The sequence below is a fragment of the Macaca fascicularis genome, chromosome 5, assembly GCF_037993035.2.
Source record: "Macaca fascicularis isolate 582-1 chromosome 5, T2T-MFA8v1.1".
Classification (NCBI taxonomy): domain Eukaryota; kingdom Metazoa; phylum Chordata; class Mammalia; order Primates; family Cercopithecidae; genus Macaca; species Macaca fascicularis.
Genome location: NC_088379.1, coordinates 188385507 through 188529685, shown reverse-complemented (window position 1 = coordinate 188529685; position 144179 = coordinate 188385507). Strand labels below are relative to the sequence as shown.

The window sequence follows — 144179 nt, the reverse complement described above, 5'->3', positions numbered from 1 at the left end:
TGACAGTTGCTTTTGAAAACAGTAGATTTTGTTTGTTGAGTGGTTACCATTCTAAGCACTTTCCATGGGTCCACTCACTTAATCCTTACAATAGCCCTCTGAGCTGGATATCACTATTATCAGATGAGAATATTTTCATCTATTTTTGAAACTCTGTTGTGACAGATGAGAACACAAGGCAGAAGGAAGTTGAGGAACTTGCTCAAGTCCACTCAACTAGTGCATTTTGGAAAAAGAAATTGACTCAGGCAGGCTGACTGCAGATGACGCTGCACTGCCCTTGTGACACACTTTGCAGCCTAAGTCATCCAGATTTGTGGTTTTCACAGAGCAAATGATCCAGATAATTCTCTTAGCATCCTTGTGGATAATTCAGGTCACAGGTTAGCACAACAAAATATAGTGGATTTGACGTCTCATTGGTGATTCTCTCCCGCTGTCTTCACATGGTGCTTGTCATTCATTCCCTGACCATACCAGGCCCTCTAATTCACTGGTGCCTTTAAAATAGTTATGCCTGTTTCCTGGAATGTTATTCCTGGCTTTGGCATTTTAAAATTGCATCTTATCTTTCAGGTCACATCTCACATGCAATGGTGTGGTTAAAGACATATGCATCTAACAACAGAGCTTCAAAATACATAAAGCAAAACTCACAGAGCTTAAAGGAAACTTGAGCAAATCCACAATTGTAGTTGGAGATGTTAACATGCCTCTCTTAGTAATGCAACCAGCAGACAGAAAATCAGCAAGGATTTAGAACAATTGACCAATACTATCAATCAACTGGATCTAGTTGACATTTATAGAACACTCCACCCAACAACAAAATACACATTATTTTCAACTGCATAGGAAATATTTACCAAGATAGACTATATCCTGAGTCATTAAACAAACATTTACAATTCAAAAGAATTTGTGTGTTAATTGTATAGATCAAAGGGAATAAAGAAAAATAAGAAAAAATAAAATAAAATAACCTGTGGCTAGGTGCAGTGTCTTATACCTGTAATCTTAGGGCTTTGGGAGGTCAAGGTGAGAGGCTCACTTGAGACCAGGAGTTCGAGATCAAGCTGGGCAACAAAGTGAGACCTCATCTCCATAAAATTTTTAAAAATTAGTTGGGAATGGTGGTGTGTGCTTGTAATTCCAGCTACTTAGGAGGCTGAGGTGGGAGGATTGCTTGAGCCCAGGAGTTTGAGGTTATAGTGAGCTATGATCACACCAATGCATTCCAGCCTGGGTGACAGAGTGAGACCCTGTAATCCCAACACTTTGGGAAGCCAAGGCAGGTGAATCACCTGAGGTCAGGAGTTTGAGACCAGCCTGACCAACATGGTGAAACCCCATCTCTACTAAAAAATACAAAAACCAGCCAGGCATGGTGGCAGGCACCTATAATCCCAGCTACTTGGGAGCTCGAGGCAGGAGACTCTCTTGAACCTGGGAGGCGGAGGTTGCAGTGAGCCGAGATAGTGCCATTGAACTCCAGCATGGGTGACAGAGCTAGACTCCATCTCAAAAAAAAAAAAAAAAAAAGAAATTTAAAAATGAAGATAAAAGAATAGAAGTCATACAAAATATGTTCTTATGTTCTTGGACCATAATGGGATTAAACTAGAAATCAATAACAGAAAGATACTGGGAAAATCCTCAGACTGTTGGAAATTAAATAATTCACTTAATCCATAAAATACCCATGTGAGGTGGATATTATTGTTATCCTCATGTTAGAGATGAGAAGGTGAGGCAGAAAGAAACTGAGGAACTTGCCCAATTTCATTTGGCTAGTGAGAGCTGGAGTCACAAATTGGACTTAGGCAGGCTGGGTCCTGATCACACTCTGCCATCCCTCTGACACATGTTAGAGCCTAACTTATCCAAACCAGTGCTTCCACAGATCAGATGATCCAGGCAATTCACTTGGCTTCATTTGGGATAATTCAGGACACTTTTACTAGTTACGAAATTCTAGGTTGACAGGTTTTTCTTCCCTCTATAAGCACTTTAAAGATGGTTTTCCATTATCTTCTGCCTTGTTTCTGATCTTGTTCTCCTCTATGCAGTGTGTCTTTTTTCTTTGGCTGCTTTATCTCTGTTTTTGAGCAGTTTGCTGATGATTTGTCTAATGGTAATTTTCTTTAAATGTATCCTGTTTGGGATGTGCCGAGCTTCGTGGGTCTACAAGTTGAACTACTTTTTCTAAATTTTGGAAATTCTGTCATCATTTTCCTCAAATAAATATTCTGCTACATTCTCTCTCTCTGCTTCTTCTAAGATTCTAATTACATGTCAGATATTGTCCCACAATTATTGAGGTTCTGCTCATTAAAAAATATTTATTTTTGCTCTATGTGCTTCAGCTTGAATGATTTCTTTTCATCTGTCTTCAAATTCATGTCCTTTCTCCTGAAGTTAAGCCTGTACAATTTTTAAAATTATTTCAGATATGTATTATTCCATCCTAGAAGATCCATTTGGTTCTTTTAAAGAATCTCTTGGTAGCCATTAGACTATAACCTCCATAAGGGCAAAGATTTTTATCCATTTTGTTCATTGCATTATCCCTGTTCCCTAGAACTGGCATACTATCTGTTCATGGATGAATGTGTGACTCCATCTCCCCAGCTATGACTGATGGACTAAGGAACACGTGGATGTAGTAATGACTTGGGAACAAATGAAAGTGGCCCAGCTCTTTTTCTGTTCACTTCAATGCCTGATGATCTCAAAGTCCACCAATCCTTCTCCTCCTGAAAATCTGTATTTTAGATGATGTTGATTGCCTTAGTTTGGGTTCCAAAGAAGCAGACCTTGGGAACCCCAACACCAATATTCAAGTGCAAGTGGATTAGATTATTTTGGAAAGGATCCCAGGAAATATCTATTGGTAAGCTTGGAACTGAGACAGGGTAAGAAGGGCAGCTGATAAAGGATGTATTATCAAAAGTGTCATTATGTGGACAACTGGAGCCTAATCCCAGTGTAGAATTCTGAGAGTCAGTGCAGGGTTTTCCCTTACAAGAAGCAAGGGAGCTGCAGTTTTTATACAGCCATTCCCATCAGTCATTGATTGATGGCTGCCGGGGTTGGGGTGGGAGAGTTAATTTTCCCATGCTTTTGAAACTGACCCAGTAGTCCCATGGATAGTTTTAACATAAACCTAGAAATTGACCCTTCTGGTCTTAAAAAGCTTGAAACTTACTTTTGTCTTCTGAGTTCCTTCCTCAGGAAATGACCTTCAGACCTCTCAAAAAAATATATCAAAAAATTGAAACTCATCAGTTACCCACATCCAGACAATGAGATGCCAGGCCCCTCAGTCCTCATGATTGCTTCCTTGCCCCTCCCCAGTTACTGTTTTCTCACACATTGTTACATTCCTTCCTTGCTATATAAACCTTTAGATTTAGTCAATCAACGAGATGGATTTGAGACTGAACTCCCATCTCCTCAGCTGTAGCACCCGATTAAAGCCTTCTTCCTTGGTAATACTGTTGTCTCAGTGATTGGCTTTCTGTGCAGCGAACAGCAGGACCTAGACTGAGCCCTCCGGTGTTTCTATAACACTTTTAGTCCGCCATGTTAGCATTGCTGCTTTTTAGTCCGCCATGTTAGCATTGCTGGAAAGAGCAGAAGCCAGAGGATGACCTCAGGCCGTCAGAAATCTTGCGAGTGCACTGCAGTGGTGAGGCATAAATTGACACAGGTAGGGCACTTTCATCAGGTGCTGTGCTGATTTGCCCTGAGAATAAGCATCCAGTAAGACAAATACTTAATGCAGTGGTAGGCCCACATAAATATTAGCCTAGAATAGTAACTAAATCACAGATCTGGGAGTCAACCCAACTTGGGTTCAGTCATATCTTCTATCAACCTGCCTTCTATCAAAATTACTTAACTTCTCTGAGCTTTGGTTCCCTCACTTAGAAAAAGGTGTAATGCAGAAGAATGATGGAGAGTCAATAACAGATGCCTGGCACCCAGTCAACACTAGGAAGGAAGGCATGTGCATGGCTTCCTGGCATCCCTTCTCCTGGCTGTGAGCCAAAGCAATAAATGATGGAATTTCAGGCATCAGTGAGCCATGAGGAATTTGTATGAAGGGCATGAGGAAAAGAGAAGACAATTTTCTGGCATTCCTGAATTACAATGTGGAAGGAATACCTCTTTGCCCTGCTTCCTGGTTTCCAGCTTGAGTACCCAGGAAAGTGGGGTACTATTTACAAAAAGGGAGAGACTGGAGAGAGAAGATGCTTCAGTGCAAGGGTGACTAATTGAGCAATTCAAATATTGGGATATTTAGTCCATTAGAGGTCAAAATTCTAAATATTACCCTAGATTTTGATAACATATTAGCTCAGATTAAGCTTTCTTTGCAAATCTATTTATACTTTAGCATACATCACTAGATTTGAGTTAGAAACTTGAGTTTAAACTCCAGCTCTGCCATTTATTAGCTATAAATGGACAAATTATTTAACTCTTATAGACCCTGGTCCACAAAATGAAATTACGCCTGCCCTGTCTGTCTCATAAAGGGATTAAGTAAACCACGAAGTGCTGCTATAAAAACGTGACAATGTTACTTACTACTGTATCATAAAGACATGAGCACTGTTGTTACCAATCACCTTCCAAAGGATTTCTGGGGGCTTCCAGTCCAGGTAAGACCATCACCAGCTTTTCCAAATACCCACAGCAATAGGATGACAACATTTAGACAACTCTCAGACAGTATTTTAAATAAAATTCGGTGACAAACTTTCCCCAGGAACTCCAGAATAACTGCGAGGAGGATCAAACCACCACTATCAACAAAATCCGCTCGGAACCCTTGCACCATTAACACCTGTGTGAAGAACCTAGGGGAAGAAAGGAAGGGAAATTCTGATGGGGCTAAAAGCCAGTGAAATCAGCTCTCCAAGACAAACAAACGCAGCACAACCAACCTTGACTCATAGCGTTGGCTGGGGTTTGTGGTCTAAATTCTCCCAATACAGCTCGTCACTGGCTGCAGATCTGAAGCGAGCAGCGCATGATCACGTCTTTCGGGCCAGAGTAAGCTGAGAATTTAGTCAGCCTGAGAGCCTCCTAACACAGCCCTTGCCAACAGCAACTCACCCTACATGAGCGGGCTCAGCTCGGAGGAAACTAGGATGACCTAGGTCCTGGAAGACCTCAGATGTACTCAACAAAACCCCTCTGCTAGAAGGAAAAGAACCTACCCTAAACTGAAAAACAAAGAAGACTTCTGGTAGTAGAATCTAAATCCATCAGATCAGGGTACTGGGTATAAAGAGAGAGACAATACAAAGGAGAAAGATCTCGTAGCTGTGGAGGTGAAGACAGAGAATAGCCATTTTGGGGAAAACTTTGAAGTAACAATAGAGAAGGGAGTTTTTAAGCCGGAAAGCTACCTGGGCCTATCTCCTACTCTCTATGTGACAATACTGCCCTCAAATTACAGGAAAAGACTGTCTCATATAAGTGTAAACATTATGGCCAGTCACGGTGGCTCACGCCTGTAATCCCAGCACTTTGGGAGGCCGAGGTGGGCAGATGACCTGAGGTCAGGAGTTTCAGGCCAGCCTGGCCAAAAGGACAAAATCCCGTCTCTACTAAAAAAATAAAAAAATAAAACACACACACACACACACACACACACACAAATTAGCCAGGCGTGGTAGTGCACGCCTGTAATCCCAGCTACGACGGAGGCTGAGGCGGGAGAATTGCTTGAATCCAGGAGGCGGAGGTTGCAGTAAGCTGAGATCCCACCACTGCACTCCAGCCTGGGCAGCAGAGCAAGACTCTGTCTCAAAAAACAAACAAACAAACAAAACAAAACAAAACAAAAACATTAAAAAAGAAATGTAATAAAACCCCAAAGATATTTTAAGAAAAAAGTAAAAGGATACTGATTGTGCTAACAGATAAGAAGGCACGGGAAAGGCAAGAAAAATATGTCCACAAAGCAAATGAAAAATATGTCCTAATATAAAATAAACCCAAAATAATTCTAAAAACTGCAGAAGCTACAGAAACACATCATAAATACATTAAAAATTAGATAGCTGAACAATAGAAATGTGTCAAAAGAGCTCAAAAAAATAGAAAATAATATTTTATAAATTAAGACTAAGCTAGAAGTTACACAAGGCATCACAGAAAGCATAGCAAGGACATTGAGATTAGAAAGGAGGAAACAAAAATCAAATGGGACATTTTTTGGTTGTTGTTTCTTGCTTGTTTGTTTCTGAGACACGGTCTTCCTCTGTCACCCAGGCTGGAGTGCAGTAGCGCAATCACGGCTCACTGCAGCCTCAATCTCCCAGCCTCAAGCAATCCCCCTGCCTCAACCTTCTGAGTAGCTGGGACTACAGGTGCTCGCTACCACACCCAGCTAATCTTTTTATTTTTTTACAGAGATAGGATCTCACCATGTTGCCCAGGCTGATCTCAAACTCCTAAGCCCAAACGATTCTCTCACATCGGCCTCCCAAACTGCTGGGATTACAGGCATGAGCCACCACACCCAACCCAAACAGAAAATTTTAAAAAATATTTTTGAAAAGATAGATATAGAAGATTGGCAAAGGAAGTCTATGACAATATGACATAGGAGTTCCTTAAAAAGGAAATCAAATAAATAGATCTGAACAAATAATAATGCAAGTAATCTTTTGACAAATAAAAAGATACTTGAACTGGGCATAGTGGCTCATGCCTGTAACCCCAGCACTTTGGGATTTTGAGGCATGGAGCACTTGGGCCCAGGAGTTCGAGACCAGCCTGGGCAGCATAATGAGAACCCATCTCTACCAAAAAAAAAAAAATATATATATATATAAAGTAGCCAAGCATAGTGGCACACGTCTATAGTCTCAGCTACTCAGAAGGCTGAGGTAGGAGGATGGCTTCGGCCCAGGAGTTCAAGGCTGCAGTGAGCTGAGATCAAACTACTGCATTCCAGCCTGGGCAACAGAGGGAGACCCTGTCTCAAAAAAAAAAAAAAAAAAGATACTTGAATCTACCTTTAAGAGGATATACTATGTACCTAGGAAAATCACTCAGAGATCTCTTCTGAGATACATCTCACACCGAGATATTCTTGTTAAACTACTGAGAATTAGAGAGAAAGAAAAAATTTTCTGAGTATCTAAACAACAACAAAATGAGAACTACAATGGAAAAAAGATAAAATTTGTATCAGACTTGTTAATAATAACACTTCATAATGGAAGACAAGGGAACACTATATTGACAATACTCAAGGAAAGAAAATGTGAGTGAAGGATTTTATATCCAGTCAAACTCATCAACAATGAAGATCACCATTATAAAGACATAAGACTGACCCAGTGCGGTGGCTCAAGCCTGTAATCCCAGCACCTTGGGAGGCCGAAGCGGGCGGATTACCTGAGATCAGGAGTTCTAGACCAGTCTGGTCAACATGGTGAAACCCGGTCCCTACTAAAAATACAAAAATTAGCCAGGCATGTTGGTGGTAGCCTCCTATAGTCCCAGCTACTCGGGCGGCTAGGGCAGGACAATTGGTTGAACTCCGGAGGCAGAGGTTGCAGTGAGCTGAGATCGCACCATTGCACTCCAGCCTGGGCGACACAGCGAGACTCCGTCTCAAAAAATAAATAAATACAAATAAATAAACAAATAAACAAACGTACAAGACCTCAGATATTGTTCCCACATGCCTTTCCAATAAATCTATGAAAATGAGCTCCAAACAACCATTCAAAATAATCATAAGAAGCTTCAGCACAAAGTCTTTGATGAACCTTAAATATATTTATCTGTAGAACTAAGAAAAAATAATAAGAATAAAAACGGAAGAAGGGTAGGCCCTGCATGGTGGCTCACGCCTATAATCCCGGTACTTTGGGAGGCAGAAGCAGGAGGATTACTTGAGTCCAGGAGTTCAAGATCAGCTGTGCAATATAGTGAAATCTTGTCTCTACCAAAATTTTTCTTTTTTAAATTAGCTGAGTGTGGTGGCACATGCCTGTAATCCAATTAACTCGTGAGGCTGAGGTAGGGCGGTCGCTTGAACCCAGGAGGCAGAAATTGCAGTGAACCATGATCACACCACTGCACTCCAGCCTGGGTGACAAAGCAAGACCCTGTCTCAAAAAAAAAGAGAAAAAAAAGGAAGAAGGTATTTCAGTATTACATACTCTGAAAATATGGATATAATAGAACTAATAAAAATAGAGTTTTGGATGAACGAAGTACTTGGAAAGCAGAATAAGCTCAGTAAGTAACTCGCAGATATTAACTGTGACTGAAAGGCTATCCCTTTAATTTGGAGGCTGGAAGAGAAAGAGTAAAGAGTGGGTATTAGTTAATTTCATTATTACCCATAGCTGGGAGCAAACAGACAGTGCATTAAAAAGAGGGACTCAAGAGTTCTTATACAAAGATATGAATACCAAGATAACAATCAGAACAGAAATACAAAACTTCCTGAATATTAAAACATACCAAAAACTTTAAATCTACATTGTAAAAGAATATATATTGACAGAGATATATGGCATATCTATCCTAAAGCAGTATAATAGAACTGAGACCTTTTGTATAAGAAAAGAGAAATAAATAAAATTAGACATTTGCCTAAATTTGCAAAACAAAAATAAAAACAAAGGACGCAAAAACCAATAAAAATGGTTCCCTGTGGGAGTGGAGAACTGGGAGGCAAGCAAGGCTTCAGTGAAACTTACCTTGTGGTGTCATTTAGAAACTTCAAGAACATTGTACATGGTTCACATGGTTAAAAAAATAAAATTAAATCACCAATTAAAAACAAAGCAAAATCGGCCGGGCGCGGTGGCTCAAGCCTGTAATCCCAGCACTTTGGGAGGCCGAGACGGGTGGACCACGAGGTCAGGAGATCGAGACCATCCTGGCTAACAGGGTGAAACCCCGTCTCTACTAAAAAAATACAAAAACTAGCCGGGCGAGGTGGCGGCGCCTGTGGTCCCAGCTACTCGGGAGGCTGAGGCAGGAGAATGGCGTGAACCCGGGAGGCGGAGCTTGCAGTGAGCTGAGATCCCACCACTGCACTCCAGCCTGGGCGACAGAGTGAGACTCCGTCTCAAAAATAAATAAATAAATAAAATAAATAAATAAATAAATAAATAAAGCAAAACCAAAAATGAAAAACAAACTGAAATACAGCTGCTGTACATATAAAGCTGGTGGTACAAGCAGACAGAGAAAGGAATTATTTAAGTGAAACCATTAAGTGAATTAATAAGGTGAATTAACAAATTAAGTGAAATTATTAAGTGAAACAGAATTTTACTGTATATCCTTAGAGATGTATAATCTAAGGACACAAAGCCCCATAGAAATCTGAAACACAGTTAATAGTATTTTAGTAATAATGGTATTTTTATTTTAAAACTATTTTAGGGGCCGGGCAACGTGGCTCACGCCTGTAATCCCAGCACTTTGGGAGGCCGAGACGGGCGGATCACGAGGTCAGGAGATGGAGACCATCCTGGCTAACACGGTGAAACCCCGTCTCTACCAAAAAATACAAAAAAAACTAGCCGGGCGAGGTGGCGGGCGCCTGTAGTCCCAGCTACTCGGGAGGCTGAGGCAGGAGAATGGCGGGAACCCGGGAGGCGGAGCTTGCAGTGAGCCGAGATCGCGCCACTGCACTCCAGCCTGGGCCACACAGCGAGACTCCGTCTCAAAAACAAACAAGACAAACAAACAAACAAAAACTATTTTAGGTATTTGTAGAACAAAGCCAATAAGTAATTGCGTATTGTCATTAGGAACTAAGATTTTCAATGATATGAGATTAATTTACTCAATTTAATTTTTCTTTTTTTTCTTTTTTTTTTTTTTTTGAGATGAAGTCCTGCTCTGTCTCCCAGGCTGGAATGCAGTGGCGCAATCTCAACTCACTGCAACCTCGCCTCTCCGGTTCAAGTGATTCTCCTGCCTCAGCCTCCCAAGTAGCTGGGATTACAAGCGCAGGACACCACGCCCAGCTAATTTTTGTATTTTTAGCAGAGACGGGGGTTTCACTGTGTTGGTCAGGATGGTGTCGAACTCCTGATCTCAGGTGATCTGCCCACCTTGGCCTCCCAACGTGCTGGGATTATAGGCGTGAGCCACAGTGCCTGGCCGATAAATTTAATTTTTTTTTAAAGTAACAACTCTGTAATCTTAAAGCTGAATTGGAAATCTCGGTATGAACTTTTACAAAAGTAAAAGGCATTTCTCAAAATTCCCTTGGAATTTCACATACAATATATAACAGGTTTAAAAATAAAACAAAAGCTATGAGACCTTTAGGAAAAAAACATAGAAAATCTTTGGGCTTTAGAGTTAGTCGAAAAGTTCTCAGGCTAGACCCTAAAAATAAATCCATAAAAGGAAAAAATGATAAATTGGACCACATCAAAATTAAAATCTTTTGCTCTGTTCTCCTCAAAGAAGATGAAAAGACAGGCTACAGACTGGGAGAAAAAAAGTGTGCAAACAACATGTCAGACAAAGAACTGGTATCTAGAATATATAAAGAACTCTCAAAATACAGCAGTGTCAAAATCTCGGTTAGAAAATGGAACAGGTATGTTTTCACTGAAGAGGAAGTACAGATGGCAAATAAGCACAGGAGAAGATGTTCAACACCACTAGCTGTCAAGGGAATGCAAATTACAACCATAGCGAGCCACAGGTATCATTACACACCTATCCAAATGGCTACAATAAAAACAGTCACAATGCCAAATGGTAGCAAGGACGCAGAGACACTGAATCGCTCATGTATGACGGGTGGAAATGTAAAATGGTACAGCCACTCTGGAAAACAATTTAGCAGTTTATTGTAAACTGAAGCATATCATTACCATAAGACCCAGTAATTGCACTCTTAGAAATTTATTTCAGAGAAACAAAAACTATGTTCACAAAAACCTGTAAACAAATATGTATTGCAGTTCTGTTCATAGTATTTAAAAACTAGAAACAACCTACATGTCCTTCGATTTGTGAATGGTTAGTTAAGTTGTGGTCCATCCATCACGCAATAGTAATCAACAATAAAAAGGAACGGGTTAGGCCGGGCGCGGTGGCTCATGCCTGTAATCTCAGCACTTTGGGAGGCGGAGGTGGGCAGATCACTTGAGGTCCGGAGTTCAAGACCAGCATGGCCAACACGGCGAAACCCCGATCCCACTAAAAAAAAAATAATTACAAAAATTAGCCAGGCAGGGTGGCGCGCACCTGTAATCCCAGCTACTCTGGAGGCTGAGGCGAGAGAATCGCTTGAACCTCAGAGGTGGAAGCTGCGTGAGCCGAGATCGCGCCACTGCACTCCAGCCTGGGCAACAGAGGGACGTTCCTTTCCACCCGCCTCCAAATAAAAAACAAAAAAAGGATCAGGTTAATTTCTGGGGAATTCTGCTGAGTGAAAAATGCTAATCCCAAAAGTTACATATTGTATTATCCCATTTATATACCATTTTTGAAATGATAAAATGAAAGAAATGGAGAGCAGATTAGTTGTTACCAGAGATGAGGAACTGTGTAAGGGGGACGGGGTGGTGGGGGGGGAGGGGCGGGGCGCGGGGCGGGGGGGACGGGGTGAGGGGGGGTGGGGCGCCAGGCGGGGTGGGGGCGGCGCGGGGGCGGCAATAGTTAACAACACATGGAATCCTCCTAGAGATGGATCTTTTCCGTATCTTGTTGTTTTGTTTTGTTTTTATCTTAGAAAAAAAAAAATAGGTCTCACTGTGTTGCAGGCTGCTCTCAAAAACTTCTGGCCTCAAGCAATCTTCCCACTTTGGTCTCCCAAAGTGCTGGGATTATAGGTATGAGCAACTGTGCCTGGCCTATTCTGTATCTTCACTATGGTGGTGGGTATATCAACCTACATAGGCGATAAAATTGCCTAGAACTAAATATACGCACACACACAGAGACACACACACACACACACGCCAAGTGAAAGTGGAGAAATCTGATTAAGACTGGTGGATTATATCAGTGTCAATATTCTCTTGTGATCTTGTACTCTAGTTTTGCAAGGTACAAAAGATCTCCCTGTAATAGTTCTTACAAATGAATGTGAATCCATAATTATCTCAACATAAAAAGTTTAATCTAGTTTTTAAAAAATGCAGTGCTCTGGGCTAACCAATGTTCTTAAATCAATATTCAACGTTAAGGGAAATTTCACTGATGACAACGATGACAATGGTGGAGGTGGCAGTGCTGATGACGCTGTCCTTTGCTGAGCTGTTACTGTGGGCTCCAAGATAGCTAAGACCTTGCCTGTGTCATTCATTACTATATCCCAAACACTACAGCCTCCTCAGCAGTTGTTTGTTAGACAGCACTAAGCAAATAATTGTTGAATAAATAAATGAACAATTCTGCAAGATTTTTATTTTTTATTATTATTACCTATTATCATGTTTCAGATGAGAAAACTGGAACTCAAAAAGTTTAAGTAGGCTGGGCACGGTGGCTTACGCTTGTAATCCCTGCATTTTGGGAGGCCCAGGTGGGTGGATCACCTGAGGTCAGGAGTTTCAGACCAGCTTGGTCAACATGGTAAAATTCTATCTCTACTAAAAATACAAAAATTAACCAGGAATGGTGGTGCATGCCTGTCAACCCAGCTACTCAGGAGGCTGAGGCAGGAGAATCGCTTGAACCCAGGAGGCACAGGTTGCAGTGAGCCAACATTGCACCACTGCACTCCAGCCTGAGCAATAGAACAAGACTCTGTATCAAAAAAAAAAAAAAAAAGTTTAAGTAATACCCCAAGGTCAAACAACTTACAAGCAGAGAAGCCAAGACTGACTCATCACTGTGCTATTAATAACTAATCACAGTCTCCCAAAATGCTAACATAGCTTCCAATAAACCAAAACGAATATTCTTTATTTTAGCAATAATCACTTTAACTGCCTAACATCTCTCAACTGAACCTCCGGATGGTTCTTTAGTTCTTATTTATAGAAAGGCATCACCAGCCCTCCTCCCATGCCCTATTGTTCTCTGAGCGTCATTGTGAGAGGGTATTATTAGTGCTTAATGTGTGTGCAGAAAAACTACCAATGATTAAAGCATTTTTAAAGCATGTTAGCCACTGTGGCAATGTCCATTAATTCCTGAGAATACTCTTAGGAATCTTACCCCATGGGTTTGTATCACTCCAATTTAAGTTGGCCATGTAAACCGCAAATAAGATTGGGCATGGTGGCTCATGCCTGTAATCCAAGCACTTTGGGAGACCATGGTGGGAGGATAGCTTGAGCCCAGGAATTTCAGACCAGCCTGGGCAACAGAGCGAGACAAAAACAAAAGCTAAGAAAAGTAGCCAGGTGTACTGGCACTTGCCTGTAGTCCCAGCTACTCGGGAGGCTGAGGCAGGAGGATCACTTGAGTGCAGGAGTTCGAGGCTGCAGTGAGCTATGATTGCACCACTGCATTCTGGCCTGGGTAACAGCACGAGATCCTGTCTCTAACAAATACAAATTAAAAATCTGCAAATGCGTTTAGTGTCAGGCATGAGAGCTAGTTTAAAAATAATAGGTCTGGCTGTTTTGAGGACAACTACTTAGAAAATAAGCACTCTTGATGCAAAGAATAAAAACTGGAAGAAAATTCTCCAAAAAGTTCAAGGTCTTCATCATTCAGTAATGGCCGGTGAATTATTTTCATTTTCTTATTTATATTTTGCTGCATTTTCCACATTTTCTACTATAAATATATATTCCTTCTATAAATAACATAGTAAAAATAAGAAAATGAATGGCCTAGGTCAAAAATTTTGCAAACACTGTTTTAAACTGCAAAAAGAATTCAAGGCCCGGAGTGGTGGCTCACACTTGTAATCTCAGCACTTTGGGAGGCCTTGGTGGGCAATTCACTTGAGTTCAGGAGTTCAAGACCAGCCTGGCCAACATGGTGAAACCCCATCTCTTCCAAAATACAAAAATTATCTGGGCATGGTGGTGCGTGCCTATAATCCCACCTAATCGGGAGGCTAAGGCAGGAGAATCACTTGAACGTGGGAGGCAGAGGTTGCAGTGAGGCAAGATTGCGCCATGCACTCCAGCCTGGGCGACAGAGTGAGACCCTGTCAAAAGAACAGAGGGAAGGGGAGGGGAGGGGACAGGAGGGGAGGGGACGTGAGGGGAGGGGAGGGAAGGGAGAAGGAAAGAAGGAAGGAGGGAGGGAGGAAGGGAGAGAGGGAGGAGGAAGGAAGGAAGGAAGGAAGGAAGGAAGGAAGGAAGGAAGGAAGGAAGGAAGGAAGGAAGGAAATTCAAGATCAAGATATTCTGGAATAAACTTATCTTAGCCCAGGTTCTCTGGAAACCAGAACCAAGGACAAGGCATTTGTGCTTATGCTTTACCAGGGAGAGCAATCCCAAAAAGTATCAGTGAAGGAAGGAGGGAAGGAGGAAGGAGAAAAGAGGAAAGAAAAAAGAAAGAAGGGGAAAAAGAACAAGGAGAAAAGGAAGAAAGGGGAAGGAGGAAGCAGGGAAGGAAGGAAGGAGCAAGGAGGGAAGGAAGAAGAGCAAATACAAGCGCACTGCTGAGCTCCTCACAAAGCCATGATTTTTCTGCCTTACAGGATGTCTCTGGAGAGGCTGACTAAACTGTAAACAGTATCATGAAACCGTCCATGAAGGAAGGCGGACTTTATCCGCTGACTCTTCTCTGCCATTGACTGAAGTTTGTCTCACGGGACACCGACTCCTCGTCCCCTTATCTGGGTGGTCTCTGCAGGCAGCCACCAGGAGACCGGATCCCAAGCAGAGGTGGCAGCCTCCCCTGCCCACCTGCAGCCTGCAGCTTCCGGGGCCTGGTGAGGTGAGCAGGAGGGCAGATGTGGGCTCCAAGAGGTCACGGGAGCCGAGGAGTGTCCCTCAGGAGGGCAGAGGAGAGGCAGGCAGTGGGGTGCTATCTGATGGTGAACGCCCTGGGCACCCCTGCAGCCAGAGGCCAAGTGTGCAGGTGTAGCTCCACGTGCCACTGCTGGCATCGTGAGGTGTGGACGCAGCTCAACAGGCCTCCCTCCCAAGAAGACAGAAACGCCCTCTCTGGACATGTGGGTTGTTAGGGATCGTGGACAGTCCAGCGGCTCCTGCAGTCCTGCTCAGATGGGCACTCAGTACATGTGGTCAATGAGAGTGGCTTCCTGGGCTTCAAGGGAGAGTCTGAAGCCCAAGGCTCTGTGCGTCTGTGGGTACGCAATCCCTTCCCGGTACCTTGTTTTCAATGAGAAAATAAAGTTCATCCTAGTGTTTGCTGCAGAGAAAATAAGAGCAAATCTCGCAGGCAGATTTCACTGAGAGGCAGAAACCATACGCGGCCTGTTGGGATGCGCCGGGCTGCCCAGGCTCACCGGTACAGCCTCTGATCACCCAGGGCCTCTGCCCAGCCAGCAGCAGGCACAGAGACCTGGGGCGGATGGAGCCCCGCTGCGCGGCAGCCCCGGCCCTGCTGCTTACAATTCCTTGTGTCAGCACAGAAGACTGGGACTCAAGCGCAGGGAATACAATTTTCTCACAAATAGGAGTTCTGGACACACAAACAAAAGAGAAGGCGAGGGAGATTCAGTCACATCTGTCAGGGCCATCGTCCCGCGTCTGCTACAACTGTCCTGGTTACCGGGCTGGGCAGGTGACTCAACTCCCACTTTTGTGATTGATGAAATACCATAAGGGGTTTCTGAGGAAGTGTCCAAAAGGCAAAATCTTGTTATTATCTGCCTCACATTTTATTTGAAGAGCCCTCCAAAGACGCCATCTTCTACTGTCTCCAGAAGAAAAGATGCCAGCTGGGGTTGTCCCTGGTGGGAGGACAAACAAACGTGGCTTGGGAAAAGACAAAAAAACTTTTGCAAAGAGATTTAGGGCTAGAGTGCCCATGGTGAATGAACGACACGGCCATCAGCCTGCAGCGTCTGATAGAATTCTCATTTTTACACTTCGACAGAAATTCTCGGTATCCTTAGGCACATTATGTAGGCCGCGGTACATCTCCAACTTACCTGGAACTAGCCGTGAGAATAAAGGGTGCAGTCAAAATCACTGTGCTTTGGTTTCCGCTTTCTCTTTTTTTTTCTTTTCTTTTCTTTTTTTTTTTTTTGAGACAGAGTCTCACTCTGTCACTGGGCTGGAGTGCAATGGTGCCATCTTGGCTCACTGCAACCTCCGCCTCCAAGGTTCCAGTGATTATCCTGCCTCAGCCTCCCAGGTAGCTGGGACTACAGGCATGCGCCACCATGCTCAGCTAATTTTTGTATTTTTAGTAGAGACGGGGTTTCACCATGTTGGCCAGGATGGCCTCGATCTCTTGACCTCATGATCCGCCCACCTCAGTCTCCCAAAGTGCTGGGATTAAAGGCATGAGCCGATTTCTGCTTTCAAAAGCACCAGGACTTTGCTGTGATGGGACTTGGAAGCTTCCAGGTATTAGGGTATTAGATAAGATTATGGCCAGTGCTTTTACGGGCATTCATATGGGCCCATTATTTATTTATTTATTTATTGAAACAGGATCTCATTCTGTCACCCAGGCTAGAGTGCAGTGGCATGATCTCAGCTCACTGCAACATCCGCCTCCCGGGTTCAAGCAATTCTCCTGCCTCAGCCTCCCCAGTAGCTGGAATTACAGGCATGTGCCATGACGCCCAGCTAATTTTTGTATTTTTAGAAGGCATGGGTTTTCACCATGTTGGCCAGGCTGGTCTCGAATTCCTGACCTCAGGTAATCCACCTGCCTTCGCCTCCCAAAGTGCTGGGATTACAGGCGTGAGCCACCGTGCCTGGCCTGGGCCTCTGTGGTTTGATTCTGAGCAAATGACAAATGGACATGGGGTGGGGTGAGAGGGGAGTTCTCAAATGTAAACGTAAATGTGGAAATTGAAGAAGAAAGGCCGGGTGCAGTGGTTCACACCTGTAATCCCAGCACTTTGGGAGGCTGACGTGAGGGGATTGCCTGAGGCCAGGAGTTTGAGACTAGCCTGCAGAACATAGCAAGTCCCTGAAATAAATAAATTGATAAATAAATAAAAAGAAGACGAGAAAGAAAGAACAAGGAATAGGAAAGAAAAAAAAAAGAGGAATCTGCAACTGGGGAATAAATCATTTCTAAAGAGTAGGCCTAAATTCACTTATATATGCAACAAATATTCTTCTCTTCTAATGCACCATGGATGGTTCTGGGGGAGCTGGAGATGAGGCGGTGAATACAACATGTCTGTTTGGCATGTCTAATGGTTCTGCTGGAAGACCCATTTAGGAAGCTGTGGCAAGACTGAAGCTATGCCCTCAGGTTTAATTAGGGCTCTGAAACGCTTTAGGTCACTTGGCGGCATCCCCTAAGCCAGAGGCCTAAGTCTAGATCTATCTCCCGCAATCTAAAGGCTGAGACACCTCAGAGTGTCTGCTATGAGAACCCCTCCTGGCCACATTAGACTGGAAGTGGGAGTCTTGGTGTGTTTTGTTCACCAATGTACCTGAACTGGCTTGAGAGAGCACCTGACACATTTTTAGTGTTCAATAAACATCTGTTAAGTGGCTGGGCACGGTGGCTCACGCCTGTAATCCAAGCACTTTGGGAGGCCGTGGTGGGTGGATTGCCTGAGCTTAGGAGTTCAAGAAACCCTGTCTCTACTAAAATACAAAAATAAAAATAAAAATAATTAAAAAAAAAAAAAAGCTGGGTGTGGCAGCGTGCACCTGTAGTTCCAGCTAATCAGGAGGCTGAGGCAGGAGAATTGCTTAAACCCGGGAGGCGGAGGTTACAGTGAGCAGAGATCGTGCCACTGCACTCCAGCCTGGCAACAGAGCGAGACTCCATCTCAAAAACAAAACAAACAAACAATATCTGTTAAGTGAAAGAATGAACAGTTCAGAGTACAATAAGAAAAGTCTCCATCCACGTGCAAATAGGACTCCGGATAAGATGGTTACAAATGCCCAGCCAGTTTCCCACTCTGTCTTCCCAGGCAGTGGAAAGGCATATGTGAGCAGATGCAGGACCCGGCCAACTTCCAGGGAAAGCTGCCCCTTTGTAAGTAAGGAACGTTTGTTTCTGGTGCGAGACCCCAGCTTCCTCTACCCAGGTTCCAACAGCCTCGGTGGGATTTGTGCTGGGGTCAGAGACCAATGAATGATGGATGGACCGACACTGGGTTGCTGTCAATCACAAGATGTCTGCCAGCCCCTCCCTCTCCTTACACACACAGTTCGGAGGCGTTCACTCGTGCCATCCCCTTCGACTGAACAGAATCCAGTGGAGAGCTGTGCAGAAGGCAGAACAAGCTACTATTTGGCAAAATGGTATTCTTAGCATTGGCCCAACTGGGGATGTGCCCTTAAACAGTAGATCTTGTTAAGGTCTGGGATCTAGGCCGGGCGTGGTGGCTCACACCTGTAATCCCAGCACTTCGACAGGCCAAGGTGGGTGGATCACTTGAGGTCAGGATTTCAAGACCAACCTGGCCAACACGGTGAAAACGTCTCTGCAAAAACACAAAATTTAGCCAGGCACAATGGCTCAGGCCTGTAATCCCAGCACTTTGGGAGGCTGAGGCAAGTGGATCGCTTGAGGTCAGGAGTTTGAGACCAGCCTGACCAACATGGCGAGACCCCATTCTCTACTGAAAATACAAAAAAAAATTAGGCGTGGCGGTGGGCACCTGTAATCCCAGCTACTGGGGAGATTGAGGTGGGAGAATCACTTGAACCCAGGAGGCTGAGGTTGCAGTGAGCCGAAATCACGCCCCTGCACTCCAGCCTGGGCGACAGAGTGAGGCTCCATTTCAAAAAAAAAAAAAAAAAAAAAAAGATTCTGTTAAGGTCGGGATCTCTCCATATCTCTCTCACAAATAGAGAAAGGGAAGTCAGCAATTCTACAAGAATTGGCTGCTTTTAATTCCATTTTTAGCATCCGGGAAGTACACAGTTTTAAAAATTCTGCTTGATCAGTGAATAAATCCTTATTTAACTGCACCAAGTAATATGATTGACAGAACACCTAGAACCACATCCTGTAGCTATCCATGACGTAGGTCCTGAAGGCAGCCCGCTACACTTCTGGGTACTCTGGTGGCGAGCTTTCTCCCTGCTGACTGACTCAATAACGCAGCTGACCTTGGGCCTCCATGCTATTTGGATTCTCTCTAGTCACTGTATCCAGTTCAGTCACTGAGTTAAACCAGCAAGTGGTTGTTGACTGTGGCATTTCACAGAACTGTTTTCAGTAACAAGACAGCCCAGATTGCACACTTTTGAGCATCTAAGTCATCCCTTGGCCATTGATGGCTGTGTTCAACCCCATCTGAGCCCTGCCTTGGTCACTAGGGAGAAAAGAGGTATAGGACAAAGAGCTAGTGGAGAGACAGAATGCAGCATTTAAAAAATACAAGATGGGCTGGGCACAGTGGCTCATGCCTGTAATCCTAGCACTGTGGGAGGCCGAGGAGGGCAGATCACCTGTGGTCAGGAGTTCGAGACCAGCCTGACCAACATGATGAAACCTCGCCTCTACCAAAAATACAAAACTTAGCAGGGCATGGTGGCGTGTGCCTGTAATCCCAGCTACTTGGGAGGCTGAGGCAGGAGAATTGCTTGAACCTGGGAGGCAGTGAGCTCAGATAGTGCTACTGCACTCCAGCCTGGCAACAGAGCAAGACTCTGTCTCAAATAAATACATCAATATAATTTAAAAATTTAAAACTTAAAAGGTACGAGATGGGCATCCATACAGGAAATGCCAAAAGAGTCCATAGAACCAGAAGGACCCCTGAAGGCTGTGGAGGGAGGTGGAGTTTCAGCTGAGCCTTGCAAGCTCCTGTGGCAGTAATAATGCTATGTTCACCATACAGTCCCCTTCCTGGGCACCCTGCCTTCTCCACAGTCAATTCTGGCCACTAGAATGGGGGTGGACTTTTAGATGGGAAATAATGAAGCCTCAAAAACATATGTTTGTGTCTTCTCCTGGTTGGGCCCCCTCCATCCACACGCTGCCCACTGTGCCTGCCCTTCTGGGCTGGATGCATCTCAGGCAAGTCTGTAGTAACAGCTCACAAGCAAACATGTGTGCTTCAGTGTTGAATAGAACACTCCTTGTCTGAGACACGTAACAATGCTTTCACCCAAAGAGAACGTCAGGGTTACATTTTTAGACATGCAGGGCCCATGACCTTTGCTTAAACCATCTTGGTGGGGAGCCCTATACTATTCCTAAGAGTAGTATTTGTTCAAATGGGAACAGATTTCAGGGCTGGAAACAAACTTGTTAATGGCAACCCTCATCCTGGAACATTGATGTAGCTTTCATATATTTTGCCTCCTGGGTGACTTGTGATCACTGGGGAGTAAGTTTGTGCATAGGACCCATCTGCTGGGCCTCTTCCCTCTGTGCTGTGATCTGTTCCATTTATTTGTTTGTTTATTTAGAGGTGGAGTCTCGTTCTGATGCCCAGGCTGGAGTGCAGTGGCACCATCTCGGCTCACTGCAACCTCCGCCTCCCGGGTTCAAGCAATTCTCCTGCCTCAGCCTCCCAAGTAGTCTCGAACTTCTGACCTCATGATCCGCCCGCCTCCGCCTCCCAAAGTGCTGGGATTACAGGCGTGAGCCACCATGCCCGGCAGATCTATGTTCCTTTCAAAAAATAAGCATTTATTAGCCCTTCTTAGAAAAAAAAAAAACATGCTTACTGTGGTAAACCATTCACAACAGATAAGTAAAATAAAATTATTATCACCTGTACAATCCAACAATCCAAAAACTCTTTCTAGAGAAAGAGAGAGAGAGAGAGATGGGGCCCAGCTCTGTCACCCCACCTAGAGTGCAGTGGCACAATCATAGCTCAGTGCAGCCTTGGCCTCGTGGGTTCCAGCAATCTTCATACCTCAGCCTTTTGAGTAGCTGGGACTACAGGCCCACACCAGAGCCTGGCTAATTTCTTTTTAATTTTTGTAGAGAAGAAGTCGCGCTTTGTTGCCAAGGCTGATCTTGAACTCCTGGGCTCAAATGATCCTCCTGCCTTGGCCTCCCAAAGTGCTGGGATCATAGGCACGGGCGACAGCCCCCAGCCCCAGAACAATATTTTTATGCATGATCATTTTCCTTTGGGTTTGTATTTGTGCAGTGTCTGTTTTGTTTTGCATTACAAAACAGGATCATTACCATAGACACTGTTCTGTCCTTGCTTTTTTTCTTCGACAGGACCTAGTGATCATTTCCCCACGTTATTGTTAAGTACTGAATCTCTCTATGACAGATCTCTATAATCCGAATAAAAGTTATTTCATGAAGGAAGAAGGTCCTTCTTACAAAGAAAGCCATGATTATCAAGGTGTCAGGCTCCACTGAGAGCACTATCATCTGCCAAACGAAACAGAACAGACAGAAGGAGGGGCATGGGGTCAGGAGCACCTAGCACCTGCAGTGTGCACGCACTCACTTCTGGGTAGGAAGCTCCAGGGCACCCGAGTTTGCACAGGCCAGGTGCAGCCAAGAGGCCAGGTGCAGCAGAGAGGCCAGGTGCAGCAGAGAGGCCAGGTGCAGCAGAGGCCAGGTGCAGCAGAGAGGCCAGGTGCAGCAGAGAGGCCAGGCGCAGCAGAGGCCAGGTGCAGCAGAGAGGCCAGGTGGGGCAGAGGCCACGTGCAGCAGAGGCCAGGTGCAGCAGAGAGGCCAAGTGGGGCAGAGGCCACGTGCAGCAGAGGCCAGGTGCAGCAGAGAGGCCAGGTGGGGCAGAGGCCACGTGCAGCAGAGGCCAGGTGCAGCAGAGAGGCCAGGTGGGGCAGAGGCCACGTGCAGCAGAGGCCAGGTGCAGCAGAGAGGCCAGGTGGGGCAGAGGCTACGTGCAGCAGAGGCCAGGTGCAGCAGAGAGGCCAGGCGCGGCAGAGGCCACGTGCAGTAGAGGCCAGGTGCAGCAGAGAGGCCAGGTGGGGCAGAGGCCAGATGCAGCAGAGAGGCCAGGTGTGGCAGAGAGGCCAGATGCAGCAGACAGGCCGGATGCAGCAGAGAGGCCAGGTGCAGCAGACAGGCCAGGTGCGGCAGAGGCCAGGTGTGGCAGAGGCCAGGTGTGGCAGAGGCCAGGTAGGGCGGCTTTGCAAACCCTCACCGGACGTTCTGCACTGTGCTTCCGAAAAGCCACAGGAGCTTCCCGCGAACGGCCGCGGCGCGGTTGCAGGTGGCGACAGCGCAGAAGGCCCCCGCAGCGTGCGCGTCGGACGGGCTTCCCAGGCGGGTGCTGGCGGCGGAGCGCACCGGAGTCCTGGTCCAGCCACGGCCGCTCCCTGGCGGCCCCCGCTGGCCGCGTCCCCTAGCCCCACGGCGCCCACCCCGCTCGGCGCGCACAAGTTCCTGCAGGTCTCTCGTGCCAGGCGCAGGGGAGCCTCTTCGCGGCGTGGCCCCGCTGGGTTCCGGCTTTAAAACAGAAAGGTTCATTGTCCCGAGGTCCCCGGGCCGGTCTAACCGCTGCAGAAACTCCCCGACGCCCCGCCCCACGCCGAACGGCCCGGCGGCCTGGCCGGAGAAGCCGGGACCGGGAGCGGGAGCCGGGCAGGCAGGCCTAGCTAGAGAGGCAAGGCTGGTGTGGGTTTTTTGTTTTACCTTTTTTTTTTTTTTTTTTTTTGAGATGAGGTCTCGCTCTGTCGCTCAGGCTGGAGTGCAGTGGAGCGATCTTGGCTCACTGCAACCTCTGCCTCCCGGGTTCAAGCCATTCTCCTGCCTCAGCCTCCCGACTAGCTGGGATTACAGGCGCACGCCACCACGCCCGGCTAATTTTTGTATTTTTAGTAGAGACGCGGTTTCACCATATTGGCCAGGCTGGTCTCGAACTCCTGACCTCAAGTGATCCACCCGCCTTGTCCTCTCAAAGTGCTGGGATTACAGGCGTGAACCACCGCGCCGGCCTGGGTGAATTTTCTGTGTACGGAAGGGAGGCAGCACCGGAACCCCTCCTGTTCCCTTGCGTTCGCCGTAAGCACCGCGGACACTGCCACCTGACCGCGGGCTGCGGGGAAGCAGCCGGAAAATAAAATGCTGCAGGGCGCAGTTACGCGCATCTGTTAGTGTGTGTGTGGTAAAAGATCATTCAATAAGTACCCGTTTTCAAAGAATGAACATAAAGTGAACATTTATTAAACATAATTTAAACTCTTCTCCATGTCAGGCCCTTTCACTGATTTCCCAAGGTGAGCATTCGGACCATCCTTACATTAATACTGATTTTAAGTTGCTAAAGGTTGTGTTTGAAGCTGCCGTCTTGATTTTATCCTTGCAGCTGAAGATACCTTGTGAATTTCAGAGCAGAGCGTCTGAGCGGTGGGCAAGGCACAAAGCAGGAGGGAAGCCGCTGGAGGGAGCTGCTCTCCTGCACGGAGGGCGCAGGCGCCAGCTGCTGCCAACGCCACCGGAAAGCCCTCACCCTAAGCTGAGATTCCTGACCCCAGGCGCCTAATTTACATCATTATTCCATAAGAACAGGGGAGAAACGGAGAGGGCACCAAGCACAAACACCGAAGCTCTGGGATAAGATAGGAGGGCCACGAACTCATTACACTGAAATTAAAAAGAGGCCTGCCGCTGGGGCTCACTCCTGTAATCTCAGCACTTGGAGGCTGAGGCGGGCAGATCACTGGAGCCCAGGAGTTGGAGACCAGCCTGGCCAACCTGGTGAAACTCCGTGTCTACTAAAAATACAAAGATTAGCGGGGCTTCGTGGTGCGTGCCTGTAATCCCAGCTACTTTTGGGAGGCTGAGGCAGGAGAATCGCTTGAACCCGGGAGGCGGAGGTTGCAGTGAGCCAAAATCATGCCACCGCACTCCCATCTGGGTGACAGAGTTAGGCTCTGAAAAAAAAAAAAAAAAGGAAGAAAATTACAAATAAAGAGAAGGAATTAGATTATTAAAAACTATCTTTTGCTTCCTTGTCTGATGAGCTGAAATAAGAAATAAGAAAAAAAGTTCTCTTTGCTGTGGAAACTATATTGTAGGGTAATTAAATAGACCTAGTGGATGAGGAAAAAAAAATCTCTAAGAATTCCAGTCAATGAATGCAGAATAGCATTCTTTAATTACATTTTGCAACTTCTAATTGAATAACTTCTAATTTTAAAACATATTTAAGTTAAATATACAGTTCAGCTAAACAGCGATCGATGCGTCAATGCAATGAACGTCATTCAATTCAGACAACTGCATCGATGGCTGTTTAGCTGAACCTTATGATAAAGGAATTAGGCTGCCACCTTCTAAACCCATTGATCAATCTTATCATGAAAAGCAAGACAGCTAGACATGAAGTGTGGCAATAGGAAATATCACCTATGAAACAGTCTTATCAAAAAAAAAAAAGGAAAGATGGAAGGAAGGAGTGAGAGAGAAGGAGGGTAGAAGGAAGGAAGTAGAGGAGAGAAGAACTGGAGGGCAGATGAAAGGGAGAAAGAATTTGAGCTCAGGCCATCTTGTAGATCTAACTCCTGGTCCATTGGAAAAACAGTAGATAGAGGAACAAGTTACATAAACACCCTGGGGTTGCAATTAACCAAACCCTGAATGTGGGATATTTTACAAAAGAACTGACCCATTTCTTCATCAAGTCAATAGGGGATATAAAGGGAGAAGGGATGATTCTACATTAAATGAAACTTAATATAATGATGGACCTTGTTTGGATCCATATTCAAACAAGAAAACTGTAAAAAGACTTAGGGAAAATTGAATATGTTATTATACTAGACAATGTAAAGAAATAATTGATTAGATGTAATAATGCATTGTGGTTATGTAATTTTAAAAGTCCTTTTCTTTCTGGTGAAATGAGTTAGGGAGGATGGATGGTAGAGGGCAAGGCATTAATGGCTGAAGCTGAGTATAGCATGGAAGCGTGTTACAGTGTTTGAAAATGGTCACAATAAAAAAGTAAAATGAAATAAAGGATGGCAATCAGAAGGGGAGAGAATATCATAAATGTAGTCTGACCAACTGTGTCACTAACGCCTTTGATTAAAAAAAAATCAGCTATTTGATTTTAAAAATAGCTCCTCGGAGCTCCTCCTATCCTATGACTGAATAATTCCGTATTTCATCTTTTTTTTTTTTTTTTTTTTGAGACAGAGTCTCGCTCTGTCACCCAGGCTGGAGAGCAGTGCCATGATCTCGGCTCACTGCAAGCTCCGCCTCCCAGGTTCAGGCCATTCTCCTGCCTCAGCCTCCTGAGTAGCTGGGACTACAGGCGCCCGCCACCACACCCAGCTCATTTTTTGTATTTTTAGTAGAGATGGGGTTTCACCGTGTTAGCCAGGATGGTCTCTATCTCTTGATCTCGTGATACGCCCACCTCAGCCTCCCAAAGTGCTGGGATTACAGGCGTGAGTCACCGCGCCCAGCCTATTTCATCTTGAATTAAGGGTTTCTGAATTGTTCCTGTTAAATTTGGCATTTGGAATTCAGTCCTTGTTGAGATAGTGATTTTGAATTATTCTCCAAGATCAAATGTTTTCAGACTACAGTTCTTCAATCTGACGAGCATTACCAAAAAGAAGACCAGCTTCCCCCAAAAGCTCCAGGAGAGAAGCCCTACTCCCCAGAGGCGGCAGGGAGACCGCAGCAGGCGCTCTTGCATTCTTAAATGAGTTTCATCCCCCACCCACCATTCTCTTATCACTGAATATCTAAGGTAGAAAAAATAAAGGTTAGGTTTACTCAACAGTGGACAAGTCTGTCTATGTTCAAAGCACTGGCATGCCAGGGTGCCGCAGGGGTGCGTGCCAACAGTCCCTTTCACCTGGAAAGCTCTTCCTTGATCTGTTTATTTTACAAACGTTTCTATGTCCTCCAAAATCCAGTTCACATATTATCTGTTCATGGATGATGGAAATGCATGCCCACACAACAAAAGCACAGAATCATTTTATTATGAACACAAAAACAAAAACAACTCCAATGTCAATGTCAATGTCACTCCTTGAGGAAGCCCTACCTCCCTGCAGCTTCCTCCTCATACTCTATAAGTTAATCCTTCCCTGGGGCTCCTTTCTACCTTGTATCCTTTGTTATGTTTTTATTGTGGAAATTTTCAGACATATGCAAAAGGAGAGTGAATGGTAAAGCCCCCAGGCCCACCCATCTTTAATGTTATCAACCTTTTCCAAATCTTGTTTCATCCATTTCTCTCCAATCTGAGTATTTTGTTTGTTTTCAGGTATGTTAGAGGAAATCCCAGACATCCCATCACTCACCAGTCTTCTCATTTCTACCACACTGACCGCACTGTGTCAGAGCCCGCTGCCGTGGCGGTCTCCTGCTGGACCACTGGTCTTCAGGAATAGGGATTCCTTTATGGCCACAGCAACCAGCCCACAAGCTGGCCCACAGTAGGCCCACAGTAAATACTTGGAATAAATTTGTGTAATTCAGGGCAATAGATTTACTGCCATAGACTGAAGGAAATTTTTTTTTTTTTTTTTTTGAGGCAGGCTCTCTGTCGCCCAGGCTGGAGTGCAGTGGTGCAATCATGACTCACTGCAGCCCCACCTCCCAGGGTCAAGTGATCCTCCTGCCTCAGCCTCCAGAGTAGCAGGTGGGCACCACCACTCCTGGCTAATTTTTCTATTTTATGTGGAGACGGGGGCTTGCTAGCCCAGGCTGGTCTCAAACTCCTGGCCTCAAGCGATCCTTACCTCTCAGACTCCCAAAATGTTGGGATTACAGCTTGAGCCACAGAGACCCAGGCTTGGATAGGTCTTAATTCACAAAATGCATAGGACTTCAGGCAGACATAACTTAGCTGAAGACAGATTTATTTAGGACTAAGCCCTGGCAGCATTAGAATGGTGGCTGTATAGTGTCACGGCCTCTACAGAACAGTGCCTTGATTAGTCCCAGCTCTTCTCCCACTTGCCATGTCACTAGGTACAGCAGATTCTCTTTTCCAAAGATGGATGCAATAACACCTCCTGTCCTGTACCTTCTGGATGAGGCCATTTCCCCCTCAAGAGGTGACATTTATAGTTTGTGTTCCCTCCCCTTGAATCTGGGCGGACTGTGACCCTAGCAGTGACATTATGTGATACCGAAGGCAAGGTCAAAAAGGGTGACGCAGCTTCCCTTGCTGGTTCCATTCTCACCGGAGGTTTGAGCTGCCGGGTAAGCAGTCCAGCCACCGTGAGCCGGCCACGCTGTGAGGAATCCCGGTGAACGCATGGAGCGACCCTAACTAAAGAGAGGTGCCTGGCTAGCTCCAAGCTGCCTCGGTTCCCCTGGTTCTCACAGTTGGCCCTATTCTGACTCCAGCTACTGTTTGACTCCAACTACATGAGTGACCCCAAGCCAGAACTGTCCATCTGAGTTGTTCCCAAATTCCTGCCCCACTGAAACCATAAAGATAATGACAGTTGTTTTAAGCCATTAAACACTGGGCAGATTTGTTTTGTAGCAATGGATAACCAGAACACTGGGCAAGTTACTTGACCTTTCTGCGCCTCAGTTTTCACATCTTTATTTTTTTATTATTTTTTTAAAATTATCACACATATACTAGGGTACATGTGCACAACGTGCAGGTTTGTTACATATGTATACATGTGCCATGCTGGTGTGCTACACCCGTTAACTCATCATTTACATTAGGTATATCTCCTAATGCTAACCCTCCCCCCACCCCACAACAGGCCCCAGTGTGTGATGTTCCCCTTCCTGTGTCCAAGTGATCTCATTGTTCAATTCCCACCTATCAGTGAGAACATGCGGTGTTTGGTTTTCTGTTCTTGTGATAATTTGCTGAGAATGATGGTTTCCAGCTGCATCCATGTCCCTACAAAGGACATGAACTCATCCTTTTTTATGGATGCATAGTATTCCATGGTGTATATGTGCCACATTTTCTTAATCCAGTCTATCACTGATGGACATTTGGGTTGGTTCCAAGTCTTTGCTACTGAGATTTCACATCTTTAAAATGGGAATAATAAGAGTACCTAAAACCACACTGAGCTTTTATGAGTATTATATGAGATAAAAACATACCCATGTGGCACATCACAGTACTCAATAAATGTTAGCAATTATCATTTGGGAAAGACAGTTTAGAAATCATGACCAACCTAACGAGGTAATATTTGTAGGTTTCCATTTACCATGCACGATGATACTATTTTTTTTTCCCTAAGACAGGATCTCGCTCTGTCACCCAGGCTGGAGTGTGGTGATGTGATCATAGGTCACTACAGCCTTGACTTCCCAGGCTCAAGCGATCCTCCCACCTCAGCTCCCTGAGTAGCTGAGACTACAGGACTACAGGCACGAGCCACTACATCCAGCTAATTTTTTTGTATTTTTAGTAGAGATGGGGTTTTGCCATGTTGCCCAGGCTGGTCTTGAACTCCCAGGCTCAAATGACTCGCCTGCCTCGGCCTCCCAAAGTGCTTGGATTGCAGGTGTGAGCCACCGCACTCTGCCTCATGTTGATACATTTTGGAGGGGTGTATTCTGTAAATAAAAAAACCAACTTCAAGGTTACTAAGAGTTTTATGTTCTTTCAATGGAGAGAAAATAGAAGTTAAAAAAAAAACCGTTTGGAGTGAGCATAGTAAAAAAAGAAGAAAAAGTTGCTTGGAGTGTAACTTGGATGATCCAGAGGCCCTGACATGCAGGGGTACTTGGCAGTTTGAGTTTTTTCCTTTTTAATACAGCTCCTTGCAGAGCAGGGCTGAGGCCGTGCACCCTGAGTGGACACGCATGGCAGTTCTGACCTTGGTTCTACTTCCCCCTCAGTAAAACATGCTTCAGAAAGCAGAAACAATAAGGCCTTGTGATCACGTTCTCTTTTGTTTGCAGGCATAAGTAAATTGAGTGGAAGGGAATGTTATTTCACCAATTTGATCTTTAAGCAAAACCTGAATATAACTGAACTATGCATTTTTCTTTTTCATGAAAAACATGGAATTTTATACTCATTTAGTGAATTTTATGGAGCTCTTCAGTAGGTGTGTCTGAGAATAACATCGTTTGCTAAAATAAAGGGTATGGTTATGGTCACCAAAGGATGGCATAAGTATAGCCAGGCACGGTGGCTCACGCCTATAATCCTAGCACTTTGGGAGGCTGAGGAGGGTGGATCACCTGAGGTGAGGAGTTTGAGACCAGCCTGGCCAACATGGCAAAATCCCGTCTCTACTAAAAATACAAAAATTAGCTGGGCGTGGTGCTGCACACCTATAATCCCAGCTACTAGGGAGGCCGAGGCAGGAGAATTGCTTGAAACTGGAAGGCGGATGTTGCAGTGAGCTGATATCGAACCACTGCACTCCAGCCTGGGCAACAGAATGAGCACAGTGAGACTCTGTCTCAAAAAAAAGAATAGCAGGAGTGTCACTCATTAGAAACGTTTCAGAACAAATCTGTAAGTATAAAAAAGGGTATGTAAGAATACTGGGACGATAAAATAATATAAGAATTTGTTTCCTTATATAACTGAATGCTTTTACTTAGCATTCATTCATAATGCTTTAGCTAGAGAAGATTCAGTCCTGTGGGGTGAATCCACATGGCATGAAAAAATGAGGAGACGAGATTTCTATTTGGTTATCACATATTTGTTCGACAATCTCTAATCACTAATGTTGCATGCACACAACCACCCTGAAAATTACCATCACTGCTATTTATCCACTCTACCAAAAATAATGCAACCCACGTCTAACTTTTAAACTGAGTTGGGACACTTTGGGTGCTTTTTCTGAATTTTAAGGCCAAGTGAGGAGGCTTCAGAAGGGTATTTGCTGGGACTGCGTGGACCCTCCCCATTAAAAGGTGAGCTTCACTTGTCTACTTGCTGTACTTTCCTTAAAAGCACTCCCTCTCTCATTACAACACCAACATGGAAATCACAGCTTGGAATTCTTCACAGTTATTATTTCAGAGTATCAACTGGGGGGCTTTTTATATTCTGGGTGGAAATGTAACATGGGCCATGAAAGAAATGACTGAATTTGAACAAAAATAATGAATCTCCAAGTAATGTGAAGACATTCTGAAAAACGTGAAGAGCCATGCTCTGTAAAACCTCTTCATTCATCAAACAAGCTCAAAATAAAAGATACAGACAGACAAGCAGATCTGAAAGAGAACATGTTTATTTACATCACTATTTCCTTTTTACAATTCCTCCACCTTTCAAATAATAAAATTTTCCAGGAAATCAGGTAGTTTTAAATTACTAAGATATTTTAACGAATACAATTTTCACCCTATGATTTTTATTTACATGAGTTTGCAAGAGTTTTAAATAGTTCTTTTGAAACTGCACAATATAACCAAAAGGTCTGACTCAGACCCTGCATCTTTTCCAAAAACTTTTAGTCTATGAAATTATGTTTATAATAAAATCCTTGCAGTTTGGATCTTTTCAGATGAGGATTTTATTAACACCTCTAAAATATGAACCTGCTTCATAAATGATCCATATTTTGGCTGCAAGCTGAACCTATTTGACATTTTTTGATACTAAGCAAAGATATTTTTGATACCTTAATTAAACTGCTTTGATTAAAACTTTCTGGAAGTTTTCCCTATCATACAACTCCCTATGTTGTTGTGTATGTATTCTGCGTACACACTGAATTTATGAGAATAGATTATTTCCAGTCTGGCCAGTTCTGAAAGAGACACATAGGGGATTTGGAAATTTATGGCACAGGCATTGGTGCATCTACTCTCTTTGTCCAGTCATACTTGGGATGCTGAATTTTCCTGATATTATACATGCAAATCACTTACTTTTGATAGAATTTACCATTCATCAAATGACTTTTTTTTTTTTTTTTTGAGACGGAGTCTTGCTCTGCCGCCCAGGCTGGGGTGCAGTGGCCGGATCTCAGCTCACTGCAAGCTCCGCCTCCCAGGTTTACGCCATTCTCCTGCCTCAGCCTCCCGAGTGGCTGGGACTACAGGCGCCCGCCACCTCACCCGGCTACTTTTTTGTATTTTTTAGTAGAGACGGGGTTTCACCGTGTTAGCCAGGATGGTCTCGATCTCCTGACCTCGTGATCCGCCCATCTCGGCCTCCCAAAGTGCTGGGATTACAGGCTTGAGCCACCGCGCCCGGCCAAATGACTTTTGTTTTGTTTTGTTTTGTTTTGTTTTTTGAGACAGAGTCTCGCTCTGTCGCCCAGGCTGGAGTGCAGTGGCGCAATCTCAGCTCACTGCAAGCTCCACCTCCCGGGTTCACGCCATTCTCCTGCCTCAGCCTCCTGAGTAGCTGGGACTACAGGCGCCCGCCACCGCACCCGGCTAATTTTTTGTATTTTTAGTAGAAACGGGGTTTCACCGTGGTCTCGATCTCCTGACCTTGTGATCCGCCCGCCTCGGCCTCCCAAAGTGCTGGGATTACAGGCGTGAGCCACCGCGCCCGGCCATCAAATGACTTTCAACAATAACAATGGTCTGACATCCTTTCATGTCATACTGAGATTTCAAATATTTATTAGAGAAACTGTAAGACAGATTTTCCTAATATTTTCAAAGTATGGTTCCTCTGAATAGTTGGTATAACATCCATTAAAAAATAGAAAAGATTAACTTTTTACCATGATCAAAGCTAGAGTTCACAGTGGAACACCTGTATAGCTCTGCCCCACGTCTCTGTAACAACAGCCAAGGGCCCGTCTTGAACATCATGCAGCAGCAATAGAAGTATCATCCATGAGTCGACCCTGTGGCTTTAAAGTGGGAAAACAAAGTGTGTTTACAAAGTTACGCTCTATTAACTGGAAGGATTTTGAAATTCTTGAAACTGTTTTACAGAAACAGAATAAGCAAGTGTAAGCATCAAAATAAAAATGGTTATGTGGTGATTCTCCTCCTCTCACCCCAACTCTTTCTTTCTTCACTTGCACCTGGGGATGGCCACGGCACAGGCTGGGAGCCGCCCTCTCCCGCAGCCATCACCAGCTGACTCTGCACTTCCACCCGCCCAATCCTCTTCGGTCAGTACTTCTCTCTCAACCCTGCGTTCCAGCAGCTACTGCCAGGCCATCTCCCACTGACGGCATGTGGAATGGAACCTTGTTTATCATTCCTGCTTAACTGATAGTTTTATTCTCTCCCTCTTGCTCAGGGCCCTCCTATGTCTCAAGGTTTAAGCAGGCCCAGAGCCTGAGCTGACAGGTAAGTTCCTTTTGGGGACTCAAGGTTGCCTAATATCCTGTTTGAGAAAAAGTTTCTGCAGTGAACTCCAACGCATGCTGTGAGGATAAAAGCGGCAGATAAAAACAAAAACTGCCCTATCTCTAAGATCACTGATTGAAAGAATTTAAAACATCACATCAGAAAAGTCAAGACTAAGAATGAATAAAAGGTATCATAACTGTTTTTAGCTGTAAAATTTCTGGCAGGTTAACAACATCCCAGAGGGATATCTAGCAGCTGAAAGAATAAAATTCTTACAAATAATTTTATTTTATTTTACAGATATACAATAGCAGACCTTTGTGGGGAAAGCATGAGAAAGATGATCAGGAAATGAAACAGAAGAGTGTTCACAATCAGAAGTGATTTGCTATGCTTTCAGCAGAAAGACTCTGAGGAATTCCTGAGGCAGTGAAGACAGCACTCCTCTTTCAGTGCGTTGCTGCTGTGGTTGTTCAGATGTATATGGGGTGTGTGTGTGTGTGTGTGTGTGTGTGTACATACATACATGAACACAGTTAAGTATAGCTTCCAGACATTCACGGCAGGAATGGAGTGAGTGAAATAGGTTCCCAATCCTTGATTCTTGACTATTTTTTTAGTACGGATGGAAGCTGCTCAATTTTAGAAACAAAATCATGGCTCAAGCTAGTGAAATCCCTGCCAAATGTAGCTTTTACAAGCAGGAGCAAAACATGAGTGCATCATACATTAGAAAACCAAAGTCTTTTATTCAAAGGAAGAAGAGTATGGATTCAACCTTGCCTAGGATGTCACTGTCCGCTATGGCAGCCACTAGACACATTTAGCTATTGAGCACTTGAAGAGCAGCAGTGTAACCAAGTACATTTAATTTAAACTGATCTCAATAGCCACATGTGGCTAGCAGCTATACTGGACAGCACAGCTCTGAAGTTTAATACAGGTGCACTGGGACCTAAAGTTTTAGTCAGTGATTGTCCGATAAGTGGGAAAGGGTAATCCTCAGCCACTGTCCTTAGTGTGACAAGTAAAACAAAATTGTAGACATTTATGGCATACAACATGATGTTCTGAAATATGTACACTATATATACACTGTGGAATGGCAATTTTTTTTTTGAGACAGAGTCTCACTCTGTTGCCCAGGCTGGAGTGCAATGGCACGGTCTCGGCTCACTGCAACCTCTGCCTTCCAGGTTCAAGCAATTCTCCTGCCTTGGCCTCCCAAGTAACTGGGATTGCAGGGGCCCGCCGCCACACCCAGCTAATTTTTGTATTTTTAGTAGAGACAGGGTTTCACCATGTTAACTAGGCTGATCTCGAACTCCTGACCTCAGGTGATCCGCCCGCCTTCGCCTCCCAAAGTGCTGGGATTACAGGCATGAGCCACCGCGCCCGGCCAAAATTTTTTAATTATAAGTTTTCCTAACTGATAAAAGAGCTGGCCCTGCAGAGTCCAGTCAACATTTTTGGCAGCAGTCAAGTTGCTAAAAGGTGGTACTTGTACTGAGAAAAGGATCCCTGCAGTTAAAAAGGGCACGCTAGTTATGTTAAAACTTAAACATGTTTATTTTCTGGAACCTTTCCTTGTGAATTTAAACACAACCCAGAAGAGGTTTACCTTGAGAGAAAATCAAAAGACTGAACTAGCATTAGTTGGGATTAGGTGTGGGTCTCCTGATCAACAGAGAAAGGAATGAAAGCAATTAATTGATGGAATCAAAAATCTCTCCTTTTCAAATCAGAATTCTTTCTGAGCCTCTTTCATTGTCCCTAACATAATCACTTCCAGATAATTGTGTATCTGGAATCAAAGAGATTTCACAGCAAGACTCCAGGTTTTAAAAATATAATCATTTTTTTAAATGCTCGTGTTTGTAAAGCACCTTCAGTTCTTTGGATGAAAGGTGCTGTATTCCCTTGGTGTAAATGAGTAAAAAGATTATAAAAAGAAAAAAAAATTCTCTCCTTTTCAATATTCGTTACTCTAGTATTTCAAACAAGCTATTTCTGTGCAGCTAGAATATGATCAAGTCTACGTCTAAATGATTCAAAGTACTTCTAACTTTAAAAATAGCAAACTTCAAAAAGTCAAACAGCTAAAGGGACATGACAGAGGCCACCTGTTCCCCCGTTCCCCAACCCAGTCATGAGACTCCTCCCCTGCCCTGCAGAGTGACTTCACCATGGGAGTGTGCAGCCAATGGAAGCATCAGACTGAAGGGATCCGGTGAAAATGTTCAAAAAGTCACTGTTTAAACACAAGGAGATCCAAAATTATGAGATTTTTCTTTTACAATTTATTTATTTTGAGACAGAGTCTTGCTCTGTCGCCCAGGCTGGAGTGCAATGGCGCAATCTCCACTCACTGCAAGCTCCACCTCCTGGGTTCAAGCAATTCTCCTGCCTCAGCCTCCCGAGTAGCTGGGACTACAGGCATGTGCCACCACGTCTGGCTAATTTTCTGTATTTTTAGTAGAGACGGGGTTTCACAGTGTTCGCCAGGATGGCCTCGATCTCCTGACCTCGTGATCCTCCCACCTCCCAAAGTGCTGGGATTACAGGTATGAGCCACCGCGCCCAGCCTCTTTTACAATTTAAAAGTATGGTGTGGAATAGGAGCTTGGGAGGGTTGTTTTTATACAGATAGAAAAAACTCTGTATAAAACTCTGGAAATAGAAAAGCTGGCAGAGTACGGAGAATATATTAACAGATAATTTACCAAATCCTGGATTATATAAACAAGGAATGGTTCCCCTGAACTTGCATAAGACAGACACAAAAAAGGAAGTAGTGAGCAATATAAACTGTCATTTCAAATGAGGGTAGAAACTTAAAAGAGGGCACAGAGCAGTGATATATATTCATGTATATGTATATTCATGTATATGTATGTTAGAGGGACACCAGAAGCATGTGAAGGGATGGCTCTTATTTAGGTATCAGGGAGGGACAATCAGAGGTGGACTGCTGAACTAAATGAACCACTCATCCCTCCAATCCACTCTCTTACACACTGCCCATCCTACGTATGCTTTTATTGTAGGAACCTGGAAATTGTGTAATTTAAAAAAAAACAACAACATTAAATCAGTGTATACTTTCTGAGAGATGGTCATTTTCAGAAGAGAGCTAAATCCAGTATTACACAGTTACAGGGAATCAGGAAAGTTTAAGAATATTTAAAGTCAATTCATTTTGATGAAGGACTAGTTACAAACAAATTACAATTTTAAAGCATACTTTACTAAGCCAAAGAGAAAATATGCTTAAGGATATTATAAAGATAAATCATTATTTACCTAAGGAAATACAAATCTTTGAAATTAGATTCTATAAAAAGCAACTTTATAGAAATGAATAGCAATACTGCCAAATACATAGAATAAAAGGCAAAACTATCACTGTTGGTCTCAAAATACTGTTCAGTGAAGTGTACATGAAAAAGAAGTCGGTTTGTTTTTAAGACTTTGAATTTAAAAAGCAGAAAATTTTTAAGCTTTACCTTGACAAAAATACTGGTAGGAATAAAACGCCTGAGCAGCTGATTTGTGAAGTTAGGAAATCTAAGCAAGTTGATGTTGAGAGACGGCAGCTGCTGGTATCCAGCCATCAGAGGATAGAAATTATATAGCATTTCCTGCTCTGTGCCGGGGAGGATACGTAATCGAATCTGCATCATAAAAAGTCACAGAGAAAGATAATCAAATACACATATGTGCAATATCTATATGTTGTTATCCTCAATTATTTACAAAAGATTGGATAACCAAATCCTTCTAGTGAAATATTCACTCTCTTCTAGTCCACCTTCCAAACAGATTCCAAAGTGTAGGGCTGAATTAGTATGAGTTGAGGACACGGCAGACAGGAAATGTGTAAAAAACACATGCATGATTTCTGTTTCTACCAAGACCTGCAACAGTAACTTGTACCTCCTAAAGAATGAGAACACTAGGCACATGAATATTTTCTTTGTCTTAGCCTAGGTAGATTTTATGTTCACAATATGTTAAGGGATAATTTGTAGAAGTGTCTACTTGTAGACATTATGCTAACATAAGACAAATTAGTTCTTTCTAATCTATTTAGTTGTTTCTGTTTTCTTTTAAGGATTTTACCTTTGTGTTAAGTAACTGCAGGAGGAAAAAAAAAGACATTTTGAAAATCTTCAACAATACTTTAAGGAAGTACACAAACTGGTAAGATTTTAGCATCTTTATATTTCCTACTATTTATAAAAGTGAACACCTGGAAAAAATCAAGACACTCAAGAAAAAAGCTTACTCATTTGTAAATATGATAGCTGGTATATTTAATACTGTATATTATAAATATAAAACAGTACCTGAACATACAGCATATTTGCATATTTCATATAAACTTCTATTTTGCGTTTAACAACAAGCACAGCACTCAGAATGCGCAGAGCATCTCATTAGTCAGGGTGGACTCTTCCAGGCGTTAAGACACATCTGTTCTCTAATTGTGCCCTTGTTCGTTACAAAGTATTTCCTGACTTTGGAGGGGCATCTCTGCTATCCCTCTGACAGTGGAGGACTGGACTCTCACTGAAGCATAGTTTTGCCTGGGTGTTTTGTTCGCTCATTTAAAAACCCGATGAACTTTTCCAACTCTGATTTGACTGAATGAATAAAAAAGTCTAGGTAATTTAAAGTATAGAAACAAAATTGTATCTAAACACACCAAAGGTTAAGTATAGTCTATGCAAAATCAAAATTTCTACAAAACTTCACTGACAGAAAAATGGACTGTTAGTACTAGTACAGTGAAGTCTCCAGGCCTCACACTGACACACACACACACACACACACACTCATCAGTAATAAGGGGACATCTTTAAGTTTTTCAGAAATTATAACATATTATAATACAGTCCAAGGATTTGTGGACTTTTGTTTTATAAGAACCCACATGTCTGATCTCAATGATGTCACGAGCGTAACCCACCATTATAGGTAGTTGTACTTAAGGTGCTTAAAAATTCACTATTACCAAAACAATAGGGGCCACAGTCAGCTTTACTCAGTTCATTCATAAGAACCAAAGGTACAGCTCTCCATCTCGTGGCCGCAGTTTTGTGTCAACATAAACACCACAGGATATGGCCTGTACCTGTTTGAGACCTGAGAACATGAAGGCATCACTGGGCTCCACAGAAATCTCCACATCTTGAACGAAGTCGGTCTTATTCTGTAGGTGATACTTGACTGGTAAGGACTCTCTGACACGCCCAAATGACGGCAGATCTACAGACAAAGATGACACATTTCTCTTGGTTTCAAAAATAGCTCACCACTTATGGCTTTGTTTTGTAAATGAATCTCATTCTACGGACATAGTATCATTTAAATTAATGGTGTTACTGTACTCTCGCCAGATAAGACAAATTCTTTGATCGGACAACAGCAATAGGACTATGATAAAACAGACTAAGGAAATAAGTGTCCTTCTAAAAATGACTGGCCCAGACAGGGTCCTGGCTATCAGGAACTGAATTATATTTTAGGGATCATTTTTTAAATCCATAAAAGATTTCCCAAAATACCAATCATGGTTCCTAAACTAGAATAAGCAAAAGCTGTGTTTTAGTGAAGTTGTAAGTAAAACTTCATTCATTCGTTTGTGGATACACTGTTGTTTGGTGTGTGTGTGTGTGTGTGTGTGTGTGTGTGTGTGTGTGTGTGTTCTGGCAGTTCTGCCGTTTCATTTTTCCTAGGATACAAAAATATGGAATGCTTCCTGAATCTGAGTGTCATCCTTGCACAGGGCCATGCTAATCTCTGCACCATTCCCATTCTAACATATATGCTACTGGTGAGCACTACACCCAGGTTTTGTAAATTAGAGACATCAGGATAACCAAACAGTTGATAAAGGGAAGTTTCTCTTGATAAAGTATTCCAGTAAAGAAAGAATGATGGACAGATCCTACCTGCCTCCTAGTGGGAGCATATACCATTAACTATGAAGCATTCTTGCCAAAAACTTGACCCTGAATCTGATCAAGCCTACAGACAGGCTGCCAATTCATAGCGACAGAGAAACATCGAAAAATAACACCATGTAATCTGCAAAATCCAGGCCATGGGAAACTCTATAGGACAAATAACTTAGTTTCTTCAGCAAGGAAGACATAGGGGGAGGGAGAAGGACAAAGTGGTAGAGAAAGTGGTACTGGAAGAGGTGATGGAGGGGTTAATGGTCAAGGAGGAGAGGAGAAAGGGCATGGGGGAGGGAGAGATAGTCAGCTTACCAGCTTATATATAGGTTATAGCTGTATAGTATAAGACTTATCCATCAATTACAGTGTATAGACCTCAAAATAAACTGAAAAACCATCCAGAGTTAACTAGGAAAATTTCAACATTGGAATTTGATGACATTAAGACACTACTGCTAATTTTTAAAGTTGTGATAATGGTACTGTCATTATATATTTTAAAAAAGCTATTATTTTTAAGTCAGGCATATGAAAGTATTTATGGCTTGAAATGGTATCTGGGATTTGTTTCAAAATAACAGGGGTAGGAGGAGTGTATAGAAGTAGAGATGAAACAAGACTGGCCATAACCTACTTTTACAAATGTTGAAAAACTTTCATAATAGAATGTTAAAATAACTAAACTCTTAGAAGTTAAAATAACTATTGTTACTGGGTCCTTCTTATCAAGTAAAATTTGAATTCCGCTACCTGCATTCACATGGAGAGGGATATTTTCCACAATCACATGTGGCAGAGTGATGACAGTTCTGATGACAGGGATGTTCTCCATTGCTGAGGTCCTGTGGCAGAAGAGGTCATCTTTTTAAACTCACATTTTATGAAAGAAGCTCATCAAAAACAGGAAACGTGTATTCAACAACTAGTTTCAAAGGAACTATGTTACTTATCCATTTCCCAAAACATTATTATTATCATTATTACTATTATTATTTTGAGATGGGAGTCTCACTCTGTTGCCCAGGCTGGAGTGCAGTGGCGCGATCTTGGCTCACTGCAAGCTCCACCTCCCAGGTTCCCGCCATTCTCCTGTCTCAGCCTCCCGAGTAGCTGGGACTACACAAGCCGCAACCACACCCGGCTAATTTTCTTTTTTCTTTTGTGTTTATAGTAGAGACGGTGTTTCACCGTGTTAGCCAGGATGGTCTCGATCTCCTGACCTCGTGATCTGCCCACCTCGGCCTCCCAAAGTGCTGGGATTACAGGCATGAACCACCGCTCCTGGCCTTTTTTTTTTTTTTTTTTTTTTTTGAGACAGTCTCGCTCTCTCACCCAGGCTGGAGTGCAATGGTTCAATCTTGGCTCACTGCAACCTCTGCCTCCTGGGCTCAAGTGATTCTCCTGCCTCAGCCTCCTGAGTAACTGGGATTACAGGAGCATGCCACCATGCCCAGCTAATTTGTGTATTTTTAGCAGAGATGAGGTTTTGCCATGTTGGCCAGGCTGGTCTCCAACTCCTGACCACAGGTGATCCACAAGCCTCAGCCTCCCAAAGTGCTGGGATTATAGGCGTGAGCCACTGCACCTGGCCTCCCAAAACATTATTAATGGAAACAGTTTTGTGAAGTTAAGAACTTTTAAAATCACACTTCTGAATATTTCCAATTAACAAACTGTTATAACCCAGGGCTGCTGTGTGTTACCAGCGGGGGTAAGTCAGGAGGTGTGTGAGACTGTCAATCATGATGCTCACCATTTAATACAGTGTTTTGGTAGCAAGGCTTTCTCAATTCAGGAACAATTCAGTGATTTACGTTATGACATAAGTTCCTTAACTCACTGAGGAAGGTTTACAGGCGGGCCCCAGACCACTCTGAAGAGCACTGTTGTAACTCACTACAAGTATATGGTAGAAACTGAAGAACTAAAAGTATTTTACTATCAACAAACATAGTGGTGCTCCAATATTTATGGAGCTGAAGTAATATCATGAAACTGTTAAATATTTTCCCTGTGGAACAGTTAAAGTGGGAACTACAGGGGTGGTGCCAGGGAAATCCCTTGCGAGTCTAAGGGTGGAGCAGCTGACATGACGTGCAAACTATCACAGAGCAAAAGCAACAGGCAAAGCATCTAAGCTTCATCAATAATAAATGAATATATCTCTGCGGTAATACTGTAGTATGATGGAATAATTCAGCAGTGCCTTTAAAATGCTGTTCTGACACCTACAAACAAATAAATAAAACTAAACATCAATATGGTAAATTCAGGAATGGGGAAAAGACAAGTTTATTTACTTCTCAATAAAATTACCTATTTCTCCATTCTTAAAAAGTTTCTGCTTTGGTTTCTAACATGGTAAATATTTATGCATATAACTCACATAAATAAGCTGTTTAGGGTTCTCAATGATTTTTCAAAGTGTAAAGGTGTCTTGAGACCAAAAAGTTTGAGAACTGCTGCCCTACAGTTGTCTTTTTATTTTCTGCCTTTGTCAGGTTTAGGTATGGGTGCTCTTCACGAACAAACCCAGGGAATTTTCCTTCTTGTTCTATGCTTTGCATATAATGTATAACATGAAAACAATAAATCATACCATGTAATTACATATACTAAACATATACTCTATGAAGGTAATTTCATGAATTTCCTCCAGTTACTGGGTTTTTAGGTTAAAAAATTTTCCCTTAGTCAATTTTGATAATTTATAACTTTTCTGTGACAGCCATAACATTCAGATCTTCCACTCATTATTCTGAGTTGTATAAACATTCCCTTAAAACTAATATCTGCCAGGTGCGGTGGCTCACATCTATAATCTCAGCACTTTGGGAGGCTGAGGCAGGTGGATCACGAGGTCAGGAGATCGAGACCATCCTGGCTAACACAGTGAAACCCCATCTCCACTAAAAATACAAAAAATTAGCTAGGTGTGGTAGTGGGCGCTTGTAGTCCCAGCTACTAGGGAGGCTGATGCAGGAGAATGGCATGAACCCGGGAGGCGGAGCTTCCAGTAAGCAGAGATTGTACCCACTGCACTCCAGCCTGGATGACAGAGTGACACTGAAACTAGGCCGCATAAAACTTAGAAACTAGGCCTCATAAAAAAAGAACTTAAAAAAATTAACACCAGGTGGCTCTGGATAGGGTCCCACCCTGCCTCAATAGGGTCCCACCTTGATAGGGTCCCACCCTGCCAATTCCGGGAAACAACCTCATGGGGTCCCACCCTGCCAATTCCGGGGGTCCCACCCTGCCTCGAAGTTCCCGGAATCAACAACTCCAGGAAAAAACCTCATAAGGTCCTGCTCTAACCAATTAGAACAAGACACCTTGCTCAGGCCATAGACAGACCCAATTACCACGCGCCTAAAGCTTTGTTTGAATTTCGCGCCCTAAGCTGTGTTTGAACTTGTGTTTGCCTATATAAACAGCCTGTAACAAGCAGTCAGGGTCCCAGGGCCAACTTAGAACTTGGGACCCTAGCGCGCTAGTAATAAATAACTCTCTGCTGTGAATCTCGTGTCGGTGATCCTTCGCGGCGACCCCTGCCCAGGAAGGAATCGACAGTTCGGTTCCAACAACACTCCGTCTCACAACAAAAACAAAAACAAAAACAAAAAAAAACTACTGGCCAGGCGCGGTGGGTCATGCCTGTAATCCCAGCACTTTGGGAGGACGAGGCAGGTGGATCACAAGGTCAGGAGATTGAGACCATTCTGGCTAACACAGTGAAACCCCGTCTCTACTAAAAATACAAAAAATTAGCCAGGCGTGGTGGCGGCACCTATAGTCCCAGCTACGCAGGAGGCTGAGGCAGGAGAATCCAGGAGGCAGAGCTTGCAGTGAGCCCAGATGGCGCCACTGCACTCCAGCCTGGGCGACAGAGCGAGACTCTGTCTCAAAAAAAAAAAAACAAGAAACAAAAAACTAGTATCTTCTGACTCCTTTCTCATTTTTCTCATTTTATTCTGTTTTAAAATTTCTGAAAATAACTAAGCCACACCAAGAGGATACACATGAATATCATGTATCTACTTCCCAGTCTAAGAAAGAAATTACAATGATACAATTGAATCTTCCTGCAGAGCTGCTTGTATCCCCCTACCCCAAAGGTAACCACTATCCTAAATTGGGTATTTATCATTCCTATGTATTTTATTCTTTTCCAAATTATGTATGTAGTCCTAAGAAATATATAGCATGTTTTTCAATGTCATATAAATGCAATTTATTCATATTTTCATCAGTAGCTTGCATGGTTCACTTTACCTTAAGATGGTGATGGTGTAGCTCTGGTTCATTCATGTCATTGATATATAGTATTCCACTGTACGAATGTGCCACAATTTATTCTCTTTTCTATTGATGGGCATTTTTGTTTTGTTTTTGTTTTTTCCCCCATTTTTTTCCTATTACAATCAATGCTGCTATGAACTTTTTTTTTAAAACAGGGTCTCACTCTGTTGCCCAGGCTATAGAGTGCAGTGGCACAATCTCAGCTCACTGAAACCTCCACTTTTTGGGCTCAAGTCATCGTCCCAACCTCAGCCTCCTGAGAAGCTGGGACTACAGGTGTGCATCAACAAGCCCGGCTAATTTTCGTATTTTTTGTAGAGACAGGGTTTCGCCACGTTGCCCAGGCTGGTCTCGAACTCCTGAGCTCCAGCGATCCTCCCACCTAGGTCTACGAAAGTGCTGGGATTACAGGTGTGAGCCACTGTGCCTAGCCCATGCACATTCTTATACACACACCCTTTGTGTACAGATTTAGTTTGGCTAAAATTTCAATAGCATAGAAGTCACAAATTGTGACAAGCACAAATTCAGGTTTAATTATCTTTTTCAGCTTTGTGTTCATATCCACGTGACTTCTGCTCTTCAGAATGACAGAAACCCTCAAATATTAAGTGACAAAGATGAAAAAGAAAGGTATCAGAATAACAAAGACATTGAAGAAAAGACAGGATTGACATAATTCTTACCTTTTCCAAGAGATAATGTAATGCCCGGTTGCTACTCCACCTTCAACATTTCCAAGAGATGGGCACCGAAGACAAAAGCATTCACTGGCACTCTCTCCAGTCTGTAAGACAACTGCAGGGAAGGCAGAGTCTTTTCACTCTTTATGCAATGGTTTCATCCATGAAAGGAGAGTTTCACATCCAAGCAATAGAACAAAGAACATCTCACCCACTATATGTTATTTGTAGAGACTTAGAAAGTAGGGCTCAGAGATGTTAAATGACTTTTTCAAGGTCACAAAGTCCACTGTTTTTGCTAATGTATCAATATTCCATCACAATAAAATCCAATTAGGCAGCTGTGTATCTGCGAGAAAGTCCTAAGGAAACTAATAAATGCGAAAAGCTTTGAGACAGAATCAATATTTTATGGTGATTGTTTTTCTTTTTCCAGATTATTTCATGCCTCCAAAGTAAACACTTTGGGGTAGAGAAAAAGAAAACAGAAATTTTCAGTTACTCTTAAAGTACTCAAAATATCATTCCAGAAAATCGTGGCTTTCTCTGAGTAAATACATACAGGTTGACCATCCCTAATCTAAAAATCTGAAACCAAAATGCTTCAAAATCTGACATGTTTTGAGTGCCAACATGACACGCAAAGGTTATTCCAAAAGGAAATGCATCCAGGTGTGGTGACTCACTCCTGTAATCTCACTTGGGGGGCCAAGGCAGGAGGACTGCTTGAGCTCCGGGAGTTTGAGACCAGCCTGGGCAACACAGGGAGCCCTCGTCCCTGTAAATAATTTTAAAAGTAGCCAGGTGTGGTGGTGTGCACCTGTGGTCCCAGCTACTTGGGAGGCTGAGGTGGGAGAATAGCTTGAGCCCAGGAGTCCAAGGCTACAATGAGCCATGATCCTGGCACTGCACTCCAGCCCAGGCGACAGAGTGAGACCCTGGCTCCAAAATGAAAATAAAAATTTTTTTTTAAAAGAGGAAATGTTCTTTAAAGCATTTCAGATTTCAGATTTTTAGATTAGGGATGTTCACCCACTAAGTATAATGCAAATATTCCAAAATCTGAAAAATCCAAAATCTGAAACACTTTTGCTACCAAGAATTTCGGGTAAGAGATGCTCAGCCTGTATTACTAATAGCACTCATACCACCTCAATACTGCCTCACATGGCTATTCACCTCTGTGCAAGAATGCTTTCCTCCTGCCAATTTTATAGTAAATTCCCTGATGACAAGATAAGCACACATTCAAACCAAGTCTTCTCCACCTTTCAGCTCTTCAGAACCTGCAATGTCTCACCTTTAAACGCAAGCAGGCAATAGTACTCATTTAACGGCAATTTTAGCAATCTGTGAGTGAAACTCCGAAGTAATAACAACAACAAAGTTTCTAAACATTAGGTTATTTGTATGGTTTTCTAATGAAGAAGGTTGTGACAGATGAATGGAGTTCCGACTGTGGACAGATAACAGCAGTGAAAGGGAAAAAAGCTGTATCAACCTTTGCTTTAATTATTTTTAAACAATGTTAAAGACTTGGAAATGATATTGTAGCCCAGGAAATAAAATACACATCAATTTGAGCCTCTAGAGATCACCTTTTAAAAAACCTGGGCCATTCATATTAAACTCTATCAAAGTTCTCTTTAATTCTAAGAAGTTAAACAAAATGATCACGATGTTTATGAACAATTAACATTAGGGTCAATTTGTGAGAAAGAAGTGCTACACTGCTACTTTTGAAGACAGGGGAAGGAGCCACACGCCGAGGAGTGCAGGTGGCCTCTAGAAGCTGGAGAAGGCAAAGAAACAGATTTTCCCTGAGAGCCTCCAGAAGGAATGCAACCAGGCTGACACCTTGTTTTTTGGACTTCTAACCTGTAGAACATTAATATAGTTGAATTTGTGTCATTTTAAGCCACTAACTTTGTGGTCATTTGTTAGAGCAGCAGTAAGAAACTAATATACTGGAAGTTCAAGCCAGAGATTTAGTAAACACTTATTAGCTAAGTACTACGATGCTGGCAATATGAAGATGAATAAGACACAGCTCAGGTTCTAAGGGAACACACAGTCTAGTAAGGGAGACATATGTACAAATAAGTAATTGCAATATAATGTAAGTGTTACAACGTAGGTATGTACAAAACACCACGGGAGTAAAGAAGGAAGAGTACTTAGCCCTGCTTGGGAGGAATAAGAAGTTCAAGTTTACATGAGCCCTGAAGAGCTCATGAATCTCTCAGATTCAAGCCAGAGTTCAACAGCTTGAAAAAGATGAAGGTTTTAGACAAAAGTTCCAAATATATGTCCAAAAGTAGCTGGGGGCAATGTTTGACGAATGCCCTAAGTTTGTCTTGGTTGAAAACTGGGAGAGAACAAAGGGCAATAGACAGCCTCGGGTAGAGGCAGCTGGGAAGGTCAGCCAGAGCCTGACCAGGTGAGGTCCAGTGTGTCACAAACTCTAGTGGCAATATGAAAGGCAGGCTACAAAAGAGAATGACTGCCAAGGAAGAAAATGGTTAAGGACCTACTTCTATAGACGAGGTGAGAGAAATGGTGAGGATGGCACTGAGAATGGAGATGAAAAGCTGGATTGAAAAAATGTATGGATGTGGGTGTGAAGGATGGATGTGTGTGTGAAGGAGTGTAGTTTTTCCTGCAGTTTCCAGCTTGGATCAAGTGTACGTATAACAACCCCTCCAACCAGACGAGGGAATGCAGGCAGCCTAAGGTCGTGTGGCAGCTGAAGACTTGCAGACAAAGAACAAGAGAACCAACGTCAGGATACTGGAAATGACCAACGCTGAAAGAAAAGGAATCAGCAAGAATGGACAAATAACCAGCTTCTGTTGAGCTGTTAGAAAATGAGCACTGACTTAAGATATTTCATATTTTCTCATATATATTACTTAGTTATTTCACATACATCATCCTCTTTGACTCTAAGAAGTGATGAAAGGAACCATCCAAGTTCCTTTCAAAAGAGCAAGTGGTAGGGCTGAGAACTGAATCCAGTTCAGTCTGACCCTAAAGCTCATTACTCCCAATTAGCACAATAAGGAAAAAGGGAAGGAGACAGAAAAACAAAGTAGGACAGAGACAATGATTTCCAAACACACAAGCGAAAACCAAGTTTCAAGGAGAGATGGAAAAAAACTCATGAAGACATTGTGAAAGCAAAATGTATTATTAGTACTTTTTGAAACCAGAAAGGTGGTGTCCTGGGTTTCAATCAGTCTTACAAATTGTTTTACTTGGGTGACTCAGAACATTTATCTCCTTCTTTTCTATATTTTCCAAAGTTTCTTCAATAAATACCTTTTCTCATTTCAAGTTATGAAAAACAGTAAACATTGAGAGTCAATGAGAAAAAAAATTTTAAAAATTCAAAAATGAAAAAAGAATTCTTTTGGTGAAGTGCATTTTCAAAGTATAACTTCCATAGAGTAGGAAAAAAATCTGACCTTTTAAAATCAGGTATACTCAAGCAAATGGTATTATAAATGACACTAATTCCACCCTAATTTCATATGCATTTGCTTTCACGAGTGCAGGTCTCAAGTTCCCTCACTTAGAAAAAGTTAATTAACTCTTCCATTGCAAGAGTACACACACACACACACACACACACACACGGACACAATTCTCCTGCTCTTTTAAGCGGGAATGAACCAGACTCACCATTGTCCACCTGAGACTCTAGCTGGTCCACTGTGGTCATGGATGGAGCAAGCTGGAGCTCACTGGACACAACAGTGAGGGCCCAGGGTGAGGCACTTAAGAGGTCCGTCATCAACAGAAAGGGGATGTCAGCATAAACCCTTTCCAGGTGCTCAAACTGTCACAAATGAAGATAAAAGGTCTGTCAGGAATTACATTAATCCATTTTATCATTTCAGTCCATTTCTATAACCTAAATGATTTCCAGTTTGCCTCACAGAAACATACCTTGGTAGAAACAAATTTAACCGCAACATCAAATGGAAAGACTGTTTCGATTGTTACAGTTTCATCCTGCAAGAAAATGTAAAGGGCACATTCAATGGATTTTCTAAATCTTTTTGTATAAAGTTTTAAAAAACACAATCTATCACTGATCAATAATAATCCCAAATTATACATACTAAGAAGTAAAGGCCTTTCTTTTAGATAACATTTGTAAACATTTGTGTCGAAAGAACTGAGTACTATTTTTTTTTTTTTTTTTTTTTTGAGACAGGGTCTCACTCTGGCAACCAGGATGGAATACAGTGGCACCATCACAGATCACTGCAGCCTCGAACGCGTGGGCTCAAGTGATCCTCTTGAGTACCTGGGACTACAGGCGCACACCACCATGCCCGGCTACCATATTTTATTTGTTTAGAGATGGGGTCTTGCTATGTTGCTCAGACTAGTCTTGAACTCCTGACCTCAAGGGATCCTCTTGCCTCAGAACCCCAAAGTGCTGGTATTAAAGGAGTGAACCACAGCACCCGGTTAAAGTGTTTTCTTACACATTATTTATCTCTGGATCTAATGAAGTAGGCAGGGCAGGCATCGTCACCATTTTACAGAGGAGGAATCAGATGTTCCAAAAAGCTAGTGTCTTCCTTTTGTCTAAGTTCTTACTACACCTCAACTCAAAATGACTAATAAGATAATAATAATGTAATGTGACAGACACTGCTATCATCACTATACATGTATTATATAATGTTCATAATCACAGAAGGAAACAAGTGCTATTATGATTGCCACTTTAAGATGAGGTCACATAGCCGGAAGGTAACAAAGGCACAGAAGCAGAACTGAAACTGGTCATGGAGCCTACACTCTTAACCAACATGCTACATCTCCTTTCTAAAAGAGTCTGTTAGAAAAACAATGAGGGATGGGCATGGTGGCTCACACCTGTAACCCCAGCACTTTGGGAGGCTGAGGTGGGCACATTGCTTGAGATCAGGAGTTTGAGACCAGCCTGAGTAACATGGCACAACCCTGTCTCTACCAAAAATACAAAAAATTTGCTGAGTGTGGTGGTGCACACCCATAGTACCAGTTACTCAGGAGGCTGAGATGGGAGGATGGCTTGAACCCAAGAGGTGGAGTTTGCAGTGAGCCAAGATCATGCCACCACACTCCAAGCTGGGCAACACAGTGAGACCCCATGTCAAAATTTAAAAAAAAGAAAAAAGAAAATAAAATCGGGTTATTTCATCTTTCAAATCAAATAACACAACCTCCTGGTAAGAAACCTTTAAAAAAGGTCATACTGGTTAAAAGCTCAGGCTGTAATGCCAGACAGAGCCGAATTCTAATCCTGGCTCAATACGTACTTACTAGCTCTGAGACCCTGAACCTAATGATGTGACCTTGGGAAAGTTATACAGGTTATCTGAAATGCTTGGGGCCAGAAGTGTCTCCGATTTTCTGGATTTTGGAGTATTTGGATTATACTCACTGGCTGAGCATTCCAAATCCAAAACGCTCCCGGGGGCATTTCCTTTGAGTGTCATGCTGGCTCTCAGAAAGTTTCCGATTTTGGAAAATCTGAAAATCCAGAAAGTTTTGGATTTTGAATTTTCAGATTTGGGATGCTCAACTCATGCAGTCTCTGTCAGTCCCAGTTTCATAATCCTCGGGGTTGTTAGAAAAACCAGATGAGACAATAGATATAATGTGCTGAGATTGGCACCCTTATCTCCTGAGTTACCACATAGGACTCTATGTATTATACCAGGCTATGAGACATTGTCAACAGTACATTACATGCCTTCTTCTCTCCCACTTGGAAAATACTAACAATTTTGAGATGGTTTTCTTTCCTAAAGACTTGTAAATAGCCCACAGCCCAGACTCTGTGCAGTAACAAAACTACAAATCCCCACATTGCTAGGCCTTCTGCTCTGCTGGGTTGAGGACCCAATTCCTAAGAGAAAACTAAGACAACATCACTGTCAGGACCAAGAAGATACTAAGTATCATAATGTTCTATTAACAAAAGAGAACATAAACATTATACACAGCACAGTTAAATCTATTTAGAAACATGGCCTGTTTAAAATCTCTAGAAATAGAAAAGAGACCAAAAAGAAATACAAAGAGTTAGCAGTTGCCTTCGAGTTGTGAACTGTAACTGTGATCGTTCGTATTTTCACTTTTATGTGCACTTACCAAAAACAATTTTTACCAGTATTTTTTAATAACAGAAAATTTTTTTTCAAAGGGAGACCTCCTTTTCTCCAGAACCTTCTATATATAAGTCAACTTACAGATTTTATCTCATGTGTGATTTGCTTGAGATCTCAAATCTGTTGATCTTCTATATGAAAAGCCATATAGGCCAGGCACAGTGGCTCACGCCTGTAATCCCAGCACTTTGGGAGGCCAAGGTGGGCAGATCAGCTGAGGTTGCGAGTTCAAGACCAGCCTGACCAACAGGGAGAAACCCCGTCTCTACTAAAAATCCAAAAAATTAGCTGGACGTGGTGCTGCATTCCTGTAATCCCAGCTACTCGGGAGGCTGAGGCAGGAGAATTGCTTGAACCCGGGTGGTGGAAGTCGCAGTGAGCCGAGATCGTGCCATTGCACTCCAGCCTGGGCAACAAGGGCAAAACTCCGTCTCAAAAAAAAAAAAAAAAAAAAAAAGCCATATAAGCCAATTTTCTGTTTAATGTTTGAGCAGTGAATGCCAGCCTCAACAAAACTCAATATAAGTGATTTTTTAAAAAGTTTAAAATTTATAACAGACTATAAGCAGCCAAGCTGCTTATTTCATAGGTACACTAAAATAACACAAAATGGAACTACTCCACATACGACGCTTCATAAAGTAGTTATAAAAAAAATACCTTGTGGCACTTGCAAACAATTTCTTTTTCTTCAGCGGTTATATTGATCAGATAAGAAACATATACAAGAAACATTCTCGAACCCACTGTTCCACAGCGAACATACAACATTTTTTCCAGCTGTAACAAAATAAATGTTGTAATTTAATATTTTACAGATATTTCCTCTTGATATATATTCTAGGATAGTGTTCCCACCTTCTAGAGCTTATCTATACCAACTGGCTAAATTCCTTACCACTTTTACAGAACGTTACAATGTAACTGACCAAAGCCGCCATTGTAGAAGAGCCCTCTGATTACACTCTGGCCAGAGCATAAGGGTGGGATCATTAGTGCTGCATCTTTTAGAGATTATTACTCTCAACTTCCAAAACAGTTTTGTATCTAGTTTGGAAGCAGAAGTTGACTGAGAAGTTACTGCACTAAAGTTACAAACAATGGTTATTTTATTAGCCAACTAATTCATGGTAAGCATGTTTTCTAAATTCCCTTGCAGAAAAACTGCTTAAGACATTTTACATACTTAAATGTGTAAAATGTGTATGAAATGTTCATTAGTTAAATCACTTTTTCAGTCCGAGAATATGCTGTTAAAATGCTCTAAACTGTTAAAAACTCATTGTATATTTAAAACTACAAACTAATCGATTTCCTCTTCAATCCCAGTTGACCAAGTTTACCTGTTCCCCTGGATGTAAGTCTCCAACAGGAATGTCAGTGAGTAAAGCTGGGTAGGATTCATCGCACAGTTCTGTTCCATGAAGAGTCACGTGAGTTTTCTGAGTTAAATTGGCATCCTGTCCTAAAAGAGTTAATATTGGTTCTTCAAAACAAAGAATTCAAACATTATCCCAATAATCAATACTGTGTGAAGAGCACTATGCCATACCTTCTTTTAAACAAGAGTCCTAGAGTTGACATCACTGATGCTTATTTAATGTTGGATTAATACTGATCAAACTTACAAAAAGGGATGCGTACCTGGTTTTAAGCCAGCGGTGAGCTTCACATCTCTGATTTGGGTCTTTTCATGGGATTGAACAGTCACCACCAAACAATACATTTCATTAGTCAGAGCAGGGGGCTCATGTCTCAGATGGACAGAAATGTTTGGAACTCTGGAAATGATCCTTTGAAAAGAAACCTTAGCTAAGTAACTGATTAAAAAAAAAAAAAAGCAAATAAATTATTTAAATAAAGTATTTAAAAGAAATGAGAGGCTGGGTGTGGAGGCTCAGGCCTGTAATCCCAGCAGTTTGGGAGGCTGAGGCAGGAGGATCGTCTGAGCCCAGGGGTTTGAAACAAGCCTGGGCAGCATAGTAAGACCCTGATCTCCAGAAAAAATACAAAAATTAGTCAGGCATGGTGGCACCTGGCTGTAGTCCCAACTACTGGGGAAGGCAAGGGTGGCACCTGCGGTGGGAGGATCGTTTGAGCTCAGGTGGTCAAGGGTATAGTGAGTCATGATCACACCACTGCACCCCAGCCTGGGCAAGAGAGAGACTCTGTCTCCAAAAAAAAAAAAAAAAAATAGGTAAAGAAATAAGAGGGTGACCTTTAATACCAGCTTAGCAAAGCAGACTCACATCGTGCTTGCCTGAATTATAATGCTGTCCCAGTGAACTTCATTGTCAGGTAGCTTAGGTCGCCTTTTGAAAGACCGAGCTGCCTGTAAGGCTTCTTGGGAGGAAGCAGCATCTCCTCCTCCTCCCTGCCAATTTAAAACCACACATCTTCCCGTCTCATTGCCCAGAGCAAGATCCACTGAAGTAATCTAAAAAAGAAAAGGTGTCAGAAATGCCATCTCGTATGTGCTTGTCACCATCCCCTCACCAAAATTACATCGTCGACTGCTAGACCATGGAGTTCATCTAGAGACCCCCAGTGTGACAGAAGTCAGAACACCTGCTATTAAGGTCTTACTCGGGCTGGGACAGAGGCTAACTGCGCTTTGGGTTCCAACTTTAAACAGGTTTCACCTTTAAAACAGAGACAATAACCTGACTTTCTATTGAAAGGCTGATTGTACAGTAGTGTTATGATTTTAGCATCTGGCATAGTCCTTGATGTAACGAATGCTCAATTAGGGGCTGCTGAATGAAATAAATATTGTGATGGCTATGGATACATTATAACCTAATTTCTGATTCCACAAATATTTTTCCTGAAAATATTTATAGTATTAGCAATAAAATGCTTTATTAATTGAATACATGTTCTATTCAACTAAAACCATTAACCAAAGGACTCAAAATAGGCTTACTCATTATAATTTATGTCTGGTAAGTTTCCTTAGGCATGAAAAAATCAAATATGCAATTAGGGCATTTAGTCAAAATCATGAATTTTTTTTTTTTTTTAAACGAATAAGCAAACAATTCTGGATACTGGTGAATAATAAAATCAACATGTTCACAGAAACTGTTATGGGAACATTGGTAGTACAACTTTATAAACCATTTATCTTAGCAATGATACCAAGTTTAGATTAGCTAACTAACCATTCCCATTCAAGTCATGAAAAACAAGCACTTAATGAGTGCTTACTGTGTGCTAATCACTATTCCAAGCAAGTTACATTAACTAGCTGATTTAATCCTCACGAAATCCTAAGAGATTAGTACTCTTAAGATCCCCATTTTACAGATGAATACACTGAGAAGACACAAAGAAGCTAAGTAACTGCCCAGGGCCACAAGCTAGTAAGCTAGAGAGCTGCAATTTAAACCCATACAGTTTGGCTCCAGAGTTTATGCTCAATAAAGATATTACCTAGATCCTATATTTCTAAAAGGCATTTCAATTATCTATACTATATCAATCTTTAAAATATATATGCTCATTTTTCTTTAAGAATATGTACTCAGTAATGTTTAAACATCAAAAGATATTCAGTCTGAATAACATAAAAAATATATTTGCTATATTACACAATATACATTGTTTAAAACTCCTTAACTGATTATGTAGTCATTAAAAAACAATATTGGTTTATGTACTAACAAGAAATAATATCTAATATACACTATCAAGTGATAAAAGCCAGCTATAGTTTATTACATGTATTCTCAATTTTTTAATTGAAAAAAAATTTATACCACAAATAGTTCACAGAAAAATGTCTGGAAGGAAACCTCCCAAACTATTATGAATGGTTTTCTTTAGGAAGTCCAGGTAGAAGATTTTCATTTTTTACTTAATAAGCTTTTGTATTATTTAAAATATTCTGATATAAACATGCTTTTATTATTAAAAATATTTATATTAAAAAATATTAAAAATAAACAAATTTCATAACTAACCTCAATTTTCTTTCCCACATCTTCAGTTTTCGCAACAAACTTAAATAACAGTTTTCTTGTTTTACCAGGAACTAGGCACATCTTTCCTTGAGTCGGATTTTCTAAAACTTCGTTTGCTTTGGATGCTTCTTCTATTACACAGAACTGGTTGTATTCCTGAAACAGGTGAAGAGAGGTCATCAGATGTCAGATGTCTGCCAACACTAAATGCCAAGTGCTTTGGAGCTCATTTGGTTTTAACTCCACAAACACTGAAGCATTATGAAGGGTTACTAATAAAAGGAAGTATTTTTATGCCAAATAGAGGCACTTATCCACTCACTACTGCCATAATAAAACAATTCACTACACATGAACTGCTTTTTGAAAATATTTAGATACCGCTCTCCCAGAGAAACAGTTTGTTCTTTGTTGTGCTGGACACTACTGCTTATCACCTCCTTTTCTTGAAGAGTCTTTTTTTACTTGGCTTCTGTGATGCTATAATCTTTAGGGTTTCTCGTACCGCTTAGTTACTTCCTGTTTTTCCCACCTGGAGTGCAGTGGCACGATCTCGGCTCACTGCAGCCTCAACCTTTTGGACCCAAGGGATAGTCCCACCTCAGTCTCCAAAGTAGGTGGGACCATGGGCATGTACCATCACACTCGATTAATTTTTCTATTTTTTGTAGAGATGGGGTCTCACTATGTTGCCAAGGCTGGTTTCAAACTTCCTGGGCTCAAGTGATCCTCCTGCCTCAGCCTCCAAAAGTGTTGGGATTACAGGCGTAAGCCACCAAGCCCAGCCCCATTCCTTTGCTTTCTTTCACGTCTTCATTTCTCTCTACGTTCACTTCATTGGAAAATGTATTTGTTTCCACATACACCACACCATTGTTGCTAGTATCTCTCACATTCAGTTGTCCTATTCTGTCTTATTTCCTTAATTACAAGCTTATATCCACAACTGTCTAGAGGACATGTCCACTACCACCTGAAACTCAGCATGTCCCAAAGTGAAAGTGCATCTGCCTTCCCAGAAGAGAACAATCCTCACAGATGAGTAAAGGAAGACACCTTTCATGTTTCCATCTATGGAATCACCATTCTCACCTGTTCAATAAATATCAAGACCTTTCAAAGAGCCATCTTCAATCCCAGCATATAAATTACCTTCATAGAAACTCTTACACAGTTCAAGTTTTATACTTTCCCACTAATTTTCATTTCTATTCCATGCTTATAAAACCTACTCTACTTTTTGTCTTATGGTTTATATTGTGAATTTCTTTTCTTTTAAGACAGAATCTCACTCCATCGCCCAGGCTAGAAATGCAATGGCACAATTTCAGCTCATTACAACCTCTGACTTCCAGGTTCAAGCAATTCTCATGCCTCAGCCTCCCAAGTAGCTGAGACTACAGGCACCCACCAACAAGTCCAGCTAATTTTTATACTTTTAGTAGAGATGGAGTTTCACCATGTTGGCCAGGCTGGTCTCGAACTCCTGACTTCCAGTGATCCGCCCACCTTGGCCTCCCAAAGTGCTGGCATTATAGGCGTAAGCCACTGCGCCTGGCCTGTATTTTGAATTTCAAATAAGATATATTCAAAATATAATCTAAACTTTAAAACTAATTGCTTTACATTCCATTTTAGAGTTTTTATTAGTTTTTAATTGTAGTAGTTTATGTTTTTTGTTAAAAAAAAAAAAAAAGGAAAGAAAAGAAATGAAATAGTAGGCTATTAAGGGAAAAGTAAAATAAGAGTCCCCATACTTCACTTGAGCCCAGGAGTTTGAGGCTGAGATGAGCTATGATCACATCACTACACTCCAGCTTGTGCAACAGAGTATCTTTAAAAAAAAAAAAAAAAAGAGTCCTTGTTTTGACCCTCTAATTTCATAATGAACAAAACAAACGAACACACACACAAAAAACCCTGCCATTCTTCCCTTGCGGAGCTTAGATTCTAGTGAGGAAAACAGATAATTTACCAAATAATCACACAGACAACGGTGAAACCAGTGTGATTAGTACCACTAAGGCTATGAGAGCCTGGCTAAGTGACTCAGTCATGTAAGTCAGGGGAGGCCTCCTTGAAGAAGTGATGCTTTTAAGTGAGAAAAGGCAAGGAGGAATGAACTAGTCGGAGAGGAGGGCAAACCAGTTCAAGCAGAGGAAAGGGCATGTATAAGAGCTTCTGTCCTTCATTCATGCTATCCCCACTTTTCAGCCACTATATGTACTCGGCAATGCAGATTTATCTATTTTTAAATGCCTCTTGTATCCCTAAATCTCCATTCCCAACACCAGCATCTTAATTCCAACACTTGTACTTTTGTACGTGGATTAATATAAAGAGCCTCTATTTGGCTTTCATGATATTGTTTCTATTTTGCTACTAAAGTTTCTTAAAACTTTAAGAATAAATTTCATGCTCTTGATTTAAAATTCTGAAACTGGGCCAGGCATGATGGCTCACACTTATAATCCCAGCACTTTGGGAGGCTGAAGTGGGTGGGCTCCTTGAGCCCAGGAGTTCGAGACCAGCCTGGGCAAAAGAGCAACACCCCCATTTCTATTAAAAAAAAACACACAAAAATTAGCTGCACAAGGTGGCATGTGCCTGTAGTCCCAGGTCCTCAGAGGAGGCTGGGGTGGGAGGATCACTTGAGCCTGGGAGAGTAAGGCTGCAGTAAGTCAAGATGGAGCCACTACACTCTGCCTGGAAGATAGAGTGCGACCTGGTCTCAAAAAAACAAAAAACAAAAAACCACACACACATGCACACACACACAACAAAATAAAATTCTCAAACTGATTAGAGGAAAACCCTGGGTAAGGGTCTGAAGTTGAATAAAACATACTGATCTTCAGGTGACCCAGCTTCATCTAATCATTTATATTACAGAGATATTTCTCATTTCTTATAAATCAAGTTCTAATAAAACAGATAACATCGTTTCTTTATCACCATCCAATAAATAAAACACAGATAAAAGAATAAATAAATCTTGACAGACATCTATTTGCTAGCCTATCCCCGCTTAACTCTTCAAGGCTCCTTTAAGCCACCTGGCCTTACTTCCCACTACCCAGCGTTATAAACCCTCTCAACTAGTGAGGCTTCACTTTCCCAGAAACACAGATGGTGCACTGCTGTTTCCATGCAGCATTTTCTCATTGCCAAACATGTTCTCCCCTCCCATCTTCTGGACCTATTGTAATTTCACCTTCATTCTTGGAACTCCCTCCGTTTTCTGTGGCATCCCCGCTACAGCTGTACTTCTTTCCAGCCTATAAAACGTAATTTAGTCTTCATTACCTACTTGGACAATCTTTGATTCTGTCCTGGCCCTTGTCCCCAGAATGCCTACATTTTAATGAGGTCGACATATGCTATACTCAGATTCAGCATGTTAAGAATATCTAACTCTCAATAAATGCTTGTTAGTGAAAGATTCACTACACTTTCTGGGTAATCAAAAGATGATTATCTACTAAGTGAGTTTATAACACAGTTGTAATGAAGTACTTGACAATATGCTATATAATGCTTCAAATATATTCAAATGCAGGAAATATGATACGATCCCAATTCTGCAAGAAAAAAAGTTGCTTATATATTCGTGCCCAGAAAATGTCTAGGTTATTCAAGAAGTTAACATAGAGGGTGTGTGGGAGAATGGAGTGGAAAGAAGACATTTACTTTTCACATTATATCCATCTAGTCCATTTCAATTTTTTAAATGTCAAACATAAATTAGTTTCATAACCATAAACTAGTAACATTAACTAATAATGCTGAAGTAGAATATAAACCAAATTATTTTTTAAATTTTGTTCATTCTGAACGTATCTTATTTGGAATTCAAGTATACATTATAAAAAAATATAAGGCCAGATGTGGTGCCTCACACCTGCAATCCTAACACTTTGGGAGGCTGAAGTCGGTGGATCACTGGAGCCCAGGAGTTTGAGACCAGCCTGGGCAACAGGGCGAAACCCTGTCTCTACAAAAAATACAAAAATTAGCCAGACATGGGGCAGGTGCCTGTAGTTCCAGCTACTTAGGGGGCTGAGGTGGGAAGATCTCTTGAGTCCAAAAGGTTGAGGCTACAGTGAGCTATGATTGTATCAATACACTCTAGCCTGGGCAACAGAGCGAGACCCCGTTTCAAAAAAGACAAAATTAAAAAGTATATATATATACACTGTGTGGGTACATATATATACACACAAACACAGAGAATTCTCAGACTTCATAAACATAGAATGAAAACAAAAATTGGAGTAAGCAAAATGTAAACTTGAATTGCTAGAAGTTTAGAAATATAAATGTGTGTGTGTGTGTGTGTATATATATATACATATATATAAAATTATTTTTTTTTTGAGACAGAGTCTCGCTCTGTAGCCCAGGCTGGAGTGCAGTGGCACAATCTCAGCTCACTGCAACCTCCGCCTCCCGAGTTCAAGTGATTCTCCTGCCTCAGCCTCCCGAGTAGCTGGGACTAGAGGCACGTGCCACCACGCCCAGGAAATTTTTTTGTATTTTTAGTAGAGATGGGGTTTCACCATGTTGGCCAGGATGGTCTTGATCTCTTGACCTTGTGATCTGCCCACCTCGGCCTCCCAAAGTGCTGGGATTACAGGCATGAGCCACCATGCCCGGCCCTAGAAATATATTTTTAAATAAACCTTACCAAAGTTCATTTGTTACTATGAAACCATTAAGACATAAAATTCACTAAGCTCATTTTATTTAGCTTAACACAAGCTACAATAAGGTAAATGTGGTAAAAACACATGAAACGGCACCATTACCTGGTTATTAAAGCTGACACAGAGCTTGGAAAACCTAATGGGATGTGGACAATCAGCCTTCAGATAAATATCAAACTCAACGGGAACATCAACATGAAAACTTGGGGCATGAAACTTGGCTTTGCATTGTACTAGAAATAAAACACAAGGGCTGCGTTATGCACAAGCAGACACCCATGAGCCACAACATCCTGTCAACCAAATTCATTCTTCAGAAAGATACATCTGCACTGACCATTCTTTCTGACTTCCGCACTTAAGGCATTTCAAGAGACAAATGAGCTCTTTTTATTATAAAAATAAAATTTAGGCTGAGCGCAGTGGCTCACGCCTGTAATCCCAGCACTTTGGGAGGCCAAGGCAGGCGGATCTCTTGAGGTCAGGAGTTTGAGAGCAGCCTGGCCAACATGGTGAAACCTTGCCTCTACTAAAAATACAAAAATTAGCCGGGCATGGTAGTGTACACCTATAATCCCAACTACTAGGGAGGCTGAGGCAGGAGAATCACTTGAACCCAGGAGGTAGAGGTTGCGGTAAACCAAGGTCACACCACTGCCCTCCAGCCTGGGCGACAGAGCGAGACTCTATCTCAAAAAGAATAATAAATAGGCCAGGTGTGGTGGCTCATGCCTGTAATCCCAGCACTTTGGGAGGCTCAGGTGGGCAGATCACCCAAGGTCAGAAGTTCAAGACCAGCCTGGCCAACACGGTGAAACCCCAACTCTGCTAAAAATACAAAAATTAGCTGGGCACGGTAGTGCACGCCTGTAAGTAATCCCAGCTAGTCAGGAGGCTGAGGCAGGAGAATCGCTTGAACCTGGGAGGCAGAGGTTGCAGTGAGCTGACATCATGTCACTGCACTCCAGCCTGGGCAGCAGAGTGAGACCCTGTCTCAAAAAAGAAAAATAAAATAAATACATAAATAATATAAAATAAAATTTAAATAAATATAGCCTCAAAACCATCTTTAATTTTAAAAATACAGTTACTCTTGAAATGTAGATGACAAGATTTTAAACGAAAAAGAAAATAATTTATTATTTCAAAATACCTACCTAGACAGTAAAGCAAAACCTTTTAAATAAGTATCAAGTGTTTCCAATAACACCTGAACTACAAATGAGAAAAGTATATCTTAAAACATAAATCAAGTATTTAAGATCCTAACTATCTTTATAAGTCACTGAGGGGATACACACACAAAAATCAGTTCATCTGTAACATGATTATACTTTGAAAATTCTTTCTTGACTTTTATGTTTATTATTCTGCATCTATTCATTTTGTAGAAAAAGACAATTTCTCTGACATCATACTGCAGATGTTAGCTACCCACCAAATGGCACAAAGTCCTGTACTCCTATTGTGAAAATATTGCTGCCAGCCAGAGAAATTCGGTCTGCCCACAGCTTCTGAGCAGTTTTCACAGCGAAGATGTCACAGTCGGGTTCTGGATCAGGACTTTCATTCTGCATCAACAGAGTTAACATTCATTCAACTAGTTGGAAAAAAACCACGACTTGCATTAGTTGATATAGATATAGGTATACATATTCCTAATACCACAATCTATATAAACAATTCCAACCTACCATTAAAACATTTATGAGGTTCTTTTCTATCCGAGACTTTTGGTCATCTTTCAGAGTTGAAGCTAGTATGAAGAATGAAGGAAAAACATTGTAAGTACTTATAATTAAGTCTACTACCCCCATTTATTGTTTAAAAAACTTTATATAACAATAAATACCTCTTTAAGATGACCAAGCACAGTGATTTGCACATAGTAAAAGTATACTAATTCTCTGGAACTGAACTATTCTTTAAATTTTAAAAAGCTTAAAGTTTTTTAAGCTAAATAATTTTATATATCAAGAATTTTACTCAAAAAACATGAGGTTACCTCTGCCAAGGAGTTCTAGGGAGTAAGTAATGTAATCCTTTAATTGGGCCATGAGGTAGGAGCACTTCAGAGCTGTAGTTAATATAGACGTGAGCAGAGTCCACCACCCTTCACTCCGATAATCACACATCACATAATCCAACAACCTCAAAGAAGACAAAACGTAATACTGAACCGGCTTCACAAGAAAGGGTTTGAAGAGTTCATGGAGAAAAAAGTACTTTCCTCATTTTACGTAAGTTTAGAAAAATCTTACTGAGATGGTTGAACAGCTATTCCCATATTTAGCTAAACGTGAGATTTCTTAAAGTGCTGAAAAACATTGTGCCATCAATGGCACTTGAAAACACATTACAAAATGGAGTTTAACAGCAATAGAAATAAACGTGAAAATACGAACTCCTTCCACACCGATTTCTATTTCAATTTCACTTCAGATAATCCAAATACTTGTAAAAGTAAATCATGAACAAGACTCACTTCAAAGCTTTGGTATAATCCTTTGCGTAATAATATTCCTCTCCCATCTGAACCACTATAAAGGAAAGAAGATTTATGTATGTAATTTAAAGTCATTCAAAGTGGCATGCAATGGTGGCGTTTGTGGATACATACTTAGGTGACTTTTCATTCGCGGGCACTTATACTTCTTGAACTGTGCAACAGCATTGCTCAGCAGAGTTATGATGATTTCCTAGTAGAAAAAGTAGAGTGCAAAACATTTCAATACAAATATATTTTTTTAACAGTGTAAAAAATAGTTTATATTGGACACAAAACTTACAGAGTGAGCAACATTTCTCTCCTTCAGCTGAATGGCAAGAACTCCCACCTTTTCTTTTTCAGGATCAGAAAGATCAAAACCTGCATAAGATGAGACACAACCCATTCTAGATAGCTCATTTAATATAAATGTTCACATGAATATTGTATGTGTACACTCCTTGAAACCTTTATTTAATATAATCAGTTCAGATTCTTCAACATTCTAGAATCTTAAACATGCTAAGAGGCAGCTTTATTAACATGGAAACTTCCGTGTTCTGTTCTGATGGGAACATTATTGAGCTCCATGTTCTTCTACCTACTGGAATCAATGATCTGAAAAGCAATGTCAATATCATCCTCTATAGAGGATACACTCACTGGAGATTAAATAATTTCCTTTTTTTCTTTTTTTGAGACGGGGTCTCGCTCTGTTGCCCAGGCTGGAGTGCAGCGGTACAATCACAATTCATTGCAGCATCAACCTCCTAGGCTCAAGTGATCCTCCCATCTCAGTCTTCCAAGTAGCTGGGACTACAGGCACGTGCCACTATGTGTGGCTAATTTTTGTATTTTTTTGTAGAGATGGGGTCTCACTATGGTGCCCATGCTGCTCTCAAACTCCTGGCCTCAAGCAATCCTCCCGCCTTGGCCTCCCAAAGCGCTGGGATTACAGGCATGAGCCACTTCGCCTAGCCAGTAATTTAACAGTTCTAGTTCAATTGCTTGAATTAAATTATGTATAAAGCATTAAAAAAATGCAGAGAAATTGTTTTTAAGGTAATACAAGTTAATGCTGTTTTAAAAAGTCAAATCAATTGTTACAGTTAACTGGAATTAAAATATTGAAATAAGACAGCAGTGGCATGTGTCATTTAAAACAAAAGATGTTCAAATGTTGTACTTTTTTTTTTTTTTTTTTGAGATGAGGTCTCACTATATTGCCCGGTCTGGAGTGCAGTGGCTGTTCACAGTTGTTATCCTTCCGCCTCAGTCTCCCAAGTAGATGGGACTACAGGCATGTGCCACCAAACCCAGATAAATGTTTTAATCACATCAACGACTTTAATTATAAAGTCACTCTAAGATGTAGTGATACATACAAAGCATTCTAAAAATGAAAACAATGTTTAAAAAGCACACATTTTTACTTCAACATAATTTCTTATGCACGTGCAGCCAATGGAAAATCTATTATAGCTATTGCTGCCTTTTGAGGTTGACAGGAAAGGATGGAGGGAAAAATTATTTACTTAGTATTCCTTGTCGCCATGATCTTTGTCCATAAAAGTCAAGAACGCCTGTTTGTGTTTCTAAGGGATCAGGATTGGGATACATTATAGAAGCCTGTAAATTAAAACACAAACCTAAATAATAGTTTATGGAACTCATTGCAAATCAACTCTTGCCCAATCTTTGACTGAACAAAAAACTTTTCATAAATACAACCACCAAACATACATTCAATTATCAAATTTGTGAATATTTTAACATAAATTTTAACAAAAATTAAGCTAAAAATGTTTCATTTAATATTTAGGTAGTCTTATAAAAATCAATCTGATTCTGACGAATATTTCACAGTAATTTCTTCACTTTTTTAAATCTTTGCTCTAATAAACCAGTAAAAATATATTACAAATTATGCTCTATATTTATTCCACATGCATACATGCTGTTTGTGTAAATGAAAACAATGTTACAAGGAGTTTTACACATAAGACACTATTTCCCCTCTTTATCACTTCTGTATTAAGTGCTGTATTGTGGGGGAATATTTCTGGCACCAGAACTGACAGATTTACAGTGCTTTTTCTTCTTTTTAACTTTTCCCTCTGAAACCAAAATGTAATACATGAAAAATGTAGAAAACATTCAAAAGGAAAAGGATGAAAATCTAAATTACTTATAAACCTACTACCAACTCCCACTATTAAGAAAGTATGTTATCATTCTTCCAGATTTCACATGCAAAAATTTGTTAATGATTAATTTTCAACCTGCTTCTTTCATTTAAATATATTCTGTATATTTAACTCAGCATTAAATATTCTTCTAAAACATTATTTTTCATGGCTGCTTGCTAGTGCATATTTTAATGAATTCCCTACAGCTATTCATCTTATTTCTATTTTATAATTAATAAATCTGTGAGAACAACTTTATAAATAAATTTTGGTACTTATCTCAGAATTTATTAGCTGCCTTAGTATCTCCAAAAATTAAATTCTAGGTCAAAAGATATGCATAGTTTTAAAGCTTCTCAAATTATTATTTGATGGAAATATTATTTTACATTTTAACCAATGATATTAATGCCCAGTTCCTTACATTCTTATAAAATCTAGTTTTAATCACTTTTTAAAATACTGTGTTCAAATTAGAATATGCCAAACTTTAGAAATATAATACACACAATAAAATTATAAATCATACAAATAACATTGTAAAAACAGTTAACTCATCATTTCAGAGAAAAAATTCATTAAGTATTAACATACAATCTATTTGTTTTTGGAACAGTTTTAACGATAGTACTACTGATAATATTCACTCATCTTCAGAGAACTGCAGGTTTTAAGTGAAAATAAATTGATGTAACTCTATAAAAATAAATGTATTAAATATGTATACCACGTTCTAATTTTAAAGGTGTTTATAGGAAAACTGATATCTAAACGTAATCATCCAAGAAAAAGGCAAAATGAAACATCAAGTTTAAGAAACTATGCAATTAACACTATTCCTCAGACTCTTAAAGAGTCTCCATGCAGGAGGCCGGGCACGGTGGCTCACACCTGTAATTCCAGCACTTTGGAAGGCCAAGGTGGGCGGATCACCAGAGGTCAGAAGTTCAAAACCAGCCTGGCCAACATGGTGAAATCCCATCTCTAATAAAGTACAAAAATTAGCCCGGCATGGCGGCGGGCACCTGTAATCCCAGCTACTCAGGAGGCTGTGGCAGGAGCATCACTTGAACCCGAGAGGTGGAGGTTGCAGTGAGCCGAGACTGCACCACTGCACTCCAGTCTGGGCAACAAGAGAGAGACTCCGTCTCCAAAAAAGAGTCTCCATACAGGAAACCCCAGGAAGAGAAAGAAGTCAAAAGTTATCCCCTCCAGTGGGTCAAAACATATTTCTGAACTCTTACAGCAGTGATCATAGAAACAAAACAATGGATTTATAGTGTAACAAGGATGAAAATGCGGCTTTTACTTTAAAGTAATTTTCTCTTGTCTAAATAGTCACTAACTTACTGCCAAAAATAAATTAGTTCTTCAAAGAAAAATGTCTGCTCAATTCACAGGTGAAAATAGAGTACTCGGGCTAAAACCAAACATCAGTGTAATTCCTAAAACTATAAAAAATAAAACTCATTAAATTTAAAGACTTGGAAAAAATTATCGACACCAATCAGTTCTAGCTTCTTTCAAAAGAAGAATAACTTTTCTACGTGCTAGATAATACGGAGTCAGTAACTTACTTCGTGGTTACAGAGGCTTTTTGCAAGCTGTTTCCGCTCCTGGGCATAGTATGCTGCCTGCTGGTAATAGAAACCGGGATTCTGAGTTTGAATAGCTGTTAACCCTAACTTAATCGCTTCATCAAATAAATCTCCAAAGGCCTGGAATCTTAAAGAAAAAAAAAATCAAGAAATAAAAAGGAATGAAAAGAAAAAGAAGCTTATTTCTGGTAATTCATTCTGGGAACCTTAACCTCAGCAGATTGTATTAAAATGGTGCTAGTGATGAACAGTTAATATTTGTTGTAATTTCTTTGTAAAGATTAATACACACTAACTATAGGTTACAGATAGGTTCTATATTTAAGTCATCTCTTCTAACAAGTCTTCATAAACATACCATCAAACTACATCTCAATATAGTTCCTACTACTCAAACAAATACACCCAAGTTCCTGGGAACAATTTCATTTTAGCAATTTTTAAACTTCATTCTCAAAAAGTAAGCTCCAGGACAGCAGGAATTTTGTTTACTGCTATATCCTTAGGACCTAGACACATGGTAGAGACTCAATAAATATATATTGAATGAAAAAGATGGTACCATGAACTAAATAATTGCCATTAAGGAACTGTATACAATATCAATCTACAGTATTACCAGAAACATACAAACATACTTATGCTACATCATCAAAAACCTACTTAGTGACCAAAAACCTGGTTCAGTTTTAGAACCAGAGTCCATGCTATTTCTCCAAATACTATATATTATTTTTAAAAATATTCTAAAAGTACAATGTAAAACATACTGTTTAGACATCCATGCAGCATGCTCAAAAGACAACTCTGCACTTCCAATCTTTTTCTTACACAAGTCGATGTGTTTCCGGAACTGAGCAATGGCATCCAATGGGGTGTTGTGTTGAAAACACAGCCTACAGATCTGCAAAATGTAAAATTGATCCCAAAATAAAGGGAAAAAAAGAAAGTCAAAAGGCATATTCATTTAAAAACTATTTTGAGAATAACATTAAAAAAAGACTATGAAATTTCCTTCTCTGAAGCTCTTTGCAATACAATTAATTTTCCTCATCAGAATGGTTATGCTAAAACCAAAGGTTATATACCCCTTTTAGAAATGAAAGAAAATAACTCAGTATTTGTACATAATTTATTCTAAACTTTAGAAAAGCTTTTAAAAAATATGGAATAGAATTTTAAAATTATCCCCAATGAAGAACACAAAGATGGACTAAAATAAATGATGTCCAACAGGTAACAGAAAAGACTGATCGATTTTAAGTTTTAGATTTGCCGTAAAGCTAAAGATTTTCTGTAGCATAATTAAAGCAAAGTTACCTCTATATCAAATAAGTATTACAGAAATTCTTGAAAATTTTGTGTCTGGTATGCTATTTCAAAATAGTACTAATATTTACGTACGTGGGGTAAAAGGAAAAAAGAAACAAAGCCTAAATGTATTTCCATATGCTTGTTACAATTTTCACTTTTATTTTTTAAGTACAAAGGAACATATGAAAAGTCAGTCTCTTATCCATTCCTGTCCCTCGGCCATCTAATTTCCCTTTCTAGAGGCAGTTTCTGCCATATGCTTCCTGATATATTCTACACACAGATAAGTATGTGTGTGCCTTTCTATAAAACTATTGTTTTTATACAAATAACAACATCACACTAAATATGCTAATCTGTGACTTTATTCATCTTGCAATATATTTTGGGTATCATTCCATATCACTACATAGAGCTGCCTTATTCTCAATAGCTTTTAATATTCCTTTGTTTACAGTTATAATTTACATAACCAATCACTTATAATTGGGTTGTTTCTAATCTTTTCCTATTAGGAAAAAAACCGTGAATTAAAGCATCTATTTGGACATACATCACCAACACAGTGTCAGGCATCTTCAATATGAATGTGAAAAAACTAAAAGCAAACCAAATAGCTGTTGCTTGACTTCTGAGGGCACCTATTCCTGTGATGCCCAATCTCAAAATAAAATGCTCAAACAGTAGGTATAAAAGTTTCCTCTGGCCGGGCGCGGTGGCTCACGCCTGTAATCCCAGCACTCTGGGAGGCCGAGATGGGCGGATCACGAGGTCAAGAGATCGAAACCATCCTGGCCAACATGGTGAAGCCTCATCTCTACTAAAAACGCAAAAATTAGCTGGGTGTGGTGGCGCCTGCCTGTAGTCCCAGCTACTCAGAAAGCTGAGGCAGAAGAATCGCTTGAACCCGGGAGGCAGAGGTTCCAGTGAGCCAAAATCCCACCACTGCACTCCAGCCTGACAACAGAGTAAAACTCCGTCTCAAAAAAAAACGTTTCCTCTAAGGTGAATAGATACACCTTTTCTGTGCCATTAAACCAAGAAGGAGTCACATAGTTCGAATAATTTTATCTTTTAAAACTCAGTAATACAGGCAGCTTTCTTCTCAACTCCTCCTTGCTCCCACTGAAAAACAAATAAACAAAAACTAAAAAACCTTCCAAACTTTAGAAACCTCTAGAACTTACCAATTCAAAACACAACTACTATAGATAGGCTACTAAGAATCAAGGCCCTTCTGAGAAAAAGGATATAAAAGGAGAGATCATAATTAATCAAATACTAACTTTTCAGAGCAAAAACTAATTTTGATGTTAAATTTTTAAAAGATCATTTAATATTTAAACACTAATTCCCTGTATTTGGAAGCAGAACTATTACCTTGTAGTTTATAAATCCTGCCATAGTCTTAATTTCCAGAATATTAGTTTCATGGGCTCTCAATTCGTGTACAAGATTATAGGCGGTCCTATAATTCCTAAATGGGGAGGATGGTTAATAATGATATAAATTAGTTTAATAAACAATTTCTACAACCAAATCACTAGAAATAACAGAATATTTACTCAACATTTCTTAGTGCTCAAGAGCTCAATAATGTCAATCTCTGATTTCCTGATAAACGAGCTATTAATAAATATATGTGAGAGGAATCAATGATTTCATAAAGAACAGAACCATGACATGTGCATTGTTATTTTCATCATCAACATCTGTCAGTAACAAACAGGTAACTTAAAAAAGGAAATTGGACAACTGTTCAGAAAAATCAGCATTCTGCTAAAAAACTAAGTATTTTAAAGTACCATTACAAGCTCTCAAACAAATAGAAATTGTATTAGCAAAGGTGATATCAAACAGCACAGGTCAGCCAGGCACAGTGGCTCACACCTGTAATCCCAGCACTTTGGGAAGCTGACGTGGGCGGATCACTCGAGGTCAGGAGTTTGCGATCAGCCTGGCTAACATGGTGAAACCCCGTCTCCACTAAAAACACAAAAATTAGCCAGGTGTGGTAGCACATGCCTGTAATCCCAGCTACACAGGAAGTTGAGGCAGGAGAATCCCTTGAACCCAGGAGGGAGAGGTTGCAGTGAGCTGAGATCGTGCCACTGCACTCCAGCCCGGGTGACAGAGCGAGACTCCATCTCAAAAAAAAAAAAAAAAAAAAAAGGCACAGGTTAACAGCTTTTTAACCCCAAGTACCTCTATTGGTTAAGTGAATATTACTGGCCTCAGGGAAAGTCTACAGAGGAGGGAAGAATGTCCTCAGGGCAGCTCACTCTGAAGGAGAAGCATGGTGAGAACGGAGGGCCTGGTAGGAACAGGGCCTACCTTGCACATGGAAGGTAATGAGAAAATCTCAAAACAGGCTTTTCATAGAAAAAGTCTGTTCATAACTTCTCCAGGTAAAAGTATTTCTTTCCAGAATTACTTCTGAACAGAACTGAAATGGAAGGATTTAAACTAATACCATCCATAAAAATGAACTACAGGCCAGGCGCAGTGGCTCACACCTGTAATCCCAGCATCTTGGGAGGCCAAGGTGGGCGGATCACCTGAGGTTGGGAGTTCGAGACCAGCATGGCCAACATGGTGAGACCCTGTCTCTACTAAAAATATAAAAATTAGCTGGGCGTGGTGGCAGGTGCCGATAGTCCCAGCTACTCGGGAGGATGGAACAGGAGAATCACTTGTATCCGGTAGGCAGAGGTTGCAGTGAGCCGAGATCGTGCCACTGCACTCCAGCCTAGGCAACAAGAGCAAAACTCTGTCTCGAAACAATACAAATAAACTACATTAAAGCCAGTTATATGAAGTTGTTGAGATTCAGGAAACACAACTTGGTGCTCTGGTCCTTAAACCTCTCAAAACAACAAAGATTAGATATTTCTGCAATATTCCTGTGAATACTAAAATTATTTTTATTTATTTCTATTTTTCTTTCCCCTTCTCAATTCTGGGATAAATAGCTGTTTTTAATACCTTTGTCTTCAAAAACGGAGTTAAAGCTACAAAGAGGTCAAGTTTCATTAAATTCTCCTTGGTAAAAGCAAAGGACTAAAATGTTTAACCACTGCCAACACATCTGCAACTAAATCCTCAAAGCTCTAAGCAGAGACTGCAAATGGAAAATGAAGCAACTGATATTATTAAAATTTGTTAAACTAAAAAATAATTGAATTCAATAAATGCACTAGTATATAAACCTGTAAAAATCAGTAGTCTGATGCTCACTTAAGCAGCACATATACTAAAATTGGAACAATACAGAGAAGATTAGCATGGCTCCTGCACAAGGATGACATGCAAATTCATGAAGAGGTACATTTAAAAATTTATTTTGGAAAAAAAAAAGTCAAGTCTGATTTAGATAATGTTTAAATCAGTCTCTTACAAGAATTTTACTGAATATACACATAAAAAATAGTCAAGAAGATGGGGAAAATTTTAATATTACATTTCTGTGGCTCACAAAATTTAATTAATCAAACCAGAAAGCTTTATGAGACAATGAAATTTACTTCCAATAATAAAAATGAAAATTTTTTAAAATCCTAAAATATTATATTCCATTCATCTCCAGACTAATTCCTAAATCTAAGCAATATGAACACTTTAAAATTAATTATAGTTTGGTTGAGATTCAGAAATTGCCATTTCATGTTGTTAATATAAAAATAGGAAACATTTAGTTTGAAAGCTTAACAACTTACTTCAGCGCATTTTGTGTATCTTGTTTCAACTCACTGAAGAAAGCTATTTTGAACTGATGCCTAACAAATAAAAGCTAAAAAGAGACAAAACAAATCACTATTATACATATTTTATTTAAAATGTGAAAATTATAATAATGTGTATTACAAGGAAACATAAAAGAATGAAGAAAAATATTCAAAACTGAAATCCAAGAATTATTCCCACAAGCAAGGGTACAGTTAAGAAGGCTACAAAAATCTACCTTTAAGAACTTTAAGAGCAGAGTCTAATTTAAAATTAAATTAATTTTTAAAAGCTTTAAAAAAATCTTTAGAAATGCTGAAACCATTGAAAACATTAAAGTATTAAGAATATGTAATAATCACCTCAAAAATAGTAATAATCCACTCTAGAATGCTTCTATTATTGCAAAAAATCACATACCTGGTGTGTTGTTTTATTCAAAAATTCTTTATGAGATTTCACTCTTCTGATCTCAGTGTAGTAATAAGTCTGTGCATGTTCATAAAAGGCATTTTCCAATCTGTTAAAAAAAACCAAACCAGCATTTAAATATTACAGTTAATTTAAACCAAACTTTTCAAGAATCATATTTGTGAGACCTGAAAGTAAAACGGTGACAGAAATCTCTATTTTACATTATGAATAAGACAAAGTGAAGCAAAAGATAACCTGAATTTTCAGATTAAAAAGTCTAAAAACAAGACCATCCAAAAGCCATTTAAAATTATTTATAATACAGGATACAACAAATAAAAATACCTTTTTCTGATTCATAAACACTTGGTAATCTCTTTTTTTTTGAGACAGGGTCTGGCTCTGTCACCCAGGCTGGAGTGCAGTGACACAATCTTGGTTCACTGCAACTTCCACTTTCCTGGTTCAAGCGATTCTTGTGTCTCAGCCTCCCGGGTAGCTGGGTCTACAGGCATGTGCCACAACGCCTAGTTAATTTTTGTATTTTTAGTTGAGGTGAGTTTTATCATGTTGGCCAGCCAGGCTGGTCTCGATCTCCTGACCTCAAGTGATTCGCCCACCTTGCCCTCCCAAAGTGCTGGGATTAGGATCACAGGTGTGAGCCACCGCTCCCGGCCTAAAATTTGGTGGGAATCTCTAAAAGTACATTTGCCCTACTATTTTATATTTTTATAAAAAGTCTGAAAAAAATTATTACTCAATTAGATTTCACTTTTTTTGTGATTTTAGTATTTAGGATTTAAAGGAATAAGAAAACTAATGGGCAAATAACCAAAAATGAGAACTGGCAAATAAGGTGGAAACATTTGTGTGATTTAAATCGTCCATCATTCTATAACCTACACAGGAACAAGACAATTTGACCAGAGATGGATACACAACTCAAGTTTTCTTTGGTGAAAAGAAGTCATCAGGAGTTATCTGCCTAGGGCATGAAAGAAAGCAGAACTCATAGCCAGATAAAAGACGAACTTAAATATCAGATATTATATTTTAAATTTGATTTTCTAGGTTAAAATGTTATTTATGTATTTTGAGACAGGGTCCCGCTCTGTTGCCCAGGCTGGAGTGCAGTGGTGGGATCAGGTCTCACAGCAGCCTCAGCCTCCTGGGCTCAAGTGATCCACCCACCTCAGCCTCCAGAGTAGCTGGAACTACAGGCATACATGACCACGCACAGCTAATTTTTATATTTTTTGTAGAGACAAGGTTTTGCCATGTTGCCCAGGCTGGTCTCAAATTCCTGGACTCAAGCAATCCAACTGCCTCAACCTCCCAAAGTGTTGGGATTACAGGCACGAGCCCCCATGTCCGGCCTTTTAAGATTTTTCTATTTTCAAAACTGTAGTTTTAAAAATGTTAAAATATGACAAAATTAGAATCAACCTTGAATCAAATAATGTGTGAAGGAATGTATTAACCTAAGTTGTCCTTTAAATTTTGCAAATGGGGGCCGGGCGCAGTGGCTCACGCCTGTAATCCTAGCACTTTGGGAGGCCGAGGCGGGCAGATCACGAGGTCAGGATATCGAGACCAGCCTGGCTAACACGGTGAAATCCCATCTCTACTAAAAATACAAAAAATTAGCCAGGCGTGGTGGCGGGCGCCTGTAGTCCCAGCTACTCGGGAGGCTAAGGCAGGAGACTGGCGTGAACCCCGGAGGCAGAGCTTGCAATTAACGGAGATGACGCCACTGTACTACAGACTGGGCCACACAGTGAGACTCCGTCTCAAAAAAAAAAAAAAAAAAATTGCAAACAGCAACAAGGCACTGACTAGAATGTCTAATGTTATGGTAGCCAGAAATATGTCTACAGGCTATTCTGAATGATTAAAAAAACAAAACCAAAAACAAAAAATCCTTCTCAACAGGGAATCGGTATTAGTCTAGATCGTCTCAGTAAATACCGAAGATAAGTGTGGTTTTAGTTTTCAAGCTGAATGTGCACTTAAGAGATAAAATACCCGTTAAACAGTCAATACAGAAGACTGAGAGTAAGTAGCCTGGTAAGTGCTATTATTTCCTCTAAATCGAGGGACACAGAGTCAAATCTTTCCCTCGCGTTAACCGTCACAGGCTACAGAGACACCACAGAATACAGAGCATAAGTGTTGTAAGACTTCCACTTTTTAATTCATACACTTCTTTATTATTTGAGCTTTATCTGGAGAAAACCTTATAACCTTATAATTCACAAACATAAAGAAAGAAATGACAAATCTAGTCAAGACATAAGGGGGTTGGTGAAAAGACTAATTCTTTTACCAGATACTCAAACATTACGCTTTTAAGGCAACACCAAACAATTAAGAATGCTCTTTTAAGGAAAGAGACCTTGAGTGTTCTTTGTTCTACAATAAAAAAAAAATCCAGCTGATTCAGTCTTCCCGTTAGTGATTTAAACCAGCTGAACTTCAAATGTCCATGCTTTTTTATGACATTCCCCTGTCCGAAATAAACACGACTTCCTCCCACTAATCCACACCTTCAAGCAAGGTGCAGACCTTCCTCTTCCTTAAACCTTCCAGATCACACCTATTCATTTCTTCTCTGAAATCCTGTAAAGCTTACAAACTATATTACAGAATTTACACTTGCAGTGCTCTGTGGGATTTAACATGGATGCTTTCGGTCTCCACAATTAAATCAGCTTCTTTATGAAGGTAGGAACCTGATCAACTTGTTTTAGCTAGACAAGATGCACACGTACATAGTTATATACAAATACGCACACAGTCATCTATATTTTATTGTTTGACCTGTCCTGAAATAGAATTTATCCTACCAGATAATTAGGTTAAACTTTTAATTACAAACTGCTCCCTATTCTAACTTATTAGAAAACATGTATATTTACTCTTAGCAATAATAATATAAAAATCACCTGGAGTTCATTTTCTGCTACCACTGCACTAGCATATCAAGCAAGCACATTTTTCAGAGCATACAAACATATATTTTAGCCACTGCAACTAACTTTGAAAAACTAGCACTGATTCCAGGAGAGAGGAGCTACCAGTTTTCAGGTAAAGGACACTATTCTAGCTTCTAAGTTATAGATGCAGATTTATGTCTAAAAGGGGTGTTCTTGAATTTTGTAAAGTACCTAAGAGGCAAAAATATTCACACAACTTTGGAGGACAAAAGGAGGAACTACTGTGTACGTAAAAGGAAGTTATACTGAAGGTAGATCCTATGCTAACAACTGCAAATAAAAGGCACAAGAGCAGAAGCAGGAGCAGCAGTTGGGGCTGGGGGGAATGAGGGGTGGGGTCCTTACATCCTTTCTTCCTTTCCCCTCCAGCCTTTTCAGTAAAAGGGGACAGAAGGGGGACTGAAATACTGCTTCAATACCGTCCTGCCCAGCCAAATGCTTACAGCAGTTCCGATTTTTAATTTATGGAAAGACGAAGATCAGAGACAAAAATCTAACTGCACGGATCTGTACATCTGCATACATTGTTTTGTATTTTTAACAACGGAGTTCAGGCCCATTGAAATTCTTTGCTTCAAATAATTTTAAACTAATTAGAAAACTGCTTTCAAGGCCGGGAACAGTGGCTCACGCCTGTAATCACAGCACTTTGGGAGGCCGAAGTGGGCGAATCACCTAAGGTCAGGAGTTCGATACCAGCCTGGTCAAGATGGCCTGTAATCCCAGCTACTTGGGAGGCTGAGGCAGGAGAATCACTTGAACCTGGGGGGCGGAGGTTGCAGTGACCTGAGATCGTGCCACTGCACTCCAGCCTGGGTGACAGAATGAGACTCCATCTTAAAAAAAAAAAAAAAAAAGAAAAGAAAACTGCTTCCAATATTTTCCAGAGCCATTTTTGGCATATTTTCTCTATAGCACAACTTTCCTCTGAGAAGCATTTGCTTTCTTACTCATTATTCAACTGTCACCTTTGTTTTGAGAGGCAAAGTAAGTGTGTGGTTTTTAAACAGTTGCTAGTAAGCATGACACAGGCAGCCTACTGTCCTAAGAGGAAAGGTCTGAACGTTGGAAAAACTTACTTTTTAATAAAAGAAAAATGCTTACTCGAATCATTAACTTGGACAACTCCTGTATTTTGCTTTGAAATGATCAGCAAACTTCTCCAATACAAAAGATTTTCACAATCACTCCTAATGCATTACAGAAGTTTTATAAAGATTATAACATATTGACACTTAAAAAAACACTAATGAAATCATTGTAGCATGTATATGTAATACCTCAAAAGGCTCTGAAAGCACAGGAGTAAGTATGCCATCAGTAGCTCTGCTACTTCCCTCCCAGATCAATGAGATGAAGATGTCCCGATATTCAGCTTTACTCTCCCTCTGAAGATAAAATATAAATCTGAAGAAAGGGTCTATGTGTTTCCTTATCTCCAATGGACTGTCTTATGCACTCCCCATCTCGTATCCACATACTGGAGGCTATGAACCCAGGGAACTTGCTTTTTACTCTGTTATTTTGACAAAGTACTCCTTATGTAGATGTTTCATTATCCACAACAAAACTACAAGTGGTTAAGGGCAGGGCCCCATCCTCTGTTTGTCTTGAACCCATAACCGCCTAAATTTGAAAGCTGAGGCAGGCAAGATCACTGATGGTTAAGGTAGGGTTCTCAAGCTCAGCACTGCTGACATTTCAGTCAGGTAATTCTTTGTTGTGCAGCACTGTCCTGTACACTGTACAGTGTATGGCAACATCCCTGGCCTCTACCCACTAGAACCCAACACAGCAACCCCCTCAGTTGTGGCAATCATAAAAGTCTCTAGGCATTGCCAAATAGTCTCTGGAAGGTAATGTTGCTCGATGAAGAGTCAGTATGGCAGGGTACAGCACAGAGGACAATGGCTTTCTAACGAAGGCTTCACTGAAGCCTTAAATGTTGAGTAAGAGAGAGCCCAGAAAAGGAGAGCTGGCAGGTGGGCATGACTATGAAAGCATCTGATAAGGAACAGCACTGCGAATAGGAAAGCACTGAAGTGCAGAGTCAAGGGGGAGCTGTCCAGGCCTGGAGAGTTGAGACCAGGTGTGATGCTGGGATGAGCCTCAGTGGAAAGAAAAGCTGCCTGCGTGTGCTACCAGCTGCCCCTCTCTTCTCTCTGTTCCCTAATGGTAATATGTCTGCATTTAGGGAACCAAACTCATTTATTCTTTTCCTCTGAATTCCAAGTAATTATCTCAATGTTATCTTCGGCACCACTGACTTGATTTCCTGTGATGTGAATTCTACTGTTTACTGCTTCAAGTGTGAAGGTTTATTTTGCTAACTGCATTTAAGTTTCTTTGCAATTCATCTTTTCATTTGATCCCATTCCTCTGCATGTTCTCTGCTAAATATACGCTTCTCTTTCTTAGAAGCCTGGTCATTTATATACCAGTGAGAAGGCCAGGTAACCTCCTGCAGCAGATCATTTTCAGAGGTTTGCTTCTGAGAAAGAAACAAGTGCAAGAGAAGCAATAATCAAAAATAAATAAAACTCTTCGAGTTAACAAAAGACACATGCAGAATGAAAAGGAAAACCATTTTACAGTCAAAATCAATGAAAATATTCATATCTAAATACATCCTAGCATAAAATGTACTACTACAAAACTTCGGTGTAACAATAAATGCTACAAAACAATGAATAAGGGCCACGTAATTTTTGAGGTAATGTTGTGTCTCCAGGTAATCTGCCCTTTACACACAAAGGCTTTATAAAGATATTTAAGATATGATAGGGCTCAGACCCTTCCTAAAAAATTACTTACATAGATACATCGACATCTCAAGAATGAAGCAAAAAGAGGCCAGAATGGAATGGAGACACTCTCACAAAAGAGGACAGAATGTCACTCAAGGACATTAGGTAATTACTGGAAAGTATAATGGAAAAACATACAAACTTTGTTTCTTTAAATAAAGTTGACCTAGATGCACATATGGAAGAGTGTTAATGAGGACAGGTTAAGTGGAAGATCACTGTGTATTATATGAGCACATTTATGGTTTTGTGTTTGTGGGTGCGGCGTGGATACTATAAAGAAATACATACATTTCTTCCTATACAAAAAGACATTTTTTTGGAAGGAAACTTAAGAAACTGTTGATATTGGTTACCTCCGGGAATTGGAGAGGATTAAGAATTTGACGAGACTTTTATTTTTACTCCATAGCCTCTGTATCATATCAATGTTTTCCATGAACATGATTTTTTAAAAACATAAATGGGTCTAAGCTACCAATTTCTCAATTCTTAATAATCTAAAAAAACAAAACTTTAGAAGACCTCTACTTACCTTATAATATAACCCACAAGGTGGTCAGTGTGCGGCAGTACGAACAAAGACTTTCCTGAGAGCTCACATGCATTGCATAAAGCTGCAGCCCTTTCTGAAGCAATGACGTCTTCTCCTGTTGATAATCCCCATCAAGATGAATGAGAAATAAAATAACTAATGTGCTTCCCAAATAAATATTTCCCCAAGTCTGAACAATAGAATTAGGAATAAAAACCCAAACGGCTTTTATCACATCAACAGGACTCACGGGTTCCTTGAGAGCTCTGTGTGGTTCTTAGAGGTTACACAGTATATGCCTTTTAGGAAAACATTGCAGAATTTTCTACGGAGCCAGGATAGGTGGCCAAGTAATGCCAACAGATATACCGCTTAACTATTTCAAAAAACATAACTAAAACTGGAAACAATAATTCATGAAAGAAGTCTCCAAAACCATTTTGGATGCTGTAAGTTTCAACATAGAAACAAAAATATATTTTGGTCTACAAAAGCCTGGGAAAGGGGAAATAAGAATCTGAAACTAAGACATTTTCCAAGAGAAAACTACAAATCCAGCCTTTTTCTTTGCCTTACAGAAAATTAATGAAAAAATTTCATATAAGGAATACAGTTTCAAATCTATCTTAGATAAGTAAATTATATTCCTTTTTGGAAAGCTTTGGAAGCCAAAAAAATTATACTCTTGTAAAAAAATTCAAGTGAATTAATTGTTTTGTGAATTAAACATGTCTTCCTATATCCCCTATATAAGAAGACAAGTGGAACTAGGGGAAGAGGACTTAAGATTTGCATTCTTTACTATCTTTAATTTTTTACAATAAGCATTTGCCCATGTATCATTGGTGCTTTTTAAAGTTAACACACTATCAGCCCTGTAACTGAATGCATAAAAGATTTAAACATCCAAAAACTCCTATTTCCCTTTAATAAGAATTGGAGGTATAAAACAATTAATTAATTAAATAAACTTTTGATACCTGGGGGCAAAGGGGTTTTCTTCTGAATCAGAACGACTGCAACTTTTGTGTTTCTTCCTTGTAAACTTTGCCTGCAGTGAAAAAGCAATAATAACATTAATTATTTTAACTTAAAAAAATGTATTCACGACTTCACATAAAATACAACCTTGGTAATTCAACTGAAGATAAATTTCAACTAAAAAAACCAAGATCAGAAGAAATCTTTTCCTGTACACAAAGCACATATACGTCACGATGATTTAAATTCTAAAAGTAGGATCTCACATCTTCTAATCTTAAAAATCTTCCTTAAAAGGAACAGATTAACTTACACTTTTAGGTAAAAGTTATAATGCAACTTACTTCTTTATGGTGATACACTGCAGAGTAGTCATCCAAGAGAATTAATTATTTGAAACTTAAATAGTGATAAAGCAAAGTGTTTTAAGAGACTAAACAGTAAATTACTGTCTCCAAAAAAGATAATAAATACAAGAAAAACATTTGGAAATTGAGACCAATTAGTCTTTTAAATTTCTTCACATACCCAGCATTAAATACAGTCAATAATTATGCTACCTGTGAGGAAGAGAACAAGATTAATTGGAGGTCAATCCCCAAGTGACCACTGCAGCCTTCAAGAAATGTTAGTGAATAACACACATGTGCAAACTGAAATAGCCGCCCTGACACAGAAGATCATACCTGACTATCTCCACTCTGGTGGCGCACTCAGACTGCTTTTCTTTCCACTGAGGCTCATCCCAGTCCAGTTCATAGAACACAACCACCAGGGCTGGCACCAGATTCAGATGCTTATTCATCCAGCCAGTCTTTAAGATCCCTTTGGGAATGTACCACTCATATGAAGTTCTCTGCAAACATTGGCAGAAATTGAAAAGTTACCTGAGAGCAGCAGAAACCACCTGTTACTGAGTGCCAAGCACTTTACGGGCATTGATCTCATTCAGTAGACACACCTCCCATTTTTGATTAGGAAACTCAGGCTTACCGATTCAGAAAGAACTAGTAAGTGTTGAAGGTGGAATCTCAATCCTGGAGAAGCTATACGTCCCATTTAAAGAATGACTAAAGCCAGAGAGTTTCTATCAGCCCCATAACTGAATGCATAAAATGATGATGCATGTCTAATGATGTCAAGGGTCTCAAATACTTTGTAAAAAAAAAAAAAGAAGTAGTCCATTTCCAGGTAAGTTCTACTTATATTATTCACCATTCCAGCTTCTGTTCTTATAAAACTGCTCAAAAAAAAATACTACTTAAAATCCCATATGGCTTTGTTTATTTCAAAGACATACTGCTATGATGGCATTTCACCTCACTTGTGGATGAAGTAAAAAGCAGAGAACAATTCTTAACCAGAAGCCTTACAGGAGTCACTTGGGTCTGAGCACTAAGTGCCACACAGTGGGAAGAGGATGCTGTGGATTTGAGTGTTAGCCCTGAAGGATGCAGTTGAAACCTCACATTCCTTCCAAATCACCTGCGCTAGCTCAGACTACTCCACTTCATGTTGATCCAATGTCTGCCTCCGCTAAGGAAAGATGAAGTCTATAAGGAAGGCTGACACAAAATAACATGGGGACTCAGCCAAGAGCTGGGAATAGAGAAATGAAAAGCAGCTTGAATTCAAGCATTAAAAGAGGAGAAAAGAGGGCTTGTGCTGGGCCCCCTGCCTTCTTGACACAAACATGACACTAAAGAAAAATAATTGCATAGGCCTGGTGCAGTGGCTCATGCCTGTAATCCCAGCACTTTGGGTGTAATCCCACCACCCAGGCTGAGGCGGGTGGATCATGAGATCAGGAGATCGAGACCAAACTGGCTAACACGGTGAAACCCCGTCTCTACTAAAAATACAGAAAATTAGCCGGACGTGGTGGCAGGCGCCTGTAGTCCCAGCTTCTCGGGAGGCTGAGGCAGGAGAATGGCATGAACCCGGGAGGCGGAGCTTGCAGTGATCGCGCCACTGCACTCCAGCCTTGGGGACAGAGCGAGACTCCATCTCAAAAAAAAAAAAGAAAAGAAAAGAAAAATAATCGTGTAAGGGCGAGGGCTGGGATGCTATGACTTGCACAATTTCAGACAGCTCAGTTTCCAGGGCTGGATATATGAAATGGTGTCTCCTGTGTGTGGTTCTCAAACACACACAAAATAATCAGCTGGTGACCAAGTCCTGTATTCCCAGAGACCAACTGAGGAGGCATGCAATCTACATTTTTAATAAATAACCCAGGTTATGATGACATACTTGGTCCAGAGATTACTGTGTCAGAGACACTGCTCTAGGGCAAAAGGAAAAAAAAGGGTATGGTTCAGAACTAAAAGGGTTTTATCATCTAATTTTCAAACCAACCTCATAAGATTATGATAAATAACAAATAATCAATATACATAAATATACATAAATTGCATAAAACAGCAAACTGTTTTACTGTTGTTTTTACAACTATGTTAGCTATTAGTGACACTATCATTATGATGATAATTATTACCTAAGGTAAAGTAGTCTTTACTACGTCGTTCACCTTAAAAGTCAGTTTTGAACTTAATACCTTTCTTCATTCTGCAATGAAGAAACTGCCTTAGTTTATGTGTAACTCCTCAAGAATAGGGAATCTGTCTTAAATTCGTATCACTGGCTTGTTGCACGGTTCCAGGTGCCTATCACAAAGCAAGTGCTCAAGAAATCTGTGAAACTGAGCCAAATTACACAGACCATGGGATTCAAAAACGACATCAGTAATGACGGTGGGGACTGCAAGACCTTCCTTTTAGAGGGGACTATGTTAAAAATATGGAGACTTGGGTTTTTTTCCTAAAAACAAAAAAGGGAAAACCTAAGTTCATAGGATAGAAGCTTTACAAAGTAATTATTACTGAGTTTAAAAAAAAAGAACTATTATTAAATATACATGCAGTGTATTACATGAAAATGCCTAAGGCTTTCTTTATGCACCACTGTGACCACTGTCTTGATAAACTCGGCACACACAACAGAACAAAAAAGACACACACACACACACACACACACACACACACACACACACATCGAGAGAGAGGGAGAGAACACATACCAGCACAGTGCCATTACCTTGGGTCTGCATTTGGGATACTCATGGTCACCTGGGAGCACCTTGAAAGAAATTGGTACTCGATCAGCTCTCCGATTGGCACAGAAGGCGTCCCAGACCGCTCGATGCACTGCATTATAAACTACATCCAGGCCCGTAAGAGTAACAAAGGCCATAGGCCGGCAACACAATTCCACAGGCAGGTCCCATTGTGTGGGGCTCATGTTTACGATGTCACAAAAAACCTGAAATACAAAGGTTAATATATACATAATTAATTTTTAAAACCTCATATTCATTTATCCAGCCTGGGCAACGAGAGCGAAACTCTGTCTCAACAACAACAACAAAAAAAAACAAAAAAAAAACCTCATATTCATTTCCAATATATAAATCTCTATTTAAAAATCATTACAAAAAAAAATCATTACAAGGCCAGGCATGGTGACTCATGCATGTAATCCCAACACTTTGGGAGGCCGAAGCAGGTAGATCACTGGAGGCCAGGAGTTTGAGACCAGCCTAGCCAACACAGTGAAACCTTGTCTCTACTAAAAGTACAAAAAATTGGTCGGGCATGGTGGCTCACGCCTATAATCCCAGCACTTTGGGAGGCCAAGGCAGGTGGATTATGAGGTCGGGAGATCAAGACCATCCTGGCTATCACGGTGAAATCCCATCTCTACTAAAAATACACACCTGTAGTCCCAGCTACTCGGACGCTGAGGCAGGAGAATCGCGTGAACCCGGGAGGTGGAGGTTGCAGTGATCGCGCCACTGCACTCTAGCCCGGACAACAGAACGAGACTCAAAAAATTAGCTGGACATGGTGGCACACGCCTGTAACCCCAGCTACTTGGAGGCTGGGGCATGAGAATCGCTTGAACCCAGGAGGTAGAGGCTCCAGTGAGCCAAGATCACGCCACTGCACTTCAGTCTGGGTGACAGTGAGACTGTGTCTCAAAAAAAATGAAATAAATAATCATTACAAAAAGTCAAAAGGATTTGAGTATCTGCAAACTGTCAAGCAAACAGAAGAGAGAAAAAGGGAAAATTTCAATTCCTGAATTGGATCTATTAAAATGTGATAACTATATGACATTTAAAAAAAAATCTTTCATGTTAAAAATGTTGAAGTCAACTTCAAGACAAATGGGTATTTTCAGTAATGTCTCAAAATGCACACAGAACTTTGAAATTAGTAGACTAAGAAAGCAAGAAGGTGATAAAATTAAAATAGATCTATATGATCTATTTCATCTATAAAAGAAAAATATATTGAAGGAAAAATATAAAAGAAAAAGTTGACTTACATATAATAAACTTCCTCTAATTTCTCTGTAATTGCTAATATTGAGTTTCTGAATACCTAGGATATTATTAAAATAATAGCCTTTAATTTATGTAATTATCTAAATAGTAGCTATGTTGTCTCATTTGCCACAATATAAAATGTACTCTTTAAAGAAAAATCTGTAAGGGAAAAACTAACAATGAATGGAAACTTCTCAGAGGATGTTTCCATTGCATTCTTTAGCTAAGAATCAGTCCATAATAAATCTAAAGTATGCCCTGACTTTGTAAGTATATAAAACTATGTTTATCACAAACAAGACTGTCATATTATATATATATATATATATTTTTTTTTTTTTTTTTTTTTTTTTTTTGAGACAGAGTCTCACTCTGTCACCAAGCTGGAGTGCAGTGGCATGATCTCAGCTCACTATAACCTCCACCTTGCGGGTTCAAGTGATTCCCCTGCCTCAGCCTCCCTAGTAGCTGGGACTACAGGCATGTGCCACCATGCCCAGCTAATATTTTTGTATTTTAGTAGAGACGGTGTTTCACCATGTTGGCCAGGATGGTCTTGATCCCGTGACCTCAGGTGACTGCCCGCCTTGGCCTCCCAAATGAGGTTCTTTTAAAGGATAATCTATACCAGTATACTATAGAGAATTCAGGTAAGGCACAAGTGGCTCATGCCTATAATCCCAGCACTTTGGGAGGACAAGGCCAGAGGACTGTTGAGGCCAGGAGTTCGAGACCAGTCTGGGAAACACAGTGAGATCCTGTCTCTAAAAGAAATAAAAAAGAAAATAGACAGGCATGGTGGTGCACACTTGTAGTCCCAGCTACTTGGGAAGCTGAGATGGGAGGATCACTTGAGTCTAGGTGTTTACAGTTACAGTGAATTATGATTGTGCCACTGCACTCCAGCCTGGGTGACAGAGCAAGATTGTGTCGCAAAAAAAAAAAAAAAAAGTTATTCCAAACAATATTATCACTATATTTTAAATTTAATCTTATTTGAAAACGAATATGTCATGAGGCTCTTTTAAAAGGTAATCTACACCAGTATATTATAGAGAAGTCTAATACAATCTTTGTGAAAAGTGAGGCACACTTAGGCTAATACCTGATCCCCAAAACATGGAATATTTTCAACTGAAAGGTTAATTTAGGAAAGACTATTAGTTTTCTCATGTTTACGTACTGAGAGAACAATAGGTATTGAATAAATGATTTGCAAAGCTTGCCAGAAATGTCTACAACAGATAGTTTTAGAATTGTTTAAATATTTTTAGGACAGGATTAAGTTATGAGGGCAAAGGATTGCATGTTCAGAGAAAGAAACAGTCTAGTTCTGGGTAATTTGGGAATGAAAATTAAAAACGGGTGACCAGGCTGGGCACAGTGGCTCACACCTGTAATCCCAGCACTTTGGGAGGCCAAAGAGGGCGATTCACGAGGTCAGGAGTTCAAAACCAGCCTGACCAATATAGTAAAACCACGTCTCTACTAAAAATACAAAAATTAGCTAGGCATGGTGACAGCGCGCCTGTAGTCCCAGCTACTCAGGAATATGAGGCAGGAGAATTGCTTGAATCTGGGAGGCAGAGATTGCAGTGAACCGAGATCGCACCACTGCACTCCAGCCTGGGCAACAGAGCAAGACTCCGTCTCAACAACGACAACAAAAAGCAGGTGACCAAAATACAATACGGGCACCTTTGCTTAATATGAGTCTAGACTAGAGGCCATTTCCTGTAATAACTCCAGAGGCCCAAAAGACATAGCTGTGGTCTTTGAATATGTAGCTGAAATAAGAGGAACTAAAAATGACTGTGTCATCCAATACAAATACGAGTCACATAAATAAATTAAAATTTTCTAGCAGTCATATTAAAAAGTAAAACGTGGATGGAATTCATTTTAATAATATTCAATTTAACGCAGTACAGTATGTCCAAAATATTATCATACTGACACTAATATAGAAGTTATTAATGACATATTTTACCTTTTTTTGCACTGAATCTTCAAAATCTGGTGTGTATTTTACACTCACGGCACAACTAAATTCAGACTAGCCTATTTCAAATGCCTGATGTAGCTACCGGCTACAGAACTGGACAGCAGAGATCTAAATTATGGGAAATCTGTTCCAAAATCACAGCATGAAAATTGTAACAGAAATTATTGCCACGTTCTCCCATGGCACTTGAAATGGTCGTGCTTATTTTGCAGCAAAGGAATTTGAATGAGAACACCGATACGCACAGGCGCAGATTGAAAGGATCTCAATGACAGGCTGGAAGGAGAAATTTTCAGCTATCCTGGAAGAAGCCAGTGGAGCAACCAACGAAACTATACATGAAAGGAAGCGCAACTATAGAAGGTGAATAATGAATGGGAGATCCAGTAATGCAAGGGAAGTAAACTGGAAACTAGCGTGAGAGGTAAGAAAAGTGGGCCAATCAAACTGGGAACTAAAAAAACCCTAAAACCTAATGTGGTTGCTTTTTTTTCCTTTTAACTAACTGGAAGTTCAGGGTGTAGGACACAAGGCTCCTGAGAATGGGATTGAGAGATGTTCAACTACAAAACGAACAAAGGAGGAACGACAGTGTGAGGACGAAATGATATTTCGATGTTAAAGATGAGAAGAAAACAACCCAACCTAGGAGAAACACCGCCCCCCTGGTCGCAGTATCTGCTCTGGTAGCTCCGGTGAGGAAAGGCAGAGGAATAACATTGCAGTCCCTAAAGGCAGATATCTTCCTCCTCTTATTCCCCTGTCTTAAACCTGGGAGGCCCCAGAAATGGGTGCGTCTTTCCTTGGGTCTAAAAGAGAAGTGCCAGGATTGCACTCGTCGACGGGATTGCAAAACGCAGGCCCCCAAACCAGCATTGTTAAGAGCTAGCTCTCTTCCTCGGCGATCCCGCCTGGCCCCGCGGGTCTCCCGGCCCGGACTCACCCAGGCCCCACGCCCCGGGCCCGCTGCAGCTAAGGCCTGTCGCCGCCAGCCGGGACAAGACGAGGGGAGGCGGGGGGATGTCACAGAACGCCGGGGCCCGTCCCCACCGCTGCAGCCCCACAGCCAGCTCCAACAGGCGAGACTTCCCTGTACCCACCTCCCCCAGCACAGGAAGCACTTTCTGGGCCTGAGTGACAGCGCTCTACACCAATCGCTGTCCCGGAACTTTACGCCGCTCCTCCGAGCGTCAGGAAGACGCTGCACTTCCCAGGCCCCACCAGCCGCGGCTCCTGCCCCGAGCCCACAGCCCACCGCCGGCGGCTGGGCGCTGCCGAGGCCCGGGGCGCATGCGATTGGCGTCTGCCAGTGCGAAGACTGCCGCCGCCACAACCGAGGCGCCAAAGGGGGACGCCCGGCCTGTGGGCCGCTGCCCCCGCTGTCTCTTCGTTGTTGGGAAAGCCGTCCGCTCAGGAGGCGCCCCGCGACCGGCGCGATGAGTGCCAACGAGGACCAGGAGGTGAGCCACCCGGCTCAGGGCCCTCTCCCAGCGCGGGCGCGGCGCGCAGCCCCGGGCACCGGTGAGACCTGGTGCCCGGACGGGCTGCCCGGCACGTGCCCTGCGCCCTCGGAGCCGGCCGGGGTGCCCCGAGTTCACCGGGGTCCCACCCAAGCGCGCGTGAATGGGCAGGAGTCCGCCTCTGCCTCTCTTCCCCCCTCATTTTTCATGTTTGCAAATCCTAGAGTCTCCCCTAGTTTCCTTGATAACAGGGATGAGCGTCCTTGGTGCACGATCCAGTGCTCTTGGCTCTCCTTGAATCCCATGTGTTCAGTGCCTGTTTACTGAGTTAGGCTGATCACCTTTAAATTTTAGTCTGGTCACCTTTTTAAATCTCTTGGCTAGTAGAGGGCTAATTAAGTTAGTTACATTTCTCATGGAAGAAAATGACGTTAATGGTGCTTCTGTCCATATTGTTTGGGGAAATCTTTTACCCGTGTGTTTTGAGCATTCATGTACCACCTGAACTTACAGTTTATGCTCAGATATTTCCTGGTGAGATGCCATTTTGACATTGAATCATGCAATATTAGAGTTGGGGGTGGGTGCCACAGGCCATCTGTAGGGGAACCTTCTAACTTTGATAGGTAGGTAGATGATAGCCGCAGGGCTGCACGGTAAGTATGTGGTAGAATCGGGACTAGAAACCAGGTTTTACTGGGTGGTAGATAAGTTCACTGTTAATTTAAAGTATAATGCTTGAAACTTACTACTTTTACATGATAAATGTAATAGAATCTCTGGATTGGAAGGTAACCTTTAAAGAACCCAAAGTTCAACAAGCTAGCTAGCTGATATCTGAATCTCTTCTAAAATATTCTTGCCAGGTAAATTTCTAAGTGAATGCATTAATAGCTTTGTCTCCCTGCAAAGCAAAGAACATACAGTGTAATATTTCTCAGAGTTTGACCAGAGTCCCCTACCTTAGAACCATTTAGATGGTTGCTAGAAAACAGATGCCTGCACTCCACCCCAGACCTACTGAATCAGAATTTCTGTGGTGGGCCCAGGAATCTCCAGTTTGACAGGAAAATTTCATTCTTCTTTCAGATGATCGATGTTCTGATCTTTGAAGATAGTTTCCTGCCCAGTTTCTCAGACCTCTTCTCAGATGAAGTGGTTCCTTTTAGCTTGTCTTCATATATCCATTCTTTGTTAATTTCTTCACTCTCCTGGAATCACATGTCTGTGGACAGATTTTAATTTTTTAAATGTCCTGTTTCAAAATTGTGGCATCATGCTGTTTTGTCTAGTTAAATTTACTGTCAACTAAAATCTTTTAAGTGCTTTTTACAAAGCAATTTGTCTTTCATCTTCAACTTCTATATTTAGGTATCTAAGTATTAATACAAATTCTACTTACCCTGCTAAATTTCATCATTAGCTTGCTTTTCAAAGACTTTTTGGGTTCTTATTCTGCTATCAGCATTATTCACTATCCCAACAAATTGTCATCCACAAATTTAATAAACTTGCCTTCTATTTTTGTACCTGTCCAAGTCATTAATTAAAATATGGGAAAGGATTAGGGGCAGGAGTAGTACTGTATCTTGAGTAAGGTTTTTGTTCCAATCTAATCTTAGTTATTCTTTAATCCAGCTTGAATTTCTGTTTTTTTTTTTTTTTTTCTGTAAAGGTAGCAAGAGAAACCTATGGAGCCTGGCTGAAATCTGTATAGTCGGTGTTTTATACCTTTCTTCTTTGTGCCAATCAAGTTTCCCTTTCTAAGAAGGGTATATCTTGTTTTTCAGATGCTTGCTAGGTCTCAGGGACTACTCCTTCATCTCCCGGTTCCTCACACACTATTTCTTCAGTAATTTCTTTTTGTTGTTGTTGTTGCTGTTTTTGAGACGGAGTCTCGCTCTGCAGCCCAGGTTGGAGTGCAGTGGCCTGATCTCGGCTCACTGCAACCTCCACCTCCCGGGTTCAAGCGATTCTCCTGCCTCAGCCTCCTGAGTAGCTGGGACTATAGGTGCCCATCACCATGCCCAGCTAATTTTTGTATTTTTAGTAGAGATGGGGTTTCACCATGTTGGCCAGGCTGACCTCGAATTCCTGACCTCAGGTGATCCGCCCGCCTCGGCCTCCGAAAGTGTTGGGATTACAGGCGTGGACCACCACGCCCGTTCAATAATTTCTTTTCTAAAATTTTGACTGTAGATCAAGCCCACTTTCACCATCTTTAGTTTGTAGAATTCATGACTTGCATCTTTTTGAAAAACTCAAACATGTACCCAAGTGCAATCTTTCTTTACTTATTTTCTCGGGTATTCATCAGTGATCACAGTGATGAACTTCTCAGTTGTAATACCAAAATGTTCTAAGAACTATGTCCAAGCAAGGATTACTAGTTACATTTTCTCTGACAGTCCTGTCTCGTCTTGGGTAGATACTTGTCAGCATTTTTCTTAAAGTTATTTTTCTTGCCCTTAGGCGTTTTTTAAAGCTTTGTATCACTGTGGGAAGGATTACATATAAAATAAATGTATGTCAATAATGGGAAAGTATTGTTTTTCATAGTTCTTGTCTTCAGGTTTAATACTCTTTGCACCCAGGGTCCTCTTCAGCAGAGTGCTAAGAGCACTTGCTCTGGAGTGGCTTTAGACTTCCTTGCCTCCGTAGGAAGGAGAAAATAGTAGGAGCCTCTCGACAGGGTTGATTTGAGAAGTCTGTGCGATAATACATTGTACAGTGCTTAGCACTGCCTGACACAGAGTTTGAAAGTATCATTGGTAGTAATATTGTCATGTGTTGCTGCATGCACCTATGTGGTAAGTATCTAAGGTTATGTAAGTTGGTCAAGCTTTACATAGTTGAGTGGGCTTGAATGAGAAAGTAAAGACCCTCTATTTCTAATTCATTTATGCCACTGAACAAAACTCATTCAGTTCTTTATTTCAGATGGAACTAGAAGCATTACGCTCTATTTACGAAGGAGATGAAAGTTTCCGGGAATTAAGTCCAGTTTCTTTTCAATATAGGGTAAGACATGGCATGAGTAAGAGCACTTAGAACTTTGCTAGAAAAGACTAAAAGTGGCTAAAAATGCTTATTTTGTTTTTTAAACTTGTTTAAATTTATTATGTCTGTATTTTCTATAGCATTTAAATGGAAATATCACCCAAACATCAGTCATTTTTAATGTTTGAAAACTTAATTCAGAAACTTTTAAAGAACCAGGATAAACTTGTTTTTATTGTACCAGAATCATAAGCTGTTAGAAATGGAAAAAACCTTAAAAATTATGTGATCTTATCTTTAACATAAAATAGTAACAGTAGGGCTGGGCACGGTGGCTCACGCCTGTAATCCCAGCACTTTGGGAGGCCGAGGTGGGTGGATCACGAGGTCAGGAGATCAAGACCAGCCTGGTCAACATGGTGAAACCCCATCTCCACTAAAAATACAAAAAATCAGCCAGGCGTGGTGACCCGTGCCTATAGTCCCAGCTACTCGGGAGGCTGAGGCAGGAGAATAGCGTGAACCTGGGAGGCAGAGCTTGCAATGAGCCGAGATCACACCACTGCGACAGAGCGAGACTCCTGTCTCAAAAAAAAAAAAAAAAAATAGTAACAGTATTTTTTTTCCGTAAATAAGTCATATAAACCTTTTATTCAAATGATAATAAGTAGGTGGGGCACAGTGGCCCACACCTTTAATCCGAGAACTTTGAGAGGCTGAGGCAGGAGGATCACCTGAGGTCAGGAGTTCAAGACGAGCTGACCAGCATGGTGAAACCCTGTATCTACTAAAAACACAAAAATTAGCCAGGCATGATGGTGCACGCCTGTAATCCCAGCTACTTGGGAGGCCGAGGCAGGAGAATCGCTTGAACCCGGGAGGGGGAGGTTCCAGTGAGCAGAGATTGTGCCACTGTACTCCAGTCTGGGCGACAGAGCGGGACGCAAAAAAAGCAAATGATTATAAGTAGTGGAATGGGAAAGTTTTTTGGAAAAGGTTTACAGTTATTATTAACACTGTCACAGTTTAAACTATGAGAAATGATCCTTATGCAGGATGGATGGATGGCCGTCACAGAAAATAAGTTTCTGTTCTCAATTCCCTTTCAAGCTTAACAGTCCTTACACCATCTCCAAGTATATAATGACCAGGAACCTCAAATGTCCAAAATTAACAGTGGAGCTAAGTCCTAGGCCCTTCTATTTGAATCCGGTTGCTACTCTCTCCTTAGCAAATGGGAGGTTGAGAATTTCCCTGTACTTTCCTAAATGTCTCATTCACCATGGCAGTGATTTGGAGCACACTACAGAATGCTGTAGGACATTTATATGTACTATAAGACGGACACTGATGTGACCCATAGGATGGATTTAGGAGGAATGAGACATGAGATTAGGAGACAGCGTGTTGATAGTCAAAGGGTCAGCGGTAAAGTTCTGCCTGTGTCCTAAGTCACACCACTCAGTTCTTGCACAGAATAGTCTGGTAGCCTCCTAGTTGACTTCCCTGATTTAGTACTTTCTTTAGCTTCCCCCTTATACTCCACCATTAGTCCTCCAACGGTACTAGCTGGCTCTCTGAAACATTCAAGTAGTCATCCCATTCTCTTGTTCAAAAATGTTTCTCCATGGGCTCCTCTTGCCTATAAAATGAGGACTAAATTTTTTCACATGACACTCCAAATCTTTCTGTTCGTTTCTGTCTCTCCAAACTTTTCCCACCACTCACATGCCTTGGACATAATGGGTTGTTAGATTTTCCCCCATATATTTTTTTCTAGTACTGTGCTTTTGCACACATTGTTTAATCTTTCCCTCACCTCAGGTCCATTATCCCCCTGCCTCTCCTTTAAGGCCTAGCTCAGGCCTCCTCTGCGACACATTAATATTTGGGCCATGTCTCCTGTGTCAGCTCTGACTTTGGAGATCAGAATTAGCCATTCCCCATTTCTTCATACTTTGTTTTGTTACTTTTGAGTTATTATTCATATTGCAGTTTTGTAAGTTATATAAATATCTGTCTTGAAGATAGGAATGGCCTGGTCTCTATCTTTGTATCTTCAGTACCCAGCACAGTGTGAGGCATGTGATAATTTATTCCTAAATGCACCATGAGAAAGGATGTAGTGATTGCATGAAGCAGGTAACTTTTATCACTTTTTATCATCTATGTTTAAAACATAAACATAAACCAATGACATCTATTATGCAGATAATCCTTATCCAGGTCTATCAGTAGATCCCTACATTTATTTTAATAACAATACAGAGGAGATTAGCATAGCCCTGTGCAAGGATGAGAATGTTGATTCATGTATCATTCCATAGTTTGACTAGAAAATCACCGTTTTGCAACCACCAGTATAATAGTTGATTCAGTTACCGTTAAGGACTGTTAATGAAGGCTAAAGCCTTTGGGTGAAAGGTTGTTGAGAAACAAGGTATTCATACCTTGTTTTGTAGAGCTGCCCCACAGATGACGATGATTTTTTTTTTTTAATAGAGACAGGGTCCTGCTATGTTGCCCAGGCTGGTCTCTAACTCCTGGCCTCAAGTAATCCTCCCACCTCAGCTTCCCAAAGAGCTGGGATTACAGACATGAGCCACCTCACCCAGCGAGATTATTCATTAATTACAAAATGAAAAGGTTTACGTTGAAGAGATCTGGAGAAGATCACCTTAACCATGTGATCAATCTTAGTGTCACCAATGATGATTCTGGACGATCTTGTGTACCTCCTTATATGATGCTGTGGGAAGATGCCACATCACCTCTATAGCTTTCTTACCACAAATGTTTAATTTGAATGAGTTCAGATCTGGGGACATTATATAAGAAAACTAGCCTGTATTATTTTTGGTTTAAAAGGCAGGGGAAGCCAGGCACAGTGGCTCATGCCTATAATCCCAGCACTTTGGGAGGCTGAGGCAGGAAGATCACTTGAGCTCAGGAGTTCGAGACCAGCCTGGGCAACATAGGGAGACCTTATCTCTACCGAAAGTTTTTTAAAATTAGTCTGGCATGGGGCACACGCCAGCTACTTGAGTGACTGAGGTGGGAAGTTGTTGTTGTTGTTGTTGTTTGAGATGGAGTCTTGCTCTGTCGCCAGGCTGTAGTGCAGTGGTGCGATCTCAGCTCACTGCAACCTCCGCCTCCTGGGTTCAAGCGATTCTCCTGCCTCAGCCTCCCGAATAGCTGGGACTACAGGCATGCGCCACCGCGCCTGGCTAATTTTTGTATTTTCAGTAGAGACGGGATTTCACTGTGTTGGCCAGGATGGTCTAGATCTCTTGAGCTCAGGTGATCTGCCCACCTTGGCCTCCCAAAGTGCTGAGACTACCGGCATGAGCCGCCATACCCAGCAGATTTCTTTTTTTATTTTTTTTTTTTTACTTTTGCCACAGACTCTTGCTCTGTCGCCTGGGCTGGAGTGCAGTGGCATAGTCTCAGCTCACTGCAACCGCTGTGATTGTGCCACTGCACCCCAGCCTGGGCAATTGAGTGAGACCCTGTCTCAAAAAAAAAAAAAAGGCAGGGGAGAAGGCTGGAGACCGTTCTAAATTAAAGCAGAATAAAGAGGCATAGCAACCCAGTGCAATCCATGATCCCTCAATGGATTATGGATTTGTGGATTGGGATGATGCCTATTAAAGGACACTTTAGATATGATTGGGTAGTTTTTAATAGAGTTTATGCATTAGGTAGTATTTTTGTGCCAATGTTGAATTTCTGGAGTGTAATAATTATCTTGTGGTTATGAAGAAGATTGTCCTTTTCTTAAGATACTTTACTCAAATATTGAGGAAATTTCATTACTGTTAAATGTTTCAGCAAAAACCAAAGGGGGAAAAAATCACATTGGGAGAGTAGGGGTTGATGCTATGGTGGAAAGGGGGACGGATAAAGTAAATGGGGCAAAAAGTATTTGGTGAATGAGATCAATGTCAGTGAGTGTTCATTATACTATTTCAATTTTTCTTTAAGATTAAAAATGTTTAAATAAAAAGTTGGCAGAGCAAAAGAAGGGCATCTTTATTCAGAAATTATTATCAGCTGAAGGCATTCCTTTCCCTTATCCTTTGCCTTTTCCTTCTTTCTCTCAGTTTTAAATTTCGTTTTCTTACCTCTTGGGATTGTGCCTCTTGGGATTTAGCAGTTGGATAACTTAAAACAAAGATGAGGTGTGTCGAGTTTGTGAATTACTTTTGCCCCTTCCCTTTCTGTATCCCACGGATAAGTTGATGTCTTACTTTCATCCTCAGAAAACTGGTGAAAACACTAAAAAATCCCTGAGATGTAGGCGTGGTACTAGAAAAGCTGATAGGCTGGTTAGGGACAGGACATGGGCATAAACGGAACGTATAAAGGCATGCTAGGACTAAATTAAAATCAGACTGTCCTGTGACTCCCTGCACCCCTGCTCAGTCCTAGCCTGTATCCCTGGACTTTTCAAAATATTACATTTCTGATCTGAGCGTGAGTATTGGAAAGAATTCACCATTTTGAAGATTATAATTTAGTTTTCTGTCTTTGTATCACTTTTTACAAGCCTAAGATTTCCCCTTCTCTTCAGATAGGTGAAAATGGCGATCCCAAAGCCTTCTTAATAGAGATTTCCTGGACAGAAACATATCCCCAAACACCTCCAATTCTATCTATGAACGCTTTTTTTAACAACACCATGTGAGTAGTGTCTTGTTTTTACTGCTTTTCATTTCACGCTCTGTTACACTTTTCTCTCAGCAAGGTATTTTTTGCTGTGCTTTGTAGATCGTCTGCTGTAAAGCAGAGTATATTAGCCAAGCTGCAGGAAGCAGTGGAAGCTAACCTGGGAACCGCGATGACCTATACATTGTTTGAATATGCCAAAGACAATAAAGAGCAGTTCATGGAGAATCACAATCCCGTTAATTCCGCAGTGAGTGTGTGATTATTTTTTTGCCAGATTCTTTTGTTGTTTTGGTTTTGCTGTTAGTAATACATTTGCACTAGTTAATATCTATTCAGAATTGGAAGAAGACTTTGTTAAAGTGAGAGTTACCCCTGAGTTAAATAAGAACAATGAATTTCAGAATTTTTCTATTTAACCTAAAAAATGATATTATATTCTCTAGATTTTTATCCTTTATCAAAGACCAGTATTTGTTTAATATCTTCATAAAGCTTAGACAGCTAAGGGATCTGTTATGCAGTGCTAAAATAAGTATGAAATTGCTTTCTCCATGAGGCTTGTTTTGTTGTAAGTAGTCTTGCCACGGTTCAATTTGCAGAAGTTGCAGCATGTGGAAACTTTATTGAATAGAAAAAATTGTTTTATTATTATTTCTAGAATAGTTTTAGGAAATATTTCTTTTATGACCTTAAACATCTGTGTATGAGACCCCTTTGCACCACGTCATGCACTAAAAGACTTTGAGTGGTTCAGTGTAATTTAGTGTTGTCTTGTGAACCCAGTGGTAAGCTTTTGGCAGCAAGGCCTGTCTTCTGTTTGAGTGGTTTTGGCTTTCACATTCCCAACAGGGCACAGAACCCCAAGAGGCAACTGGAGGAGCAGTGGAGGGTGGTAGCTAAGATCATGGACTCTGGGCCAGACTGCCTGGGTTCACATCACTGCACCACTTACCAACTCTGTGACTTTGGGCAAGTTTCTTCATCTTTCTGTGCTCAGTTCCTCGTCTGTAAAATGGGGGTTATATAGTATCTACCTCCTAAGATTGTGGTGAGGATCAAATGTGTGGTATGTGGAAAACATTTGCAGCAGTGCTTAGACCTAGTAAGCGTTTTAAATTTTAGCTATCATATACCCTGACTGCATTAACCCAAATGTCTTAAATTTTTTCTTCTGGAAACCAGGATGTTCTAGGTAGGCACATGTGATTTTTCTAAAGACATGTTTAAACTGTCAAATATTCACACTGAGAAACAGCTCTGTAAAGAAAAAAAAGGTTTTAATTGAATTTCCAAATAACAGCAAGTTAACTGAATTGTAAAACTACTTTGCAACCTCAGATCTTTAACATAATGCTGATAATCAGATCTTCCTTCCCAGGATGTTGGTTATAACAATTGAACTAATATTATGTCCTTCGATCTGAACTTTTAAAAGAGTGAAACCAATAATGTGTTAAGGGCACTTGATTTTAAAAATGAATCATACTAATACAGGATTCTTTTATTTCATAAGTGTAAAAATTATCAACCCACTTCGGGGTGTAGCTGTATTTAGTGTAACACAAGTTGTAAGGTATGAGGCTGATAATTATTTCTTTTTTTTAGACATCGATAAGCAATAGCATCTCAATTGAAACTCCTAATACAGCCCCATCAAGTAAGAAAAAAGACAAAAAAGAACAACTTTCAAAAGCCCAGAAGCGTAAGCTGGCAGACAAAACAGGTTTGTATGTGTTTCTTTTCTTTTTTTTTTTTTTAGACTGAGTCTTGCTCTGTCACCCAGGCTGGAGTGCAGTGGCATGATCTCAGCTCACTGCAACCTCCACCTCCCAGGTTCAAGCAGTTCTCCTGCCTCAGCCTCCCGAGTAGCTGGGACTACAGGCACACGCCACCACACCCGGCTAATTTTTGTATTTTTAGTAGAGACGGGGTTTCACCATGTTGGCCAGGCTGCTCTTGAACTCCTGACCTCAGGTAATCTGCCTGCCTCTGCCTCCCAAAGTGCTGGGATTACAGGTGTGAGCCACCACACCCGGCTGTTCTTTTTCTTTTATAACCTAGATAAATGGATTGCTTTTTAGTGTGATCTGGTGGATATGTCTAGATTAATTCTCTACTCTTTCTTGGAGCATTTGGGCCAGTGAACTTTTGGGTCACATATGTATATTGAAAATATTTTGGGAGGCTGAGGCAGAAGGATCGCTTGAACCCAGGAGGCAGCCGTTGCAGCAAGCCAAGATCGTGCCACTGCACTTTAGGCTGGGCAACAACAGCAAAACTGTCTCAAAAAAAAAAAAAGAAAAATATCTACTACTACTTCATCACAAGAGGTCGCCATTTGAAAAAAAAGGTAACTGAGTGGCAAAGTATAAATGAGTCTAGAGGTTGAGGAACATTCAAATAGTCTACAAAAACATGTCCCACCTACATGTTTGGGATTTTGTTTACCTCTTTATTAGCTGTGTGTTATCAAAAATTTTTTGAAATACAGCTTTCATTTGAAATGAATACTGGTATACCATTAGGTGTTAGTGTGATAAATAATTTAACATTTTTGCCTGTAGTTAACTTATTTATACAACCATAATATTTGAGAATAGAATTCTCATATGTTCTAAACAAGAATTCTTTAGAAGAAGATTATAAACTCCAGGCCATACCAACAATAATATTTGATTGCTTTTCTTTATTTAAGCTGAAAACTTGCAAATTGATAACAGTCTGTAAACCTTTTCACCGGGCAAATGAGGACATTGTCATTTGTATCTATGTGTGTGCTACTATGTGAGGTTAAAAGTTTCTCTTGAGAAGAACAGACCCTTTTATTGTGGTGAGGGCCTTTTTTTTTTTTTTTGAGACAGAGTCTCACTCTATCACCCAGGCTGGAGTGCAGTGGCCGGATTTCGGCTCACTGCAACTGCCGCCTCCTGGGTTCAGGCAATTGTCCTGCCTCAGCCTCCCAAGTAGCTGAGACTACAGGCATGTGCCACCACACCTGGCTAATTTTTGTATTTTTTGTAGAGATGGGGTTTCACCATATTGGCTAGGCTGATCTCAGTCTCCTGACCTCGTGATCTGCCCGCCTCGGCCTCCCAAAGTGCTGGGATTACAGGCTTGAGCCACTGCGTCCGGCCTGGTGAGGGCCTTTTAAATGCCCTTTCTTTTGTAATGGAATGGGAGGTTTTCTGTGGTTTATGTTCTGTTTAATGTTTGTCTATGGCAAATAGCAACTCTGTGTTTGTCCCCAAAATACATTTTTGAAATGGTAATGGTTTGTAAAATAAAAAAAAGTAGGAATTCATTCTACCTAATGTCAGAGCAGCATTAAAGTATAAAAACAACTGAAGCAGTAAGTTGTTAGCCATTACAGTCTGTTGTCTAGAGTTTGGTTTATCTCTCTTTGAATGTTGTAGCGTGTATGTCAGTGAGGTACTATTGCCTTCATACATGATGACCTGTGATCACTCTGTTTTGTTAATACCTCCCTACCTTCATCTCTTTGATGATGCCCACCTAAAGCCATTGCCTTCTTATAATGACAGTATAGGAGTTGGTGACTTGGAGCTTTCATTCTAAATAAAATTTTAATGGGACAACCACGGCACTGTGGCTAAGTTTTAGTTAACCAAAACTGGTGATGTGCCCCCCTATAACCAGTAACCAGTGGGATACAATTCTTCTTGGCGTGAAAGAGAAAAGAACGAATAGCATCTAAAATTGAGCTCCAGTAATATTGCTTCTCTCCTATAAGTATCATGGGTTAATTTATTTTTCCCTAGCTGGAAAATTCATATAATGTACTTGTTTTGAGTGTCAATTTTGAAGGTTTCATAAAGTTGAGACATGTGTGTTAATACATCAAGCATGAAGGAAATCAAGCCATTTTAAATTGAAGAATTTTTAGATAGTATTTGTTAAACTATTCTTTAAATTTGAATATTCTGTTAAAAGAATAAAAGCACTTTGTAAACTATGAATTATAAGCTAGTTTCCAAGCAATCCCAACAGATTAAAGCCCTTTTTAAAGAATGTTAGATTAAATAATGAATCTTTTATCAGAGCATAGCAACTAATACATAAGTTAGCCAGCCCTCCTCTTAGTCTTGAAGCCAAGCCCAGCATATATTTGTGAGGCCTCCTGTCTTAAGCCAAGCTTCTGGGCGTGAAACACTGATTTATTAAACAGAACAATACAACTTCTTACTTAAATAAACAGTGGCCTTATATAAAGCAGTAGCTTCATGCAGATGCATGAAACTAATAAATGAATTAACTGCTCTTCCTGGCATTACCAACCCATCTCCATATTTTTTCCTTGATATCAGGTTTTGTCTTGGATAGCAATACCATAAATGTAAAAACGGAGTATACCTAAAATATTTTGCAGGTATTCCCAGGAGAACAGTATCGATTCATAATGATAAACTCTTTTTCCAACTTAGTAATATGTCATTTAAATTTTTAACCTATTTGTGTGCAATAGTATATAAAATCTTATATTATTATATATTATTTAGAATATTAGTTTAAAGCTAACTGGTTGGTCTTAGAAATAAAATTACTATTTTTTATCTTCTAGATCACAAAGGAGAACTTCCTCGAGGCTGGAACTGGGTTGATGTTGTGAAGGTATATAACATTTATATTCTAGTCTTTAAACTTGTTATGATTATTACCAGCAAATAATGAAATTCTTATTTTTTGTTTTCCCCTTCACAACCTTTGAAATTTACTGGGATGTCTGTTTCTTTTTTACATTCAGCATGTAAGTATTTTTGAAATACCTTTTACATTCTTCTCTTCCTTACACTCTCAATTTTAGATCTTTTTTTTTTTTTAATAATGGAAAATTTGCAGAAGTTACAACTACAATATAGTATGACTATGTAAGTACATCTTAAGAATGCAGATGCTTAGGGCACAGTGGCTCACACCTGTAATCCCAGCACTTTGGGAGGTCAAGGTGGTTGGATCACCTGAGGTCAGGAGTTCGAGACTAGCCTTGCCAACATGGTGAAACCCTACAAAAATTAGCTGGGCATGGTGGCACACGACTGTAGTCCCAACTACTCAGGAGGCTGAGGCACGAGAATTTGCTTGAACCCAGGAGACGGAGGTTGCAGTAAGCTGAGATCGTGCCACTGCACTCCAGCCTGGGCGACAGAGTGAGACTCCATCTCAAAAAAAAAGAAAAGAAAAAATAATGCAGATTCTTAAATATGACTCCAAGTTATCAACAATATATGGAAACTGAAGAAAACCAGATATGGAAAAGAATGTTTTGCTTTCTTAGTAGAAATTACTTTTAAGTTTTTGTTTTTTGTTTTTGAGACAGGATCTTGCCCTATCACCCGGGCTAGCTGGTGGCATGATCACAGCTCACTGCAGCCTTGACCTCCCAGGCTTAAGTGAGCCTCAGCCTCCTGACTAGCTGGGATCAAAGGCATGTGCCACCATGCCTGGCTAATTTTTTTTTATTATTTGCAGAGATAGATATATTGCCCAGGCTGGTCTCGACCTCCTGGGCTCAGGTGATCCTCCTACCTTGGCCTCACAAAGTGCTGGGATTACAGGCGTCAGCCACCACACCTGGCCCCAGTTTTTGCGGGTTTTTTTAAGGACAGATCTTAAACATAGTTGTTCATCATATCAAGAACAATTTTCTGTTTTTGTTTAAAATTGTTTGCTTTCATTTTGAATTTATCTGCCTACATGTCTCAAATTTTTCTTGTATTAGCTGTAGTTTCAAATACGTTAAACTAATTTTTAACACAGTAAATTAATTCTCTTTGTAGGACTTAATGAAATAAATTTTGCATTCCATTTAGTGCCACAAATACTGTGAGAAGTGTTTAATGTGATGCAAGGGTAGTTAAAGACTAGGATTTTAGTGAGGACCCACAAATACAGGTAATTTACAAGCAGTGTGTTCTTAAACCTTTTTGTTTTTTGTTTTGGGCTTTTTGTTATTGTTTTGTTTTTGAAGACAAGGTCTGGTTCTGTTGCCCAAGCTACAGTGTAGTGGCGTGAACACGGCTCAGTCCAGCCTTGACCTCCCCAGATTAGGCGATCCTCTCACCTCAGCGTCACATGTAGCGGGGGCCACAGACATGTACCGCTGCATTCAACTTTTTTATTTTTACTAGAGACAGGGTCTCACTTTCTTGCCCAGGCTGCTGGTTCTGAACTCCTGGGCTCAAGTGATCCTCCCACCTTGGCCTCCCAAAGTGCTGGGTTTACTGGCATGAGCCACTGCTCCTGGCTTTTTTTTTTGGAAGCTGAGTCTCGCTCTGTCACCCAGGCTGCAGTGCAATGGCATAATCTCAGCTTACTGCACCCTCTGCTCCTGGGTTCAAGCAATTTTCGTGCCACAGCCTCCCAAGTAGCTGGGACTACAGGCATGCACCACCACACCTGGCTAATTTTTGTGTTTTTAATAGAGATGGGCTTTCGCCATGTAGACCAGGGTGGTCTCAAACTCGTGGCCTCAAGCGATCCCCCTCACCTCTGCCTCCCAAAGTGTTGGTATTACAGGTATGAGCCACGGTGCCCAGCCCTGGCCATTTTCTTAAACTTCATGTGAAAGCCAGCTGTTTGTTCCATGGAATGCATTTTCTATTGAAACTTTAAAATAATCTTAGTGCTCCCAGTAGCTAGCACAAAATTATTTCCTGGGAGTGGGGCCCTAACTTACAATTGGAAGAAACGCAGTATTTCTTCCTCCCCTATATAAGACAGCTGTATGAGTGAAGCCTCTGGCATTCTCTCATTTTCCCAGGCCCTTCTTCACTGATGCTCGATGGATACTCATGTGTCCTACGTGTACCAACGTAAAGCCTAACCAGCTAAATTCATTCTTTCCTCCAAATATACTGTGCTCCAGAATGAGTAATTTTCTTAGTCAAAATGTTGCCTCTCTCAGTGCGGCTCTAAGCCGAAAGTGAGAAGAAAAAGAATCTGATCTAAAGGTGTTGATAGTGCTCCTCCTTCCCTAGCTCCGGAAGTTTTTATTTTTAAGAGTCCCTGTTAATATAAATAGAACTCCAATTTGTTACAAAGAGTAAAATTCAAATTATCCAGTAATCTTGGGAGATGAAAGAAGTTTTTTGTTGTTTTTCTTGTTTGTTTGTTTTTGAGACAGAGTTTCGCACTTGTTACCCAGACTGTAGTGCAGTGACGCAGTCTCAGCTCACTGCAACCTCTACCTCCCGGGTTCAAGTGATTCTCCTGCCTCAGCCTCCCAAGTAGCTGGAATTACAGGTGCTTGCCACCACGCCCAGCTAATTTTGGTATTTTTTAGTAGAGATGGGGTTTCACCATGTTGGCCAGGCTGATCTTGGAACTCCTGACCTCAGGTGATCCACTCGCCTCAGCCTCCCAAAGTGCTGGGATTACAGGCATGAGCCACCATGCCCAGCCCGAAAGAAGGTATTTTTAAGGAGGTTACCACTTAGACATAATTTGGTCTCTGAATCTATTATGCTAAGCCAGTAGTTTCCAACTGTGGGCTTTAGACCCCTGGGATGTCCCTGAGGGACTGTCTCGGAGGGTAGGCAAGGTCAAAACTATTTGCATCATAATACTAAGATGATGTGTGCCCTTTAACCCTTTTTTTTGAGATGGAGTCTTGCTCTGTCACCCAAGCTGGAGTTCAGTGGTGCAATTTCAGCTCACTGCAACCTCCACCTCCCAGGTTCAAGCGATTCTTCTACCTCAGCCTGGGACTATGTGCATGCACCACCATACCCGGCTAATTTTTGTATTTTTAGTAGAGATGGGGGTTTCACCATATTGGCCAGGCTGGTCTCAAACTCCTGACCTCAAGTGATCCGCCCATCTCAGCCTCCCAAAGTGCTGGGATTACAGGTGTGAGCCACCACGCCTGGCCTTAACCCATTTTCTTATGAAACTTCTCTGGCGTTTTCCAGAGGCTACATGACATTTGATGATGCCATCACTAATACTGTTAAAGCACTAAGAGAACGTATGCTTGTATTTTCTTGTGTTTACCAGAATTTTCTCAATTAGTAGGTTGAGGATGTGCATATTAACCCAGGTTCTTAGTACTTCTACTGTGTTGTTGTTAGCTGTCTTCCATTATACCTGATTTACTGTTGAAGCATATTTGTGAGAAGCCAGCTGTCTTCCACTGAGCTTGATAATAAAGGGGCGTGGTGGCTCACGCCTGTAATCCCAGCACTTTGGGTGGCCTAAGCAGGAGGATTGCTTGAGCCCAGGAGTTCAAGACCATCTGGGAAACTTGGTGAGACTCCCTCTCTACAAAAAGTTTTAAAATTTTGAGAATGGGAAGAGGTCCTCAGGCCGAAATATTTGAGAACCAGCACCGTTAGTAGTTTCTGCTTTTCACAACTTCCCACACTCGCTAGCGTTCTTGTCAGGTGCAGTGGCCTTTCTCAGTAGTCGGAGCACTAGTCTGATCAGAATCGTCTTTGTATTTTATCTGCCCCCCTTACCCCAAATTTGCCAACCCCTGCCAAAGATTTTTCTTAGAAAAAAAATTGCAATGCAAAAATAAGACTTTTATATTTTCAAAACCATAAGAATTTATTGTCTGGTTAAGATGGTAAATCTTATATTACGTATTTTTTAAATTTGACCACAATTTAAAATTATTTTTAGAAAATTTTAAAAAGAATGTGTGATAGAAAACAAGAACTTGAAGAATGTCATTCATTTTATAGATGGTGCTTCTATTTGTATATTCTTGGTTCCAGTTTACTTCCTAGAAAGCTTCAAGAGTGTCTCACTCACCCACCCACCCACCACCTCTTTCTGTTTAGATTTTTGTCGAGGTTACATTTTGAAACCTGTTTGAAGTAGCTGAGCTTGAAGTTGAAAAGTAGCTACATGTGATAAAAGCTACAGGTGATTTAAGTTACTTGAACCTTGTTGCCGATAGTTTAATTTTGATACTCCATGGAAATAATGAACTCAGAAAACACCGCTTAAACTTGTTGACTATATTTTCTCTTTTTTTATAGTTAAGCAAAACTGGCTCTAAGGATGATGAGTGAGTAGCACTTGGAATTTGAGACAAGGAAAGAGCATTCTTTTAAAAGTAAAACTGGGTTCAAAATCTTTCATTACTATTTTCTGGTATTGAGGTGGCTTTTTATAAAACAATTTTTTGTATGTTTCTTACATTAAAAAGGTTGTAAGTTGAAAGTTCATGAAGAGATCTGGTTGTATTAAATTATTTTCACAAACTTGCCTTAATAAAAGGTGAAAATGTTAATGTTTAGTATACTTTATGAAGCCTCTTGAGCTTTGTAAATGGACAGGCATGGGGAATAAGAATCAGTGTTAATTTATATGATCTTATCCTGGTGGATGTGCTATTTTCTTAAAGGAGGATGAAGCCCTTTTCAAACTGTCATCCCAGTGGAGCAGAGTACTCAGTGAACAGTTACTCCATAGTGCAATCCATATTAATAGGCTTCTCATCTTAAAATCTTCATCTCTTCTTTTGCTTAATTACTGAACCATAAATTGCTTCAGAGAAATTTAAATGCTGGTATTTGAACTTTATACATGATACTTTCTGTAGTTTCTTTTAATTTTTGAAAGGTCAACTGCTTCCCTTTATACTTTTCTCTTGATTTGGTTCAAGATGTTTGATCCTGAGTGCTTTGAGTGATATGCGGAATAGGAGAATATAAAAACAAACCTGCCAAATACACTAGAAAGCATTTCAGTAAGAAATACTGGCCCTTCTTTAAAACATTTCTCTTGCATATACCAGGATGGGAGTAAAAGATGCCTTAATGTTTAATTTTTGTATTGTTGGAGACATTGATTTTAATAAAATCCTATTTATCTGCTGTTGTGTGCTTTTAGTTGTTGGATAACTGAGGTCTCCTAAATGGTTCAACATAAAACCACATTTCAAGTCTTGTTTCTTTTTTGGAGTGTCTTTTCAAGTATTCAAATGTATTTCTCAACCTGAGCATCTTTTTAATCATGTACATGGGAGTCTTTTATATGCTGAATCATTACACATGCTTGATTTAAAAATAATAATAGTAGAGGAAACTATTGTCTACTTGTACCAGGAAAGGTTTCTGATGTTTATGTGTTTGTACAGTGATTTTGTATATGCGCCCAGCTTTAAGAACACATAAAACTGTTATGTCTGGTAGGGAGATTGTTAGTGCCTCAAGTTACACCTGTGCAGCTTGGGGCTGAGTTTTGATAGAACAATAAACGTTTAAAGAAGTTAAGAGTAGTTTGAGCTGTGTCTGCAGTTTTCACTCGTTAACTGACTTCAGCTAAATAGTTTGAATTATAGAGTAAGTATAATGACAGCAAAGGAGTTAATCTCATTTTCAAAAGCTGTTTCACATTTTATTTCTTGAATTAATGTAGAGTAAAACGTGTTAAAATTCAGGACCACTGGAATATGGCAACTTATGTTTCAGGGTTGTGTGTGGGTAGTATTTGTCGTTGTATTGGTTTGTTTTTTGTTTTGGAAGAAACATCTGCTGGTGGAATAAAATACTTTGTTTTGCTCTGAGGAGACTGAAACTGTTCAGGCTTATTATGGCTCATAGATTACAGAGAATGATGCTAGTTACATGCCAATGAACTATTTTTACTCTTTTTATATGAAATGTACAAATTTCTAGGAGTAATGGTGATGGTGGTGCCTCTTATTACCTTATGTAAAACACTTGAACAGCCTCATCAATATTGCCGTCATCTGTTTAACACTCCCAGTATATTTTCGCAATGTCTGTTTACTTAAAATGTTGTGGAGTGACATAATTAATAAGCAATAAAGTCTGAATTATACACAGTGATTTTTCTTCACATTTTATTTCATATCACTTCAGAGAGAATTGTTGATTTTATAAATCTGCATGGCCTTATGGTACAAGATGTACCCTCCTACTAGAAACTATTCAAAATGTTGGATTAAAAAAATTTTTTTTTTTTTTTTTTGAGACAGAGTCTCACAATGTCGCCCAGGCTGGAGTGCAGTGGTGCGATCTCGGCTCACTGCAAGCTCCGCCTCCCGGGTTCACCCGCCATTCTCCTGCCTCAGCCTCCCGAGTAGCTGGGAGTACAGGCACCCACCACCACACCCGGCTAATTTTTTTGTATTTTTAGTAGAGATGGGGTTTCACCGTGTTAGCCAGGATGGTCTCGATCTCCTGACCTTGTGATCCGTCCGCCTTAGCCTCCCAAAGTGCTGGGATTACAGGTGTGAGCCACCGGGCCCGGCCTAAAAAATGTTTTTCAAATGAGCTCACAGACGATAAGGAATGCCTAGAGGCTAAAAAATTCAGTGAAAGTTGGAACCTAGAGGTTAAGAACGGCTTTAGTTTTCAGTTTCAAGGGTCCAGAAGACACGAGATGAAGGCCAGGATCAGCCTAGGTTAGGGAGTCACACCCCTGAAACATCTGTAAGACTGAGGCCCATCCTGCAGTGTGAACCCTGAGGACATTTCTGGCTTGAACTGTGGTTCTGAATGGAAGAGTAAAATATAAGTATATACATATATATACACATATGTAAGTGTATGTACACACACTCCTGACAGTTTGTGCCCCCAGGTTACCTCACACTTGGATTTCAGCCCAAATTCCTCCCCCACGTGTGATTTTAAAACAGACAAACCCTCAAGCCAGTATTTTAGTTGAAAGAACCAAATCGCTAGGGGCTCTAGGTGACTGTGAGAAATGAACACACATCTGCTCTGTTCTTTCAGAACTCAACTTGAACCCAGACCACCAACCAGGTGCCCCATAAAGAGTTTATGGAATGTGCCCTCACAGTCAAAAATCACAATGCATAAAAGCAAAGCATGAGAGCCTGCCAAAAAAATCTTAGGGGAATGGGAGCTGCAAGGGTATAGCGATACTGTACAGTGTGTTTCAGATAAATAAGAAACTGAATAGGGAACAAGAAAATTATCAGACAAGATTTGAAAACCAAAGAGAACTTCTTGAAATGAAAAAATTGAAATTGAAGTTAAAGATGACAAATACACTTGCAGTGAACCTTGACCACTCTGATACGTATAAATATCCTACGGAATGAAACTGGTTCGAAGCCAGCATTTTGGATTTTCTCCTTTTGATTGCAGCATTAGAATCATTCCACATCATTTCTTCACAGGCCACAACTTTTTTTATTTGTTGGTTGATTCAAACTTTCACCAAGCCCTGCTTGGTTCTATAGATAGGCCTAACCCTGGATCTTGGATTTTTTTTTGGAGAGTTTTCTTTTTCTTTTTCTTTTTCTTTTTTTTTTGTAGAGAGATAGGGTCTTGCCCTGTCTGTCACCCAGGCTGGAGTGCAGTGACATGATCGTAAGTCACTGCAGCCTCTCCAGGACCTAGGCTCCCAAGTAACTAGGACTCCAGATTCGCACAAGAGGGCAGTTTTGAGGATTCGGCCAGTGTTTCCGGAAGGCTGTCTGTGATTGCTTTAACAATAAATTTGGCAGGGTGTGGTGGCTCACTCCTGTAATCACAGCACTCTGGGAGGCCAAGGCAGGCAGATCATTTGAGGCTAGGAGTTCAAGACCAGCCTGGCCAACACAGCAAAACCCCATCTCTACTAAAAATACAAAAAAAAACTAGCTGTGCAAGGTGACAGGCACCTGTAATCCCAGCTACTCAGGAGGCTGAGGCACAAGAATCGCTTGAATCTGGGAGGTGGAGGTTGTGGTGAGCAGAGATTGCGCCATTGCACTACAGCCTGGGCAACAGAGCAAGACCCTGTCTCAAAAATAATAAATATAAGAGTGATGCTATGTAGTAACAATAGAGATTTGTGTTTGCACGTTTTCACCTTTGGATATTCCATAGTGAAAACAGAACAAGAGGGATTGCCTGGTCATCTAAGATTCAAAATTTCAGTATTTTCAGTTAATGTGACAAAAAAATAAGTAATATGTAACCTAGAGTGATTTTCAAATTTGTGTTCCTTTAGTGAGGAAATTAATTAGGGGTCTTTACTAGCATTTTTTAATGGAATGGGAGGCAATAGAATTGAACAGAAAATACCAGCATGCACTATGTGTTGTAAGAGGTTTTTATCCCACTGTGAAAACTTTAATTTGGGGTGTGCATGTATGGGTACTGAATCACTATGTAAAATTTACTAAAATGAGTCATGAAAAAGGTGTGAAAGCCACTGATCAGAGCATGCGAAAGATGAAACGACTTTTATATGAAGACTTAATTTTCAGAGGCACAAAATGTGCCTTTCAAAGTGCTAAGGACTTTTATCATTGATTTTTGCATTATTCCTGAAGATCAGTTAAGTGAAGCTACATTGCCCAGTATGAGGAGAGGAGCAGGTGTTTGATTGAGAGTGAGATCTTTAATGACTTCGTAAATTTGAATAATGAAAATTCTTGCATGATAATTTTTGCTTATATGAAGAGCTGAGAACATTTTTAAGAGGCAATGCTTGAATAAATAGATAAGTAATTTTAATAGCCTTAATTTCTCACTAATGTGAACCTAAAATAAGAAAATTAGTTTAACTTTCTCATTTCTAGTGGAATACCATTTTTGCTTGCTGAGCTTCCTGTATCAGTCTAGTTTCCAGAATAAATTGTCGTAATAGGTTGATGGTGGTGATACAGTAGACAGGAAGCGTCCCCACCCCTGCCTGTTTTCCGTTTGTTATTGCTGGCACCTGGGAAGTTTTAAGTGCTCTTGCCTGTTTGGCTACAGCCCTCTGGAGCTATAATAGGTCCTTTTCTGGGCCTGCCACGAAGTCTGGCCTGTTGGGAAATTATTATTGATATTTTAAATACCAAACCACATCTATGCTCTGTTGTTAGTGAAAGGGAATCCAACTTAGAAAAGGAGGAAACTGTTGGGGAGTGGAAGGGGATGTAGATTTAAAATATTTTGCTTCATAATTGGGTGATTAGAAATCAGCCTTAAGAGTTTTAACACTGGGACGGTTTTTAGAGTACACAAAGCAATCGGGGAGAAGGTTTGTGTTTAATGTAGCTGTGGAATCGACTTAGGAGGAAACTTTTCCTCCTAACCGCTCCGGCTCTTCATTCTTCTGCTCCTGCGGCGAGATGAAGCTGCATGTGCCATATGCTTGTTTTTACGGAGGGAGCAGGTACTCTGCGTCGCTTACAGTCAATCTCATTTGTGAAGGAACATACGAAGATTCGGACCCCGGAGCCTACGGGAGATTTTCATCTCTGAGGCTTCTTCACAGGAAGCTTCAGCGTTCCTATTCTCTTCACTATCCTGTGTATTCCTAGAATCACACTTTTTTCAAATATCTACCCAACAGTATGACTATTTTTAAAACCAAACAATTGGCTGGGCGTGGTGGCTCACGCCTGTAATCCCAGCACTTTGGGAGGCCAAGACAGGAGAATCACCTGAGGTCAGGCATTTGAGACTAGCCTGGCCAACATGGTGAGACCCCATCGCTCCTAAAAATAAAAAATTAGCTGGGTGGCCTGTAGTCCCAGCTACTCCAGAGGCTGAGGCAGGAGAATGGCTTGAACCCGGGAGGCAGAGGTTGCAGTGAGCCGAGTTCGTGCCGCTGCACTCCAGCCTGGGTGACAGAGACAGACTCTGTCTCAAAAAAAAAAAAAAAAAAAAAACCAAACAAACAAAAAAAACAAACTATAAAACCTTTTCCTCCCCCTTCTGTTTTTCTGAAGATCGCTAAACCTACCATTGTGACTTTGCAATTTCACTTGATAAATTACACTAACACAATATTCTTTAGCCCCCAGGGGCATCTCACAAATTAAATTTTAAATTGATGGATGTTAGTTTTTCTGCTTGAAATCCTCATGATAACTGAGAAATCATGCAGTTTGGTTATAAGAATGTCCATCCATCTGCTAAAGGAAAGCTGAACGCCCACTGCATGCTGACAAATACCATCTGTTACATTTTTCTGTTGGTTTCTATATTTTTCTTTTCGCATGTCAGTGTTTTAAAATTTCTTATTTTGTATTTTTATCAAAGTCATACATGCAGATAGTTTTAGAGGCAAGTAGTTCTGCAAGGCTTTTAATTTTGTGAAAGAAGATCTCTGCCTCCTATCACAGTCCCCACCCTGCGGGGGTAACTAGTTTCGGCTACTTTAAGGGTGAACTGGTCTCTAAGGCCGTGTAGACTCCTGCCAACTCTAGCCCTCCCCTCCTGCTCTTCCTCAACACGATCCTGCCTGTGGCCTTTGTTCTGGCCGTGTCCTCTGCTCCAACTCTGCTTTTTACTGAGTGAGGTGGAAAGCCTCCAGAGTGTCTGTATTGAGCGGAGGAGTGAGGGGATCTGATTTGTGTATTGAGAATAGTCAAGCAAGAGGGAAGGCAGGAAGGCCAGTTAGGAAGCTGTTGAGGAAGTGGGTGAAGAATGACGATTCCTTGACAAGGGTGGGAGGTGGGAGTGGGTGAGAAGCGGTCAGTTTCTGGATATATAGTGAAAGAATGGCTGTCAGGCTTGCTGGTGAATCAGATGAAGGATATGGGAGAGCTAGAGGTATCAAAGATAACTCCAAATTGGTTTTTGGCCTAAGCAATTGAAAAAAAAATCAATTGATAATGACATTAGTTCTGCTTAACTGATCCTAGAAATAAGGCAATCCTATAAATAAGGTAATCCCAGCAAAAATGCAACTGGATTTTTAAAAGAAAGAAAAGCTGATTCCAAAGTTCTTAAGGAAAACTAAGCATACCAGAATAGACAAAAAAAAAAAAAAAGTTCAAAAACAGTTATGATGTGAGTTTATTTCTTTCAATTAGCCAAACATGGCCGGGCGCGGTGGCTCAGCCTGTAATGCTAGCACTTTGGGAGGCCAAGGTGGGCAGATCACTAGGTCAGGAGATCGAGACCAGCCTGGCCAACGTGGTGAAACCCCGTCTCTACTAACATACAAAAACCCCCGTCTCTACTAACATACAAAACTTAGCTGAGTGTGGTGGTGCACACCTGTAGTCCCAGCTACTTGGGAGACTGAGGTAGGGGAATTGCTTAAACCCGGCAGGTAGAGATCACAGTGAGCCAAAATCACACCACTGCACTCCAGCCTGGGCCACAGAGCAAGACTCCGTCTCAAAAAAAAAATTAGTCAAACATTTCCAGCAGCAGGAATTAAAATGATACTGTGCTGACACCTGCCCAGATCACTGAAAGAAAATAGAGCCCAGAAATAGACATATATATATAAATGAGAAAATTTAATATGCAATTTCTTCAGTGTGTGGTATTGGACAGCCAACCAACCACTGGGGGAAAAAGGAAAGGTACTTCTATCTCACTCTTAACATTACAGTAAATTCAGAGTGCTGAAAAAAACTTTTAAAATAAAATGGATTTGTAATCCCAGCACTTCGAGAGGCCAAGATGGGAGGATCACTTCAGCCTAGTAGTTCAAGACCAGCCTGGGAAACACAGTGAGACCCCCATCTCTACAAAAAGTTTAAAAAATTAGCCTGATGTGGTTGCATGCGCCTGTAGTCCCAGCTAGCCAGGTGGCTGAGGTGGGAGATCGCCTGAGCTGGGAAGGTCAAGGCTGTAGTGAATCTGTGATCACACCCATGCATTCCAGCCTGGACAACAGAGCAACACCCTGTCTCAAAAAAAAAAAAAAAAGAAAAGGAGATTTTAAAAATAGTTTCAGGATGAGACAACCTTCCCAAAGTATGACACAAGACTCTGAAGCCATAAAGAAAATGTTACGTTTGATGACATAAATGTAAAAAATTGTGCGTGGAAAAAGATTGCATAAATAAACCTAAGAAAAAGTACTTTTAGTATCCTTATACATAACAAACTCTTAGATGTGACAGTTTCAGAAAAGGAAATGTAAATTTCTCTTAAACAAAAGGACACACCCTCATCACAAGAGAAATTAAAACTGCAGAGAGATTCTGTTTTTCTCCTGTGACATTGGCGAAGACAGACTAGCTTGATGGCGTATCAAAGGTGTGGGGAAACCGGTTCTCTCTCACAAGTTGTTTTGAGTGTAAGCTGATGCAACCTTGAAAAAGGACAATTTAGCAATATCCATCAAAATCACAAAGGCCTTTGGTCCAGAAATTCCACTTCTAGAAATTGTTTCCACGTCTATGCTTGTCTGTGTGAAGTGATCCATGTACAAGGGATAAAGTCTTGTGTCATTACTTGCCCAGACTCATCAGTATCTTCAGGTATGTCCTGGGTCAAAGGCGTCAGATTAGATAGGGGATCAAAGAAAAGCATTTGCATCAGAGTAAGGGGAATGTATGAGAATGGATACCCTGCCACATTATTTGTGTAGATTTAAGAAAATGATGTCTTTCGGCCGGGCAAGGTGGGTCACGCCTGTATAATCTCAGCACTTTGGGAAGCCGAGGCAGGTGGATCACCTGAGATCAGGAGTTCGAGACCAGGCTAGCCAACATGGTGAAACCCCGTATCTACTAAAAATACAAAAACTAGCAGGGCGTGGTAGCAGACGCCTGTAATCCCAGCTACTCGGGAGGCTGAGGCAGGAGAATCGCTTGAACCTGGGAGACGGAGGTTGCAGTTAGTTGAGATTGCGCCACTGCACTCCAGGCTGGGCGACAGAGCAAGCCTTGGTCTCAAAAAAAAAAAAAAAAAGAAAGAAGAAAATGGTGTCTTTCCACTATAAAATGGAGAATTATTGAGAGAGTCAGTCCACACGGGCCCCGGGACCCTGCGTGTCTTTGCAGACTGTGCCAACCTGCAAGGCCCTCCACCCTCTGGCCAGTAGCCATTTGTGGAGCTACTCATAGAGGCAACCACAGCATGACTGCCAGGCCACTGCTTGCCCCACGGAGAGGAGACGGGCTTTTCCCACTTGCTATCAAAGGTGCAGAGCCTGGCCTATGCCACGGGACTTGGGGTCAGGAGACCAAGCTCTGTCACGCTGAGCTGCTGTCGCGTGCTGTGCTGAGAGTCATGAATTGTCTCGCTCGGATCCACCGAGTCTCATCTACTGCCAGCAACCATGCGCTGTGGCAGGACCCTCTGTTTGCTTGCTTGGTCGTCTCCTTTGGGGTCTTGTTACTCCTGGCTATCCTCTGTGAGGTTGGGGTTCATCCCTTGGTGGGAATGTACCCTAAATTACAAGGTTGTTGCAGAGATTCGAGAAAATATTATATTGTAAAGAGCCTAATACTATAAGAGTAGGCAATAAGTGGTGGTCATTATTTTTAAAATAAATACCTTTGTCACCTTGGTTCTAATCAGATGTCCTTGAATATTAATATCAAATGTTTTCCAGTTTATAAAATCTTGGCTGTTATTCTAATACATAAATGATTAAACTAGAGAAAAATACATTTTCTAAACCTGTGTTTTTCAGGCAGGCTGGTTTGTAACCCATTAGTGGATAAAAATTCAATTTAGGGCCAGGCGCGGTGGCTCACGCCTGTAATCCTAGTACTTTGGGAGGTCGGGGCAGGCAGATCACCAAGAGGTCAGAGGTTCGAGACCAGCCTGGACAACATGAAGAAACCCCGTCTCTACTAAAAATACAAACATTAGCCTGGTGTGGTGGCAGGCGCCTGTAATCCCAGCTACTCAGGAGGCTGAGGCAGGAGAATCACTTGAACCCAGGAGTCGGAAGTTGCAGTGAGTTCAGATAGTGCTATTGCACTCCAGCCTGTGCATCAGAGTAAGACTCCATCTCAAAAAAAAAAAAAAAAAAAAAAAATCAATGTCAATGTAGTAGATTTTTAGCAACATCTTTTTTAATGAACAGAATAGAGTTGAATAGAATATATTGATCAGAATGCAATACGTGGTCTAAGAGTAGATACTGTTTGTGAAACATTTTTGGCTTGCTTTAGAATGAGTGTGTGTATGTTTAAGTACTGGGTTGTGACATAAAATCTGTGAGTTCTATTTTAAAAAATTGAAAACCACTTTTCTAAATCTTAAGTTGCTGCTTGACTTCAATGGTTGCGAGGGTTTCAGTGGAATCAAATCAGATGACCTTGAATTGAACCAGAACAGTGCTTAGATTGGGCCAAAGGTGGCAGGGAGTCAGTCTGGTGAATTCTAACAATCCACTAGTTGGAGTGTCCAGAGCGTTTTATCTCTAGCACCAACCCATTTAACAGGGCAAATGTCCTAGAGAGTCCAGTCTGAAACTGAAAAAACAAAACAACACGCAAAAAAAACCTGACCACTTTCCACTGTTAGTAAATAACATCTTTAAAATTTTATTTTTTTTTCTACCTATACAATGGAGCAAAGTATAATATAGAGCAAAATCCTGCATTTTACTTAAGCCTCCTTTTTCTTTTCTTTCTTTTTTTTTTTAGACTGAGTCTTGCTCTGTTGCCCAGGCTGGAGTGCAGTGGCACAGTCTCAGCTCACTGCAACTTCTGCCTCTGGGGTTCAAGCGATTCTAGTGCCTCAGCCTCCTGAGTAGCTGGGACTATAGGCACCCGCCACCATGCCCAGCTAATTTTTGTATTTTTAGTAGAGACGGGATTTCACCATGTTGATCCAGGCTGGTCTCGAACTCCTGACCTCAAGTGATCCACCCGCCTCGGCCTCCTGAAGTGCTGGGATTACCGTCATGAGCCACCACACCCGGCAAGCCTGCTGTTTCTTAATAAGCTGCAGAATTTGTTGTACACTGTTTCCCTCCTGAGCTGTACCTGTCACTCCAACTGCATCATGCTTGAAATCAGAACATCTACTTTACTTCTGCATTGTGTCAGTGATTAAAAACCAAAAAGATACTCAATTTCTACACTTACGTTGTGATTTTTTTTCTTTTATTTGCAATCCTATTAACTGACATGTTGTGATTTTTTTTTTCTTTTTTTTTTTTTTTTTTTTTTTGAGACAGAGTCTTGCTCTGTTGCCTAGACTAGAGTGCAGTGGTATGATCTCGGCTCACTGCAACCTCCACCTCCCGGGTTCAAGTGATTCTCCTGCCTCAGCCTGCCAAATAGCTGGGATTACAGCCACATGCCACCACACCCGGCTAGTTTTTGTATTTTTTGTAGAGACAGGGTTTCACCACATTGGTCAGGCTGGTTTTGAACTCCTGACCTCAGGTGATCCACCCACTTCGGCCTCCCAAAGTGCTGAGATTACAGGTGTGAGCCACCGCACCCAGCCTCCATGTTGTGATTCTTTATGTGAAAGGAGAAACATCATTCTGAAGAAGCTGATAATCAGTTTAAAATTTCCTCATCTTTCTAAATGTCACCCTTAAATCATTTCCCTTTCGCACATTCAGTGATTTTATTTGTTATTGAAAGAAATGCTGAGTGAGTGTTTCAGAAGGGAAGACCTGGCAGTCATCTCCACTTAGACTATGGGCCCAGGTCTAGCTGCAAAGTAAACACTTGACCCGATGTCTAAATCTGACTCCAGGGAATTCTGTCCCTCTTCTGAGGCTATTGGGCTGGGCAGCTTCCCTAGCAATTTTCTTAACTCTTCCCTGTGGTGGAAACTTTTTTTTTTTTTTTTTGAGACAGAGTCTCGCTGTGTCGCCCAGGCTGGAGTGCAGTGGCATGATCTTGGCTCACTGCAACCTCCACCTCCCAGGTTCAAGCAATTCTTGTGCCTCAGCCTCCCAAGTAGCTGGGATTACAGGACCACACCACCACACCCGGCTAATTTTTGTATTTTTAGTAGAGATGGGGTTTCGCCATGTTGGCCAGACTGGTCCTGAACTCCTTGCCTCAAGTGATCTGCCTGCCTGGGCCTCCCAAAGTGCTGGGATTACAGGTGTGAGCCACTGCGCCCGGCTGAAACTGATCTTCATTGACTGGCTCAACAGAATTTGGTTTCTTGGATTTACAGCTTAAATCAGGAATAGGTAGATCAGTGGACACTTAAGTAAAAGATTTTGGTGAAGAGTCATTAACTCAAAACTTGCGGCACTACCATAGACAGCCTAGGCAAAACTGTAAAGAATGGCAATTCTGTTTCCCACCTCTCTTCCCTGTCCCGGCATAGATGCACTGTTCCATAGACGCTCAGAGCCCACATGCTACGGTACAACCCCAGAGTTCCAACTTCATGTCCCATCCCCTTACCTGCCTCTCTCAACCATATCCTGAGTTCACGTCCCCTTTCCCCATGAAACTCATATTAATGCCTCTAATTAAGTGCCACTCTATGTTTGGAGGAAAATTCTTTGCTTTAAGTAACTCATCCGCCCAGCACCACAGCTACATCCTGGCTATAAGAGTACCCATATTCGATTTCCTGGTGCACAGGATCAAACGCCTCTGCTCTTACCCGAGGCCCACTTGGGTTCTAAACCCCATTGCCTCTAATGTTCTCAAAAGGCTTCCACAAGTCAACCTTTTCTCTCTTGTATCCACTTTCTATCTACCGGATCATTCCCTTCAGCAAACAAGCATGCTCTAGTATCTCTCAGCTAACAAAAATGGAAGCCCTTGGTTGATCTCCCACCCGTCCCAGCTCACTACCCCTCTTTCTGCTGACCTGCACAGCAAAGATCCACTTTAATGTAACTGCCCAGGCTCTGATCTCCACATGGGGTAGAAACCGGTGTTAATCCCATTTCACAGTGGATCCATTTATTCTGGGTTGTCTCTGACTCGCCTAGGCTGGTGTGTCTTTCCATGACACACAACGGCTGGCATTTTTGTGCCTCTGAAGACCTGCCGTTTCACTTCACTGGGGACTCACTACAGTGCAGACAAGCAAGCATGTTCCCTGAGTCCAAAGGGAGACACCAGCTCACACAGCGCGGCCTCTGCCTGATGGGAGCCCGTGGTGTACCGAGAAGGCCACAGCAATGTCTCCCTGATTCTGGACATCCACTGGAGGCCAAGGGCTGTCAAAGCCCCAGAGGGTCCATGTCAAGTCTGGCTTCCTTGGAGTAAGTTCATTTGTGTGTGTGTGTTTCTTGGGAGATCCCAACAACCTCACATTCAGCATTCTGAACAGATGGCTTTTATTTCAGCAGATGTTTCTGGCTGACAGCTTATAGAAGATGGGCATCACAAATAGCATCAGCCTCTACAGAAAGGGGGAGAAAGACAGCCGGGAAAGTTGCAAGGAGCCCCAGGGCAGCTTGTTCTCCCTCGCTATGGGCGGTTGGTTCTCCCTTGGCCCACATCCTCAATCTGAAATACTCATCCCGCTCCTCTTGTCCTTTACCTTCCTCAAAATCTGGCTCTGGAGCAATGTCCTCCTGGAAGCCTTACTCTCCCTGAAATCTAAACACAAACACAGTAGATACGTGATCCTTCCTCCAAGCCACCAGAACCCTAAAGACATGCATGACAAATCTGAGATTGCAAACAAATGGAAGTGCAAAAATACAACATTCATGTGCTGTTGGAAGGTTTGGTCTGGGTCGGGTGCAGTGGCTCACACCTGTAATCCGAGCACTTTGGGAGGCCGAGGTGGGTGGATCACCTGAGGTCAGGAGTTCAAGACCAGCCTGACCAACATGGTGAAACTGTGTTTCTACTAAAAATACAAAATAAGCCGGGCGTTGTGGTGCACACCTGTAACACCAGCTACTCAGGAGGCTAAGGCAGGAGAGAATCACTTGAACCCGGGAGGCAGAGGTTTCAGTGAGCCAAGATCACACCATTGCACTCTAGCCTGGGCAACAAGTGCAAAACTCTGTCTCAACTACAACCGCCACAACAAAAACCAACAAGGAAGGTTTGGTCTGGACTTACTACGAACCAGTAGTATGCAATGAGATTTGGCAGGACTCCAAGGAGGATGCTCTTGCTTTCTGGCTTAAGCCAAGAGGCTGTAAGGTTTGAACTTGCTGTAGCCTCACCTTGTCATCCGTGGAGAGTCAGATAGTAGCAGGGACTGAATGCTACAAAAACGCCCGGGAGCTGGGCACAGTGGCTCAAACTACAGTCACAGCCGCTCAAGAGGCTGAAGCAGGAGGGTCACTTGAGCCTAGGAGTTTGAGGCTGCAGTGAGGTATAATCACACCACTGCACTCCAACCTGGGTGACAAAGCAAGACCCTGTCTCAAACAGACGAAAACCACAAAGCCTACAGGGGCTGGGCTGTCACAAAACGTAAGCAGGTTCGGTTTAGAGAAAAAAAAAACAAAGGACTAAGGAATGATGAGTTTCTACTCAGCCTCCAAGTCAGTGACAGTCAGGGGTAATGCGGAGTATGGTGATTTGTGGAGTTCAAAGTTAGCCGCTGCTATGTGACTCCAGCCTGCTGGTGCCATGGAAAAAGAAAAGTAGAGTATTACTAGATCTTTTAAAGAGTAGACAAAAAGTTGTGTTTCTATTTTTATTTATTTATTTGGAGACAGAGTTTCACACTTGTCTCCCAGGCTGGAGTGTGGTGGCATAGTCTCAGCTCACTGCAACTTCCACCTCCCGGGTTCAAGCGACTGTCCTGCCTCAGCCTCCAAAGTAGCTGGGATTACAGGCATGTGCCACCACACCCAGCTAGTTTTTGTATTACTGGTAGAGACAGGGTTTTGCTATGTTGGCCAGGCTGATCTCGAACTCCTGACCTCAGGTGATCCACCTGCCTCAGCCTCCCAAAGTGCCGGGATTACAGGCATGAACCACCACACCTGGCCTAAAAGTTGTGTTTTTATGTAGACTCTCCTGAATTTTACACACCGGTATACTTAAAATATTTGTAAAAACAGGCCTAAAAAAATATGGCCATGGGCTAGAATTCAGCCCCTGGACCATGAGTTTGTGATCCCAGCAAAGCAAGGCCATCCTTTTTGTACTTTGTGTTTGTACTTGCTCAAGGGGCTCACGTGAATCACCGAGCTGTGTGCCCAGGCTTGAGACAGTCTCAATGTGGACAAAGAAAACCTTTTTCCTGGTTGGTCTGCCAAAAGGATGGGTCTTCTTTTCCCAGTTTGCACAAAGCTGCCTGTGTGTCCCGGCAGTTATCCTGCAGCCCAGATAAACCACCCAATAGTAAGGCTACTGAGGGGTTTCCCAGGACACAGGACTTTCAGTGATAGAACGAGAAAATTACTGACAAGTTGGTCACCCTCAACATGACTGTGCCCAGCCTCTGTTCATGATGTTAATTTCTTTGGTTCTTTGGTTAATTTCTTTGATGGATCTGTGCAAGCTGTTCTGTTAAAAGTTAAGTAGAAGTACATTTGCTTATAATTACAACTTACAGTAGATTTTATGAAGGAAAATACAGGGTTGTATGAGCTAGATTGATGGCAAGAACCCACACTTGTTTGGCAGTAGCCAGGTGGTAGGTACAATTCATGCTAAGAAAAGGGAGCCAGGTGCCTGTAGCCAACCTCTGCATCCCCCGTCCCTGCTCCAGGCAGGCAGCGTCCTGCCTAGGCCTCTGGGACTCCAGCTGGGCCAGACCAGGCCAGCCTGGGATGGTACGTAAGACATTCAAGTCAGCTAGTAAATACTTTTTTTTTTTTTTTTTTTTTTGAGACGGAGTTTTTGCTCTGCCGCCCAGGCTGGAGTGCAATCTTGGTTCACTGCAACCTCCACCTCCTGGATTCAAGCGATTCTCCTGCCTCAGCCTCCCGAGTAGCTGAGATTACAGATTACAGGCACATACCACCATGCCCAGCTCATTTTTGTATTTTTAGTAGAGACAAGGTTTCACCATGTTGGCCAGGCTGGTCTCCAACTCTTGACCTCAAGTGATCCACCCGCCTTGGCCTCCCAAAGTGCTAGGATTACAGGCATGAGCCACTGTGCCCGGCCTACTCCTGCTTTTTTTATTATCATTGGTGAGTACTTGTGTTTGGCCCAAAGACCATATTTCTCTACTCAGCCTCTCCCCCGCAGACAGTTTTTAAACTGTTTTTAAACATATATGTGTATATACATATTTAAACGTGTGTGTGTGTATATATGTATATGTTTTTAAATGTGTGTATATGTGTATATACACATATATGTGTGTATATATGTATATATGTACATATGTATATACACATATATACAAATGTTTAAAACATATTTATATACATATGTTTAAATATGTATATACATATACATATGTTTAAAAACAGTTTAAACAGTTTTACATATATACATATGTATGTTTAAAAACATATATATACACACACATACACACACACACATACACACACACACACACATACACACACACACATACACACACACACACGTATATGGTCAGCCCTCCATGTTCACGGGTTCTGCATTGCTGGATTCAACCAATTGTGGATCGAAAATACTCGGAAAAAATTGTGCCGGTACTGAACATGTACAGACATTTTTGGGAGGGTCAATATTCTCTAAACAATAGAATATAACAACTGTTTACATAGCAATGCATTGTATTGGGTATTATAAGGAATCTAGGGATGATTTAAAGTATATGGGAGGATGTGTATGGGTTCTAGGCAAATACTAAGCCATTTTATATCAGGGACTTGAGTATCCTTGGATTCTGGTGTCTGAAGGGGTCCTGGAACCAATCTTCTGTGGATACTGAGGGATTACTATATCTATATTGGTCTTTTTTTTCTTTTTTCCTACACAACAATAATGGAGAGAAACAGCCAGCTTTCCTACTCCTTTCACATCTTGGATTCATCGAAACAAGTCAGATAAAAACTTACCTGCTTATTCCAGCTCAGGGTCGGGAGTGGCCACACAGTCCTTCACAGCAGCTTAGGGCACCAGGTGGGACCCCCCCGGCCAGAACACCCTCCTGTCCTCGGGTGACTCATAGTCACCCCCATTCACTCGCACCTGCTCACACTCCCCCTCAGTCACACACACCCCCACTCCCCCACATACCTTTGCCTTCTCTGCGACTCCCGAACAATATTTTTCTAGCCTGGAAGTCCTCCCCTCCCAGGCTCAGCTCTTCTCTGGGATCATACGTGAGAGCATCATCAATAAAGGTAATGGGGGCAGAGCGCGGTGGCTCACACCTGTAATCCCAGCACTTTGGGAGGCCGAGATGGGTGGATGCAGGCAACTGAATCCACAGAAAGTGAAATCGCCAATAAGAGGGGATTATTGTAATATATGTACATGTATAAAGAGAGAAAGAGAAATACATTGGGAGGGAGAGAGAGAAGGAGAACAGTAAAGTAAATATACGGGAGACCAGGCACGGTGGAGTTGGAGACCAGCCTGGCCAACATGGTGAAACCCCATCTCTACTAAAAATACAAAAATTAGATGAGCATGGTGATGGGTACCTGTAATCCCAGCTACTCAGGAGGCTGAGGCAGGAGAATCACGGGAACCTTGGAGGCAGAGGTTGATCGCACCACTGTACTCCAGCCTGGGTGACAGTAAGACTCTGTAAAAATAAATAAAACCCCCAAAATAAATGCAATGGGTTTCAATTATTTATAAGAAAATTTCAGGAAAAATACCCTGTATTTTGCTAAAATTCTTATTTTATTAGACATTTCCACATGCTAATTTAAAAATTGTTACAATAGGCCGGGCGCGGTGGTGCACATCTGTAATCCCAGCACTTTGGGAGGCCAAGGTGGGCAGATGGCTTGAGCCCAGGAGTTCGAGACGAGCCTGGCCAACATGGTGAAAATACAAAATTTAGTGGGCATGGTGGCACGCGCCTGTAATCTCAGCTACCCAGGAGGCTGAGGTGGGAGGATCACTAGAGCCTGAGGAAGTTGAGGCTGCAGTGAGCCCAGATCACACTACTGCACTCCAGCCTGGGCAGCAGAGCAAGATGCTGCCTCAAAAAAAAAAAAATTTAACAATATAATGTGGACGTGTATTTATTTTCAACACTGTTTAACTGTTGCCTCTGTCAACTCTGCGCTGAGATCTGCTCTGAGATCTTCATGCAAACATGAAGTGAGCTCCCTCCCTCTGTGATTATCACCTTTGAATGGCAGCGTGGTTTCAGTTTGTTAACAATGCTGGCTGCCTGGGTTCCACCGTTGGTTCTCCTGCTTTCTAAGCTGGTGAGCTTGTGTGCTCCCTAACTTGTCTGTACTTCAGTTTGACCATCTGTAAAGTGGGGACAGGAACATGAGTCGCCACCTGGTGGGGTTTTATGTATAGTATTTTGTATTTTTAGTAGAAACGGTTTCACCATGTTGGCCAGGCTGGTCTCGAACTCCTGACCTCGGGTGATCCACCCGCCTCGGCTTCCCAAAGTGTTGGGATTACAGGCGTGAGCCACCATGCCCGGCCCACAGAGCATTTTCTATAGGGTCCTCCGTGGTCACTACAGTTACCTAGGAACTACAGATGCTACTTAGCCCTGAGCTTTCTGAACATAAAGGATGAAAGGGAAACAGTTCCATACTTTTAACAGGCAAAAAGAGAAAATGTACAATCTTTGGAAAAACTTAAAGCTTTTATAGCTTTTAATTGTAAGAATTTGCTCATATGAAGTTTCACAATTGGGATGCAGAGGTTTAAGCCTCCCCCAAGTACAGTAACGGATTTCATAAGATTATTTCTTGTATTCATTTCATTTTTGAAGTAATTTCAGACCACAAACAATTGCAAAAAAGGTACAGAGAAGTTGCTAATACTCTTCATCTAGATTCCCCAATGTTATATTTGTTGTACTTTCCCATATATTCACTTTTTTTTTTAGTTTTTTGAGATGGAGTTTTACTCTTGTTGCCCAGACTAGAGTGCAGTGGCTCGATCTTGGCTCACTGCAACCTTTGCCTCCTGAGTTCAAGCGATTCTCCTGCCTCAGCCTCCCGAGTAGCTGGGATTACAGACATGCGCCACCACGTCCAGCTAATTTTTGTGTTTTTAGTAGAGATGAGGTTTCACCATGTTGGCCAGGCTGGTCTTGAACTCTTGACCTTGTGATACCCTACCTTGTTTTAACCTGAGTGACTCTCTCCTAGCAGAAAGAGAGCCAGACAGACTCCATTTTCGTTTCTTCACTTGCAGCGCCCTTTACCTCCCTCCCTTAAGGGCATAACTAGTGTAAACTGACTCAAAGCACGTCCAGGAATGCACTTACTGATAAGATACTGAGGTAAGTTGCACCAGCAGCTCCTGGGGATGTGCGTTGTGGATGGCACCCAAAGCCGCTGCATTTATCTCTTTGTGATAGTTTAAGCCCCTACACCTGAAACTGTTTATTTTTTTGTAACGCTTTTGTGACCAATTAATTTTTTAACTTTTTGCCAGTTCTGCTTCTGTAAAAATTGCTTCAGCTAAACTCCCCCCTCCCCTATTTAGACCACGGTATAAAAACAAAACCAGCCCCTTCCTCGGGGCCGAGAGAATTTTGAGCGTTAGCTGCCTCTTGGTCGCTGCCTCTCGGTCGCTGGCTAATAAAGGACTCCTTAATTTGTCTCAAAGTGTGGCGTTTCTCTATAACTCTCTTGGTTACAACAACCTTAGGTGATCTGCCTGCCTCAGCCTCCCAAAGTGCCGGGATTACAGGCATGAGTCACCGTGCCCGGCCTCCCATATATTTTCTTTACTGTTCTCCTTCTCTGCCTCTCTCCCAATGTATTTCTCTCTCTGTTTCCCTCTATACACGTACATACATACAGTAATCCTCCCTTATCGGCGATTTCACTTTCTGTGGATTCAGTTGCCTGCATCATAGGGGTTTGAAAATATTTTGAGAGAGAGTGAGAGACCACATTCACATAACTTTTATTACAGTATACTGTTATAATTGTTCTTTTTTTTATTATTATTAACTATTGTTGCTAATCTCTTACTGTGCCATGTTTCTAAACTGACTTTTACCATAGGTGTTCCCATATAGGAAAAATACGGTATACACGTGGATTGGTTTCAGACATCCGCTGGAGACCTTGGACTGTAAGTGGGGGATTACATATTTCTGAACCATCTGAGAGGTAGCTGAGGACACTGTGTCCCTTTACTTCTGAACACTACAGTGCATACTTCCTAAAAGCAAGAATGTCCTTTTCTGTAACTATAGTGCAATGACTAAAATCAGGAAGTTAACATGAATACAGTAGTATTTCCTAATATATAGGACTTTTCAGATATTATCATTTTTCTTAAATACCTTTACGGGAAAAGAAAAAAAAAGAGGTTCTTTTTTGCTCAACGATCTTATGTAGGCTCAAATTTGTATTTGTTATCATGTCTCTTTGGTCTTTAATCTGGAACACTTCCTAAATCTTTCTTTGTCTTGCAAGCCCTTGACATTTTGGACAGCACAGGCCAGATGCTTTGTAGAGTATTTCCGAGTTTGGGTTTGTCTCTGCTTCCTCATTAGATCCAGATTCAGTATTTTTGGCAGGAACATCTCAGAAGTAGTAGTGAGTCCTCAGTGTATCCCGTCAGGGGGCATGAGATACCTACTTTTCCCATTACTGGTGACGTTACCTTTGAATGGTTGGTTAAGGTAGCGTCTGCTGTTTCTCCACTGTAAAGTTACTATTTTTTACCTTTATAATTAATAAATACTTATAAGGAGACACTTTGGTGTCATAAAAATCTCTTGTCTCATATCCAACCCACTAGTTTCTTTGCTGACTCTTCCAGAAAACAATTATGTCTACAACAATAGCCAAGTGGGGATGTTTGAGTTCTATTATTCCCTCGGCATTCATTTGTTGACATTCCATGGTTAGAAACAACTTCCCATTCGCCTCCACGTATTAATTTACGTCAGTACAGACAATTTTTTTTTTTTTTTTGAGACGGAGTTTCGCTCTTGTTGCCCAAGCTGGAGTGCAATGGCGTGATCTCGACTCACTACAACCTCTGCCTCCCGGGTTCAAGTGATTCTCCTGCCTCTGCCTCCCAAGAAGCTGGGATTACAGGCGCCTGCCACCAAGCCCAGCTACTTTTTTGTATTTTTAGTAGAAACAGTGTTTCACCATGTTAGCCAGGCTGGTCTCGAACTCCTGACCTCAAGTGATCCACCCACCTCGGCCTCCCAAAGTGCTGGGATTACAGACGTGAGCCACCTCGCCCGGCCAGTACAGACTATTTTCTTGCTGGGTTAATTCTGTAATCCATTTCATCATTATTTATTTTGCTGCTCAATTTCTCTCAGATTTGTCCAGCAAATGCCACATCAGGCTAGCACATCTGTCCTTTGACAGGTCCCCATCATGCTTAATTCTTTACTTTCTGCACAGCAATATTCACAGGGTTATTTCTTAATGAGTTCTTGGACAAAATCCTAAAATGTGGCTCCAAGAAAAGTTTTCTAGAGCGCCAGGACTCTGCGATCCAGAAACACTGCTATGGCTTGCTTGATTCAAAGTTAAAACTCAAATAAATTGCAGAGATGGGCACCCTTCCACCAATCGTCCGTAAATATTGCTTCTCCTAAGCAGGCATTTTTTTTTCTTTTTTATTCTGCCCATTTCTGGTGTAAACAAGCTTTTTTATGAAACCTGAACACCAGACACTTCAAGACTTTGTTTCCTGCCAAAGGTCAGCAACACTGTCCAGTGTGACTTTTTGCAATGATGGAAGTGTCCTTTAGCTGTGTTACCTGATAAAGTAGCCACTAGCCACATGTGGCTATTGACCACTTGAAATGTGGCTAGGGTGAGGGAGGAACTAACTGTTCATTTAAACTAGTTAATTGCAATTTTCATTTACATAACCACACGTGGCTAGTGGCTATCTTATTGGACACATAGGTCTAGAGGGAAGGTTTGCTATGGTGTTGATAGAGGATGGATTAAAATATAACAGAGATGAAATAATGAAATGTAACCCTAAATGATTAAACAATTAAATAGTTCTATGGTGTTATTGAACATACACCACTTAAGTATTTTGTATTTGTTGCATTATTTAAACAGTAAATTGTAAAACTACCACACTCCATTGAGGCCATTCGTAATTTGTGACAACATCATCACAGCGTTAGCTTATGGGATATTTGTCCTTGTTTGGTTTTTGTTTTGTTTTGTTTTGTTTTGTTTTTCAGACGGAATCTCACTCTGTCACCCAGGCTGGAGTGCAGTAGCACCATCTCGGCTCACTGCAACCTCCGCCTCCCAGGTTCAAGCAGTTCTCCTGCCTCAGCCTCCCAAGCAGCTGGGACTACAGGCACGTGCCACCAAGCCCAGCTAATTTTTGTATTTTGTAGGAGAGATGGCGTTTCGCCATGTTGGCCAGGCCGGAACTGAACTCCTGATTTCAGGTGATCCGCCTGCCTTCGCCTCCAAAAGCGCTGGGATTACAGGCATGAGCCACCGTGCCTGGCCATCCCTGTGTTTTTTCTTGCAAGCAGATCATCTAAAAGTTGTTTCAAATCAGTAACATCTTTGGGCAATGAGTGAGGGGGACGGAAAAAACAAGCCCTATTTTATGTTCCCTCAACAATCTAAATGTTACTTAAGCTATGCTTTGTTTATGCTTGTCTGTATACTTTGTGGAAAGACAAACAGGACAGTCTGACCCTGAAGATATGGGTTGCCTGGCAACAATCTAAATGGGACCAGAACCTCCCCCCTCCCCTTGCAGGAGGGGCTGTGCCCAGATGGAACTTCCCACAAGGTCAACAGGTGCTGGCAACAGGCACTCCAGACAGCGAACTGCCTGAACAGCTGTCACCTAAGCCCAGCCTGCCCGATGCCCAAGCAGACATTTTGTTCCCCCTGGCAAGGCCACTTGGGTTTGCTCTTTAAAAAGAGAACGCAACTGAGTGGGGGTGGGGGCCCTGAGGCCTTCTCTTACAGTCCGGGGCTGTGTTAGTCCAACTAGCCAGACCCAAGTGTCCCTCCGCAGAGGTCTGAGGGTTGGAGACTGAGCTGCAGCATCTCTGCGTGTGAGTGCCAGCCTGCACCAAAAGACCCACTGTTGTTTGCCCAAACCCTTTCAGTGACATGTTTTGTAAAAATAATCTATATTTTCCCCCAAATAGCTGACATCAGTGAAAATCATCAAAGAAAATCTAATATATGACCACAGAAGAGAAAATGCAAAAACTAAAAACTGTTCCAAAATAACGCAATAAATATGTTTTCTAACACATGCAAATCAATTTTCTAAAAAGATTTGTATGTCTGTGTTAACAAAACTTTATTAGGAACTAAGACTTAATTCAATGTTAGTTAAACAGTGCGTAGGAAATAGTAAGTCAAACTTACGGAAGTGATTGTGAAAGAAAATCAATGTTTCTTTGAAAAGAGAGAGAGTTACGGTGACGGTTCATTATGTGTCAACGTGGCTTGGCTGTGGGGCCCAGCTGCTTGGTTAAACACTAACTTGGATGTCGCTGTGAAGGTATTGTGTAGATGTGATTGATATGTATAATCAGCTGACTTTGAGGAAAGTAGATTCCCCGCCCTGTCCCCACGCCGCCCCCCCCCCCGCGCCCCCCCAACCCCCCCCTTTGCAGATTTCGGATGCAAGATGGCAACATCAGCTCCTACCTGAATTTCCAACCTGTGGGCCTGTCCCAGAGATTTCAGACTTGACGGCCTCCACAATTACTTGAGCAATTCTTTAAAATCTCTCTCCCCCTCTCTCTCTTTGTGTGTGTATGTATACAAACACACACACATATGTATCTCCTATTGGTTCTGTTTCTCCGGAGAACCCTGACTGATACGATTATGTTCTATTAAGCATTTTACAGAAGTTATTTGTGCAAGAAATGTTTAACAGCTGAGTTTTTCTTTTTCTTTCTTTCTTTCTTTTTTTTTTTTTTTTTTGAGAAGGAGCCTTGCTGTGTCACCAGGCTGGAGTGCAGTGGCGCGATCTTGGCTCACGGCAACCTCTGCCTGCTGGGTTCAAGCGATTCTCCTGCCTCAGCCTCCTGAGTAGCTAGTAATACAGGCGTGTGCCACCACACCCAACTAATTTTTGTATTTTTAGTAGAGACGGAGTTTCAACACGTTGACCAGGATGGTCTCGATCTCTTGACCTCATGATCTGCCCACCTGGGCCTCCCAAAGTGCTGGGATTTCAGGTGTGAGCCACTGTGCCTGGATTCTATGTTAACTCTTACTGTAAAGGTCACGAGTCAAGGAAATTCCTTAACTGCTCTTGGTCACTAGTTTTGATGTCAAAATATATTTAATGTAATTTTGTCTGAAAGTCTAATCTTTCTTTTATTGTCATCTGAACATATTTGCTCTTATTTTCCACTCAATGTGAAGATTAAAGTCTCAATCTCTGTGGGCTACACAGTAAAGGAATTAAGCCACATGTAATACTACCTTTTCCAGTCAACAGTAATCATCTTCATCTAATTTGGGATACTATGAAATTTGGATGATTTCATATTTAGTTCTAAATAAGTAGTATTATTTAAGAACAAAACAGGCTGGGCCCGGTGGCTTATGCCTGTAATCCCAGCACTTTGGGAGGCCAAGGTGAGCAGATCGTTTGAGCTCAGGAATTCGAGACCAGCCTGGGCAACATGGTGAAACCCTGTCTCTACAAAAGACACAAAAATTATCCCAGTGTGGTAGTGCGGGCCTGTGGTGCCAGGTGCTCGGGAGGCTGAGGCAGGAGGATAGCTTGAGCCTAGGGAGGTCAAGGCTGCTGTGAGCCAAGATTGGGTCACTCTGTACTCCAGCCTGGGTGACAGAGCCAGACCAACCTTGAAAAAAAAGAAAGGGGAAGGGAAGGGATGGGAAGGGAAGGAAAAGGAGGGGAGGGGAGAGGAGGGGAAGGGAAGGGAAGGGAAGAGGAGAGGGGAAGGGAAAGGAAGAAAAAAAAGAGATAGAAAGAAAGAAAGAAGGGAAGGAGGGAGGGAGGGAGGAAAAAGAGAAAGGAGGGAAGGAGGGAGGGAAAAAAATAAAATTTAAGAAGTAGGGCTTAGTGGCAGTCTCTGTATTGTTTTCACCAGGGCAGGCCGCATAGGGTAAGGAGAGTGGAGGAGTCTGACCAGGAAGGGAGAATGAACACACACAAGAGGGATTAGTCCAATAGTGAAAGATACTGAAAGTGGTAGGAGTCAGACTTTTCACTGTTGGAAATGACCTGCAGGGTGAATAAGACAACTAATCTGAACCTTATAGTGTTGGATTGGAATTAAAGGCATTGGTGCAAACTCATGACTTTGAATACATAGATAAGGGTTGGGTGCAGTGGCTCACACCTGCCTTTAATCCCAACATTTTGGGAGGCCAAGGTGGGAGGATCACTTGAGGCCAGGGGTTTCAGACCAGCCTGGGCAACATAGTGAGATCCCTTCTCTACAAAAAAATTAAGAATTAGCCAGGCACAGTGGTGCATACCTGTAGTCCCAGCTACTTGGGAGGCTAAGGTGGGAGGATCGCTTGAGTCCAGGAGGTTGAGGCTGCAGTAAGCCAAGATCGTGCCACTGCATTCCAGCCTGGGTGATAGAATGACACCTGTCTCAAAAGAAATTATATGGATAAATATAGATATAATACATATATAAATATATGTCTATATTATGTATAATATGTAGATTTAAATGCAGATGAGTGTGTATAGTCCTGGATTATGGGGGAGAGGTCCCCAATGTGGTCACAAGGGTCCTTACACAAGGCAGCCATGAGGAGCAGAATCAGAGGGAGGATAAATGGATGAGCAGAGATCAGAGAGGAGAGAAGGTGCTACGCTGATGGCTTGAAGGTAGAGGAGGGGGCCACAGCCCAGCAATGCAGGCGTTCTCTAGAAGCTAGAAGGCAAGGGAACGGGTTCTTCCTTAGTGCCTTCAAGAGGAACATAGGCCTGCCAATGCTTTGATTTTAACCTATTGAAACCGATGGGGAACGTCTGGCCTCCAGAGTTATAAAATAATACATTTAAGTTGTTTTAACCCACTAAGGTTATGGTAGTTTGTTATAGCAGCACGAATGCAATATGACATACAATAGGACACTCAAGCAAGTGGCAACAAGTAAATGTAGAAAAAAATGGTGCAATTAGAAAAAGCACTGTTCGGTGATTAATAGGGTGATAATTAATTCATCCAAAAATATCAATGGAAGCTAAAATCAGTGAGTCAATGTTTGATAAGAAATGGGATATTGAGGCCGGCCACAGTGGTTTACGCCTGTCATCCTAGCACTTTGGGAGGCCAAGGTGGGCGACTCACCTGAGGTCAGGAGTTCCAGACCAGCCTGGCCAACATGACAAAACCCCATCTCTACTAAAAATACAAAAATAGCTGCATGTGGTGGCAGGCGCCTGTCATCCCCGCCACTCACGAGGCTGAGGAAGGAGGATTGCTTGAACCCAGGAGGCAGAGGTTGCGGTGAACTGAGATGGCGCCTCTGCACTCCAGCCTGGGTAACTGAGTAAGACTCCATCTCAAAAAAAGAAAGAAAGAAATGGGATATTTAAATAGTCTCACATTTCCTCACTGATTCCAAAAGACTAGTCATGCACAGTGGAGAAATCTGACAAATACCACCTTAATCAAGTTGATATCAGCAGAAATGGACAAATCGGAATCATGTGCCACCTGATAGATAGAATGAGAAGACAGCCTCTAGATTGAAGGTGGGTAGAGACACGACCAGTGAACGCAGTGGGAGACCCTGCCCTGGATCCTTTGGCTATAAAGGATATGACTGGGGCAATTGGAGAAACTGGGGTGGAATCTGTAAAGTTAGGTGGTAGGAAGATTTCATCGTTAATTTCCTGATTTTGCTGGTGGTATTTTTGCTTGTGTAGGAGAATCCCCTTGTTTGTAGGAATCACAAACTAAAGAATTCAGAATGATGGGGCATTGTGTCAGCATTACTCTTACATGGTTCAGGGAAAAAAGTCCTACTATACTTGAAAATTTCGGTATGTTCGTAATTGTTTAAAAATCAACAGCAACAAAAGAGGTATAGGTTACAGGGAAGATTCTGTCTCCTTGCCTTTTCTGGATTTTGCATTTCTTTGCTCAAGACCCTTTCCTCAATCTTCAAAGCATCGTCTCGTCTCTCTGACCTCTGTGCCCATCCTCACATCATCTCCCCAACCCTAACTCCACTGCCTCATCCTCACATCATCTCCCCAACCCTAACTCCACTGCCCCATCCTCACATCATCTCCCCAACCCTAACTCCACTGCCCCATCCTCACATCATCTCCCCAACCCTAACTCCACTGCCCCATCCTCACATCATCTCCCCAACCCTAACTCCACTGCCTCCTCACATCATCTCCCCAACCCTAACTCCACTGCCCCATCCTCACATCATCTCCCCAACCCTAACTCCACTGCCTCCTCCTCACATCATCTCCCCAACCCTAACTCCACTGCCTCCTCCTCACATCATCTCCCCAACCCTAACTCCACTGCCTCCTCCTCACATCATCTCCCCAACCCTAACTCCACTGCCCCATCCTCACATCATCTCCCCAACCCTAACTCCACTGCCTCATCCTCACATCATCTCCCCAACCCTAACTCCACTGCCCCATCCTCACATCATCTCCCCAACCCTAACTCCACTGCCCCATCCTCACATCATCTCCCCAACCCTAACTCCACTGCCCCATCCTCACATCATCTCCCCAACCCTAACTCCACTGCCCCATCCTCACATCATCTCCCCAACCCTAACTCCACTGCCTCCTTCTTGTGAGGACACTTGTGAGTACCTTGGGTTCACTGGGATTATCCCGGGTGCACATTGCTTATTTTTTTAAACAATATATCTTGAGGGTCTTTCCATGTCAGATTTTTTAAACAGTTTTCCTTACTATGAATAAACTGTAATTTATCCATTTCTGTATAGATTGTTTCTAATCATTAGCCATTGCAAACAATGTTACGTGGTATATTCCTGCACTTGTATTCTTCTGCATGTGTCAATGTTTCTGTAAAGTTGAAGAAGAATTGCTGTATGAAGACATGGGACATTTTGTTAGATGATGACAAATTATCATCCCAAAAGACTATACTTTTAGACTCACTCTAGGTGCACTGCCTAGGAGTTAGCTCTGGAGCAGCTAAGGAAAAAGAAAAAACTATACCTTTACATTCCTACCAACAGGCAGAGACCATTCACCCATACACTTACTGAAACAGGATAGTATCAATTTCAAATGAGTAAAATATGGTATATTGTCGTCATTCTTTCTGCACTTATCTACTAGAGTACGAGAGAATTCGAGCATCTTTTTATGTGCATAAGGGCCATGTGTATTTCTCTATTAGTATCCTTTACACACATCTCTATTTGATGTTTATGTTTTCCTATTTTTATGTGCAAAGTGGCAGTGAGACATGACAATCTACAGTCAGTAACTAAGGTCTGTGTTCGTTACTGTTGACCCTAAGCTTGGAGTTTCTCTGGGTCTCTGTTTGGGAGAATGGCACGCCTCTGACAATGCCTGTGTTTAGTGGTAGAACTCTCTGCCTTAGTTTCTTTCTAAATTGAGGCCATTTGTTTTCAATATTCCAGAAATCTGTACCACTACCCCCCCCCCCCCACCAAATTCTGCTTTAATGATGGCAGCCTTTCTTCCTTCCCATCTCTGTGATGGAGAATGGATTGATTCTCTTAAGAAAAGATATTGTATATCCTTTTCATTAGATCTTGGGAGCTAGTGGGGGAGGTAAAGACAAGCACTGACCGTGTCACCCTCAAAGAGGAGGCTCACTGCATTTTTCCCTGGTCTCTTGGGTCATTTTCAAGGACAAGTTTTCAAGTACTGTAGTAAAGAAACAGATTGTCACCCTCAAAAGAAAAGTAGCTCCAATACCAAGAAGAGCTCATGGCAATTTGTGCATTTTACAGAAAAGAAGGCAGGTGAAAATCATTTATTCCTGAAGATGAGAGCTGCTATATACTTGCTTGATAAGTGGTAGTAGACTAAACAATTGTTAAAGAAGTATCTTCCCAGTTGTATTTAATTAAATGTGAGCATCCCTAGGCTGCTGATAGAGGATCTGATGTTTCACTTTCCAAATGATGGTGAACTTAACATGAGGATTAGCATATCCAAAATCAAAGCTAAGGCATATAACTGAGCGTACAGGAGCTCAGGAAATAACGTAATGATTAGAATTCACATTGTAGTCTGTATCTAGAGACTCAGAGAATTCATTTGAATATACACGAAGTCCTCATTTAACGTCATAGATAGGGTCTTAGAAATTGTAACTTTAAGCAAAACAATGTATAATGAAACAGCTTTTTTTCCCTCATCGACATTATAACCAACGTTATTCAAGGACCTGCTATATACACTTTGCTTAAAGTCACAGTTTCCAAGACCCTACCTGTGATGTTAAGTGAGGACTTACTGTATACATGTACTAATTTTTTTTCAGAAAGGAGGTTTTGGTGATAACCTCTGAAGGTAATTAGAAACGATGGCTTCCCCTAGAAATGCCTTTCAAAGAGGAGTTAGGAAACCAGAAGGAGCTGTGATGCTGACGTCCCTGGGCAGCGATGCTTGGTAGTCATCAGCTCAAGGACAGCCCAAGGGGCAGAGTGTATCTGAGCAGGGGACGGAGAGATACGAGACAATGATGGCATGTGTGAAAACAACCCCTGTACTCAGTAGGACCGGCCCACATGGGAAGAGACAAGATAGAGCAGAGCCCATGTGCCCGGGGTGGGGGACAGGGAAACAAAGCAGCCATGTGACCAGTGAAGGGGGGAAGCAGGCATCCCGGGGTGGCCAGAAGCGTGTGTGCAAGGATGTGTGGGAGGGAACAGAGCCAATAGGACGTGTAGAGATTTATATTCAGAGATTCGTGCCCGGGAATTGGCTCACACAGTTCTGTTGGAGGCTCACACAGTGTTGTTGGTGAGCCCACAGTCCGCAGGGTAGGCCGGCAGGCTGGAGACCCAGGGAAGCATTGACGCTGCCGGTCAAACCCCAAGACAGTCTGCTGGCAGAATTCCTTCTTCAGGGGAATCTCAGTCAGTTTTCTCATAAAGCCTTCAACTGCTTGTGTGAGGCCCGCCCACGTTACAGAGGACTATCTACTTTACTCAAAGTCTGGTGATGTAAATGTCCATTTCATCTGCAAAATACCTCTGCACCTCCTGAGAAACATGAGGAAACCCCCCCTACAAAAAGTACAAAAACTAACCGGGCATGGTGATGCTCACCTGCAGTCCCAGCTACTTGGGAGGCCGTGGTGGGAGGATCGCTTGAGCCCAGGAGGCGGAGGTCGCAGTGAGCCATGTCTGCACCACTGCACCCCAGCTTGGGTACAGAGTGAGACCCTGTCTCAAAAAACGTAAAAGGAACTAAAACAAAAAAACAAACCTTTGCAGCAACAAAGGTGTTTGAGGCTGCGTGCGGAACTCATGCCTGTAATCGTAGCACTTTGTGAGGCCGAGGAGGGCACATCACTTGCGGCCAGGAGTTTGAGACTAGCCTGGCCAACATGGTGAAACCCCGTCTCTACTGAAAATACAAAAATTAGCCGGGTGTGGTGGCCAGTGCCTGTAGTCCCAGCTACTAGGGAGGTTGAGGCAGGAGAATCGCTTGAACCCAGTTGGGGAAGGTTGCAGTGAGCCGAGATCATGCCATTGCACTTCAACCTGGGTGACAGAGTGAGACTCTGACTCAAAAACAAGCAAACAAACAACAAAGGTTTGTGTTTGTTTTTGTTTGTTTGTTTTTAGACTGGTGTTTGATCAAATATGTGGGTACCATGACCTACCCAAGCTGACGCCTAAAATTAACCCTCTTCTCCACCCTTTTTCCTGGGTTCCTTTTCAATTGTTCAGGAGGCCTGGGATGAGGCAGATGGCGCAAATTCCTGCAATTCTGCAGATAGTGAAGAAATGCTGTCTGGTTTCTGTTGTTATTGCCTGGGAACTAATCACACTGCGGGAAAATTAACATTGTTACTTCATGCCACACACATGCATATGCCCACGAAGTACATGGACACACCTACGCACAGATATCTTCCCAAGTCCTGACGAGTCCCACCTGTCACAACTGAAGCCCAGCACCCTAAGCCTCCAGTCCTCAACGTTCTAGAGGAGAATGGAGCCATACGTGTGTGTGTGTGTGTGTGTGTGTGTGTGTGTGTGTGTGTGTGAGAGAGATAGAGTCTCACTCTGTCCCCCAGGCTGCAGTGCAGTGGCGTGATCTCAGCTCACTGCAACCTCTGTCTTTCAGGTTCAAGCGGTTCTCATTCCTCAGCCTCCCGAGTAGCTGGGCTTGCGGGCACTCAACCACGCCAGCTAATTTTGTATTTTTTTTAGTGTTGATGGGGTTTTGCTATGTTGGCCAGGCTGGTCTCAAACTCCTGACCTCAAGTGATCCCCCTGCCTTGGCCTCCCAAAGTGCTACGATTACAGACATGAGCCACCACACCCGGCCTGTTGTTTTATCATAAGGAGGAGAAGACAATATCAAAGCTCTGTGTTTTTTCATTTTCTAGAAGAGAGCAAGGATTGATTCTTCCACAACCTCTGAGCTTTGCATTTCTTCGGAATGAGAATGTGTGTTTCTGAGGAAGAAAAACGTGTTTGTGAGATCAAAAGTTTGTCAGCGTCTCCCAGCTCTTTTGTCTCCCAGCAAAAGAGCAACCCTGTGTCATGGAGAAGCTGCTTGAGAGGAAGACAGTGTTCTCCAGAGTGCTCTCCTGGCTTTCAAGGGATCCCAGAATCGGGTCATTATAATAAGTGCAGAGGCTGTTCAAGAATCAGGCGGGTCTGGATTCTGAGGCTGGTTCTGCACAAGCTGATCATGTGACCTCAGGTAAATGTCTTACGTGTTCTGCCCCTCCGTTTTCCAGATCCGCAAAATGGAGATAATAGCACGTGCCTGTCTCCCGGAGTCACTGTGCTCATCAATTTTGATAATAGATATGAACGTGCAAAGTACTGTGTCAATGTGAACAACTATCACTTCTTTGAACATAGTCAGTGATTTTATGGATAACAATTTTGAGATGGAGAGACTAAGGTTTAAGTCCTTTATCTGAGAATTTTTATCTTTTATTAATAGGTAGTAGGAACCCTATAACTAAAGCTTGCTAAGTCTGTGGAAAGAGGGAGTGTTTGGGGGCCAATTTGCTATAAATTTTATGAACTATGGAAATATCAATTGCAATTTTATTTTTCCTTCAAATCTGAAACCAGATGAGTTGCAATTATATCTACCCAGCATTCCTTCCCTTTTGGAAAACTCCTTTCTCCATCCCATGTGACTCTGGTGAAGCTGTCAGTCACGTGACTCCTCTTTCCCCAATGCACATGACCATGTGACTCAGGCCAGCCAATCAGAGTGCCCGCCTCCCTTGATACAGTCCAAGGGTGGTCACATGACCCAAGCTGACTCCTGAGTTCCTTATGGGACTGATATAAATGTTGGGGAAGAAAGATCCCCTCTCTCTTTGAGATTTTGAGCATGTTGTCTTTGGCAACTCACTCAAGCAAATGAGCATGTAGGGGATGGAATAGTGTCCCTCTGAAATCTAGTCCACCCAGAACCTCAGGATCTGACCTTATTTGGAAATAGGGTCTTTGCAGATGTAATTAGTTGAGGATCTTGAGATGAACTCTTCCTGGACTTAGGATGAGCTCTATATGCAGTGACTGGTGTCCTAAAAAAAAAAAAAACGAGGGGCACAGAGATTGGAGTGATGTGTCTGCAACCAGGGAGTGCCAAGGATTGCTGGCAGCACCAGAAGGAAGCTAGGGGAGACACTTGGGGCAGTTTCTCCTTAAAAACCCCCAGAAGGAACCAATCCTGCCCACACCTTGATTTTTTTTTTTTGAGACGGAGTTTCACTCTTTTGCCCAGGCTGGAGTGAAGTGGCGTGATCTCAGCTCACTGCAAGCTCTACCCTCCAGGTTCAAGTGATTCTCCTGCCTCAGTCTCCTGAGTAGCTGGGATCATAGGTGCCTGCCACCCAGCTAATTTTTGTATTTTTAGTAGAGATGGGGTTTCGCCATGTTGGCCAGGCTAGTCTCAAACTCCTGACCTCAGGTGATCCACCCACCTCTGCCTCCCAAAGTGCTAGGAAGACAGGCGTGAGCCAACACGTTGATTTTGGATTTCTGGTCTCCTAAACTGTGAGAGAATCCGTTTCTATTGTTTGAGGGCACTGCGATAGTTTTTATGGCAGTCCTAGGGCCCTAATACAGAGTGTTCCACAGGAACTCCAGGAAGAGTCAATGACAATGGGCCTCAGAAAGGGCGGGAAGCAGAAAAGCCCCAGAAGCCCAGCAGGGGCGCTGTGGACCTTCAGTCTGATGCTCTTCTAAGTGACACAGTTCCCACCTCTTTCAGGCTCAATCTCTCAATTCAAATAAAACAAGAAAAAAGTCTGGCTCAGCTTACGTCAGATACCTTCTGTTGGTCAAATCACCGTGCCCCAAAAGAAAATAATGTACCAAAATTAAACTTGTCAGGACCCACTACTTGTGGATAGAGAAATAGTTCTCAGAAAAGCAGGTCTGCAAGAACTCAGTATTTCTAAACTCATCTACTGCACACCTATTAAGTACTAGAAGATTGAGATAGACAAGTGGCTTCTAAATCTACCTGATCATCATAATCCCCAAAGGAACTTTTACAATTATTACTGGGCCTATTCCAGATTTACCTATGGGAATCTTTAGAAATCTGGCCTGGGTTTGGTTTTTTTTTTTTTTTTTTCTCAAAAACTCATAGGTGATTATGATGATGAACCAGTGGAAACACTGGGCCAGGGAATGCCTTAGTCAGTTCAAGCTGCTATACCAAAGTACCATAGACTGGGTGGCTTGTAAGCAATAAATAAGTATTTCTCACCATTCTGGAGGCTGGAAGTCCGAGATTAAGGTGCCAACATGACTGGGTTCCTATGAGGGCTCTGTTTGGGTGCAGGCTGCTGACTTCTCATTGTATCTTCACTTGGCAGAAAGAGGACGAGGGAGCTCTCTGGGGTCTTTTTCATGAGGGCACTAATCCCATTCATAAAGGTTCCACCCTCATAACCTGATCACCTCCCAGAGACCCTACCTCCAAACACCATCACATTGGGGGCTAGGATTTTAATATACGAATTTTGGGGAACACAACACACAGTCCATAAGAAGAGTTACCTAAGATTTCGGGTTAAGTAAGATTAATGGGAGGTGTGACTTGAGTTGGGTCTTAAAGGAAGCATAGGTCTTTGCTTGCACAGAGCAACAAATTCCTAGCAGATCCTTCAAAAGATTCTAGGAGTCCTCATAAATTAAACTGAACTCCTCATAAATTAAACTGAAGTACATAAAAATGGCTGCAAATGAAACAAGTGGATGTGTAAGAAAGATCGTTAGTTTTTGCGACCTGATTTTCCTGTATGGGTTTGTCTTCGAATTTATTACTTAGAATAATGTCATGAGGAGTTTAATGAATCAGCCAATTTTATCCATGTTTCAAGGAAAACTGTATAATAACCTGAAAGGAATCAGGGCGCACACATCCTTGAATTCAAAGGCTTTAATGGAACACAGTGAACTCCATCCTGTGGCATCTGAATTTGAATTGACATTTATAATGGAAATACATTCCACCAGCAACCAGGAACATAATTTATTTCAATGCCTCTGCCAAAAATCACTTAATTTCTGATTTGAAAAGATTTTCATTCTTCAAGCAAGGGTTTGATACTTATCTGTATATATTACTATACTGATAGTGATACGGGAGCGGGGGCAGGAAAGTGCTGGGTAGAGAAGGGCAGGGTCCCTGGCGAGAGCTCCACCCTTGGCCCTGTGCTCACAGACCTAAATGAGAACAGGTTCTCCTGTTTTGATTTTGTGCCCAAATGTTGCATTTTCCAAGACCTCTCTGGCCTGACATGCCCCCGCCAGCCTGTGCCCATATAAACCCGAGACCTTAGCAGGCACAGACACAAGTGGCTGGGCATCAAGAGGAGCAGAGGAACACACCAGCAGATACCGGCAGACCAGGGATGGTGAAACTACGTGGACACAGAGGGGAGTTTGACTGGGGGCCGCTGGGCATCCTGACTCCAGGGGAAGACCACCTTCCCGCTCCATCCCCCTTTCAGCTCCCCACCCATCTCACTGAGAGCCACCTCCACCACTCAATAAAACCTTGCACTCATCCTTTGAGCTCACGTGTGATACGATTTTTCCAGTACACTGGGCAAGAACTCAGGATACAGGAAGCCCTCTGCCCTTGCGGTAAGGCAGAGGGTCTATCAAGCTGATTAACACAAGCCGTCAGCAGACAGCAAAGCTGAAGGAACACACTGTAACACACGCCCACTTGAGCTTCAGGAGTTGTAAACACTCACCCCCAGACCCTGCCTTGGGGTCAGAGCCCAAAAACGCTCCCCACGACCTCTGCACCTGCCCATCTGCATGCTCCCCTAGGGGTTTGAGCAGCAGGGCACCAAAGAAGCCAGTCACACGCAATGTGAGGGAGGTAAGGGAACTCTCCCATTTCAATAGGTGTACTGAAAGCCTAGATATGTTCTTCCTAAATATTCATATTCCAGAAGGTGGAGTTCTAGAATACAAATGCACTCATGCACTCTCATAAACACACACACACAAACACACACGCACACACACACACACACTGCTTCCCAAGGTTTTCATTTAGAATGAAGATCACTTCTAGCCAGTCTCACCTCTATTTAACACTTATTAAATTACTTGCTGTGAATAATATGGAATTTAACATTTTGCAAAATAGAGAGCCTTGAAAGCCCTTGGGAACTTAACCTGTAGGGAAGAGCAGAGTTAGAATGTTATCTTACGAAGGAGTGAGCCAGTGAGTGAATAGTGAGCAAACACTTTCGAATTGCTTACTATGTGCCAGGTATTATTTTAAATACTTTTGTTAACTTGCTTAATCCTCACAACAAGCTTATTAGGTAGGTTTTATTATTATCACCATTTAACGGATGAGGAAACTGTGATTCATGGAGATTATTTAAGGCACCCAAGTCACACAGCTCCTAAGTCGTGGTGCTTGAGTACATATCCAAGCCCTTTGGCCCTGCACTATGGTATAACAAGAAATATATTTGGCCGGGCACAGTGGCTCACACTTGTAATCCCAGCACTTTGGGCAGCTGAAGTAGGCAGATCACGAGGTCAGGAGTTCGAGACCAGCCTGATCGACATGGTGAAACCTCGTCTCTACTAAAAATACAAAAATTAGATGGGCGTGGTGGTGCGTGTCTGTAATCCCAGCTACTCAGGAGACTGAGGCAGAAGAATCGCTTGAACCTGGGAGGCAGAGGTTGCAGTGAGCCAAGATCACGCCTCTGCACTCCAGCCTGGATGACAGAGCAAGACTCTGTCTAAAAAAAAAAAATACATATATATATATATATATATATTTGTTCTTTGTCTCAGGTTTCTGCAACAAAGCTCTTCAAACCCTTGGAATTTCCTGAATGATAGGAGTGGCTTTTGTCCGTGTTAAAGAGTCCCTTTCTAGCAACCTTTAAGTTATGCTAATGAGGTGACTTAGGGTGGGGACCCTAAATAGCCTTAGGATGGGATTGGTAACCAGAAAGACCAGGTGATTAGGAGGTTGTAACTTTCAGCCTCACTCACTGGAAAACAGCTCTCTGAAGACTCTTGAACAAGAGTTGATGAACTTCCAGGGTGCTGAGCTCATGGGGGTGCTGGGATGGTGGCCTGCCCCAGAGGGCATGGAAGCTCCATGCACCCCCACCCCATACCTTGACTTATGCATCTCTTCTGTCTGGCTGCTTCTGAGTTGTATCCTTTATAATAAAGCAGTAAACATAAGTAAAGTGTTTCCCTGAATTCTGTGAGCTGTTCTACCAAATTGTCAAAACTGAAGACAGGATCCTGGGAATCCCCAAGTTACAGCTGGTTTGTCAGAAGTACATGTGGCTGGGACTTGAAGCTGATGTTTGAAATGAAGGCAGTATGGTAGGGCTGAGTCCTTAAATCTGTGGAATCTGACACTAACTACTGAAGTTAGTGTCAGAATGGAATTGAACTGTAGGACTAAGGGAGAAGACCACCCCTCATATTATCTTATGCCCAGTTTCTGCCTCCAAAGAAAGAAGAAGTAAAAACTAAAAGGCAGAAAGGAAATCCACAGGCAGACAGCCTGGCACCACACCCTGAGCCTGGTAGTTAAAGATTGACCCCTGACCTAATCCGTTATGTTATCTATAGATTACAGACATTGTATAGAAAAGCACTGTGAAAATCCCTGTCCTGTTCTGTTCCGATCTGATTACTGGTGCATGCAGTCCCCAGTCACGTACCCCTTGCTTGCTCAATTGATCACGACCCTCTCACACGGACCTCCTTAGAGTTGTGAGCCCTTAAAAGGGACAGGAGGGCCGGGCGCGGTGGCTCAAGCCTGTAATCCCAGCACTTTGGGAGGCCGAGACGGGCGGATCACGAGGTCGGGAGATCGAGACCATCCTGGCTAACACGGTGAAACCCCATCTCTACTAAAAAAATACAAAAAACTAGCCGGGCGAGGTGGTGGGCACCTGTAGTCCCAGCTACTCGGGAGGCTGAGGCAGGAGAATGGCGTGAACCCGGGAGGCGGAGCTTGCAGTGAGCTGAGATCCAGCCACTGCACTCCAGCCTGGGCGACAGAGCGAGACTCCGTCTCAAAAAAAAAAAAAAAAAAAGGGACAGGAATTGCTCACTCGGGGAGCTCAGTTATTGGAGACATGAGTCTTGCTGAAGCTGCCAGCTGAATAAAGCCCTTTCTTCTTTAACTCGGTGTCTGAGGAGTTTTGTGTGTGGCTTGTCCTGCTACTTTTCTTTGTTCCCTGACCAGGAAGCGAGGTGAATGGCGGATGGTCGAGGCAGCTCCTTAGGTGGCTCAGGCCTGCCCTGTGGAACATCCCTGCGGGGGACTCCAACCAGCCCGAGTGACGCGGATCCTGAGAGCACTCCAGGTAGGCGTTTGCCCCGGTGGGACGCCTTGCCAGAGCGGTGTGTAGCAGGATAAACACAGTGGCTGAACACCGGGAAAGAACTGGCACTTGGAGTCAGACATCTAAAACTTGGTAAGACTGGTCTTTGGAACTTGCCCACTCTGTTTGAGTGGAAGCGTGGCCTGATCACCCACGGCGTGCCTTTATCGGCACTTTGGTTTTGGTTTTGGTTTTGGTTTTGACTTGGTTTGAATTGCTTGACAGGACTGGTCTTGGGAACTTGCCTACTCCATTTGAGGGGAAGCGTGGCCTGATCACCCACGGTGTGCCTGTACCGGCACTTTGGTTTTTGTTTTTGACTTGACTTGGATTGCTTGATGCTTTGGTTTTGATTTTGACCTGGCTTGGATTTCTTGATACTCTGATTTCGATTTTGATTCTGGTTTGGCATAAACTCTAAAAGTGTGTGTGTGCCCTTTTTACCCGTTCTTTCTTTTGTGGTGTGCATGTGGTGTGAGCGCGGTATTTTGTCTCGAGGAAACATGGGTGAGGCACAAAGTAAGCCCACCCCACTAGGAATTATGTTGAAAATTTTCAAGAAAGGATTTAAGGGAGACTATGGACTACTATGACACCAGGAAAACTTGAAACTTTGTGTAAGATAGACTGGCCAGCATTAAAGGTATGTTGGCCATGAGAAGGAAGCCTGGACAGGTCCCTTGTTTCAAAGGTATGGGACAGGGTAACCTGTAAGCCAGGGCACCCAGACCAGTTCCCGTACATAGATACTTCGTTACAGCTGGTTTTAGACCCCTCCCACAGTGGTTGAGAGAACAGCAGCGTAAGTGGCTGGCAGAGGCAAGGAAAGACCAGCAGAGAGAGAGAAAAAAGAGACAGAGAGGAAAAGAGACAGAGAGAGAGGAAGAGACAGAGACAAAGAGGGAGTCAAGGAGAGACAGAGAGAGAGATGGCGAGAGAGACAGAGACAGAGAGGAAGAGACAGAGGCAAAAGGAAAGTCAAAGAGAGAGACAAAGTCAAAGAGAAAAAGAAAGAAAAAAAAGGGAGAGATATACAACTAGTTAAGAAAAAAACAGTGTACCCTATTCCTTTAAAAGCCAAGGTAAATTTAAAACCTGTAATTGATAATTGAAGGTATTCTCCATTACCCTATAACACTCCAATACCACTTCGTTTTTCTTCGGTGTATGCTCTATGTAAATGAAGAGGACATTTCCTGTCATAGCCGAAGTGTTTCCATTTGATTTAGTTGTAGGAAGTCCTTAGGTTCCCTGCCTCATTGGGAGAAAAGTAAGATCAAAGGAAACAGAAAAAGAGTAAGAGATAAAAGAACTCTAGGCTGGGAGCAGTGGCTCACACCCATAATCTCAGCATTTTGGGAAGCCGAGGTGGGCAGATCACCTGAGGTCGGGAGTTCGAGACTAGCCTGACCAACGTGGAGAAACCCCATCTACTAAAGATACAAAATTAGCTGGGCATGGTGGTACATGCCTGTAGTGCCAGCTACTCGAGAGGCTGAGGCAGGAGAATCGCTTGAACCTGGGAGTCGGAGGTTGCGGTGAACCGAAATCAAGCCATTGCACTCCAGCCTGGGCAACGAGAGCAAAACCCCATCTCAAAAAAAAAAAAAACCAAAAAAAACCAAAAAACTGCCACCACTGCATCAGAGAAACCACAAGAATGATACATGTCAGACATCAGATGCTTTCCATTCGGACTTCCAGACAAAGAAGGTCCTCGTGAATGTCTTACTGGACTTTGAGGATCTTTTTTTTTTTTTAACATGGAGTCTCACTCTGTCGCCAGGCTGGAGTGCAGTGGCGCGATCTCAGGTCACTGCAGTCTCCACCTCCTGGGTTCAAGCAATTCCCCTGCCTCAGCCTCCCAAGTAACTAGGACTCCAGGCACACACCACCATGCCCATCTAATTTTTTGTATTTTAGTAGAGACAGGGTTTCACCATGTTGGCCAGGATGGTCTTGATCTGACCTCGTGATCCGCCTACCTAGGCCTCCCAAAGTGCTGGGATTACAGGCGTGAGCCACCGAGCCCAGCTGGGACTTTGGGGATCTTTAAGGACTTTCAGGAATACAGGTCCTGAAGGGGACCAAAGTCAGGATCCAGAGTATAGAGGATTTAAGTGAGAACCAGCAGTAGGAAAGCAGAGATGGCAATTATGGAAGACTTGTTTTTTAGAAATTTTGCTGGAAATGATGGAAACAATTAGCAAAGCATAAAGTCTTTGTATGTTTTTTCATATGAATAGGAAAGACATAGTAGGTACTCAGTGAATTCACAAATGAATGACGATAACTAACATTTATTTGTGCTTTCTGGGTGTCAGGTATTAGCCTAAGCACTTAAAGTGATTTAACTCATTTATTATTTCCAACAATCCTACATGAAGTAGTGTTATTATCACCAATATCCCATTTATAGTAAGGAAACTAAGGCACAGAAAGTTTAGGTCACATGCCCAAGTTTGTTTTCAAGGTTCATATTACTGTCTTTAATGATAGGTTTGAAGATCAGAGACAAAACTTCTAAAGGCTTTTATTTTTTAAAGTAAATCTATAGTAAATTGCATTAATCTTCATTAATGATTTCATCTATTATCCAAGGAATGGTTATGACAATGAAAACAGTTAGGAATAAACCCATGCAGATTTATAAGATCAAAGAGCCTTTTTTAAAAACATTTTTTGAGACAGGGTCTCTCTTTGTTACCCAGGCTGGAGTGCAGTGGAGTGATCTCAGCTCACTGCAGTCTCCACCTCTGGGTTCAAGTGATTCTCCTGCCTTAGACTCCCATGTAGCTGGGATTGCAGGCATGCACCACTATGCCCTGCTACTTTTTGTATTTTTGTATTTTTATTTTTTTTGAGACAAAGTCTCACTGTTGCCCAGAGTGGAGTGCAGTGGCATAATCTCGGCTCACTGCAACCTCTGCTTCCCGGTTTCAAGTGTTTCTCGTGCCTCAGCCTCCTGAGTAACTGGCATTACAGGTGTGTGCCACCACACTCAGATCATTTTTGTATTTTTAGTAAAGATGGGGTTTTGCCATGTTGACCAAGCTGGTCTCGAACTCCTGACTTCAAGTGATCTGCCTGCCTCGGCCTGCCAAAGTGCTGGGATTACAAGCGTGAACCACTGTGCCCAGCTAAAGAGCATTATCAGGGCAATCCTCTTCCTCCCCTGTGTGTCCACAGCACTCAGCCCCATGCACTTTGCACATAATGGGATCATAAATATTTGTTGAAGAATAAATAAATAACTCCAAGCCATGAATTCTTATGATCAGATTGGTAATATTTATTAATGCGAACGTAATTTTTAACAATGATAAAAAGATGCAGTAAAAGAAAAAGTAGCTATTTTAGAAAAGTGTATTCCATATCCTCTTTAGTTTTTCATATAAAGATTGCTTCTTTTGTAAAACTTTCCAGCCCCAAATCGGTTTCTTTCCTTTTCCCCTCCTTAAGAGTCCTTAGGGATTTTTTCGTTGTGGGTTTGGTTTTCTGTTGTAGTTTTTTGTTTTAATGATCTATGTTGCTGAAACAGCAGAGGGAGCTAAAATTAATGAGCTGAGGTTGCTGCCATCATCATCAATGTTTCCAAGGCACAAAGATTTGAAAACCAGACACATCGCCTTTCCATGCCACCTGAAACATGGTTTGAACAGAGAGTAGGAGGGCACCCCTCACCTAGAAGGTAAGAGAGTCATAGTACTTAAGATTAGGGAATAGACCTGAAACACTGTGTTCACATGTTGAGAAAGCCTAAGTCATCCAAGAACGCGTTCCAGAGGAGGCTGGAGGAATCAGCGACTCCGACTACTAGGCCTGCAAATCCACATACTAAATCTCAGCCGTCTGGGAGAGAAGTCAGGCCCAGAGGCCTCTGTAGAGTGACATGCCACCTCCAGCAGATGCAGGCCTTTTTGGAAGTGGTCAAGTTGGGAAGAGAGTTCTTTGACTACAGCAGATCTCTTTTAACTGCAACACATAGACCATTTACATGTCATGTAATTATTGATATATTTGGGAGCAAATTTACCTATTTGTCCCATCTGTTTTATTTATTTATTATTATTATTATTATTTTTGAGACAGAGTCTTGCTTTGTCGCCCAGGCTGGCGTGCAGTGGCATGATCTCGGCTCACTGCAACCTCTGCTTCCTGGGTTCAAGCAATTCTCCTGCCTCAGCCTGCCAAGTCGCCACCATGCCTGGCTAATTTTTTGTATTGTCAGTAGAAATGGGGTTTTGCTGTGTTGGCCAGGATAGTTTTGAACTCCTGACCTCAGGTGATCCACCTTAGCCTCCCAAAGTGCTAGGATTACAGACGTGAGCCACCACACCCCGCCTGTTATATATTTTTGTGTTGTTTAAAGAGGAGGTTGAAATTATGCTTCATGTCATTCACTTTAAGAAACAATATGACTGTATGGTATGTTTTAGAGGGATTTCCTTCAAAATTGATAAAAATTAACATGTCAGAGCTTAAAATAAGCTTCAGCTATTTGGAGAATTGTGGTGTGTGCACTGTCTCATCTCTGATGATGCTGCTGAATCAATGAGATGCTGCTCTCTGCTTACTAGTCTTACTTCTCTACTTACTAGTTCACATCCCTGTCTCCTGAAGGGAGCATGAACAAAGTCACACCGTGAGTCTCTGGTGGAGTAGGTGCTAGATCTTCAGTGTTTTGATTTTCCATTGACTGCTTCAGACACTAAATAATCCAGGAGCATACCTGAGCCTTTTCGTCTGCTCCATCTGAGAGTTATCTGTGTCAGTGTTACTCTGTGTCAGTGCATGGCTGCAGTGCAGAAGGTGGCAGTGCATTCACTCTTATTAATATGCTGAAAATATTTGCTTCCTGACATCTGTCATTTTGCATAACTATGAACACAAACCATAGACGCCATCTGGGATGTCAGGGCAAAG

General features: G+C 41.8%; 2 protein-coding genes, 1 non-coding gene and 2 pseudogenes across 5 annotated transcripts; 3 read left to right on the top strand and 2 right to left on the bottom strand.

Moving 5' to 3' along the window:
• Positions 1-31479: 31479 nt before the first annotated feature.
• Positions 31480-84532, bottom strand: TRAPPC11 (trafficking protein particle complex subunit 11). 2 transcript variants are annotated; one of them, XM_005556382.5, is made up of 30 exons: positions 84378-84532; positions 80136-80360; positions 77726-77895; positions 77039-77109; positions 76059-76173; positions 69727-69826; positions 69300-69373; positions 66964-67060; positions 65040-65173; positions 64249-64396; positions 62018-62111; positions 60784-60863; positions 60615-60693; positions 60480-60534; positions 60000-60145; positions 59689-59750; positions 59433-59565; positions 58097-58227; positions 53289-53444; positions 51573-51760; positions 50968-51116; positions 50667-50788; positions 49984-50103; positions 47099-47164; positions 46832-46988; positions 43151-43262; positions 38913-39004; positions 37334-37467; positions 35703-35870; positions 31480-31745 (listed from the first exon to the last, which is right to left on the bottom strand). In XM_005556382.5, exons 2-30 carry the CDS (start codon positions 80337-80339, stop codon positions 31701-31703), a joined length of 3402 nt encoding a protein of 1133 aa, XP_005556439.2. In that variant the 5' UTR covers positions 80340-80360; positions 84378-84532; the 3' UTR covers positions 31480-31700. The 2 variants fall into 2 exon arrangements, with proteins under 2 accessions (XP_005556439.2, XP_073896902.1); XM_074040801.1 differs by lacking the exon at positions 62018-62111.
• On the bottom strand, positions 37943-38043 carry LOC123573748 (U6 spliceosomal RNA; annotated as a pseudogene).
• On the top strand, positions 68813-68925 carry LOC123573703 (U6 spliceosomal RNA; annotated as a pseudogene).
• A 102-nt stretch (positions 84533-84634) lies between the features above and the next one.
• Positions 84635-103385, top strand: RWDD4 (RWD domain containing 4). Of its 2 annotated transcripts, none has more exons than XM_074040802.1 (7): positions 84635-84894; positions 87835-87915; positions 92472-92577; positions 92665-92812; positions 94171-94288; positions 97145-97194; positions 101568-103385. In XM_074040802.1, the coding sequence occupies exons 3-7, from the start codon at positions 92552-92554 to the stop codon at positions 101598-101600; spliced, it is 375 nt and encodes a 124-aa protein (XP_073896903.1). In that variant the 5' UTR covers positions 84635-84894; positions 87835-87915; positions 92472-92551; the 3' UTR covers positions 101601-103385. The 2 variants fall into 2 exon arrangements, with proteins under 2 accessions (XP_073896903.1, XP_005556438.1); XM_005556381.4 differs by having other exon boundaries at positions 92468-92577.
• LOC123573757 (U6 spliceosomal RNA) lies at positions 90120-90225 on the top strand. Its single transcript, XR_006698493.2, has one exon. It is a non-coding gene; the product is annotated as a U6 spliceosomal RNA (small nuclear RNA).
• Positions 103386-144179: the final 40794 nt, after the last annotated feature.

What these genes read in the sequence shown, in the direction of transcription:
- TRAPPC11 (XM_005556382.5), bottom strand. Translation starts at nt 80,339, where the DNA reads ATGAGCCCCACACAATGGGACCTGCCTGTGGAATTGTGTTGCCGGCCT. An exon ending in GATACACAAAATGCGCTGAA is followed by an intron (nt 67,061 to 69,299) that starts GTAAGTTGTTAA and finishes CTCCCCATTTAG; the next exon opens with GAATTATAGGACCGCCTATA. An exon ending in TGTTCTCAGGTCTCAAACAG is followed by an intron (nt 35,871 to 37,333) that starts GTACAGGCCATA and finishes TTTATGATGCAG; the next exon opens with ATTCGATTACGTATCCTCCC.
- RWDD4 (XM_005556381.4), top strand. Translation starts at nt 84,871, where the DNA reads ATGAGTGCCAACGAGGACCAGGAG. An exon ending in GCTTTTTTTAACAACACCAT is followed by an intron (nt 92,578 to 92,664) that starts GTGAGTAGTGTC and finishes TGTGCTTTGTAG; the next exon opens with ATCGTCTGCTGTAAAGCAGA. An exon ending in ACAATCCCGTTAATTCCGCA is followed by an intron (nt 92,813 to 94,170) that starts GTGAGTGTGTGA and finishes TCTTTTTTTTAG; the next exon opens with ACATCGATAAGCAATAGCAT.